At 40.0% G+C, this 132,711-nt stretch overlaps 1 protein-coding gene across 1 annotated transcript; it reads right to left on the reverse strand.

The window, feature by feature from the left end:
* Nucleotides 1–1,805: 1,805 nt before the first annotated feature.
* On the reverse strand, nucleotides 1,806–88,874 carry foxo1a (forkhead box O1 a). Its single transcript, XM_043692126.2, has 3 exons — nucleotides 88,264–88,874; nucleotides 11,303–12,642; nucleotides 1,806–7,102 (listed from the first exon to the last, which is right to left on the reverse strand). Exons 1-2 carry the CDS (start codon nucleotides 88,828–88,830, stop codon nucleotides 11,314–11,316), a joined length of 1,896 nt encoding a protein of 631 aa, XP_043548061.2. The 5' UTR covers nucleotides 88,831–88,874; the 3' UTR covers nucleotides 1,806–7,102; nucleotides 11,303–11,313.
* Nucleotides 88,875–132,711: the final 43,837 nt, after the last annotated feature.

Consider the following 132,711-nt stretch of genomic DNA (forward strand, 5'->3'; position numbering starts at 1 on the left):
GAGGAGATGGCTAGACATACTCTTGTTTGAGTCAATCATTGCTTGGAACTTGCGTCTGTGAATGTTACTTACCATGGATCAGCCCAAACTGACAGCCCTTTTTGAAGCAGCCTTCTACATGGTAATTTGTCAAATGCTTTCTTAAAATTCATGTAGATAACATCCTCTTCAGTCCCTTCATTATTCTTTGGATATTTCATCAAAATTAATTTAATCAAACATTAACAACCTTTAACAAATCAGTTCTGGCTTTCCTTAATGAACTCAAATCTCTCCAGATACCTGATAATTTTTTTTACTGAATATAGATTCCAACTCCTTGCCTATAACTGATGTCGAGGCAAACAGGAAAGTGGAATTGAGGCCATAATCAGATCATCCACGATTCTGACAAATGGCAGTGTAGTCTTGAGGGGCCAATTGACCTATTCCTTTTTCTAAACCTTATGCGCCGATTTACATACTGCTGGATGATGTTAAGATTCCCTTTTATGTTGATTGCTATTTTGTTCGCAGACATCGTCTTTGCCTTTGTTTCCTCTTCACTTATTGTATTTGACCTGACTCTCATATGCCATGCATCATACACTCCCCTTTTACGTTACAATATGACCTCCATCTCCTTAGTCATCCATGGAGTCCTGTTTTTGGCTCCCTGACCATTTACCCTTGTTGGAATATATAGAGCCCATACTTGAAATATCTCATCCTTACAGAGCATCTATTTTTTCATTGGTTTTTCCTGTCACTCAGTCTTTTACACTCCATCCGTCCCTTTGCATCAAATTGAAATTCACCCTCACGTGGTTTAGAAGCTCTGCATTTGATTGTGTGCCGCTCTTCTCCATTGCTAATCTAAAATTTATGATACAATGTTAGTTCTTACCCAAGGGTTTCCCCCACAGATGTTTAGTCTGCTTGACCCACTTCATTTCCAAGAACAAGACCAAACATTGCATCCTTTATAGATGGGATGAGAAACTCCTCAGAAATACATTAGAAATTCTTCCCTCTCCTTACCTTTTACTTTCAATATTATTTCAATCAATATTTGGGTAACTAAAATCCTCTAATATAACCTATTTATCGTTCTTGCACATTTCTGATTTTCCAGCAAACTTGTTCCTCTATGCTTTGTCATTTGAAAGGTAGCATGCCCAAAATGGCAGAGAATATTCTAGATAAGATTACCTGATGGTGATTTTTTTCTCTCTTTCAACTATTCCCCATGTTTTATGGGACTGGTGGATCACCTTGGTGTCAACCATCATTTTGGAAGCTGCTGCTAATTCTCCTCATTTAACTGCAGCAATGAATGACAGCATGATCAGCCATGGAACATTAATGTTATTATTGTCTGCCAAAAGGCATGTTGGAGGGATTTACAGCCTGGCACTCAACCCGCTCAGCCATGTTTCAAGTGCGCCTTCCATGAACATGGAGTGGAACCCAATACACAGCTACTGACTCAAAGATAGGAAAGCTACCATCTGTGTCACAGAACCTCCTCAAATTAAGATCTTCTTGATGATAGATGTTGACAATGGTTTGAAGTTTGGCTTAGTATTTGATCCGCTTTTCTTCAGACTAATTTTTCAATGAATGATCAATGATAAACCTAAAATATTCATCACTAACTTCTACATAAACTTTATATACCATGAATGATTATATGTAGCTATATCAGAAACAATACAGGTACAACAAGGATGCAATTTCCCCTACCATTCACTTCAAGTGAAGAATGCAATTCATTTAAAATCAAAATCAGACAAGGGTGGCAGTAACACAATTCAGATTCTGTATCAGAATTTATATACATTTATTATGGCTCCATACAATACAGCAAAGATTGTTCTTGTGTTTTTTTTAAATGTACATTATCAGGCACTTGTCTATGAAACACTATACTTAGTTACAGCCTACATTATTGAAAGAATATAAAGTGGTGGAACTTTCAAGTACTGCTACAGTCTGTTTTACTGGAGAAAACATTATTTACATGCCAGTTTCAGGCTGCTGTTGGTCTGCGGAACATCCGTCAAAAGAAGGGTAGGTTTTGTGCAAATTGGTAATTTTCATTAAAAAACTACTCCTGTTGCAACTTTTATTTATAAACAGAATGTAATAGATTAGTCACATTTAACTTGATAAGTTAATAAATGTAAGTACTTAATTTTCATTAATGATTCAAAATGTAATGTTTATTGAAACTTTTTTTTAAAAAAGCTCAAGTGCAATTAATTTTCTACGTGGAAAAGCAATTGGTCCAAGATGCTTTCTTCCCTCTTCATAGGGATGCTCTGCTGACTCCTATCAGTCATTTAACATCAAGCAGTAAATCACATCCATTAGCTGTACTGAAGAAAATAGCACTGGTTTATCAAAAGCAGTATGATTTTCATCACTAACTTCTACATAAACTTTATATACCATGTATGGTTACATTTAGCTATATCTGAAACAATACATCTTTTTGTTAAATTTAAAATATCTGAATAACTCTATTTTATAATATACTTTTAACAGTACAAATCTAGAAAAAATTCAAAGTTAAGACTTTGTATGCATAGGTAAGATTTGCACATTTCACAGAGCAATCATTTACAATTAAGGTAGTTCTACTCAAAGCTTTCAGAGCTTCTATGTCAAGATGACCAATGAAATACAGTTGTGAAACTGTCTGAGCATCTAGCGTAACACTTTGTGGTACTTTAAACTTAGAGCATAACATTAAGCAGAATGAAAACTTGTATAAGAAATCTGATTGTTAAATAATTGATCAAAAAAGTAACAAAAAGAAACTTACAACTTTACATTAGTCCCTGCGCAAAATTCCACATCAGGCAAAACTGATTATGTTTAGAAAACTCTTACGCTTTGAGTTCCATTGTATATTTACAAAAACTGCAAACACCATCACTTAATAGCACCCCCTAGGATGTAAAAATCTAACTCTGTACATACAAAACTTTACTTTAATCCAGTTAATATAAAAAATGTGAAGGTGCATGATGCCCCTTTTTTTCTGTGATTCTGTAAACTCACCATGGGAAAAAAAAACTCTCAACCTGCACTATTCGCTTTCTTTAAACATAATGCAAAAAAAAATCACATTAACAATGTGAATGCAACGTAGATCTCATGATTTTTCATTCCTAAACTATTTATTTATAAACATGTCAGTTTATGACCAAAGAAAACTCTACTATAACACTGAATGTCATCTGATCTAGCCATCAATTGTGCGCTGTAACAAATTTAATGAGTAGAACAAAGTATTTGCATCTTTCAGTTATCTGCATTGCCAAAGCATGTGCAGCTCTCATGTTTTGATATTCTAATAGAATGTATTCCATCTTGAAAGCTTTTTCTATCATTGAGTGATGTCAGGACTGTGCATCAGAAGTCTGACCATTAATGGGTCTCCTGCACTATGAAAACCAAGCACTAAGGGGTGTACCAATGTGTACAACAACTCTCCCTCTCCATCAGCAATCGAACTATCTCCGCTCAAGGCATCTCTGCAGCAGCTCAATTGAGATTGAAAACTCAAATTCTTTGAGGAAGGAGGGAATATAATGGGCTTCCCAGTGTGATACACTTATGCACAAGTACTGTAGATGACACTGGTGTGTAAACAGAAAAGAGAGTGCATGTACGAGAAGGTAGAAAAAGAAAAAGGAAAGAACAAATGAACATTGTTGCATACAGCACATAGCTAAATCTTAATAGATTACACTTAAAATGTAGTTTATGTAGATAAACACAGCACCCAATTTCTAGATAACAATGTCTCACAAACAGCAACTGAATGGACAGCCATATAACCTCGTTTTATTGCTGACAAAATACATTTTGCCAAAGCCTTTCATCTTGCACTCATCACAACAATTCACAAGAAATAACATTTCCTATGGTTTGAGAACAGAATGTTGATTGGTTCACAAATAGACTTTGATTGGGAAAGGTGCCTCTACAAGATCAAATTGCCAGCTATTTTACATTCTCTTCTCGTACAGTATGAAATATTGTTTTCCCTTTACATGGTGATTTCTTGCAAATTGTCCTGATGAGTGTAAGCTGAAAGCTTTGACAATATATGTCTATTTTCAGCAATACTCATGTTCTATACTACCAAATGATTAAACTTGTTTTGGAGGTGATAGGTAAAAGAGGAATGTTGGCCAGGAGAACTTGTTTTTCTTTGCGTAATCCTTTGGGATTAGTAACAGCCACCTGAGCTTGCAGATGGGACTTCAACTTGTCACTTAAAATATGGCACCTTCGGTAATGCAACATTTCTCACTGCTAATTGAAATAACAGCATAAAGTACGTATGCATGCTTATTGTTTAGGTTGAACTTACTACAGTTTGTTTTACAGGTGAGAGAGCTACCTGAACAAAGCTGATACCCTGGATACTAAATGGCCACAAGATTAGTGTCAAAGAAAAAATTAGCTCTGTCCTCACAACTGAATGAGGAGCCCATAAAACGAGCATTCCAATTTGGACAGAATTTCTTACAGGCATAGCTTCAGAGAAAATTTCATACACATGCCTGTGTGTGATCGTTACAATCAAAAACATAGTATATAGGTGCCATTTCTCTCATACAATTGCAGCAGGCATTTTACGGGTCTTATGGTGTAACTGTGCAGTGATGATGCTAAACGGGTTAAGTTGCCAGTTTCCAAACAGTATGATGCGCTGTCTGATGTAATTGGGGAATGTTCATACAAGAATCACCAAGCGTGGCTATTTCCCAGATGCCATGCAAACATTTAATGGTGAACTGAGCACATGAGAAGCCCTTTTCTTTGGTTAAATGGTCTTCTATAGAGGAACATTTAGCATCTAAAAATAGTGCCATTATCTATCTTCAAAGCTTGCGTTACAAAATATCTGTGAAGAAGCTGACTGGAACATACTATCAGGATGATTTACATACTTCTAAAAGAACAAAGCTGTATAGTAAGAAGAGGCTCAAAGCTGGTTACATCTCAAGAAAATCTCACACTGCTACTGAACTTTTATATTTCATAAATCTTGGGACAAAGTAGGGCATCAAACCATCATTTTAAAAAAATTTTCCAAGAAGAGTCTAGATTTTCTTCAGCCAGCAATCAATTCACTGCACTGGGGCAAAATCAGAGTTTTGAAAGAAAAGTGTTTCAATTGATCGACTTAGAAATAAATTGGAATAGATCAGGTGCGGGAGACACAGACAGAAACACCTTATCAGGATTTTTTCCTATAGTCAGTAAAACATCTGCACTTAGTTGAAAATTTGGTTGCACAGGTCATCAAGGTTAACTTCCTCAACGACATGATAATTCTCGACATCAAGACTGATTGTGTTATTGTAACACTAAGGTTTGCACTTAAAATGAAAACTGAAGAATTATGTGGCGATCTAGTATATCAGTGTCAAATAACTAACTTTTTAAAAGAACATGACAGAAGGCATTTCCTTTATTATAAAGGTGATCAAGTGGAATCCTCACACTGTCAGAGTTTTGCCTTCATCTTACATTTTGGGAGAGGATGTCAAAGAAATGGCAAATCTTCTCCTCAATGGGCTACCCTATAATTAAAACATTCTTCCAGGCATGCTGATCAACTTAGAGATTTGAAACTACAGTGAGTGCTACAAATGCTAAGAGATAAAAATTAATTTAAATAAATTAAAAGTCAGTCTTCAGGTACAAAAGAGCATGTAACTTTCTTTCAGCTCTTTTAAAATTGAATGTTAAAAATCAAATCACAACCAGTTTTCAGCTTTGCAAAGTCACAAGCACCAAGGATAGAGCATTAGACTCCTCTGAAAGAGTCCTGTAATTTATATAGAAGGGCTGTGACAGGTAGACCTATGTGACAATCTGTTGTTTTCAAAGTTTATGTGGACACAGTGAATGCCAAACTAACAAGACAGCACAACTATCTACAAACTAAATGGCAACATATTGGAAATATAAAAACTCACTGCAAAAACACAAAAATAAACATTTTACATTAAAGCATACTTACATTAGAAGAGAATAATTACTGTATTTGAATATCAAATTCTTGAAAAGGTCACTTCAGCCTAACATACACAATTAGAAACCATCAGAATTTGAATCAGTCACTCATTTTATACCCTGCCTGATATTACATTCCATCGAGTTCATTGAGGGTATAAAGTCACCCTAAATGCGATTTAGCTTCCCACTGGGTGAGTTTAATTAAAATATCTTCTTTGCATTCCAAAGTCATACTTAAAATTGACAAAATGAATGGTATTATATCTTTTAAGAGTTAATGTATTTTAATATTCCCATTAATTGTGTAAGGAAAAAGCTGAGTGTATAATTGTTGCACGCTAGATCATGCTTTATTGTTGGGAATATTTTAAAATGGGCCTATCATCTATAGTGATTCACTGAAATCGACATCCCAGGCATATGCTCAGAAAATTAAGCTACTGGCATTACAAGCCCAGTTGGTATTAAAAGAGAATGTCAGCAGTACCAACATATTAGATATGTAAGTAGTCTATCCTAAGGCTTAACTGCAGTAACATTAATACAATAATTTGCTACCACAAACTGGCAAGTATTGAAGCTGAGTCCAACATTAACTGCAGGTCAACTCTTCTTTTGAAGGGTGAAGGACCTTTACCATCATTTAACGGTGGTGTTTTCAAATAAGCTAGCAAGTGCATTATTTGCATTTAAATTTTCACAATACAGTATTGGACTCAGGAGCAAAGTTTGTTACAGTCATAGTCAACAACCAGAACAGGCCTATGTAATGCTCATAATTAAAAAGAAAATTGCTAATTAAACACACGATACACATATGTTTGAAATGACATTCTGTAGTGTGTTTGGCACTTTGTAACCAAACAGTTCCAAATTCCAGAGGCCTTATCTAGAGCAGCACAAAACCTGCAAACATTGGGCAAACATCCTGTACAGGAAAATGCTCCATGCTGCCAAGTATGATGAAAGGGAAAAGGGAGCATTTATCAAGAGAATTCAGCAAGGGTGAAGGACATCTTTGGACTGCTTTTCCCAATTCCTGATGTCAATCCAGTCTGGGTGCCTTCAGAGAAATCTAGTTTAATGAGAAACAGAAAAAGAGTCAAACATAAATAGGAAGAAATCTACTGAACTACTGCAAACTAAGCTAAGTGAAACTAGTACTTCTAGTCATTCCAAAATCAGGAATTGTTTTTAATTTTTCAATCACAAATCAGGGTGCAGTTTAAAAATAAAATCAGAATGGAGACAAACTTATTTGCTGGGAGAGAGCAGTCAAACTAAACCCTTGCTCGAAAGAAATTCAGAAGTGATCTTTTACAGAACACACATTTGGTTTGAATCAACTAGCTGAGGTTTAATTGCCCTGTTTCAATCATGACCCATTACTGGCTTCAGCTGTTAAGGCCTAAACTCTGAATTCCCTTCCTAAAGCTCTTTTGACTCTCTTTTCTCTTTGCGTTTAAAGAAACTCCTCAAAACCTACCCCATGTCAAAGTTTTTGGTCATTGCACTGATATCTCTTAATATAATATTTCCTGTGAAGCACTTTAGGATGTTTACTACGTTAAAGGTAATACATAAATGCAAATTATCACTATCTAACAAAAATCAATTCAACATAAATTAATAGCACTTCTCATTTATGGTCAGGATAGCCTCATTACAGTGAACTACAATAATCAGAGATTGAGCCCAGGATGAATTTAATCATAAAGATTTAAGCAACTGTTATAATTTATTTGAGCTTTGTTCTGGCAGTTCTGAGTCAGCTGAAATTCTCAGTTAGGTTTCAACCTTATAAAATAGACTCTCAGTTGTGTACATTTAAAAAAAACTACAGCCAAACACAATACAATTTCTCTAGCAATATTTGTACTTATTCTTCAATGCTCAATGTGCTCCAACATTCAAAAAATGAAGTATTTCCAGGTCATATTTACAGTTAATTTGACATATTAGTTCATAATTTATTTAGAATAATTAGCATATACAGACAATATTGTGTATTATATGTGACATGCAGTTGAACACTTCAATACTCCGTTACCTTGAAATGTATTTCCAAATACCTACTCAATAAACTTTTGGTTTCTAATATATACCAGTGACTTAATTTAGTAGAAAGATGGTAATACCATGTTCCATGGTCTGAAGAAAAAGTTGATACACACAGAATAAAGGGCGAGTTTTGAGAAGATTTGTATCTCAGATTGAGGTTCTGGGTGTAGGTTTCCTCGCTGAGCTGGGAGGTTCATTTACAGACATTTTTTCACCATACTAGGTAACATCTTCAGTGAGCCTCTGAATGAAGCAATGGTGGTGTAGTCTGCTTTCTATATTTGAGTTTCCTCGGGTTGGCAATGTCATTTGATGTGGTAATGTCATTTCCAATGGTGATGCCATTTCATGTTCTTTTTCTCAGGGAGTGCTAATCCATTTACCACCCCCTGAGAAAAAGGAACCGGAAATGACATCACCATAGGAAATGATGTCACCACAGGAAACTCAAACAGAGAAAGCAGACGACATCACCAGTGCTTCATTTGGAGGCTCACTGAATATGTTGCCTAGTATAGTGACAAAACATCTGAAAAACAAACCTTCCAGCTCAGCGAGCAAACCTACATCCAGAATAAAGGGAAATCTTCAATATACAAGTATACAGCAGAAGTTGGGTATGAACTCATGACCCAATCCCCTATGCTTGCTCTGTCTAAAGGACAAAATGAATAGCAGTTTTCTTCCCTACATCTGGCTGGGTGTGTGGTGGTGATATTATATATAAGTAAGGAAAGAATAAAAGATAAGACTTGCACTTATATTGATGTTCTCTTGCTCCTCAAGATGTTCCAACACACTTCATAGGCTACTAGGGTAGTGCAATGGCTCAGTGGTTGGCACTGCTGCCTCACAGGGACCAAGGTTCACTTCCAACCTGTGTGGAGTTTGTACATTCTCCCAGTGTCTGGGTGAGTTTCCTCCTTGTGCTCTGGTTTTTTCAGACAGTCCAAAGATGTGGATTGGCCATACATGAACTGCCTATAGTGTCCAGGGATGTGCAGGCTAGGTGAATTGGCCATGGGAAATGCAGGGATTGGGTCGGGGCAAGAGCCTCGGTGAGATGCTCTTCGGAGGGTCAGTGTGGACTCGATGGGCTGAACGGCCTGCTTCCACACTGTAGAGATTCTATGAAATTACTTTTGCAGCTGATTAATGCAGCCAATTTACACACAAGAAGGTCGTTCAAAAATAAATCAATCATCAACTCTTTAATCTGCTAACTGTGTTGAATTTTTCACACCCAATTAAAATCAAGATCCAATTGCCTTTTCAAGTCTCAATTAAGAGACAGCATTTCTGACAATGCAGCCTAAGTATAAACTTACTGTCCAATTGTGCAGTGGAACACGTTGAGATAAGCTGACGCCAACACAGAACATGGGAAAGTTTGCAAAGTCCATTAAAAGCTTCAGAGAATAATACATCTGACAAAAAAATACAAGACATAAAAATGTATTTGCAATGAGTGGAGTGTTGGGGGGCAAAGGTGGAAGACATAAACTGAATTCCAGCCTGGATTATAATGGTTATGTTCAGTGATTTTCTTTTCCCCAGTATGAAATGGATATAAAATCTCATCTTAGGGGATTTTTAAAATATATTTTACTTTCTATCTCTGAAATTTTTTTGCTTCACTCTTGCATGGAGCAAGGCATTAATTGATACCTTAAGATTGAAACAACACCCACTCAATTAGCAAAGATTCTCAGTTTGCACTACTGATATGAGACAGCTTGCACTACATGCATTTCAAAGCTACCTTTAAAATAGGGCAGAATTACAAATTTGGAAACTGCAATAATCAGTTCTTTACAAAATTACAGTGTGGAGTTTAACAAGGTGGAAACCAGGCAGATGGAGAGTTGAATTGATTAGGTGACTTCTCTGCCAGCGTACTAACTAAACTCTGCTACCTCGGATCTCAATCTGCTCCTTCAACCTGGCCACAATCTAATGGAGATCATCCTTAAATATGCAGATTGAGAACTGATCACACGTAGAAAAAAGGTCCTCTGGCCCATCAAGTATGTGCCGATCAAAAACAACTACCTAACTATCCGAAACCCAACTTCCAGCAATTAACCCACAGTCTTTTATGACTTGGCTTTGCTAGTGTACATCTGTTCTGAGGGTTTCTGCCTCTTCTGCCTTCACAGACAATGAGGTCCACATTCTCACCACCCTCTGAGTGAAAATATTTTTCCTTACATCCTGTTTAAACATTCCATGCCTTACCTTAAATCTATGCCCCCATCCTCGGTCACCGATCCCTCAACAAAGAGGAAATGTTTCTTTCTGTTTATTCTGTCCATGTTCATTATAATTTCATACAAGTCAATCATGTCCCTGACCACCCCACCTTAAATCTCCTCTGTTCCAAGGAAAACAGTCCCAGTCTATCCAATGTTTCTTCATGAGTAAAAGTCTTCAGCGCAGGCAATATCCTGGTAAATCTCCTCTGCATTCTCTCCTGTGCAAAAACATCCCTCCTTTAATGTGGACGTCAGAACTGCACATAATGCTCTAGCTGTGCCCCAACTGACTTTTTATACAATTCCAGCATAAAACTTGCTGCTCAAACTCTAGCCCTTGCCTAATAAAGGCAAGTATCCCATATGCCTTCTTCACTACTATGTCTGCCTTAAGGGACCAGTGGACATGCACACTGAAAGTCCAAGTGCTATTTTAACTTTAATTTATTCGGGAAGACACCAGGGCTCTCTTAACAAGTGAACTCTGTTCAAGACAGGATTTGAAACATAAACAGTTTAGTTTTTTTTAAACTTTCCATTGTAAAGCCAAGAGCTTTATGATGCTCCTGTGAGCCGCACAAGCAAAGTTTCAGTTTCCCCTTGCCTTTGTCCTGGTGAGCAGATATTGGGTCTCCCAATTTCTAGACTATGATTTGCTTCCTTCAAACTGTGACTGGAAGGACAAAATTCCATTGAAGTCAGCAGGTTCCTAACCTTCAACTTACCTCTTTCTCCAAAAAGGAATTTGCTTTCCCCAAATTCTGCTTCTGCACAATATTATGTCTTTTTTGTGGTCCCACGGTAATGTATAAAGGGATATATAGTATGCAGTATGCTACTATGAGTTCCATTTTTTAAAAAAATCATTGAACTGACTGTAACGTTTTATAAATTTAATCTAGTTAATACTAGTAATGACAAAATAGAAAACTCAGTTTGGTGTGAGATGCAATACCCACCTGTGTACAATTTAGCCAGATACCCAGCTATGTTTGGATGCCTTTGCACTGTTGGAATAGCAGTCAAAGTTAAAATCTAGAGTATCGCCATCCATAAGATCATTACGAATAATGGACTCAACATCACAGTCAAGCCTTTCAATGAACATATCATTCAAATCACTAGGCAGCATCTCCTGACTCATAGAAGCAAGATTCATTCTTCCGTAACCACCATTACTGTTAATAGAGCAGGGATCCATTGCATTTAGTTGGAAATGCATAGGCACTTGTAGCTGACTTTTTGGTGTGGACAAATGTCGGATACTTGAAGGATGAGTCATGATGCTCACTGTATGAGGTAAGGCACGACCATTCATTGAAACTGAATGCTGACTATGTGCTGGGTGGTGCTGCACACTGGGGTTCATCATCTTGGTGTGAACTGCCTGATTAGCATATGTTGTGGAGATCATCATATTTTGACTGGCCAGCCGACTACTAGCCTGTGATACCACAGTATCTACTTGTGGTAGCATGTCACTATGAGGTGGTGAGTCAGAAGTAAGTAACTCCTTAAGAAGTCCTGTTGGGCAGTTGTATTGAGTAATTGCCCCAAAACTCTGTTTTTTATCTTGAAAATTCGGCAAAGGAATTTGCTGTAGGGAGTTCATACTGCTTTGAACATAGCATTTTCTGTAATCTGGAGTCTGTGAACCAATGGGTGTGTTCTGAGATGGAAAGGAATAGCCTGAGCTTTGTTGCATTAGTGACACTGATGAAGGCTGGGTAGATGCTGCCATTGCTGAATTTGGGGACAAAAGATTTAGGTTGTCCAAAAGATCCTCCATTACATTTTCAGTCATTGAATTGTTCATGGAACTAGTCATCTCACTTAGACTTGGTAGCGGTGATGCCATTTTACTGGAGGTAGCAGTATAGACTAGGGGAGACATTTGATGAACCTCACCATCCACAATATCTTCCTGTTCTGGCATTATAGGTGAAAGCCTTCCACTTAATGTGCTGGCATTTGAGCCAGTTCTCTTTCTGAAAGTGGTCCAGGCATCAAAATCATCATTACTGTGAGAGCTAGGACTTCCAGGCCATTTTGAGAACTGCGTTCCAGGACTATCAGCACTGCCATCATGGCCAGACTGAAGTGCTGCCTTTTTCTTAGCTGCTCTCCCTCTGCTTTTAGCAAACTTGCTGTTGTTATCCATGGACACTGCTCTTCTTCTTGGAGATTTTCCACTCTTCCCCCCTTCTGGATTCAGCATCCACCAAGAACTCTTGCCGGTTCCTTCATTCTGAACTCTTACAAACTTGCTGTGCAGTGACAAATTGTGACGGATTGAATTCTACAAAACAAAAATACAAAATCATGGAGTCAGAACCACTTCTTCAGTGCACCCTCTTAATTGTTTGTTACATGACCACACAATATTCTTTGCTTTTCAATTCCTTCCTTAGCAGCCCTATTTTGGTGGTGATGTTTGGAGAAGGATCGGGGTTAAGTCAGAGAATATTCCAAGTTAATCATTAATGAGTTGGGGTACTGCAATGTATAGTTTTGCATTCACTCAGCTTTTACAGTTACTCACCCAGGAGAAAAAGTGAGGACTGCAGATGCTGGAGGTCAGAGTTGAAGAGTGTGGTGCTGGAAAAGCACAGGTCAGGCAGTATCCGAGGAGCATGAGAGTCGACATTTCGAGCATCAATTCTCCACTCCTGATGAATAGCTGATGTTCGAAATATCGATTCCCCTGTTCCTTGGATGCTGCCTGACTGGCTGTACTTTCCCAGCAGCACACTTTTTGACAGTTAGTCACCCAAGCATGTATGACTAGAAGCATAACTTCCAGTCTGGTGTGCCAAAATGCACTACATAGCTGGAAAACACAGTATCAGTCATAATGTGGATCAGTGATTCAAAGACAAAGATGCCAGTTATTTTTCATGAGGTATTCTGAAACTAAAATCTGTGGGGCAATGGAGCATTGATATGTGAAAGCTAAAAGAAAAATGCACTTTCCTACAAAGCAGTTCCCCATGCATTTTGCGAATCAATGGAACAGTTCAATATTAGCTTGTTCTATCCCAGTTAAAAGTGCAGAATCAATTTCATTATTTCAATGATTTTAAAAATTCTAATAATGGGCTGTAACGAAGCTGGAACCAGCGACACTCATTATGACAGAAATATTCCCCACAAACAAAGTGAGCTGCACAGAAATCAGACATTGATAACACGTTTGCTGCCATAACCCATTATAAATATAGGTTTCTAACAATCTACTGCGAGTGGCTGGAATGACAATTCCAATGTACTCTTGGTTGATTTCTTCATTCAGTCTTTCCCAAACTGGAGCTATCCCATAGCTCTCCTGTGTTCTTCACTTGCACCAAATCATGTTCACCCATCATCCTTTCTAATTACCCTACAGTGGTTTCCAGCTAGGAAGCACCTTAAGTTTAACATTCTCATCCTCCTTTTCAAATTCCTCCATAGCATTGCCATTTCCTGTCTCTAATCTGCTCCAGACCTACAGCGCTCTGACATCAGTGCTCCTCTACTTCTTGCCCTTTGTGCAATCCAAATTCAAAAGCTGATCCAAACTTCTATATATTTCATTTTTAAAGACACTCCTTAAAACATTTCTTACGGACAAATTTTTGTTCACCTGCCCAATTACCTAATGTAACTCAGGGTGAAATTTTGTTGAATTAGATTAGATTTCTTACAGTGTGGAAACAGGCCCTTCAGCCCAAAAAGTCTACACCAACCCTCCGAAGAGTAACCCACCCAGACACACTTCCCTCTGACTAATGCACCTAACACTATGAGCAGTTGAGCACGGCCAATTCACCTGACCTGCCATCTTTGGACTGTGGGAGGAAACTGGAGCACCCAGAGGAAATCCACGCAGACACAGGGAGAATGTGCAAACTCCACACAGACAGTTGCCCAAGGCTGGAATCGAACCTGGGATCCTGGTGCTGTGAGGCAGCAGTGCTAACCACTGAGCCATATCTATGAAGTGCTTTCAGAGCCTCATACTGTTAAAGACACTATACAAATTCACATTTTGTTAACTTAGTTTCAAATGAGGTATAATTTAATTAAATGGAATCAGTGCAATGGTATAGCAAATGTTGAAAATTATATTACATACGAAATTAATGTATGAATTTCAACGGACAGTGGAAGATCAGAGCTCGTGTCTTGTCAGTTTTTTTTTAATTTCTCATCCATAGAACACCAATACATGGCATAATAAAATAAGGTTTAAAGCACAAATATCATCTCCCAAGTGCATGAACTATGCAAAATTTATCTTGTTCGTTAAAAATCTGTATTCAAATATGGCTAAAAGCCCTAAATCTAGACATCAAACAAATACATTTTGTGAAGAATAAACAGATGTTATAACTGCTGTGCAATGCAGAATTTCATCCATTTCCACTGAAAGAAAACAAAGAAAGACTTGCTTTTTTTTAGTGCTTTTCACAACCACCAGTCTATCCATATGGTCACTTCTGGCTTGGCTGCAAAATAATTTCTGAATCGCCATCTTATTTTATTTGGTTAGTGTAATCAGAAACACTGCCTCTCAAGTTTAACAATGAGCCAAAGATATTGGTGTCTGCTAAGCATTCTTGATCACAGCTAATGTATACCATCATTTTATGGAACTTTATTGCAACAACTTCCAATTTTAAAGATAAGGGTAGACAGACTACTGAAAACTGTTGAGTATACAGAAGATAAAAGACTGGTTTTACATTTCTAAGAACTTCTTACACAGCTGAGTTCTAAGATTTCCGTTTGTCTTGTTGGATGCAAAAACATTAGCAGCAGGACCAATAGCATTAAAGAAATCAGTTATGGAATGAGATTCACTGCAGTCACAATAATATTGTCTTATCTACACATCAGCTAGTTGATGGTGTATATAAGCCTCCTTTTGGTTTTTAGCAAAAACAATTAGTGACACCTTCATAGTGATCCCGGCCCAATCTGCAATGGGTGAGTTATAACTCATTCTTCCAGCTAAGAGAGTTGTCTCCTGGTGCTGTCAAACAATAACGTATTATTTTTCCGAACAGGAAAAGTTCTACAGGGTTGCTACGTAAATTCCTGTTTTTTCAAGCGCAGACTGTATGTGAAGCTATAACTTACCAAACTGAGGAAAAAATGATTCGAGGTAATGTTATAAAAAAATGTCCTGTTGTTAATGATGTTGTGTCTGCTGACAACTCCAGACACAAATACAAACTCATGAATGTCTAGCTTCTCCAAGGGATCTTGACAAGAGAGATAGTCTGAAAGCTTTTCTGCACTTTTGTCACTTTCCATGCTGCATTCTACCTCAGAAACAAAACCTGCTGTGAACTTCCATATGGGATAGTTGGGACTTGAAAAATCATCTAATTATAGATGTTCCCACTTGCCTAGCTTATACACAACTACTATGGGATAACATGTGGCTCTTAATGCTTTGACAATGTAGTATCAATTATTGTTAAATGTTCCTTGCTAGATGTTAAAATATGAATTATAATCTTACCTGGGCAAAGATGAAAGTACAGCAAATGAGAGCAAAAATAAACTATACGCAGGCATAGTTTACTTCTTATTTATACAAAAGCAGCATTTCACGATCATGGTAAAAGTGGACCTGAAGAATGGCGAATAAAATACATTGATGCTGACTGCTAGCCTTGTTTCAGGGCCAAATTCTTTGTATATTTTCATTTGATTCTGTTATTGAGATAATGTACACTACCCACAGACAAAATTCAAGTCTGTACTGGATGTTTTCAAGGATGGCATGCAAAACTTGGGTTCCACCATTAAAATCCTTCATGAATGAAATTCAATGACTTAAGAGTCTATTCAGAATAGCAAGGAAATATTTGTTGCTGAAACAAATTACCATTGAACTTAATTTCAAGAAATCGCAACATCCTATTTCTGCATAACATTAACATTTTTCTGATTTATATTATAGCGAAATATTTAAACAAGTCCTAAGAAATAAATCTTAATGCAGTGCAAAGACATCAGTTTATTGTCAAATATACTCTTTTAGTGATGGTGTTTAATGGACTACATAAGCTCTAATTATTTTGGTAGGTGAACAAGACTTCATCACAAAATGGGAAAATCTAGTGCCCTAGTCAACAGACAGAAACAGAGTGCTTAGATTTTCTAAAATTGCTAACATGTGTGGGACTCACTATTTTAACAAATTAAATGTGTGGCAGTGAAACTCAAGGTTTTGACTCAAAAGGGAGTCAAAAGCATCTATTATTGTGTAACAATAAGATTTTCAACCTGAAACATCAATTTTGTTTCTCTCTCAACAGTGGGTGGCACGGTGGCACAGTGGTTAGCACTGCTGCCTCACAGCTCCAGAGACCCGGGTTCAATTCCTGACTCAGGTGACTGACTGTGTTGAGTTTGCACGTTCTCCCCGTGTCTGCGTGGGTTTCCTCCGGGTGCTCCGGTTTCCTCCCGCAGTCCAAAGATGTGCAGGTCAGGTGAATTGACCATGCTAAATTAGGTTAAAGGGGTAAATGTAGGGGTATGGGTGGGTGGCGGGTCGGTGTGGACTTGTTTGGCCAAAGGCCCTGTTTCCACACTGTATCTAATCTAATCTAAAAGATGATGTCTGATGTGCTGAGTATTTTCAGCATTTTCTGCTTTTATTTCGTAATTCCATTTTGTTCCCAAATTTATAGGAATTGGCCGGATATTCAGCATGCCCCAAAAGTTAACCCCATCTCCTACATCATGAGGTAGAAAGTAACTTCAGATGGTGATACAAGACACACAGTTTAGGCTTGGGCACCTGTATAGTACAGTGTCTGATTTTCTGTTCCATTGATTACAATAAAACTGAATAACAGGCTCAAAGTATAATAGGCAACTGAGCACTGTTGTGTCACTAACTGATGAATTTCTAACCCGATCTCTCTCTCTCCAATTGAGAACAATGAAACAAAAGATAAAAGGATGGTACTATCATCCAAAATTAAACTTGACAGTACGTTTTAGCAATCTCAGGAGGGACAAAAATATGACAATGCAATTAAACACTTGTAAGTCTTTGCTACATTTGTGGTGAAGAGAGGAACTATAGACTGTTTAGCCTGACCTCGGTTATTGGTAAGATTTTAGAGGCGAGAGTGTGGTGCTGGAAAAGCACAGCAGGTCAGAGAACATCGGAGGAGGAGAATTGACATTTTGGGCATAAGCCCTTCATCAGGAAGATTTTAGAGTTCATTATTAAGGATGAGGTTGCGGAGTACTTGGAAGTCCACTGAGTTAGCATAGCTTTGTCAAGGGGTGGTGATGCCTGAAAAAATGTTAAGAATTATTTGAGGAAATAACAAATAAGTTATACAATGAGTGGATATCATATACTTGGATTTCCAGAGGGTCTTTGACAAGATGCCACATAGGAGGCTACAAAATAAGTTAAGAGCCCATTGTGTTTGTGGTAAGGTAATGACATGCTTAGAGATTGGCTGACAGGCAGAAGACAGAGAAGAGAGATAAATGGATCTTTTCCAGGATGGCATTCAGTGACGAGTGGAGTTCCGCAGGGGTCTGTGTTGACACAACTATTCACATTATATATTAACAATCTTGACAAAAGAACCAAGGACATTATTGCTAAATTTACAATTGACACAAGAGCCTTCCACATCCATCAAAGTTTTACTTGCACATCCACTAATATCATTTATTGTATCCGTTGCTCCCGATGCGGTCTCCTCTACGTTGGGGAGACTGGGCGCTTCCTAGCAGAGCGCTTTAGGGAACATCTCTGGGACACCCGCACCAATCAACCACACTGCCCCGTGGCCCAACATTTCAACTCCCCCTCCCACTCTGCCGAGGACATGGAGGTCCTGGGCCTCCTTCACCGCCGCTCCCTCACCACCAGACGCCTGGAGGAAAAACGCCTCATCTTCCAGGGCATCAATGTGGACTTCACCAGCTTCCTCATTTCCCCTTCCCCCACCTCACCCTAGTTCCAAACTTCCAGCTCAGCACTGTCCCCATGACTTGTCCGGACTTGTCCTACCTCTCTATCTCCTTTTCCACCTATCCACTCCACCCTCTCCTCCCTGACCTAACACCTTCATCCCCTCCCCCATTCACCTATTGTACTCTATGCTACTTTCTCCCCACCCCCACCCTCCTCTAGCTTATCTCTCCACGCTTCAGGCTCACTGCCTTTATTCCTGAAGGGCTTTTGCCCGAAACATCGATTTTGCTGCTCCTTGGATGCTGCCTGAACTGCTGTGCTCTTCCAACACCACTAATCCAGAATCTGGTTTCCAGCATCTGCAGTCATTGTTTTTACCTCTGGTCTATGGATGGTAGAGTTGAGGAAGAGGGGAGGCTGCAGAAAGACTTGGACAGGATAGGAGACTGGGCAAAGAATCAGCAGATGGAATATAATGTGGAAAAGTGTGAGGTTATACACCTTGGTAGGAAGAATAGAAGCATAGACTATTTTCTAAATGGGAATGGCTTCAGAAATCAGAAGCACAAAAGGGACTTGGAAGTCCTAGCTCAGGATTCTCTTAAGGTTAACGTGCAAGTTCAGTTAGCACTTAGGAAGGCAAATGCAATATTAGCATTAATTTCAAGAGGGCTAGAATACAAGAGCAGAGATGGACTGCTGAAGTGTTATAAGGTCCTAGTCAGGCCACATTGGAATTTTGAGAGTACTTTTTAGGTCCGTGTCGAAGGGAGAACATGCTGGCCTTGCAGTTTTGCAAGAATGATCCCAGGGATGAAGAGCTTGTTGTATGAGGAGAGGTTGAGAACTCTGGGTCTGTACCCGATGGACTTGGAAGGATAAGAGAGGGAGGGGAATAAGGATTCAAATTTTTCTTAAAGAGTACTGAGAGGTCTGGATATAGTGGACATGGAGAGGATGTTTACATTAGTAGTAGAGACTAGAATCCAAGGACACAGAATCAAAGAGAAGGGGTGACCTTTTCAAGCTGAGATGAGGAGGTATTTCTTCAGCCTGAGGGTGGCTTAGCTATGGAACTCATTGCTGCAGATGGCTGTGGAGACCAAGTTATTAAGTGCATTTAAGAAAGCAATAGATAGATTCATGATTAGTAAGGGTATCAAGGGTTACAGAGAGAATGCAGGAGAGTGGACTTGAGAAACATATCAGCTATGATCGAATGGCAGAGCAGACTTGATAGGCTGAATGGTTTAATTCTACTCAATATCTTATGGCAACAGTATTTTTTTTAAAGTCAGCAATAAAAGAGTTATAGTAATCAAATTGCTCTCAGCAATAGTCGCTTTGAATAAAGGTTTTAATAAATAATATTAAATAGTCAGGTAGTAAACAACTGGAGTACTGCTGATACCAAAGACATTTTGTGGAAATGTTTCATCGTCAGGACAATTTGCAAGAAATACCATTGCAAAAAAGAAACAAAACTTTGCGGAGGTGATGGCCAAGTGGTATTATCGCTGGACTGTTGGGCTTCCAATCCTACCATGGAAAATGCTCGAATTTGAATTTAATAAAAATCCGGAATTAAGAGTCTAATGATAACCATGAAACTATTGTTTGTTGTTGGGAAATCCCACCTGGTTCACTAATGTCCTTTATGGAAGGAAACTGGTATTCTTACCTGCTCTAGCCAACATACAACTCTAGACCTAAGCAAATGTGGTTCACTCTTAACTGTCCTCTGGAACAGGCAATAAATGCTGGCCTAGCCAGTGATGCCCTCATCCTGTGAATGAATTTTTGAAAAAATTTATAATGTAAAAATAGTGTCAATTTGTTGGCAAGAGAACTCTGATAGGGAGATTCTATTTACCTCAAATTTGTTTTAGTTTGCGGAGTTTTCACATCAAGTATATTATTGTCAGATCATCTCCTCAAAATCATAAATTTAGTGTCAATTTATACGGTGAAGCAAAAATGCAAATAGTAATTACAAGAAGTTATTGACTAATTAATTGGGGTCAACTGTGAATACGTTTGGCATGATGACAGATGTAGATACAAGTTTCGACAGAAATTTGAATGTAAGCATTTTGCAAAGAAATGTTTTTTTGGATGTTCAAAACATAAAAAACTAAACAAGATGACTAAGAGCAAAGAAGTTACTTAACCTTACTCCAGTAGCCAAACTTGTAATAGGATAAAGCTATCATCTAAAACATGAGGACAATGCAAGAGTATGCATTCATTAGGATTACAGAAATATTAATTCATCACAGCTAATACATTGACTCATTCAGGGACTGTATTTGACAACTCACTATATTCTTTTATATGCCAATAACAAAGGAATATATTGCGATGCTATAAAATGAGTCCATCCCATCAGCACATCAACAACCCCAGGAGTAGCCGATCGGTTTAATATTCTAATGAAAACATGAACTGTTTCCTGCTCCATAAATGTTGTCAAACCTTCTGAGTGCTAATAGCATGTTCTGCTTTTATTGCAGATATCCGGGATCTGCAGGATTCCATTTTTGGTTTAATGTGGAATGTTTTCCATAAGATAACAAAATAATGATATACCAGTAATTTGGAGGAATGTGTGTCCCACCCTAACATGTTGGCCAGAAATCACTGGAAAAATAATGGTAACTCAGTGCTTGCCATTTGATGTGTACAGTAAAAAAAAGCATTTGTGGCAAAGAAGAAACACGCGATTAGTTCCAATTCAGTGCAAACAGTTGGCAAGCGTACTGCTGTGCCATTGTATTCACCAAAATTAGTAACATCACCATCTTGGCATGAGCCGTTCCATTGCAAAAAGTGCCAGAAATGGGGTGTGGAATGGAGATGAGTGGGACTGAGAATTCCTGATGAAGAGCTTCTGCTCGAAATGTCGACTCTCCTGCTCCTCGGATGCTGGCTGACCGGCTGTACTTTTCCAGCACCGCACTTTTTGACTTTCAGATTTTGAGGCTGAAATGGTTTAGAGATCAAGTGGGGCAAGGTATGCAAGCATGATTGTTACAGCTTTAAACTGGAGTGGGAGCAAGATTTGTTGCAGGATTGAATTTGAATAGTGATGAATCAAGTGTGCTGACATTTATGAACAGTGGAGTGTATGGATAGTCAGACAGAGGAGCATTGGAATAGTCAAACAAAATTGCGCAGATGTTGGGAATCTGAAATTAGAACAAAAGATTCTCTAAGGACAGAATAGATTAGGCAGAATCTGTGAAGAGAAAAAACAAAGTTACCAGTTCAAGCCCATAAATAGTTAAGTCTGGAAGAGACAAAACATGATTGAGGATTTCAATAGCACACGGATGGAGCTGGAGCAGGCTAGAGTTGTTATCCCTTATTTAGCTGCAAGAAACTGCAAACTAAAATATATTTTGAATGTCAGACAAATCAAGTGACAGTATCCAGGGATTGGGGGGGAACTGTAAGATATAAAACAGGACATCAACATATATCTAAAGGTTGGACCCCATGTCCACTGATAATATCACTGGGAGGCAGATTATAAAGGAGGAAAAGGAGAGGATATAGTCTCAGTTGTATGGGGAGGGAAGTGAAACTATTACTGGAGCTATTCCAGATATTTTCAGACTAGTTAAAACGAAGGCAAACTGGAAATAGAGGAAGGCAAACCAACCACATTGAACAATTGAGAAAAAACACTGAAGGAAGATTGGACAGATAACCGTGTTGAGGGATAAAATAAGATTGAAGATGACAAGAAAGAATCCAGGTCATGGTCACTCAAAGTCAATTTGGATCCCTCTTAGGAATTATGCTTTCTGACGAATTCATACTCTACATCAAAAGAAAAATGTTGTTCATCTTTCTGTTTATATTATTTTAAGTATGTGAAGGATGAATCAATATAAGAATTGGAGTGTAATTCTTTCTGTTAACAAGACAATGCCAACATGCAATGGTCATCAAAATACCATTATCCATGGAGGTGTTCAGTGCATTAAAGAGTCACACAAGACTTTGCTTCAAAATAGAAAATAAAATTACAGATATTCCTGGACAGAATTTTTCCCATGGTGTAGACTAGCTCCACTGAAAGCCCATATATATTTCTATTGAAGAACTTCTAAAATTAAATTTTAATTAAATCTAAAGTCCTTGGCAGTTAGGTTTGAGGATAACAACAAATAGTAAGCTTATTAAAATAGAAAGGATAACACATTGGCAGAGGTGTAAAGTACAAATTGCACTTGAGCAATTACACTGTTTCATTTAAATTACAGTTAAGTACTTTTTCGGAATGGCACAATCCTCCTTTTCTGGAATGAAATTCTGTGTCAAAGACATCACTTAGAAACAAGAACCTTTTATGGTACAGCTTAAATGAAGACCTGGAAGAATTAGGTATTTCAGCTAGCAGTATTCATTTATAACCTTCAGTTCTTCCACTCAGTAAATTAAAAATTCTTTGTCATTTACAAGGAATAGAGTATTTCAAGTACCACTTTGACATTTAGTTTGCCAAATCAAAACATACATAATTTGGGTCAGCAATTCTTATTGGTGTGTATTCTTAGAGCTTCAATACTGGTTAGAAACTGGGAATTTTTCAACAGTATCTCACCGCCTGACTCCTCAAAGTCCACCTATATGTCACAAGGTGCAAGCCAGGATTGTGATGGAATGCTCTCTACTTGTCTGGAAGGATGCAGCTCAATGCACAGACAAGGCTGCTTCCTGAATTGGCACCAGATCTAATGGTTTAAACATGCGCTGACAACATGCATTACAGCAACTCAGCAATGCTCAGTCAACATCCTAAATCTGCAACCTCCACTAGCCAGGGCAGTCAATGTATTAAAGCACCATCTGCAAGCTTCTCTTCATATCACATATCATCCTGACTTGGAACTAGATCATCATTCCTCCACCATCGCCAAGTCAGAAATCTGTAAACCCCCCGAAGCACCCTGTGCTTGTGTCCATACACCACAAGGACTATGGTGGCTCGGCATCACAGCCTGTAGAAGAATTAGGGATAAGGAATAAATGCCTGCATTGCTCACATTTTATGAGAAAAAATAAAGACTTGATCTCTCGTGAATGTAATATATTTGGATATTTAGAAGGCATATGGGCAAGGTACCACATGCTAGGCGATTTAATAAGATAACAGGCCAGGACTTTGGAGGTGGCATATTAACATGGACAGGAAAATAACTAGAAGACAGAGAATTGAATAAAGAAGGCATTTTGAGAATGGCAACCTATAACTAGTGGAGTGCCACTGGGATAATTGCTGGGGTCACAATTATTTGTAATATGTATATCAGTGTCATGAGTGAAGAAAGTGCATGTATTATAGCCAAATTTTCAGATGACACAAAAGCAGAGACGAAAATGATACAAAGACGTTCCAGAGGGATAGAGACAGGTTAACTGAATGGGTTAAAATTTGGCAGATGGAAAATAAATGTGGGAAAATATGAAATTATGTACATTGTCAGGAAGAATAGAGGAACTGAATATTCTGCAGGAGACTGCAGAAACCTTCAGAACAGAGGAATTTTGGAGTCCTCATCCATGAATTACAAAAAGGTAACATCCACATTCAGTGTTTAATAAAAAAGGCAAATGGAACATTGACCATTATTCAAAAGGGAATGAAAGTACACAGGTTTGTTAAAACAATACAAGACACTACTCTGAGCACAGCTGGAATACTGTCGACAGTTTTGTGTCCTTACCTAAGGATAAATATATTGGCATAGGAGGCAGTCCAGAAAAAAGTTCACTTGGCTGAAGTCAGTTGCAGAGGGATTGTCTTATGAGAAAAGGTTGAATAGGTTGGGTATGTACTAATTGGAAAGTAGTCAGGCATTCAGTTTAATCACTTTGCATGAGTTAAAGTAGGTGTTTGATCCTTTAAATTTTTCCTGGGTAACCATTTGCTTAACTGAGTCAAAATTCCCAAAATTTAATGGATCCATTTGGAGGATTCCAGACACAAGGGAATAGCCAATTGGAAACTTCAATTACCTGGCTAATTCCCATGGAGTCAATGTCTGAGAATCTACATAATCTAAACACACAGCTCCAAACTACACTACTCCAATAATTCTGTGGCCATTGAAATATCTGTGCTTTTGATTATTATCCCTATGCCTTCTCCCTTGTGTTGCTCATAACAGTGCCTTGGAGACTTACCTCCAACTCTTAGAGACTCCGAGCTAATCCTTAAGGATTAGCAAACCTATATTTATTTAATCTGCACATCTTTCCTATCTGTCCTTCCAAATTCCCTCTCATTATTGAAAGGCCACACCCTACAGTTGTGTGGGTGGAGGAGGTGTGGTTGTTTTTCTCAAACTTAGGTCACTAGTAATTGCACACTGTCATGACAATTTTTTTCCTTTTGTAAGCTTGCTGGCTATGTTTTTTAACAATGTAAATGAGTATTTGTACCAACGTGTTACCCAACTGAATGAAAAGGAGTTTTATTTTAGGGACAGCCAATGTAGTTCCAGGTCTCCAAAAGGTAGACATTACTGAACACAAAATACAAAGTGAGGGAGTGATTATGAGTAACTCATTGAACTATCTTGCTATTTCTTAAGAAATAAAGACACAAAGCATTATTGATATGAGAAAACTTGCCACAAAGGGACAGCATGGTGGCTCAGTGGTTAGCACTGCTGCCTCACAGCACCAGGGACCCAGGTTCGATTCCAACCTCGAATGACTGTCTGTGTAGTGTTTGCACATTCTCCCCGTGTCTGGGTGCTCTGGTTTCCTCCCACAGTCCAAAGATATGCATGTTAGATGAATTCAAGAATTTCTGATGAAGGGCTCCTTCCCCGAAAAGTCGATTTTTCTGCTCCTTGGGTGCTGTCTGGCCTACTGTGCTTTTCCAGCATCACTCTAATCTTGACTCTGATCTCCAACATCTGTAGTCCTCACTTTCGCCTTTGTTAGGTGAATTGGCCATGCTCAATTGCCCATAGTGTTCAGGATATGTAGGTTAGGTGCATTAATCAGGGATTACGTAAAATAATAGGGTAGCAGAATGGGTCTGGGTGGGATACTCTTTGGAGGATCAGTGTGGACTTGTTGGACTAATGGTCTGTTTCCACACTATAGAGATTCTAAGAAATAACTGATCACTGGACTACAGCATCATTGGTCACAGGGGACAAAATAATTTTGAACCATTTCCATCTTAGAAGATTCCCTGAATTCTATGATCACAGCAAGGATTTTAAGACTTTAATGTTTCTGTAAGGTTTTCTAATTTTACAGTCTATAATTGCTCATTATATATAATTAACAACATTCTAGTGTGCTCACATACTAAGGATGAGTGATACCTCAGTGGTATAAAGGGAAACCTGGCCTTCCATCTCCATCTGCCCAGCACCTCTTTGCAGATCTCACCTTCCAGAACCATCCACATACCAGCTACCATTCCATCGGTGTGTTTCTCCCATTAAGTTTCCTACTCTCAACCTATCACCATTACTGCTAGCTCTGGGTTAAATTCAGAATAGAGGAAAATTATTGTAAATGATCTGAGCTTCATATTGAGAGGATTTTCCTGGTGCCCCTCTGTACAAATACAGCCAGTGTTAAAATCAGAACTCTGGATTCAATATTTCTTAGTACAATTCTTGTAATCGCCGTTGTATCCCTTAAGACTATCATTGTTTCAGAAGACGGCAGCAACATTACAAACACTACACAATAATGGCGCTAGTTGCCAAAATACTCACTGTTTCAAATCATTCCTTTATATTGCACGTGCTAAATATATTGAACAACATATCCTGGCATGATTAGAATTTTAATCAAAATGGCTCCAATAAAATGGATGACAAGGACTAGTGCAACTAAGAATTTCCCACTAACTTCAGGGGAAAAAGAAAATAAAACTACATAGGATAGAAATATCAAAACAAATAGTAAATAAATGTATCAATACCTCTGCAGCTGTCTTACATAGTACTGGTTTTACACTATTAATTGCAAGCTGCACCTCTATAATCAAGGTGACAGTTTTTCACACTTTAAAGGTTTTTCTGGTTAGTTTAAAAAAAAACTGGATTCTCTGTTGTGAAAGGGAAAGCTGGTTCATCTTGAAAATAGTCCGCAAGAATGAAAATTCTGAAAAACAATCAATCATTATGAAAAATAAAACAAAATCTCGCTGCCCTCTCAAGGACAATCCAAAATGAGCAATAAATTCTGGAATAAATTGCCCACATACCATGAACAAATATAAAACAAATAAGTGACAGAGATTCTATCAGGTTGAGTACTTGATATGGCCACTTCAAGAAGAAGTATCAGGCAGTTAATTTTTTCACAACTTGATTAGGCAGGATTGAAAACTGTGCCATCAAAAGCAATGACTACACAATGACTATGAATGAATTTGGCAAGTATGAGGAATCCAGAATGGCCGAATCCTTCAGGTTTATTACACTGCTTGTGCATCAGGAGGTACAGGAACCTTTCCTTCGGAGGCTGTAGTCAGCCTTACAACCTCGTGACTACCCCAAACTATCACTGATAACCCTGCTTTCTGTCCAATCTCAGACCCCATGCTGGTAACCATCTTTTCCTACCCACTCAGAAGACTTCTGAAGAATTGGTGATATAGTGGACAGTGAAGAAGGTTATCTAAGCTTACAAGGAAATCTTGATTAGTGGGCGGCATGGTGGCTCGGTAGTCAGCACTACTGCCTCATAGCGCCAGGGAATGGGTTCAATTCCAACCTCAGGCAACTGTCTGTGTTGAGTTTGCACATTCTCTCCGTGTCTGCGTGGGTTTCCTCCAGATGCTGCAGTTTCATCCCATAATCCAGAATTGTGCAGATTAGGTGGATTAGCCATGCTAAATTGACCCTAGTGTCCAAGGATGTGTAGGTTAGGTGGATTAGTCATGGGAAATGTAGAGTTACAGGGATAAGGTGGTGGGGGTGGGGGGGGGAGAAAGGGGTGCGAGTCTGGATGGTATGCTCTTCGGAGCATCGGGTGTGGATTTGTTGGGCTGAATGGCCTGTTTCCACATTACAGGGATTCTATGGTCAACTGGGTCAAAGGACTAAAGAGTAGCAGATGAAGTTCAATTTGGATAAATGAGAGGTATTGCATTTTGATAAAACAAAAATGCAGGACTTATGCAATTAATGGAAGGGCCCATTGTAGTATTATTGAACAGAGAGACGTAGGGACTCAGGGTAGACAATTCTTTGAAATTCTTTGGTGGGGGCGATGGCTTAGCGGTATTATCACTTGATTATTAATCCAGAAACCCAGAATAATATGCTGGGGACTCAGGTTCGAATACCGCCATAGCAGATGGTGTAATTTGAACTCAATTTTTAAAAAATCTGGAATTGAGTTGACTGATGATCACAAAACCATTGTCAATTGTCAGGAAAACCCATCTGGTTCACTAATCCCCTTTAGGGAAGGAAATATGCCATTCCTCTCTGGTCTGGCCGACATGTGACTCCAGAGCCACAGCAATGTCCTCTGAAATGGCCCAGCAAGCCAATCAGTTGCATCAATCACGAGAAAGTCACAACAAAGAAATGAAACTGGATGGATCACCTGGCATCAACCTTGGAAACAGAAAAGACAATGGCAAAAACACAAACAGCCCTGTTGACCATGCAATATTCTCCTTACCAACATCTGGAGGCTTGTGCCGGAATTGGGAGAGCTATCTCACAGACTAGTCATGCAAGAGCCTGACAGTCATTCTTACAGAATCATACCTTACAGATAAAATCCCAGACACCACCATTACCATCCCTGGAAATGTCCTGAGCCACTGGCAGGACAGACCCAGCAGAGGTGGCGGTACAGTGGTATACAGTCAGGTGGGAGTTGCTCTAGGAGTCCTTGACATCAGCTCGGACCCCACAAAGTCTCATGGCTTCAGGTTAAAGATGGACAAGGAAACCTCTTACTGGTGACAGTGTACTGCTCTCCTTCAGCTGATGAATCACTACAGAAATGTAGGGGAATGGGTCTGGGTGGGTTGCTCTTCGGAGGATCGAGGTGGACTTGTTGGGCCGAAGGGCCTGTTTCCACACTAAGTAGTAATCTAATCTACTCCTCCATGTTGAGCAACACCGGGAGGAAGCACCATCAAGAGTGGCTCGGCAGCAGCATTACTGATAAAGCTGGTCGGGTCCTAAAGGATATAACAGCTAGGCTGGGTCTGCGGCAGGTGGTGAAGGAACCAACAAGAGGAAAAAAAAACATACTTAACCTCATCCTTATTAATCTTCCAGCTGCAGATCTGTCCATGACAGTATAGGCAAAGTGACCACCGCACTGGCCTTGTGGAAACGAAGTCCTACCTTCACACTGAGAATAACTGCCATCATGTTGTGTGGCACTATCACCATGCTAAATGGGACAGACTTCAAACAGATCTAGCAGCTCAAGACTGGACATCCATGAAGTGCTGTGGGCCACCAACAGCAGCAGAACTGCACTCCAGCACATTCTGCAACCTCAAGGCCTGGCATACCCCCCCACTCAATCATTACCCATCAAACTAGGGGATCAACCCTGTTTCAGTGGAGACCATAGGAGGGCATGCCAGGAGCAGCATCAGGCATATCCAAATGGCATAAACAGCAAGCGATAGACAGATTTAAGCGAACCCACGGCCAACAGATCAATCTAAGCTCTGTAGTCCTTCCACATCCAGTCGGGAATAGTGGTGGCCAATTAAACAACTCTCTGGAATAGGCGGCTCCACAAATATCCCCATTCTCAATGATGGTGGAGCCCAGCATATCAGTGCAAAGGATAAGGCAGATGCATTTGCAACAATCAGTCAGAAATGCTGAGTGAATAATCCATCTTGGGCTTCTGCAGTGGTCCCCAGCATCACAGTTACTAGTCTCCAGCCAATTCAATTCACTCCATGTGCTGGAGGCACTGGATACCTCAAAGGCAATGGCCCCCCGTAACATTTCAGCAATAGTGCTGAAGATGTGTGCTCCAGAACTTGCCGCTCCCCTGCCCAACCTCTTCCAGTACAGTTACTACACTTGCATCTACCTGACAACGTGGAAATTACCCTGGTATGTCATGTACACAAAATGCAGGACAAATCTAACCCAGCTACTTACCGCCCAGTCTACTCTCCATCATCAGTAAAGTGATGGAAGGTGTCATCAACAGTGTTATCTCACAGCACCTGCTCAGCAACAACCTGCTCAGTGACACCCAGTTTGGGTTTCCCTAGGGTCACTCAGCTCCTGACCTCATTCCAGCCTTGGTTCAAACATGGACAAAAGAGCTAAATTCCAGAGGTGAGGTGAGAGGGACAGCCCTTGACATCAAGGCTGTATTTGACTGAGTGTGGCATCAAGGAGCCCTGGCAAAACTGGAATTAATGGGTATCAGGGGGCAAACACTCCGCTGGTTAGAGTTGTACCTGGCACAAAGGAAGATGGTTGTGGCTGTGGAGGGTCAGTCATTTCAGCTCCAGGACATCTCTGTAGGAGTCCCAACAATCTTCAGCTGCTTCAGCAATGACCTTCCCTCTGTCATAAGTTCAGAAATGGAGATGCTCGCTGATGATTGCACAGCGTTCAGCACCATTCGCAACTCAGATACTGAAGCATCTGTGCTCAAATGCAAAATGATCTGGACAATATGCACACAAATGCCAGACAAGGACCATCACCAATAAGAGACACTGTAGCCACCATCCCTTGACATTCAACAGTATTACCAGCACTGAATCCCCCACTGTCAACACCCTTGGGGTTACCATTGATCAGAAACTCACCTGGACTCACCACATAAACACAGTGACTACAAGAGCAGGTCAGAGACTAGGGATACTGTGATGAGTAACTCACCTCCTGACACCCCAAAGTGTATCCACCATTTACAAGATACAAGTCAGGAGTGTGATAAAATACTCCCTACTTGCCTGGTTAGGTGCAGCTCCAACAACACAAGAAAATTATCATCCAGGATGAAGCAACCTGCTTGATTGGCACCACATCTACAAACATTCAAACCCTCCACTACCGGCGCTCAGTAGTAGCAGTGTGTACTATCTACAAGATGCACTGCAGAAATTCGCCAAAGATCCTTAGACAACAACTTCCAAGCCCACAACTACTTCCACCTAGAAAGACAAGGGCAGCAAATACTTGGGAATACCACCACCTACAAGTACCCACCAAGCCACTCGCCACCCTGACTTGGAAATATACCGCTGTTCCTTCACAGTCAGGTCAAAATCCTGTAATTCCCTCCCAACAGGATTGTAGGTCAACCCCTAGCAAGTGGACTGCAGTGATTAAGGAAGGCAGCTCACCAGCACCTTCTCAAGGGCAAATAGGGATGGGCTATCAATGCTGGCTAGCCACCAATGCCCAAGGCCCACAAATTAATTAATAAAAAAAGAAATACTTGCCTTCATTGCTCAGGTCTTTGAGTATAGCAGTTAGGACGTCATGTTGAGATGGTACATATGTTAGTGAAGCCTCTTCTGGAGTACTGTGTGCAGTACTGGTCACCCTCTTATAGGAAGGATATTATTAAATTGGACAGGGTTCAGAAAAGATTTACTGAATGTGTCTGAGAGTGGATAGTTTGAGTTATAAAAATGAACTGGACTTTTCTTACTGAAGCATAGGAGGTTGAGAGGTGAACTTAGAGGTTTATAAAATCATGAGGGGCAGAGATAAGGTGAAAACCAAAAGGTCTTTTTCCTAAAGTATGGGAATTTCAAAACCGGTGGCATACATTTAAGGTGAGAGGAGAAAGATTTAAAAAGGACACCAGGGCAACTTTTTATTTTACACGCAGAGTGCTTAGCGTGTGGAATGAACTGCCAGAGGAAGTGATGGACACAGGTACAGTTAAAATGTTTAAATGACATTTGGATAAGTTCATGAATAGGAAAGGTTTGGAGGGATATGGACCAAGCCTTGGGAGAAGGGACTAGTTTAGTTTGGAAACATGGACTAGTTGGACTGAAGGGTCTGTTTCTATGCTGTAAGACTCTATGATTCTAAGAGTCTGATCGGACTCAAATGTTAACTCTGTCTGCCTGTCTATCTCTCTCTCTCTCCACAGATACTGCCTGACATGCTGAGTTTCACCAGCAATTTCTGGTTTGTTTCACCTGGAAGACTTGCCTCTCCTCAGGTCAGCCAAGGCCCTGTGCCTCAGGTTTCTTCACCAGTCCTTCCCTTTTCAGATCAGGCTGGCTGTTGGGTGGGAAAACATTTTAAAAAATGAATAATATGTATCCTACAATTAAAACTGCAGGACCGTCAGGAAATCCATACTTTCAGGCTCTGCATCCAGACTGCCACCCCTCAAAGACACAATCTCATTAGCTTATGTTATTGAACATTTTCTGCCATGTGTGACATTTTCAGAATCTAACATTATACAAGTCATCTATAATTCCAAGTTCTACTATTCTCCAAATATGTGATGAAAACATTTAAAAATGTGGCCAAAATAAACTTCTCTGGCATATAACTCACAATGGCTGTCATCCAGATAACTTGTGGTGCATCAGCCAATAGCCAAATCAGTCTAATATATTCCCACATATTCAGTCTCCAAAGCTATGTAATAGCTTTACAGGTCAGACAATATCAGTGTCCTGAAATTTATTGCCTGGTCCCTATCTATTAGGTCTTTGATCTGTTCAGAGAAATCTAACAAATTAGTTATGTACAGTCTGCCAGTACTAAAACCATGTTAACCATCTTTAATTAATATTAATCCCCAAAAGTGATGTTGACTACCACTCAACTTAGCAGTCTCAAAACATTTTGATAAATGCAAGTTAAAACTTGAAGATCTGTACACTGAGGATATATCTCCAATACATTTTGTTTTTAAATTCAAATAATCTTATCTCCCTTCCAATTCTATTTCAGGTTGAGAAGCAATACTACACAACATGGTGCTGTATAAAATTACAGAAAATTGGCAGTACCACTATATTTTAGATTCATTAAAGGACAGCGTTGAATTTCAGAGAGGTCTCCACCAACAATACACTGCAACCCTGCCACAGGATCTGTACACAGCTCCAAGAAATGGTGTAAAAGCCCAATAATCCTATGGAACTCTCAAAAAAGAAGTCCCCATGAAAAGTATCTAGTTTCCCTGTTGTCTCCTCACTTTTTTTTTTTTTAAAATCAAAATGTCTATGCTATAACATACTGAAAAAGTGTTTTCATCCTCAGACAGCCTATGCTATTTGCCTTTAAGCAAATCTAACTGTACAAAATCTAACTTTTGTTTTTCTTTCAATTTGACATCAGAATACATACAATTTTTTTTAAAAAAGGATAAATTCAGAATTCCCATACTCTCAGTCACAGCCTTACCTTGACTATGCTGATTTTCGGACTTATTGGCCCCACATCAGAAGCACATTTTTCTTTACATGGCAATTTTACACAACACTTCTTTGACGAGTTTCATAACTGAATGCCAATGGAATACAATGTTGATATGCTGCGATTATAACTTAGATATGCTCACCATTAGTTTACGTCATTTCTCTAGGATTTCCTTGTATCATGTGCCAACGTTACAGCAAATGATCAGGAGATCGCTGGCAGAAATTCTGCCCCCATCTATTTATCAGCTGAAATACCAGCTGTAAATGGTGTAAATGACACTGCTGGTTGGAAAAAAAACTATATAGAACCTGTACATACATGTGATTAGATAGCAATGGAGTTTATATTTAGCAACTTACAGTGAGTGGTATCAGTTTCTATACAACAAGATATTATGCTCATTTATACAAGGTGGCCTGAACAGCTTTCAGCTTGAATCAGTTGGTTAGCCAGATGCGTATTTTGTAAGATGTTTAAGAAAATGACAACCAAACCCTAAAGTTGGAAAAAGAAAACAAAACAATCAATCAATCAGAACACACTTTTTTTCAATCTGATTGGAGATGAAATTGAAGAAGTCTGTCCTCAAAGACCTTTCTCTGCATAGTATGCAACTAAAAAGCCACACATTTCCTTTACAGTAGGGCTTAACTACATCCCACAGGAAACCCTTACATGGGAGGAAGCTGTCCTCCTGTGAAAGGAAAGGCAAAGCCCGCTATTCCTACAAAACTGCAAAAACAAAAGGCCCCAATTGTAGAGTCTGGTGTGCCTGCTTTGTCCTAAATTGTGGAATTGCAAAATGGCTATGTTGCTTTTAAAAAAAAACTTTCCAAGCTTTTCTTTCCTCCCTGAGAGGTAGTGTTATTCCTTTTTAAAGCAGGGTCTGTAAAGAGTCCAACTTTAACACTTGTCATCAAAAGTAACAGGATTAAGTTCAGCACTCACATGCTTATGTGAAAGAGCTGTGCGTCGCAAGTTAGCTTTCAGTAAATTCACATTGAATTTATGCCGATTAAAGTCCATAACATTATGTGTGTGTCAATATGGGATCCATTGACCTGACCCAATTGTCACTTAAACAGGAACCCTTGTTTTGTCTGGTGTACATTAAGGTTGCTCCTTTCCACAACACTATAAAACAGAGACTTTAACACAGAAGACAGTCACTTGAATTATTATGTTTGTACAAGCTTCTCAAAATCATCTGTACAAATCTTATCACTCTGGTCTCTTCCCTACATTTGTCCATAAACACATTTTATGATTGGTGAATTCATATCAATAATACACAATTATTGGTCAGCTCTACAATATTCTTTCTCTACACAACCCTTGTGACATTTTAAAAGATTATTTCCTTACCACTTTTTTTGACATTTTAACATAAGTTAACTTTTTGAAATAACCATACAGTACACTGCGGTTTTTAGCAGTAACATACATAAAATGGCACCGAGCAGTTAAAAGAATTGCAATTCTAATCAAAATTCTGCAAAAATGCAGCAAAGGATGACATTTTTGAAAGAAACTTATTTGTTCTTGTAAGAAAATTATATTGAACGCTTATTTCATAAGGAATGTGACTTACAGATTGGGTTTTCTGCAGTATTAGTCTAATTATTCCTGGAGGATACTGTTGTTACCAATAAAGGTTAAGGATCTACAACAAATTTGAACAATTAATATTTTTTTTGGAGGAGAGGGAGGGTATTGGAAATGTAAGACAGTAGAAAAAGATGATTATTTTATGTTCCACACTTCAACAGCAAGTAGCAGATTGGAAAGAGAAATGACCAAAGTGATTCAGTAAATTTAACCCAGGTTAAACAAAAAGAGAGAGAACTTACATTTACATAGCACCTTTCAAGGCTTCAGCACATCAAATGTAAGACACTTTGCCAGCCAATTCAAGCACAAGGTCTCACAGTAGCAATGAGCCAAATGACTAGGCAGAATTTTTTTTTAAGTGAGTTAGTTGAATAAATGAAATGTTGGACAAATTACCTGCCCTCTTGTTCTTCTTTAAATTTTGCCAGGAGATTGCTTATGGGGGAAGCGAGGACTGCAGATGCTGGAGATCAGAGTCGAGAGTGTGGCACTGGAAAAGCACAGCAGGTCAGGCAGCACCGGAGGAGCAGGAGAATCAACATTTCCGGCATAAACCCTTCATCAGGAATTCCTGATGAAGGGCGTATGCCTGAAACGTCGATTTTCCTGCTCCTCCGATGCTGCCCCACCAGCTGAGCTTTTCCAGCACCACACTCTCAACACAGCAGATTGTTTAAGTCTACCTGAAAGGGCAAATTGGGCTATCTCATCTGCTCTGAACTGTTCTAAAAGAATCATCTCAGATTCAAAACTGGTCTTCTCTCTTCACAGGCCTGTTGCATTTCTCCGGCATTTTCTGTTTATATTTCAAGCATCTGCAGTATTTTCCGTTATTTCTTCGCAGCATTCAATCTATTATATGGTCAAATCTTTGGAATACGGCTTGAACTTCTATATCAAAAGCAGAGGGTAGGTAAGTCGTGTGCGCGCATGGGTGTGCGTGAGAGAGAAACTCAAAGGTGATGAAGGCATTGACAAAATGTTTCAGTAATAGTGAGGAACAGACATGTTATAGAGAGGTAATGCTCAAATAATGTAAGATCTCATGGCAACTAATAAAAGGATAGCCAATAGCACAATTCAGGATCAAACATAATGTCACAACTCCACTTCTCCAGGGTTAATTGGAGGTGCTGACCACTGGAGGTTTCTCAAAGACAAGATACATGGTAGTTGCTGGCAAGAGACCAAGAAAATAAATGTTATTAACATGGTGGTGAAAGGTGCCTACTTATCTAAAAATTGGAGAGCCAAAAAGCAGCACTGAAGATGATGGCGAAGACTGGTTTACCTCGTGACATCAGCTTTTATGAACATATTGGTTGTATCATCCTAAATAATACAAAGTTGCTATATAAATTCCACATGCTATATTTCCTGAAACTCAAAACTCTATATTACAGTGCACTAAATGATGTGGTCTCACAAAGATTGACAACTTCCTGCATCTCCACACGTCGAAGGAAAAACTAACCACCAATGAAGTAATTCGCTTGCTTATTCTATTGAACTGTGGCCATTTCACAGCTAATTCTTATTTCTGTGGTCAGAGTGATCCATGCTTACTTTTACAGGTTCAGTTTCTATGCCAAGAATGACAGGCAGATACAGCATTTAAAGATTCAGGTTCAAGATTTATTTCTGTTCAAGTACATGCCACTTTACACTGGAATAGCTAAACCATTTTTTTATTAACGTGAAACCATCAGAAGACAAAGATTAAGTTCCAAGTTTCAAGGTTTGTTAAAATTAATAGCCCCGGCACTGTATATGAAAATGCAGAATGTATTCTCTTCCTTCAAGTACATAAGTCAACTTGAAGTGAACAGTAAATGCATCTTCTCTGACAACCAGAAGTAAAATCAGTAGTCTTAATCAACTCACCCATAAGCACATTTTTTTTTCTACAGGTTTAAACGGAAAACAGGTAAAGGCATATTTGTTTTTACTTCTCTTTTCATTAAATAAGTTATAAATGGACAATTTGACAATTGGAAGACAAAGTGGTATTTTTCAAATGCAATATGATTTGGCTGCAAGAGAAACTGCGAACATTGACTGGCAATAGTGTAATCAGGACAAGAAGGAGATACCAGTCATGTCCAAATTCTTCCATTTACCAATCGCCAAGACCTTTAGACTGCAGGAAAGCAGTTGCAAAGTACTCAACCTCCTCATCCATCTTGAGGAGCACTTGGCACAAGGTGAAGTGTTTATAGTAAATTCCCTGTCTTTCCTGGAGAGACCATGTTTAAAAAAAAACATATATAGGTCATTTTTGTTACCAGGCTAACTGCAAAGATGCACAAGTGCAAACTCAAAACAACTTGATGTTCCAAAGGATACTCTTGGAAAATGTCCAAGAGCTGTGACGTTTTGCACAGGGAGGGAACAAAAACGAGCATTCCATGCCTACATGAGCATCCTAGCCAATATTCTTCCATTCAATCAACATCACAAAGACAGATTGCTGTTTATGGGATGTCATTTTAGCTGCCAACATTAAGACAGCAACTACACTTCAAAACTACTTCCCTGGCTACAAATGATTGAAATATCTGGTAGGAATAAAATGTGGTTATATAAATACAAATTTAGAGGATTATAAATGGAACCAACATTCACAGACTATTAATTTATAAAATCAATATAGTTTTAGGATGATTTAAGTTGTGGTGAGATATAAATCATAATGGAATTTACCAATCTTTGGACAGTCAGCAGACCCTAGTTATATTGTCAATTGACAGTCATCACAACACATTTACAACAGCAGTCTGAGTGCACACAAGCAACTCTAGGGAGCAGGTGAAAGGGAAACAATAGACTTTAATCCAATGTCTAATATATTTCACTACATGCTCATTAAGGTAGACAAGCATTCCAGAAATAAAACTAACCTATTTCTACAGGCTGGTGGTGAAAAGCAGAAATAGCAAACCACAAGCTTTTCCACTCTTAAAATATCACCCTCTGTCATCATTAACCTGAAGTCACATAGAAATATGTTAACTGAATAAATTGGTCACCCATGTGCTGATTGTGATTACCCATTGTAGGTTGTTTGATACATTAAGGTGGAATGCTGACGTATATACATAAAATCTGTAATATTAATAACTTTTGGACTAATATTTTTAAAAGTTTCTCCAGCAAAGCCCCAATACTTCACCCTGGACATTTAAAAATTTTACCTAAAGCATAGGTCACAATTTAGAAAGTTTGTTTCTTAAAGGAAAACAGAAAATGCTGGAGATCAGCAGCTTTGGCAGCATTCATATGGACAGAAACAGAGTCAACATTTTTTGCAAATATGACACTTCAGAATTCTTCTGCTTTTTAATTTCAGATCTCCAGTATTCATCATACTTTGCTTTTTAAAAAAAAATTCAAATTTTCCAAGACCAAAGAATGAAAAATTAACAATATCCACTTATTTTATTGGCTTTCACTATATTTACCACAAACTTTTTATCCTCAACTGAAGCATGAACCATAACACAATTAAATTTTGCTACAAGCAGTATAAATTTGAAATATAAACAGATTACCATTAATATTTTTAAAAACAAAAGATGAAATGGAAATGTGAATCTAAACGACCTGTCTTTCTTGTTTCATAATGCTGGGAATATTTCTCTTTTTAAGTAAACATTGTGAATAGCTCAACCAGATACTTAGCTGCAAGAAGGAACAACAATCTGCTGCAATTCCAAGTCAAATGGTTATTCTTTTATAACAAAAGACACATTAAGGGACTTTAGAATATATGCATTGTACGAACTAACAAACAAGCCAGGTGAATGGTTTTTAAAATAATGAATCCTTCACCTAAAATAGACTTGCCCACCTCAGTTATTAATTTCTTCAGATCCTTCTATTTCTAAATTGCATGCAAAGAATTCTCATTACATTGTGGAGCTCAACTTCTAGTCTATACAAAATGTGTAAATAGACAACTTTAAGTTAGAACATAAGTAACAGGCAGAAATATTTACAAACCCATTGGCTTTTGCTTGCCACCTCCTCTTTTTGACCAGAAATCCAGATCAGAGTTCAATTATAAGCATAGAACTATTTTATAAACATGGGACTCTTTGGAACAGTCCATTTACTAGTGTACAAAACCATACAATGACATCAGTGTCTTCAGCAAATTAATTAACTACGCATAACAAATGTGAACATTACAAACACTACGAACATATAACTTTTATTAATAGACTGGGTGCAGCAGATTGAGAGTTAATGGACAGTGTTGTTTTAAATATAAAAATATAGAAACTGATCAGTGTAACAATGCACATGAATTCTTATAAAAAGAAACTGGTCATAAGGTGGCTGGAACTTATTTAACTAGATTACTAAGAACAGATACGGTGGGGCTTAACAAGAGAAACCTGGACAATATTCAAGTTTGGCAAGGAACATTCACATCACACGTGCCAGACAACGATCATCTCCAACAAGAGAGAACTGAATTATCTCCCCTCGACATTCAATGCTTTTACCGGAGCTGAATCCTCCACTAACATCTTGAAAGTTACCCTTTTAGTAGGCTAAGTTTAATTCCTCCATCATTAGCAGCTATGCCTTCAGCACAATAGCCAAATGCTTAGGTGATGTATCACTTCTAATTGTGATTGTACATTTAGCAACAAGGGATTGATAGTTCCATTTCCAAAATATTTCCATTTCTTATATATTACAGAATTTCTACACTACCTTTGAAGCATTAGGGTTTCCATTGTTTAAACAACTTAAAGCATGGTCTTGACTAGTCAGGAAAAAGGAGACATGTAGAAGAACTTGGTCAATGGACATGATGGAGGAGGGATCCTGGGCATTTTAAAAAGCATCTTAGTGATTGGGATTGTTTCATAGACACAAGAACAGGTGCCATGGGAATATTAAGTTGTATTAGACTTCTTAATGGGTGGTCTGAAGATATTAGTCCAATATCCAATGCCAATATTATTGAAGTAGACAGTTATACTATATTTAACATGATAGTCAAGCCTGGTGCTGTTACTAGCTGCAAAGCAGGAAAAAAAACCATTCAAGCTTCAGCTAATTCCAGCATTCGTCAACACTAAACAGCACAGACTGAACAGAAAAAGCATATATTTACATAAATGTAACTTAGTGACTGCTCAGAAAAAAAAGAGACAAACTTAATTTTGAATCATGTGAACTCACCTCATTTGTAAAATGCAGCAAATATTCCAAGTATTTTTGTTTTAAAAGCACAAACTCTCAATTTTATAATTTGTTATGGCACTAATATGGCACTATGTGGTATTTTGATGGAAGATAGAAGGAAAACTAAATAGTGACCACCCATGCCCATAAAGAACCATAGTCCCAGAGGACCATCAAGCTGCTCGCTCAGTAGAGAGAGAGACACCTGGTGGTAAGTTTAACCTGAGGGTCACTATGCCTCAGGCAAAGGGCAAGCTGAAGGAGGGAGGAATTGAACCTATGCTGTTGGCATCACTCTTCATCACAAACCAGCTGTCCAGCGACTAACCAAGCCCTATACATTAGCAGCAAATAGTTAACAAAATCAACATCTTTTCTGAAGTAGATCTTGTATTCACCTTAAAGACAAATCTACTGACAAAATTTCGCAAAAGTTTTTAAGAATAGTAAGTTTTATTCTTAACATTTAAACATACATGTCATGGGATTTCAGATGTATCAAATGTAAATATTGTGAAATATCACTCAAACGCATTATTCCCTGAAGTGCCAATCCTTCATCATTAATGAAAGACAAGTGTGATGGAAGAATTTGCATCAATGTCATAAAATTATTTTCACAGGTTTAGGTAATGTCTATATTAAACTCCGATATTGCTGAAAATTGTTAACATCAGACCAGTACAAAAGCTATAGCCACACAAATAGAGTAGAATCTGGAAGCAATTCTTCCTGTAATTTTAGGGTTACTCTTAGAATTTGAGCTCAACCAATTCCAGGAAAAGCAAATCCAGGAAGGATTTCATAAAACATGTGAGAATGTGAAACACATTACCCTAGAGACCCTCAAGTACAAATTCAATTGACATTCAAAAGGATGATAGATAGGTTGGAAGTGCAGGTATTAAGGGTACAAGGCAGCGAATTGGAACTAAGAAGAAATATGTAAAAGGTTAATATTCAGCAACCTTAACAGATGTTCTACATCTGCATGTATGTCCCTGTAGGAGATAAATAGACTTCAAGATTTTGATTAAGTACCACTTTTATTTCTCATAGAGAGACTGACATATGTGGCAAAGATTATCAACAAAAATTAGAATTGCTGCCAAGTTAATTTTTAATCCAGCTACAAATTAAGATCGTCTGAACATTATTTTGTCCAACTTCCAACATATGCATTTAATACATATACACTCAAGTGCATTCTTCCCTGAAGCACCAATTCTTCATAATTCTATGGTGAGGCTAATATTAGTCAATCAGAGCAATGTGGCTGCCAGCATCTTGCTTCCTAACATCATGACTTGGCAAATATAAAGACTCTCACCAAAGAGTGCTAATGGCTGCCATCTGAGGATGTAAAAATGTTTCTTTGAAACTTCTATCTGACTTGTTTTACAATACAAAAGTAAATTAACAGGAGAAGTAAATATCTGCAAATCATTGTATCTCAAAGACAAGTTACCTAAAGACTGGAGTTAACAGAGAGTAAATTTGTAAAATGAGAAAAAAAAATCTTTAGAATAAACAAAAAGAGTATTGTCTTAAAGAAATGAGAAGTGCAAGGAAAACCTCAGCAGGTCTGGCAGCATCTGTGCAGAGGGAAACAAAGTAACATTTCAAGTCTCGTATGACTTCTTCTCCAGGGCTGGAAAATGTTGTTGTTTATGCTGTTGACAAAGGGAGAGGAGGAGCGAATGGAACAAATGGTGTTGAAGGACTTGAAATGTTAACTCTGTTCCTCTCTCCATAGGTGCTGCCAGATTTGCTGAGTTTCTCCAGCACTTTCTGTTTTTATTTTGGATCTCCAGCATCCACAGTAGTTTGTTTTCACTTGAGCATTTTCATAATCTGTTTATGAAAACCTGCAGGGTTTGATCAGCAATAAAAAATTGTTTTGAAACAAAACTTGGTTAACGTAATAAAGCATAACTGAAAAGTTGTTAATGAGTCACTAATCTTTTCTGAGGAACCAGTTGAAAAGTGAGTTAACTACCAGAAATTTTCCAGTAGAGTATGAAAATGATAGGCAACGCAAGTCTCTTTCTGGATGTACTGAAAATGTTTCACGATCTTGCTTATCATCATTACACTATAATGCGTTGGACAAGAAGAATTCAATGCAGTGTAACGCTCTAACTTGTGTTGCTTCAAGGACAGAAGGATCAAATTTATTTTGGAGGAAGGGTTGAAAACAACAGTCATTAAAGAAAGAGCAATATTAGAGCAAGGGATCATTTAAAACGTAAACTCTCAGGGGAATTTGTAAAGGAACTTAGAGATGAGTGAGCACCTTAAATGAAACAACTTTCAGATGCTAGGGTAAGGGTTGCTTAAATATGGAGGGAAAGGGAGAGGACAGGTAGGTGAGAATACTAGCAGCAGCCCAGCAGATGATGGTCTCAACCTTAATGACATAGAAATCCATGTGCTTCAAGTGCTTCTACTTCAGGCAAGGCTGGCATCAGTAATGACCAGAATAAGAAAAAAGGAAACTGGTGGTGTACATGCTCTCCAGAGTTATCCTGGAGTAGCGGACAGTCTTTGTGAAAAGGATGTGGTTCAGCCAGATAAGCTGATGGACAGCTAACATAGTTAGGCACGACCTATGCTCATTTTATATTTCTTGGACTTAAACAAGTAAAAGTGGAGGCCATGCCAGGTAAATAACTGGGTTGATTATGATGCACCAATGAATATGGCCATGTCATTGCTGGGGATAGACCAATTTTTAAACCCTCAATGTTAAATTTCCAAGGTCACAGGTTGCCACTCTTTACCAATACAGATATTTGGCGGTTTGTGTATCTATGACTATTCTCATTCACTATACACTAACCATCCTTACTGTTCAAATTACTGAGCATGTGCTGAAAGTTTCAATTGTTTTGTGTTACAAAACTACACCAAGCAGGAATGGGTCAAGAGAGATCCCTGCCTTACGAGTGACTTCTATTTATCATGGCAGGGTAGGGTTGTGGGGGTAGGTGACCACTGATTGGTACTAGTTTTGATATAAGTGAATCACTTGCCAAACCAATTCAGAGCACAGTCAAGAATCAACCGCTTTGGTATGGGGCTAGAATCACAAATAAGCACAAACTGAATTCTTCCTATGAAAAGGCATTTAGGAATCAGGCGAGCTTTTATAATAATCCAAAAGCTTTTTCTCCCCCTCTTGTTGGACATGGGCATCTCTGGCTGGCTAGCATTTATTGCCCATACATAGTTGTTTTTGAAAAAGTGATGATGAGCTGCCATTTTGAACTGTTGCAATCCACGTGGTGCAGACAGATGCACAATACTGTTAGATAGGGAGTTCCAAGATTTTGACTCACCAAAAGAACAGCAATATATTTCCAAGTCAGGATGGCAAGTGGAACTTGCAGATGGTGGTGTTCCTACATATCTACTACCCTTGACCTTCGAGATGGTCATGGGTTTGGAAGGTTTTGTCTCAGGATTTTTGTTGAATTTTCATGGTTGCTTTTACTGTTGTCAGTTTTCATAGAATCGCTGAAGTGTGGAAACAAGTGATTTGGCCCAACAAGGCAGAGGTGGGCACTGCAGATGCTGGAGATTAGGGTCAAGATTAGAGTGGTGCTGGAAACGCACGGGTCAGGCAGCATCTGAGGAGCAGGAAAATTGACGTTTCGGGCAAAAGCCCTTCATCGGGAATGTTAATGATTTATCTCTCCACCGCCGAGGTCCCCAGCCTCATTCCTGATGAAGGTGTTTTGCCCGAAATGTCGACTTTCCTGCTCCTCAGATGCTGCCTGACCTGCTAAGCTTTTTTTAGCACCACTCAAATCTTGATTTGGCCCAACAAGTCCACACTGACCCTCCGAAGAGTAACTCACCCAGAACCATTTCTCCCTACCCTATATTTACCCCTAACTAATGCACCTAACCTACGCATCCCTGAACACTATGAGCAATTTAGCAGAGTCAATTCACCCAATGTGTACACCTTTGGACAGGAGGAAACCTGGAGGAAACCCAGTCAGACATGGGGAGCATGTGTAAACCCCACACAGACAGTTGCTCGAGGTTGAAATCGAACCCGGGTCCCTGGCGCTGTGAGGCAACAGTGCTAACCACTGATCCACCATGCTGCCCTAAACTAAAACTACTATTCTTACACTGTTAGCCCAGACCTCTGGTTACCAGAGCAGGAAGATAAGAACCCTAGTATTAAACATGTAATTGTGGCTCAACATTACAATGTCTTTCTTTACTTGTTTCATTGTTGAAGAAAGGTGTCAGTGATTACAGTATTGAAGTATTGGTTTGTTCTACCAAAAATAGACAACTATAGATGACAATGTAGTTTTTGTCGTCATTGGCAAATAAAACATTTTGAATCACCAAAAAGAAAACACCAATTATAAAAGGCATTTGGAGTACTGACTTCAACAGCTATCCAGCAATCATACCACATATGCCAATCCATAGCCACAAATCTCTGATTACCAAGACAATATGGTGTGTTACTTCATAGCAGGGGCATGACATTAGATTTAGATCACATAGTTCCTGTAATATCTGGTCTGGTTATAAAGCCACAATCACGTATCATTCAATAAAGTCCAAATCATTGCTGCAAACGTTTATTTTCTTCAGGATCACACTTCACGCTGGGGTTGCAGATAAGGAACGATAAGTAGTTACAGTTTTAATAATAAAAATAAAGTAAGTTTTTTCTTATTCATGAATTGGAGCCCCACCCTGTATTGAGGTTGTGATCTGAACATCTCATCGACACGTTAAATCACCACAACAGAACATTTCATGCATCAGGACCACACCCTAGACTTTGCAAATCTGGGTTATCCTCCACCTACTAATTTACAATCAACAAAGATTTGCACGTGTGGTTTTTTTAAGGTGGAGTGAGTTCGGACAACGCCCAAACAAAAGTTTGTCACCAGGTCTTCCATCAGCGACATGTGCAGGGTACATAAATACACACCAAGGTCTCATCCCGAGCCACTGGGTATTAAAGCCAGCTTTAAGCAGACCTGTCACCACATGGCCAATAAAAACCACAGTGTTGCTGCCAGCTTCTCACTTTTCGGTAAGGGTCTGGTATTCTAGAAGGGCCAACCTCTCCTCTTGCAGCTAACAACCGCAACCCTATTCTTCTGCCAGTCACCTCCCTCCCCCAAGACTCACCTGTGATCTGGGTCCCTCTGCAATTTTGGGACTCTAGTGGGTGTTGTTCCAGCAGCAGCCACGTCCCCCAGGAGCACTGCTGAGCACCAGAGCTTCCAGCCTCCGACAGACTTTGCTGCTATAAGGTGGTGAGCGTCTCTCCCTCCCAATTACTCAGCACAGTCGTGATTCCAGGGAAAAGGTGTTGTCACTGCCTGATTAGATGTGCCTTCCCAAAAAGAGAGAACACAGATCTCTTACTTCTTCAACAAGACTTGGCCTCTTGATTTATGCATTGCTTTTACTCTTCTCCGCAAAAACATCTGCAAAAATTGCTCTATTTATTCTGACTGCTATACTCTTGCCTTGCTTATTTTCCTTTAAATTCCTCATAACAACTCTTGCATATAACAGAATAGCTTAATTTCCCAGCACTCTACAAGTGCCTCTCAAACACCAAAAAAAAGTGTTCAAAAACTGAAGGTTTTGTTCGGCGCCAATCCTCATTATTTCCATAGCATAATGGAACTTATTTTTGTTGTCACAATCTGTGGCTCCCCATGTTATTCAAACCTCCAACTTGTGGTGATAATTAGAAAAAGTGATCAACTATTAAGTAAACTACCCTCATACTAATATGGTTCCAGATTTACTCCAATCTTACTGCATTTATGTTATTCCAATCATGTTCAAATCAAGCTAGCAATCCACAAAGAACATAATACACAAAGCATAGAACCAGAATTTGTTAAGCACAATCTTTTATAAAAGGATTCAACCCAGAGGAAAATTCGACAAACATTCTCTAGTCTTTAACAATAAATCCAGGAGAACTCCAATTCTATCCCAATAACAGAAATTGCAGCCACCCTTCCAGTTATTCCAACAAATTAGCTGTTGAAAGATTCACCCTCAAGGCTAAGATGCATCGTTGTGTGAAGGCAAATGAAGACAAAGACAGATCGCACAGTAATTTAAGCATCTTACCCTAAAGCAGTTTGAGAAGGAAGAAAACAGTTGCATTTCAATTTAGATTTAAATTTGATCTCTCAAGCTTTCACAATAAAATGGGCAATAACTACTCTAGAGTGGTCCCAAATTCAAAGAAATCTTCACAAACTGGAAAGCCCATTTTACAGGAAACCTCAAGAGGACATGGAGTTAACAACATGATAGTTTTGATCTATAAGTAGCAGGAGACTCGTGGTTTACAATTGATGGAGAAACAAAGGATTATATTGAAGTGAAAGGGAAATGAGTTCCTTCTGGAAATGTTTTCCCCTCAGAATTTACCAAATCCATCTGGACACAATGAATGAACCAATCCAATTCTACCCAAAGTCTAAAAAAGTACAACACCCAACTACAGAAATATAATTTAACCATCTTTTAGGCAAACGAGCTTTCAATTGAAGAGTCCCAATGTAAATTTCAGTTAAGGAATTAACTTTCCTGTCCTTAAGGCCAAATGTTACGAATCAGAAAAATTGGATATAAACTCCAAATGCAAAGCTCTCTCTTTTAAGTGTGTATGTGGGCAGTAGTGTAAGGTTCTGGATTAGTGGTGCTGGAAGAACACAGCAATTCAGGCAGCATCCGAGGAGCAGTAAAATCGATGTTTTGGGCAAAAGCCCTTCATCAGGAATATAGCAGCAAGCTTCACTGGATTAGGGGTACTGTTTGAAGATGTGTATTATGCTGACAATCACACAACACCAGGTTATAGTCCAACAGGGTTAAGTGGAAGCACACTAGCTTTCGGAGCGTCGCTCCTTCATCAGGTGGTGATGAAGGAGCAATGCTCCGAAAGCTAGTGTGCTTCCAATTAAACCTGTTGGACTATAACCTGGTGTTGTGTGATTTTTAACTTGTACACCGGCATCTCCAAATCATGACTATTATGCTGACAGTTATGATCAGCTCATACTACTTCAAAATGATACCAAAGCAAATCTAGATTCAGTGTTGCAGGGAATTGAGCAGTACATAAAAGATAGGCTTAAAAAGACTATTGTAACAGTCTTGCTCCATATACCAGCTCAGCAGCAAAAATAAAACTAGGCAACAGCTTTGAATGCATCTCAGCAGCATTTGAAAGCAGCAAGCTTCATGTTGAACTGGCGACTCCAACTTCATTCCACCTACTGCGATCACTGCGCCTCACATGAAGATAAACGGATAAAACTGAAGTCTATGTTTTCAGATTGAGAATCTTAAGTTCGGCAGTGGTAAGGGCCTGTTAAACCTTTCATTGTGACTCATGCTAGCTTGTCAGGATTAACAGGTTAGTGATCACTCAGTCAGACAAGGACTGTAACAGATCGCTCTTTGTTCACTGAAGCCTGCAAAAGCATGGGACTTGCCTTGAACATCAAAAAGACGAAGTTTACCTATGATATTACACCATGGGTCAAATTCCAATGCCTTCAATTGAGAGTCATGGTACAGTGCTGAAAAATGTCCCTCACTTCAAATATCTTGGAAGCCATCTATCCCTAAAAGATTAGAAGATTAGAATCCCTACAGTGTGGAAACAGGCTCTTCAGCCTAACAAGTCCACACTGACCCTCCAGAGAGTAACCCATCCAGACTGAATTCCCCTACCCTATTACCCCACATTTACCCCTGACTAATGCACCTAACATACACATCCTTGAACACTATGGGGCAATTTAGCATGGCCAATTCACCTAACCTGCACATCTTTGAATTGTGGGAGGAAACCGGAACACCCAGAGAAAACCCACGTGGACATGGGGAGAATGTGCACCTGGAGCTGTGAGGCAGCAGTGCTAATGGCTGAGTCACCAAGCTGGCATTAAATGAAGAAATATCCAATGTGCTAAGTCTACAGTAAACTACATGTTTGAGTTTGCAAATTGTGATATGGGACCAGACTTTAAACTCAACATTTATCCAAGTGGTCTTCCCCACATTTCTCTATTTCCCTAAAACTTGGACAACTTAGATGCCATATCAAGGCCAAAAACAATGTTTTAGCGGTGGGACAAAGAACGACCATGCGTATTTTCCAAGATTAAAAACATGTAATACAATAGAGGACACAATAACCTCACCAGTTGAGTGGATGGGATGCATTGTCAGTATTTGCGACTCAAGAATGCCTAGACAGATGCTGTTCTCAGAGCTGTGCCAGGGAATGCATTCACATGGGGACCAAAGGAAAAGTTGCAAAAACTCAATGATGATCCATTCTATTAACATTATTAACACATGAACAACAGATTCCCAAACATGACCAAGAGTAACAATTCATCATCCAAAACAGAGTCAAGATCTTTCAGTCAACAACAGCAGCCACTGGAAGGGAATGACAAAGAGAGGCAGAAAATGGCAGGTCAACCCAGAACTAATATCCTCAGTATGGGAACAGCTTTTAAAGCTAAAATAGGGCTCAATAAACCATCTGCGAATGCACAGCCAATACTCACGTCTCAGATCCAACTAGCCATCTGCAAGAATAATCAAACAAGAGATTGCCAGAAGTAACAGGAATTTCTAGTTCTACAAGAATGCATGTGCAGTGTTAATAATGTACCATTCTCTAAGATGATTGGTGCCAAATATTAATTAGCAAATTGCACTACATCTTAATTAGCATAATACTCAGTGCCTGATTTCAGTGCAATGCTTGTTCTGCAACAATAAGGCTACTTTCATAGCAGCTTTGCTCTTTTACTCTTCATGTGCAATCAGATCCCTCAGTTGTATACCATTCTGAAGAAACTGATAAGAAGCCTTAATATCCCAAAAAGCTCACTGCTGACTCAATCCACGATTGACAGTGTTTGTGCTTTCATCCAACACCAGTAGCAAAGTCAGTCAAATCTGACTTGATCTTCTATCATGCAGAGCAACTGAGAATACTAAATTATATTCAATATGGATTAGATGATAAAAGAATTCAGAAAGTTAGCTGCTTCTCTCCACAAAAGATTTTTTATTATTTATTTGCTAACCAAAAGATACAATAAGCCTTACTTCAGCCGTCAATGTCAGTTCCATTACCAGTAACAAATGCATTGTAAATAAAGACAAGATAAAATTTGGACAGAGGAGAAAAATTAAATTATTCAAAATTGAGGCATATATCAATTAAAATTGGAAATTGAGCCACCAGCTTAGCACCATATGTTGAACTTTTTTTCATAAAAAATAATTGTTCACTGTACTACTTGCCTTGCCATTATGCACAAGTTAAAATGACAGGCTATATATGCCAACCACATCCTGCCACAGATTTCCTGTTCTGCTTTTTCCTCATTCATCACTCCATTTCTCAATAAAATTAACTTCTTGGCTGTGTTTAGGTCATGATAACACCCTTGGAGCAAAAAATAGAATTCAGATTTACTTTTCTACTCTTGTAAAAGTTGAACGATGGCCGATTTTACAAAACGATCACCAGATGAGTAAATTTTGTGCTTAAGCACCAACTTTCCGAACGTTCTCAGGAAATTTTTTAAAAAGTCACATGAGAGGACAAAATTATTTTGAATATGAACCTATTTATTCCATGACCACATTTTGAACAAAGAAATGAAAATATTCCTTTTTGTCTATAGAAATAATTGGAACATATGGTTGAGAACAAAAATAATCTGGTTTCTGAAGACTGCAGTGCCACCCAGCAGCTTCATATTTTATGCATATTTTAATTGATTAATTTAATTGATCTTAAATTGAATCCATTCAGTGAAAGTCAATAGGTAGAATCTGTTGTTGTCCCACATGGTGGGTTTATGGTAGGAGGTGGTGAAGAAGAATGGAGGTGGGGATCCCACCCAGCATTCCACCTCTAATTCAATTAAATCCAGGACAGGAAAGCCTGAAGGTAGCCTGCTTGACCAGCTGCCAATAAACCCTTAAGTTGACCTTAAGGCCAATTAATGTCCACTTAAGTGTCCAATCCTGCTGCCACTGGCGTTAACACAGCAACAGTAAGGTGAACTCACAACTCAGAAAGAAAAACCAGTCAAACATGTGAATGACACATGCAGGATCAACTCATCTTGCAGACTTAGAAAAGGAGCTCCAGTGCAAACAGTATTACTTTTTTTTTTAAAGCTTTATCCATCTGGGCATGTAACACCACAGCAAACTGTCTTGTGGTTCCTTGCAGGTCCCCAGCCATGGGTCAGGGGTGATGGTGATGGTGATGGTGGTGATGATGAAGGGGCACTGACAGTCACAGCTGCCCCTGCTGCCAAACCTCACCTCCATGAATAAGACACAATGAACCTTTCTGAAATAAAGAGAACAAGGTGGCTCTCTCATTTGTTCTCCAGCTGACAACCAAGAACATCCTCACTTCCACAATATCCCTGCCTTTAAATTCACAATGTCTGCATCAGTGACTGTTTAGTGAGAATTTGATGTTTTCAATGCCTCTTTAGAAACCTATATCATAACTTCATTTCTTCCTCAATCTGCTGCATGCAAATTTAAGATAGCTTGAATTTAAATAAAAAGACTTAAGAACAGTTGTTTTTGAAAGGAAACCACAACAAAAATAAAATAAATTATTTTATACTCTTGACTTGTGCACCAAATTAAAGAAGTGGCTATACATTAAACTTGGTTTTAGAAAGTTTCCAAAATGGACCAGTTATGTCAACTTCACAGCATTGCATTATCAATCTCATGCTGAGGGTCAGTCAAAGCAAACATGTCAACTTAAGTCAATAAGACCTCCAAATTATTTTCTCTAATTGTTTTTCCCGTTCAAAGAAAATATGCAAACCGTAATACAGGCAAGCATTCTATGAAGAACATGTATAAGATTTGCTGATTTCAACACAATTTTATTAATCCTTTCAGGGGCGATACGGTGGCTCAGCGGTTAGCATTGCTGCCTCACAGCACCAGGGTCCCAGGTTCGATTCCAGCCTTGGGTGACTGTCTGGGTGGAGTTTGCACATTCTCCCAGTGTCTGCATTGGTTTCCCCCAGGTGCTTTGGTTTCCTCCCACAGTCCAAAGATGTGCAGGTCAGGTGAATTGGCCATGCTCAATTGCCCATAGTGTTAGGAGTATTAGTCAGAGGGAAATGGATCTGGGTGGGTTACTCTTCAGAGGGTCGGTGTGGACTGGTTGGGCTGAAGGGCCTGTTTCCACACTGTAGGGAATCTAATCTAAATCTAAAAAAAATAGATAAGGCCCCATGAGGGGGATGTAATTAACAGCACGGAGAGTCAGCACAAATCATGGCGACTTTTACGGGCGGCACAGTGGTTAGCACTGCTGCCTCACAGCGCCAGAGACCCAGGTTCAATTCCTGCCTCAGGCAACTGTGTGTGGAGTTTGCACATTCTCCCCGTGTCTGCGTGGTTTCCTCTGGGTGCTCCGGTTTCCTCCCACAATCCAAAAAATGTGCAGGTTAGGTGAATTGGCTATGCTAAATTACCCGTAGTGTTAGATGAAGGGGTAAATATAGGGGAATGCGTCTGGGTGGGTCGCGCTTCGGTGGGTCGGTGTGGACTTGTTGGGCCGAAGGGCCTGTTTCCACACTGTAAGTAATCTAGTCTAATCTAAAACCAAATTACTATCCAAATTTGCTTTAAAATGGATTTTTAAAACTATGTTTGGCAGAAATTCCTAGTTGCAATGGCTCATGCCAAAGTCTTCCTCATTTTATAAATTTGAAAATCTCCAAAGTTTCGAAGTTACAAGGGGCTGTGTCTTAAAGGATTGGAGTGTTTGACATGAGGTAAATAGCATGATACATTTAATGGTATGTACTGAATATGGAAACCTCTCTATTATTCATGAATCAAATGCTATCTTGTGTTTATTCCTAACTATGTAGTAATGGAACACCCCAATTTGTATAGGATATTTATTGCCAAATAGTACAGAATGTACTCCTTTGCTCAGCCAATTCTGGTCTTTGGTCATAAAGTCCCTGGCTTGAATTCTGTCATTTTTGTAGCACCTGCCGTTTGCACTGAAGCTCAGTCTGTGAAGCAAACTCAACACAAACCAAGCATCTTTGGCAAGAGGTAAAGAAACTTGTTGGACCTCCTAGTACCATGGATCTTTCCACATTTATATGATACAATAGTTTGCCTATAACACAGGCACAAAGCAAGCATATATGAAACATGATGCTGATTGCAGATACACCATCTGGCATCATCTCGCCCTCCACACACTCATCCGTTTACTTGCAATAGGGTATCAGATCTGCGTAACTGACAGTAACAAAGTACTGCAAATACTGGATATACATAAACTACATAGAAAACAATGAGACCAATATTGTCTGTCAAACTTCATTATGCAACTGCAGAGATTTAATAGATAAGCCATGTGAGAGGCATTACATGTTCCAATCCACTCCCTTTGGAAATGACTTTTCTAAAGTTACACCCTTGTGTCAAATTCCCTCTTTGGCTGATGTGATTTTGAAGAGATACTAATAATGCTGCATGTTGTCCTCCAGGTACAACGTGCAAATCAGAACAAATATTGTGCGTAAACATCCAATGAACTGGCTTAAAATGTGAAAAAAAAAGCAACTCCCCTGATTTTCTTATAATACTAGACAAACAGGAAAGCCGCTAAGTTTAACAGTTGTGTTGGTGGACAGAATGCCATTAAAAAAGGGATAGAAATTTGTAAAGAGGCATTAATAGTTAGATGGAAAAACTGGTAGTCGGTTTTCAATGTGGGAAAGTGTGAGGTCATCCTTTTTCGATCCAAGAAAGATAGACTTGAGTTTAAAAATAGACTGAAGCAGTGAAGGAACAGAGAAATCACTAAAATCTAGCAGACAGGCACAAAACATTAACCAATTAATAGAATATTAGCATAAAGTGATAGAAAAAACTCAACAGGTCTGACAGCATCTGTGGAGAGAAAAACAGAGTTAACATTTAGTCCAATAGCACACTTATTCAGAATCAAAAGGGAGCTGGAAGACAATTGTTTTTATGCTGTTGGCAAAGGTAAAGGAGAAGCGAATGAAAGAGCTGAGAAGAATGAGAATGGTGAAGAGTCCTATGTTGTTCTCCAAACTTCATTGTTCTGTCTGCAGACAATAGGCAAGCAAGTCAACAGACCACCATTGATTCCAACTAAGTCCTACTGAGTCCTAGGAAATATCAAGTATTTGTGACTGAGACTGATAGTGGAGCAATATTGCGAAGAGTTGTATATTACTGCTCGACTATGAAAAACATTGGTCTCTGGGTGACAACATCTCTCAAATATTTGAAGGCCAAACTTGAACATGCTGGAACTTTTAAGAGAGTTTTAAACCCAATGTGGGCACAATACTATTCAAAGCATTTTGTTTGTCACCACAGATTCTGTCACTTGTTGAAAAATTACAGGTTTTATAACATTAAAATACTGTACAATTTGATTACACAACAGAAAAAAATTATGAATGTGTAATTGTTTTCGCTACGCACATGGGGGAGAAGTGCTGAACCCCAAAGTACAAAGTTTTACAAATATTGAAAACCAGCCAATGAGTGTTTCTTAAAAGTATTAGCTGACTACTATTTCAATGAAAGGTTAAAGCTTCATCAATGGACTCTTTCAATTGAAATACTACTAAGGAAGAGTTTTTATTATATATTGTCAAGACATCTTTCTTGCCACCAATTCTCTCAGTGATCCAATCATAGGATAATTTTCATTGAAACAGGACCAAATAATTAAAACAATTTGTATGAGTTACAAAAGGAATTCAACAGGTTCTACAAGAAATAACAGAAGACGTTCAATGAAGTACCACTGAGTACTAAATTAATTTAACGAGTAAATTTTAATAAAAAAATTCAAGAAACTTAGTGGCTTGAATTGTTAATATTAGAGAGGTTACCATTATCAATGCTAAAAAGGAACTATTAGATACAGCAATGTCTTGATGTTGATTTCATTTGCAAAGATGAAACAGCACTGAATTTCTAAAGTCAAATGTAATTTATAAGCAGCAATGACCACTGTACTAAGTCCTAAAGCATGTCACCCAGTTCTTTCCCCCAGCTTCCACAGAACATCTTAAAATCCATTTTTTTGTTCAAATCCTTCTTTCATAATAATCTTTTAAAATTGCTTTCAGAGGAGAGGGGTCAGATGTGGAAGGATCCTTTGGGGCCTTGGACAGAGTGAGGGGCGAGGTGTGGGTGCAGTTTTGCACTTCCTGCACAGGCAGGGGAAGGTGCCATGAGGTGAGGGTGGTCTGGTGGGGTGTGTGGACCTGACAAGCAAGTCGCAGAGGGAATGGTCTCTCTGAAAATGCAGATAGAGGTGGGGACATCCCAGACTGCTTCCTTCTTCAAAGACCGCAATTTCCCCTCACAAGTGGTCGATGATGCCCTTCAGCACATCTCGTCCACATCCCACACCTCCTCCTTTGAACCTGCCCCACCCCCCCCCGGTCTTCAACTTCCATCCCACCAACCTCTGCATACATCGCATCATCCTCTGCCACCTACAAACAGATCCCCACCAGAGATATATATGTCTCCTCACCCCATCTGTGTTCCAGAGAGACCATTCCCTCCACAACTCCCTTGTCAGGTCCACATGCCCCACCAGACCATCCTCCCCTCCCGACACCTTCCCCTGCCACCACAGGAAGTGCAAAGCCTGTGCACACACCTCCCCCCTCATCTCCATCTAAGGGCCCAAAGGATCCTTCCACATATGACAGAACTTTAGCTGTACTTCCACACATCATCTACTGTATCTGGTGCACCCAATGAGGTCTCTTCTACATTGGGGAGACAGGATGCCAACTTGCAGATCATTTCAGAGAACATCTTTGGGTCACCCACACCAACCAACCCTACAACCCTGTAGCTAAACACTAACTTCCCCTCCCACTCCACCAAGGACATGCAGGCCCTGGGCATCCTCTAGCATCAAACCCTAACCACCCCACACCTGGAGGACGAACGCCTCATCTTCCGCCTTGGGGCCCTTCAACCACACGGGATCAATGTGGAATTCACTAGTTTTCCCATGTCCCCTTCCCCCACTTTATCTCAGTCCCAATCTCCCAACTCAGCACTGCCTTCTTAAACAGTCCTACCTTCCCACCTATCTACTTCACCCTCTTTAACTTATTACTTTCACTCCCACCTTCATCCACCTATCGCATTCCCAGCTACCTTTCCCCTCAAGCCCCACCCCACTTCCATTTATCTCTCAGCCCCCTTGGCCCACAAGCCTCATTCCTGATGAAAGGTTTTATGCTTGAAACGTTGAATCTCCGGCTTCTCGGATGCTGCCAGATTGCCTGCGCTTTTCCAGCGCCACATTCTTCAAATGGGTGGCACGGTGGCACAGTGGTTAGCACTGTTGCCTAACAGCGCCAGAGATCTGGGTTCAATTCCCGCCTCAGGTGACTGACTGTGTGGAGTTTGCACGTTCTTCCCGTGTCTGTGTGGGTTTCCTCCGGGTGCTCCGGTTTCCTCCCACAGTCCAAAGATGTGCAGGTCAGGTGAATTGGCCATGCTAAATTGCCCATAGTGTTAGGCATAGGGGTAAATGTAGGGGTATGGGTAGGTTGCGCTTCAGCGGGTCGGTGTGGACTTGTTGGGCCGAAGGGCCTGTTTCCACACTGTAATGTAATCTAAAAAAAAACCTGCTTTCTGAGTCTTGTCCATGCAACTCTGAAATAATTGACTTGTTCTGCGAGTTTTTCTTGCCTTTCATAGCAAGTCAGTTCATTCGTTGGGCCAGCATTTATTACCCAATTTCCCTTGCGAATGTGATGGTGATGTAAGTACAACAATGGTGTTGTGAGAGAAGGAATTCCAAGACTTTGCCTCAACGATACCAAGTCTGGACAGTAAAAAATTTGGAAGGGAACTTGCAAGTGTTAGCATTCTCATGCATCTGCTGCCCATGTCTTTCTAGATGGAAGGGTTGTGGATTTGAAAGGTGTAACTAAGGAGCCTTGATGAATTTCTGCATTGATGTATTTCTGTATTATTTCTAATAATACATATTGATACTACTGAGTGTCGATGGTGGAGTGATTGGCATCACATCAACAAATAATCAATCAAGTGGTTGCTTTGCTCTGGATGGTGTCAAGCTTCAGGAATGTTGCTGAAGCTGTACTCATCCAGGTAAGTAGGAAGTATTCCATCCAACTCCTAACTTGTGTCTTATAGATGGAAGCAGGTTTTGGTGAGTTAGTTGTGTTAACTGTTGCAAGATTCTTAGCCTCTGGCCTACACTTGTAGTCATTGATATTTATATGACTAGTCTAGTTCAGTTTCTGGCCAATGGTAAACCCCACGATGTCAATAGTGAGGGATTCAGTATTTGTAATGTCAAGGGGAAATATATAGTTTCTCTCTTGTTGGACGTGGTCGTTGCCTGGCACTCATGTGGCACAGATGTTATTTGTCAACTTTTATTTTTGCAAAGTCACAATCGAGGAAAATGGGGATGAAATAAAACCTCGTGGAATCACAATTTGTTTGAAATGGCAAATTCAAGACATACACAAGTTGCTGATCTGCACAACCTCTTGGCTGAACATGTTTAACCATGAACAGCAATGTTGTACAGATCAGCAAAGTTCACACTAAATCCATAGTCTTTGCCCAAATGATCCAAGTGGGAGCTCTGGTTCTCCAACTGGCTTGTCATCAATGCTCAGGCACAGAAAATAGGCCAAAGATTGCTGTTTTGAATTTCCATCCAACAATGTCAGGTTCAAGTACATGCGCAAATGAAGGCACCGACAAGATTAGAACCAATTGCAACGCTTCTACCTGCAGTTCCCCACTCTTCTCAGTAGCAATGGTACACAACATCCTTGAAGCCTTGGGTGAATTGGATGAGTGGGGTTGAAGATGTTTGAGTCACAAAATTTTCAACAAACAAAATTGTTACACGCCTGAGAACTTACTTCAGGATGTCAGGCAATGACTGAAACTCATAAAAGATCAGTGATAGACAGCTGACCTTCACAGCCTGCAAAGAATGTGCACTATCCAACTCATGCCATCTCAGAGTGGCCAGATTCATCATGTGAAAGACCGTGAGCACAAGCAGATAGACTCCAACACAACCTACTAGTTCATTGCTCCAGACTTAAGATTATTTTCAATTCACTCCAATGATATTTCATCACCATATTGGAAATTTCCTAAATGAGGAAAAAGCATGTCCAACTTCAATAATCACTGAACTACTTGGTACACTGTAGTTTAAAATTTGACAAATCAACTGATACTTAACCCTTCACTGTGATGGCAGAATACAAATTTAAAACTCTGTCACATGACTAATTTAGTGGTCAGGAACAGGGCAGAGATGTATAAGGATGTGTCGACTTCATAGATGAATGGGTTATGCAAATCAGACAGTTGAAATGTATTCAACGGTCTTTCACCAGGCGTGCATAGATATAAATTGGTTAAAACAGTCAAAAAATTAGAAGCAACAATTTAAACAAAAGGCACTCCCAAAATGTTATCTTACTGTGGTGAAACATTGCAATAAAACAGAAAGCTTGCAGAAATATAGCCAAATGTAAAGATTCCAAAATCATTGAAACATGTTTGACAAAGTTTTTCTTAGTTTCCTCCTGACCCACCTCTTTTTATAGTCAACCAATGCTCAGTGCTCTGTAGTGACCCAACTAACCATCTACTCAGTGACTTCAGTAGCTTTTGGGATGAGAGGTGGCAGGAACACTGATCATCTGGGTTAGGTGGTCTGAAGGATGGTGGGTACAGATGGTCAGAAACAATCTGGGGAGCTGGGATTCACCAAAGACGGTGGCTGGGCTGTGAGATGAATCAGAGAGAGGGGGATGGTGGTCAGAGTGGGAAAAGTTGGTGACTGTGCAGCGAATGGAGGCATGAGCAGATGGGTGTGGAAATGTGGTATCTACAGAAATGGAGCAGCATCAGGGGAGGAATTATGGGGAAATCTCCGGTCCATACTTAGGAGCTATTCAACTCTTCCATGCTTCTTTCCTTACAAATGTTTAGCTCTATGGTATTCCCAAAGTCCAGGGACACAGCCAGCTAGGGAAAGGTCTGAGGCATATCAAATCTGAGGCACACAAACACAAGAAGCACATTTACATGTATGATCCACCTGCTGGAGTAAATTATTATCTCACCCCCTTCCCCCATTTTCCCACCTCCAGTAAAACCACAAGCGGGAGTGTTGGGTTCAGATTTGAAGTGTTATACATTATTTCCCACCTAACTCAAACCCACTCAGTTCTGGAGATTAAAATGCTTTTGCTGCATGGTGTCACAGAATTGTTACAGTTCAGAGGAGGCCATTTAGCCCACCATTCCTACGACAGTTCTAATAACTAATGAAAAAAACATTAGAAGGGAGGCAAAATTAGTTTACTATATAGTCCCACTCCCACGTTCCACTCTAATTCACACTTTTAGTACACTGGGCTCAATTATTCCAGGTTGTAATCACAAGCTTCTCAATTTCGCTACTTCAAAACAACTACTCATCCAGATTTCTGCTGTACGCATTATTTCTTGACCCAAGTTCCACTCCCTGCCCTCATCATCTCATTGGTCCCCCAAACCCAAAAGCACGTAGTTAGGTCCAGAAAGGCAATGCCCATAGAAGTGCAATCATTTTCACTGTCTGTATCTCTTCTGCATCTTAAATCTCTCAGATTACTCTGGAGACAGAGCATGCAGTGTCTACTTGATTTTTTTGGCAACCAGTCACACTGACAAAAGCTAGAAAATGTCTTATTGATATTGACATTAACTTTACAATTTGGTGCTTGAGCTTCCATTTGTTGGGAGTTTGTTGCGATTTTTTCTTTATTTTGATTTTACCACCGACTTCCATCTTGCCTTAGTGATAAACTAAAAAGAGCATTTGTTAGACAGGTCTGTTTCTGCTTCAATTTTTTTGGGGATGTGACCATCACTAGCAAAGGCCAGCATTTGTTGCCCAAGTCCTACTGCCTTGAGAGGATGATGGTGGGCTTCTAGCTTGAAGCACCCACAGTGCTGTTGGCAAAGGAGAACCAAGATTCTGAAACAGCAATGAAGGAAGGCTCTTAAAAGCGCAAGTCAGGATGATAGTGTGGCATGTGAGGTGGTCTCGTGGGCATTGGGTGTTCCCATGTATTTGCTGCCCTTCACCTTCTAGATGAGTGTGTTTGGGAGTTTGAAAGATGCTGTCAAATGAGCATTTGTAAATCACAGTTCAACTTGTATACACCTGCTACTATGCATTGGTGCCTTGGAAGTGGGCTCAGTGAACATTTCAGTGGATGGATAGGGTGCTGATCAAGTCAAATGCTTTGTTCTGAATCGTGCTGAGCTTCTTGAGCTGTTGGAATGCAATATATTCACACTTCACACTCATCATTTGTGCCTTATAGATGAACAGACCTTCGAGAATCAGACGGTAATTACTCACATCAAAATTCCTAGCCTCTGATCAGATTTCATAGCTACAGTATTAATATTGGTGGTATAGTTCAGTTGCTTGTCAATGCAAATGTGCAGGATGTTGAGAGCGGGGATTTCAGTAATGATAATGCAAAAGGGGTGCAAAGAAAAATTGGGGCTGTTAAGATGTTTGATGTTGGAAAAGTGAAGATGACTGGTAATGTCAAGAGAAGATGGTGATATTCTTTCTGGTTGGAGATGCTCATTGCTTGGAAATTATGTGGTGTGAATGTTTTGTTTTGTTGTCCACTATCTGCACAAAACTGAAATGTTTTCTAGGCTCTGCTGCCTTGGTCACATTGTGCAATCATGTTGAAAGAAAGCACATTGATGAAGTATCTGAAGATGCCCTGAGGAACTATGACTCTTGTGATGCAACTATAGTATCCCTACCCCTGAGCCAGAAGGCCTGGATTCAAGTACCATCTGCTCTAACGGTGTGTTATAACATCTCCAAATAGGTTGATTAAAAGTACCTACACTTACGAACTATGACTCTTGAGGCACAGTGGTCCCAACTAATGGGCTAGAAGGCCTGGATTCAATTCATGCTGCTGCACAACATGTCTGAACAAGTGATATAAAAATAATCTACAAACAATGCCAAGCTTTACTTCACCACTACTTAGGCTCTTGTGACATAGTGATTTTATGGAGGCAGTGAGGACTAGTTGGTGGATATAAATACAAAATAATCATTAAATCAAATAAAGAATTTCAGAGTAATTTCAACAAATTTGCTAACTAGCCATTATGTTGAAGAGTCTAGAGAAATAGAACATTTACTGGTGCTCCTCAAACACAAAAGAAGCAAAAAGAGATAAGATGACAGCATAGAAAGAGACAATTACACTAAGACAAGGCTTATGGTGAATATAAATACGTGCACAATTAGAACAATTGTTTGATTTGATGCCATGGATTCTAAATCTATGAAACTATAATACAACATCTCAACTTCTACCAAAGAAATATGTTGTTTGTGTTTTGGTTGAAGAAAACATCCAATTTTTCTTCAGGTTATTTCTCATTTATGGCGAAAACAGACCAAGTCACAGAATTTCCGTCAGGTTTCTCTAACAACCACTATGAAGTGCTCAAGAGCCACCTAGGGAACTCTCCACCCAGTTATCTGAGAGCTATGCTACTGGTTCCTTACAGTAGCAAAGATGAGTTCAACAAACCAACAGGTGGACAACTGCAAGCAATATTTCTCCCCTTAAAGGCACAGGCACAGGAATTCAGTCTGGCTGAAAAAAAAAGTGACTTCAGAATGGATTCTCACTGATCACTATATATATAAAAAACCAAAGTTTTCCTCCCTGAGAACAGTTAATGCAACTAAATGGACAAACCTCAGCCTTAATGCACGCAACAAAATGCAAGTGTTTACAATATATAAAACATCAAAGTCAGTCTTAATTACAGTCAGCTCAACAATAATTAAATGTTGAAGAGGAAATAAACAGCAAACTCCATTTGGATAAACCACAACTACCCTCCCATATAACTACAAAAGCCACTAAAAACTGAAGCAGTTTAAAAAATTTTTCCCATAAGACTGAAATGTTGGGCACAATTAGGAGGTTACTTCAGGCCTGGTTTCTCTGCACTCAATTGGCTCAGAAAAAATATTCAACCACAGGAACAGTCATCAAATATTTGAATCAAGAATAGCCTTTGCTTTTTCCAGATGTGTGCATTGAAGAACTCCATTTCTAATTTCAGAATTGTTCATCCACAAAGGAATTCAGGCATTTTCATATTGTGTAAAAAACCAACTATCATGAAATCCAACTCACTAAAGGAGATATTAGAAAATTCCTTGTTAACACACATCTTACCCTTCTCCATACTCCTCCTGCAACTGGCATCTTTGAAATTGGAGATACATATGAATGTGCCTTGAACAATAATGAATAAAATGCCAAGTTACAAGACATTACTCATCTGACTGGGAATTACCTGCAACTCCAGTATTTGCTGGCTTCATGCCTGTGACGTATTTGTCAGTCATTTACTGAGTCAGAAACCACCCACATTCTGATTAGACAGCATTATACAGGGTTTCACATTCCTTGTATCCGCATATATCCCCACAAGGTCATCTCCATCCCTAAGGCTGCTGCTACTTTATACAGCATTAAGCTCCTGCAAATTAAAAAAACAACTTTTTCTAGATTTAATTTTCCCCAAGTTTCTGCCTTCAAACTTCACTGTGTCATACAGAAAACAAATCTTCAATTTTAGCACTAACAATGGTAGATGGATTCTTACCAACATTTATAGGTGTGCCAGAGACAATTCTGTCTGGATGTATCACTACCTGGTATGGCAACTGTACATTCAAGATTGGAAACGGTTACAGAGAGTGGTGAACTCAGCCCAGGCAATCACAAAGGCCAACCTCCCATCTATAGAATCCATCTGCCAGGCCCCAAGGTCAAGGAAAGACCACCAGCATCATCAATCCCACCCTAGCAATGTTTTTCCACAACCTCTACCATCAGAGAGAAGGTGCAGAAGCCTGAACACTCGCACCAGCTGGTTTTGAAACAGTTTCTACCCTACTGTTGTTAGAGTACCGAATGGACTCTCAAACTCTTAACATTCGCCTGTACCTGTATTTTTGTTTTTGCCACTGTTTACCTATTATTTACTTATCTATGCTATTTAACTATGTGATCTGCCTGTATTGCTTTTCACTTTGCCTCATACTCGTAACAATAAATAAATAAATTCAAATAAATTAAATGGAAATACTGTGTAGTAACCTACAATGAGGCATAGTGTTGGCCACCATGCAAATAATACTGTTGGTACATTAATAAGAATGAAGAAAATAAAGCACCTCAACTTATTTCATATTTTAGGAGTTCAATTTTAATCTATAATTTATTTGTATGATATATTTTAATTTTTCACTCCAATACTAGTTTAAACATGGGTGTAGACTTTCAACTTATCACCTAGGTGTAATACTAGTGACATGGAAGAAATGTTCAATACATAATTCAATGGAAATAGTAAATAGAAAAGTCCCACGTGTGAATGCAAACTCTGTTGCTTGTCACTTCAATTCTCCATCCCTTTTTCCCTCAGACCTCCGTCTTTGATCTTTTACACTGTTCCACTGAAGGTGAAACAAAACACAAACAGAAATCACTTGAAAAACTCAGCAGTTCTGGTAGTACCCCCAACATAGGAAGCAGACTTAACATTTTAGGTCTAGTGACCCCTATTCAGAACTGATCGCAGCTAGTTAAAGGTTGGTATATATGATGAAGTTAGGTTTGGGGTGGGGGAGGATAAATGGAGATGGAGCCCAGAGAGAAAGAACAGTTGGACAGGCAAAGGGCAGCTGCAGCCCATATGACAGAGTGTGTGGTGTGTGTGTGTGTGCTGTTCTTTCAGCTTGCGCTGAGCTACCCTGGAATACTGCAGCAAGCCTGAGACAGAGATGCTGGCCAGGCAATACGGTGGTGTGTTGAAATGATAGGCAACTAGAAGCTTGGGGTTTTTTTTTGCAGACAGAACGTGGGTGTTTTACAAAGCGGTCAACCAGTCTGTGCAGTGGAGAGCGCATAGAGAGCAAATACAATAAACTAGTTTGAGTGAAGTGCAGGTAAAGATCGCTGCTTCACCTGGACAGTGTGTCTGGACCTTGGATCATGAAGATGGAGGAAGTAAACAGACAGGTATTATACCTGCTGCAACTACAGGGGAAGGTGCCATGGAAATGTGGGGAGGGGTTGGGAACGGAGGAAGAGTGAACCAAGGCGTCCCGGAAGAAATAGTCATTTCGGAAGGCTGACAAGTGAGCGGAGGGTAATGTGTGTCTGGTGATGGCAGGCCCGCTGTAAGTGGCAGAAATAGCCGCTAATCATCCTTTTGATGGGGATGTAAGTGGGTCTTAAGTGAGGACCAGAGGGATCCTATTGCTGTGGTGTGAGGGGGAGGAATGAGAAGCACAGAAGTCGGGAGATAAGTTGGACACGGCTGAGGGACCTGGGAACCAAGCCAGTGGGAATCCTCATTGAGGAAGCAGGTGGACATTTCAGAGGCCCCCTTGTAGAGGTTTGTTTCATCAGAACAGATACAACAGAGAAGGAGAAACTGGGACTGCAGATCCCACTTTCTCTCTGACAACAGATGCTGTCAACCAGACATTGGCAACAAACACATTAATATTTAAAAATAGAGAAGGCAGTCAAAGGGTGACAGGCATCAGTGATATTCAACCTTGGTTCCTGCATTGCTTTCTTTGATTACTCTTATTGTACCCTCTTGTCATGCCAATAAACAGCTGCTTGAATTGCATGCACACATGCTCTTCCATGTTTATCTACTTTTCAAAATGCTGTTCATCTATAATACCGCCCACCTCCAAGGCAGATTTAAGCTAAAACTGATTTTTTAAATGCACTTATGGGGCTCAGCTGCATCAGGCAGATTTCAGATAAAGTGTTAAGAAGCTTGCCTCCTCACTGGGGTACTAGCAAGGGACATTAGAGTACAGCAGACCTCTAATCAATGCTGCATTTTTGACTGAAGATGGCAGAGCAGGAATGGTAGAACATGGACTGGGTAACAGTGAAAGACAAGGAACCAGAATCCAATAATCCCTGATTTACGTAAAGATATGGGTGCATTCACAGAATTGTGTTAATTGTTTGGCTGACGACAAATTCCAAGAGGTTTTTCCAAGAGGTCTGTAGGTGGGAGAAAGGGAGTTGAAGACTGGCAATCGTGTGGGCTAAGGGCATGCACAAATGTAGTATGGGGAATATTTGAAAGACAACCAGGGATCACTGAGGGGGTTAAACTGTTGTGCAGTTTATTACATAAAAGGACACACATACATAAATAATTATCCACAGTATATGTTGTTATTGTGTCTTCACTACATTTGATTACCATATGACCAGAAAGTTTTATGATCCATTCCTCTCCAGAACACACGCTGTTAACAGTGTTTCATATAACACTCTTTGTACTTAGGCTCCACCCACCAAACATGAATTGAAACACATGAACTGCAGACATAACTGCAGCCCTGACATTATGTTGTAAAAACCACTGCTGCTGAACATCCTCAGGAAATAAGAACTCAATCTTCAAGAAAAGTGTAAAAATAATGATCGCACAATGGTCATTCACTACTCCACAGCAGTGTTTACATAATAGATATAGCACTTGTTTTTGGTAACCAAAAAAATCCAAAGCTGTCAAATATTATTCATTTAAATCTAAAAGCAGCTAATAAAACATAGTTCTGCTATTTATTTTACACCTTCAATTACATGTCTGACCTGACCCTAGCACAGTGGAGAAAGGGAGAAACAGCTTTAACTTTCTCAGCGTGTGTAGCTCCATTCTATAGCAGCCCATGCTTTTCAATTATGAACTTCTATTTCAGTCTGAAAGCATCTGCATACTTTATCTTGATCACAGAAAAATGCAATACAAACAGCCCATTTGTTCCATCAAGTCTGCATCTGTGCTTCCTTTCACCTCAACACAAACAGGACTTACCTAATTTAGTTTTGTGATTCTTCGAGCTACTGTAGTCCATATCAAAAGAACTTACATGTTCTGATTCAACAGAACTGTATGACAGGGATGTCCACAGGTTTTCTAACTCTCATTTAAACAAACATTTTCACAAAGAACTTGAATTACAGTAAATTAATAAGGGAAAGTTCAGCCTCTACAGTACAAAGTCAGTTGCTATTTTTAAAACTACTTCTGTCAATCGTTTGGACATTCTAGTTCACAACACAGGAAACAAAAGTATTTTGTCACAATTTAAACTTTGATGCAATGTTTAAGTCTAAGAGAAAGAATGAAAATGTTGACAATGTTTTAAACAAGGACATTAACATTTTTTATGCACTGTTGTCAGTGAGTCATGATTTCATACATGATCAAAGACACCTATTCCTATACATACCTTTCTGCTGTTTAATTCAGAACTGAAACACTGGGGTCTTCAAAATGAACACAGAATATTGGAGCAGGAATACAGTAAACCTCAATTATCCAAATGAGATAGGTGCAGAGTATTTTGTTTGGAAATTGATCCGATCGTAAACAAGCAGTAACTTATGAGTGCCGGTTATCTGAACATTTCTCGGTTATCCGGCAATGCAGTTTAACTGATAATTGAATGCTGAGCTGCCTAATGCCGTCTTTGCGAGACCTTGAGCTCTTGTTTGGATAATCCAAAATTCAGATAATTGATGTTCGGATAATCAAAGGTAGTACTGTAGTCCACTCGCCCGTTCGAGGCTGCTCCACCATTCAATATTATCACGGCTGATTATACAATTCAGTACCTTATTTCCCGCCCAAATCTTTTGATCCCAAGCATAAGTCCTTACTGGAAGATCAATCCATGGGCATTTAGCTAGACTTAGGCTGTGCCAATATAACATGGCTTTGAATGAACATTAGTACAAAACTGGTAATACAGACTGGCAAACCGCTGAACACAATATAGACTCTACAGTACAAAAATATTCTGAAAATGGTAACACGTGGATTAGACTTCCCAGTAGAATAATGCAAGATACAAGTTCTGAGGCGGCAAAGGAAAGAAAATTAAACATTTACACAATTCACAACCTAAAATCTACTTAAGATAATTTTTAAAAAGCTTTTTTTTTACAGAAAGCTCCAAATACCATGCAGTTGATTCAAAATCTTTTGTGGTGGGTGTACACATAAAAAACACACCCACTTTCAACTCGTGAGAGGAGCATCATGGCACAATTTCTTTTAGAAAAAGTACCCACAGCAACTTAACAAAACAGAATACGAGGCGATGCAAAATACTGTAACTGTCCAGAAATTAACCAAAACAAAAACACCGATTGCATCCTACAGTGCTAAGTCATTCAAAAAAAATCTTGAGGGATTTTAACTGGAAATTTGTCTTTTTGTATGGCAATCAAGTAGTATATTATAAAAGGAGCTTAACAATTAAATACAATCAAGCCCCTTCAAACTGTTGATTTGTATGATTTTCTAAAGTTTGTCCAAATAACTGCCAATTCCTTAAGTAATGAAGGCCAATAAGCATTATTTCTTGATTTTTACATTGCCCGCTCCAAATACCTGAAAAGAATCGGTGAACAGTGTTAATACTGTCAACTTCAGTGCTAAGTGAAATGAAATCAAAATTGTAACATTACTTATTGTGAAGCCTTCTCTACTACTTAATATTTGTCAAAAATAAACATACTTTTTCTTAAAAATGTTTAACTTCAGTACAGCTCCACGTTAGAGAAAGGAAGGGCACAATATTATAGTTCAGTTGTCAGGGATCTGCAAGCACACCAGGACCTAAATTGGGAACAGTCCGATGGACACGGTTATCCAAGGCAAAAATAACTAGTTAAAAACTGAAAGAATTGCGCATGATGTAAATCAGAAACAAAAACAGAAGTTGCTGGAAAGCCTCAACAGGTCTTTGATTTCTCTTCACAGATGCTGCCAGACCTGCAAAGATAGCTATTTGTTGATTGGAAAGAAATATCCTATGTATTTAATGTTTACGTTCACTTCTTCAACACTAAGAGCATGTTGAAATACAAATCATTTTTGTAATATTTCAATACTGTGGGCCATGTAATAACATAGTCCAATCAATGTTGTCAGCAATGGATAAAGCATGTATCAGTTTCAAGCACAACTCTGACAAGGTGAATACAATGATAGTAACCAATGTAAGCGCAATACGTGTGCAATGAAATTTTAAAAAGGCACTTAACAGTATGGGGGTTATTATTTGAGAAATGGAAGACATTATGCAGTTATAATATTACATTCAGCACCACAGTCCTTGTAACTGTGAAAATTCTGATTTATTTACTATCTTATTTTTCTAAATAGAAAAATGAACTTTGGACAATGCGTGCATTTCTACATTATGCCAAGGCAGTTAAAATTAAATAATTATAGCTGATATACAGAGGAATCACAATGGGATTCTCCTTAATGGAAAAAAACTAATACCGCTGGTTAACTTTGGTTAAGTGCATTATACAGAATCAACTCACTGGTGGTTTCTTTTTCCATAAGCCATGAAATCCCATTGCGTATCTCGTAAAATTATCCAGCATATAGTATAAACAAGTTTAAGGGCTTTTCATTTAAAAAAGGAGTTCACAAGTCATTTTATGTGCCATGATAAACTAATATGTGAATCGAGCAAAAACTGTTATACTTGTCTCCATCTTCTGTCCACCTTGGCTCTCTGTGGCTTCAACCATTGGCCATGGTCTACAGGGGAGAATAGGAAATCAGTGTCCGGAGGTTATTCCAAAGACCAGAGTGCACAGCCTAAACTTTCTTTTTTTAAAAAGTTGTCCATAAAAGGATATTTCTGTATTAGCTGATGGAGAGCTGTCTGGGCCGGAAATTTTTTTTCCTTTCATATGGTGGTCTGAGTGTATCAGGTCCAATTTTATCACCTCATCCCACCATTACCACCCAGTCAAGATCAACAAATTCAGTATAAACCGAGATCAAACTTGGAATCTTTATTAAATTTAAATGCTAAAACAATATACCTGTTATAGTGAATATAATTACATTTCAAATATCCAACATAACCAGCTGGCATGCTCCTTATGTTAGTTTATTTTTTCAAACTGAAAATATTCAATCCAGTTAAAGACAGAGCTAAAAACAAAAAAATTGCCAATTTCTTTCAGTTTCATCAGTGATCATGCTTGAACAATACATTCCAGTGAAAACTGAAAGATCTGCTTCAGTCACAATCCAGGTAGAAGATGTTTAACAATAGTATAATTTGTACATAAAACAATATAATGCAACACATGCCAGTGTCTTCCAAAAAGGCAACCACCAGTTTTTCAATAAAAACCTACCTTTCAACTTTATGGCGTTTGAGGGAGATAATGAAAAAATGGCCTAATAGAGCTATGCAAAGAAAAGAGAAGGAGAGAGAGAGAGAGAAAAAAAAACATATAACGAAGAAGAAGAGGGAAGAAAAAAAGATAGCAAAAGAACAATTAATTAGGTTAGACAGCTCACTCTCATGCACTTGGTGAGATGAGAGAAGAATGTTGTGTGTGAGGAGAAGGAATGTGAGAACACATTCATGCAGAGAGAGAAAATCAGAACAAGTAGGAAGAAAAATAAAGACCTCCAACAATAAAGTCTTTTAAGCTAGGTCTTGATGATATTCATCAACCCCCTATGATTGGATCATAGGACTATCTAGCTGATAGTACAAATAGCTGAAAAACTCTCGATCTTAGCCTAAGATCTCTCTGACTGACTCAAGTTCAGCCAGCTCATGTGCATATTAAATAATAAACTCTATTCAGTGACAAGAGGTTGAATAAGAGATTTCAAACATACAAGCCAGCAGACAATATTGGATATGTATTAATACACATGTATGAACAGTTTGCTTTCGAAACTGTGATGTGGGACATTGGAGTTCGCTCTACTTTGCAACTTGTATTTTCAATCAGATGACTCTTCAGCTGTTTTTACAGTTTAAACAAGTAAGATTTCCCATAACCACTAAAAACATTGACATTTACCTCATTTCAAACAGTCACAGTCAATAGTGAAAGAAAGGATGAATGTTCTGCTGTATGAAATAAATGGAGAAAATAATTTGTCTGCCAAACCGCCAGTCAGCAGCTTATGCTGAAAAATGAGTGTGGAGATTGTGGGCCAAGACTAAATACAACAATTTTAAAAGGGATTGCAGGAACAAGGAAACATGATGGGATGGCGGGGTGGTGGGAGGGTGACATACACAAATCTTTGACAGTGGCAAGATAAGTTATGCTGTTTCAAAAAAAAAGCAGCATTTAGGATCCCTGGTTTTACTGTTAAAGGCATGGAACACAAATCCAGTATGACAAGCCTATGGCCTGATAGAGAGAACTGTATCCAGTTCTAGGTGCCACACTTAACATGGATGTCAGGACAATATTTACTAGGAGTAATGAAGTTCATTTATGTGCTGGAAATAGAGAAGTCCCTTTAAACAGAGGTTCTCAAATTTATGAAAAAATTTGAGAAGAGTAAAAGCAGAAACTAGCTTCACTGGCTGGTATTTGAGAGTGACAATGCAACCATTTTTGTGGTGGTTAAAACAAAGTATTACCTGCCAGACTTAAAGCAACAGAAATGTAATTCCTTTATACTAAAATAGTTAAAACTATTTATTAATACTTTTTAAATGAGGGGCATAAGATGGGATAACTTTGCAAATAAAAATAATCAGCAACAATAAAACATACCTCTTCCAGTCTTCCAAAAACAAAAGCATGGTTTTACATCAGATTGGCCGCAATGTTACCATTCCACAAAAGTAAATGGGTAAGAATCTACCTTGGAACACTTCAAAAACTTTAACTTATCCAAAATATTTATTGTGAAAATGGTTAGCGTTTTCTTATTCCCCACATGTACTGCCAGGGCCTAATTTAAAGGCTTTCTATCAAACGAAACCTGTTAGTCATCTCTCTCATGAAGTTTATTAGCTACATGCTCGTAAAGATTTTCCATTGTAGAAGAGGAGGCTTGGTCAGAATCAGGGATAGAGATTGAATGACTCACTACAATGGTAATGTTAGACTTCCACCATCAACACACCTGAACAGGAAGTTCTGCTTGACACTGATAGAACTACCAGCACCTCAAGCAAGGTCTTCAACAGTTAAAAAGTATCAACCTTCAGACTGCTCCACTAGGGACTAAAACTTCGAATGAGCAAGTGCTTTGCTACTACACCCACCCTGTCCCAAAAAGGCACAACTTTCCCTTGCAAATTGCATTTGAAATGGAATTCAGAAGCAAAACTTTAATATTGCTCCAAATTATTAACTAAGTTAAATTAAGTAGCCATTTTATGATATTTTGCCCACACCTTTACTTTAATTACTGTTTATAAAACATAATCAAGCCAAGACTATTCCACATAGAATACAAAGCTGATAAATAGTTGGGACATAAAGCAGGGATTCCAGTTTACCTGGCCATTACATAAACTATCTAATTTTCACTTCTTTTGACATCAATCAGGCACTTATTATAATCAACTTCTACCTTAGAACATGTTTTTTAGTACCCAAGTAGTAAGCTGAAAATCCACGAAGTTGTCTGACAGAGGGTCACTTTCTCAGAGTATGACAGGAAATGCGTACTTCGGACACCACACTGCTATACAAATTTCTGTATTGGACTTTTTTTTTAAAAACAGGTATCACAAAATAAAAAGAGTTTGCACAGAAGTTCTTCACAACTGACAGCACAACTTCACCTTTACAACCATTGTTGAGGCACTAGCTCTGGACATCTTTAGATAGGTTGATCAAACCTGCTAAACTCAACTAAATGATCACGAAAATTTTATGAAGCCGCATTGACCATTATATTTAGTTTCAATTTAGTTATTAAATGATCCTGCATCTTAATAAATTTTCCGCAGATGCAAGTAGATGAATTTTGGCAAGTTTTATGGAGGGCTCCTCCCCACAAGCCCTAGCAAGTGTTCTCATGTTAGTGTGTAGCTAGTTTGTGGAGCCTATGTCTCTATTCCCAGCAAACACTATCTTCTTTCTCTCCAGAAGCAGAAGTACTCATCACTGCCAGGATTCCCAATGAGTGCCATTGTTCAAGGCCAGCCATGTACCTGGTCAAGCATGGTGAAGAGATGCTCCTACTAACAATGTAATGGCAAGGTAACCTAAAAGGAACACTTCCCAGGGCACACTGGTGATATTAACAAGTCATTGCAAATACAAGTGCACAGTTGTAAACATATCACTGCTTAATAACCAGGGTATACAGGTTAATGGACTTTAGCAACATCGCAGCTTAGAACCTGTCTAAGAAAGTGCCACTCTTTCCCAAGGCCACATGTAGCCCAACATCTCTGTTATTCATTGCTTAATGTGGGAGAAATCAGATACTGGGAAACCTTCAAAATGGTTGAAACATACACTTTTATCCAGCAACAACAAATACAAAAAAGAAAAGTTGCATTTGTTTCTGGAACAGACAGGGTCTGCTTGAGTTTCAAGCAACTACAAAAACAGCCAAGTGAATAATAATCACTGCACTCATCTGACATCAACCAGAAATGGATATCAACTAAGTCTAGTCTGGCTTGTTGGGCCTGACATCGCAATGTTCTGTCATGCTGAAGGTGTAGACTGTACCAGCTCCCAGCTCTTCAGCATCCATCACCTCCGCTCTTTTTCTATTCCAGCTGTAAAGAGCACAGAGTATATACTCTGAACTGCAGTGTACTGTAAGTTCGAGCCCTGACCAATCCAAGCATCAGAACCTCAAGTTCAACAGTCCTATCATGAAAGAATGTATCTACCCTCAGCTTCATTCAGGGGAATGTGTGATTGAGTCATCAGCCTTGGTTGCTTTCATCTCTGTCACCATTCGTCAGGTATCCAGTCATTGATGATTTAGCATACTTCCCCATAGAATGGAACATAGAGAATTTGGAGAAACAGGGCTCTGGAATGCCCTACATGGACCTTTGACATTGGAATCTTATTTCAGATGATTGCAGCATAGACCATGGTTGAACAAATGTATTAGCAGTGTGGTATTATAGCACTAAGTAAAGTATGTTTACTTATAACATGTCACTCATCCCTTCCACCACCACCACCCCATCCCTGATATCGCCCAAGGAGGTCAACAATAGCAACATTGTTTGTGACCAGGATTTGTATTCCACCCTCTTGGATGCATTTTGCATGCTGGGTGTTATGATTACAGATAACTTAAAACTACAATGCAAGCATCTCAATAAGGCAACTGCCCTTGAAAGGTCTGACAACATTCACAAATACAGCCCATCTGTTCAGACGGAAGAGAAGAGAAACACATACCCTGCCCATTTCCAGGTGCAGAGGCAGCCATTTACCATTTCTAGTGCACGATTATGATTTGCATGAGAATAGAAAGCAATGCAGGTTACATCTAGAAGAATGAGTTCCAGGCTCAGCCGAATAGTCAAGGATCTGAACCTCCGTATTTCTTTCTTCTTCACACTCCCTGTTGAACCCATCTTTTATACATTCCTGCACAACTCCCTGATTTATGACTTCATCTCCTCACATTACTCCAAGTCCTTGCCCTTCAGCTTAGTCATGCCACCATTGTGCGGCTCTAATCCATGGCCAGACCCTCTGACCCTGACTGCCCCAACTGACCATGTCTAACCCTGGAATGAGATCGGTCAACGGCCTTGATTTAATGTCTTGGGACTCACTACTTGAAGGGTGTCTCCCTTGACCAAACTGGAGGTCTACTCCCTTCAGAGTTTGATACATGGTCATTTGGTTGATGCACTTGCAACATGTTTGCCAGGCACTGTCAGCACCTAGTCCAGGTGCGAGATTGATGTAGAACGATAACACGCAGATTAAAGCAGTGCTACCAGTGAACCAAGGCAGACACCTCAAATGACCAAAATGTAAACAACTTTACTAAAATCTTTCCTGAATAGATGCGCTTATCTTATTACTCTTACACTTCCTTTTAGTTTTGGGCAAGCAAAAGGTCTACACAAAAGCAAACTGACTGGTGAAAATAAAAAGAGAACTGAAACAAAAACAGAGTAAAATAGTCCCTGCAAGTACATTACCATAAATCACCAAACCCTAATATCTAACACATTATCTAATTCAGTTGAACATTAGGCTACACTCCCATTCACCTTGATCACATTTTGTCTATTGGCTGCTATGGAACTGTAAATGCCTGATAGAGTGGCAACAAGGTCAAAAATGGCAGAACCTAAATTCTGAAGCTATGTGGTTGGATAACCAATACTGCAAGTTACCACTGTACAGGTTTATTTATCTGAAATGGTGGAGATAATAGTTTCAAATATCATCTGTAAAGATCCAAGTATTTACAACATACACAAGATCCTATACTACCTAATAGGCTTCCTTGGTTCACAACATAAACTGTAAATGAAATGCATATGCAAAGATAAAGAGATTTCTCTTCATCCTACAAGCCCACAAGTTCCTTTACATGCAAGATTCATTATTTATGTTTTGTAATATATACATTTCATTTCAAATAATCTTGCCTCCCCTCCACTTAAGCCTCCACCCTTGCCCCAAAAGACCTCCCACAGTATACGAATGGTGCAATACTGAATTACATACATCAAGTAGTCTAAAGGCTGAACTCAGTTAATCATGCATGGATTCAATTCATGGGCAGGTCAGTAATGGAAGTCTCTGCACTTGTTTTCAAACTTTTCAAGGCTACGAAGAGTAGATATACAATTCTCGTTCTTGAAGATGTTAAATAGGGAATGATCAGAACTGGCTGTGATCACAAGTGAAAAACAACTCCTAAATAGTTTACTATTCAGACTCCAAACAAAAAGCAGACAATTGGATGGGATACTGGTGGCCTGTCAACATGCACGGAAACATATTTCAGTAAAAGTCACTACCTTAAAAGGAGGGGGAAGAAAGGGGGATGGAAAAGTGTAATTCCCTTTGTAGTCTAATTTTAAAAAAGGAAAAGCACACAGTCAAACACACTGTTCCATGCATGAAAAAGGAGAGAAGTATCCATTGACTGCTTTTATGAAATTTAATTTTGCCAACTATACACAGTGAAACTACCCACCCTCTTAGAATTAGAGAGGGTCAATTTAGAATGGAAATGAGGAGACATTTCTTCAGCCAGAGAGTGGTGGGCCTGTGGAATTCATTACAGTGGAGGTCGGGACGTTAAAGGTCTTCAAAGCAGAGATTGAGAAATTATTGATCTCGCAAGGAATTAAGGGCTACGGGTAGAGTGCGTGTAAGTGGAGTTGAAATGCCCGTCAGCCATGACTGAATGGCGGAGTGGACTCAATGGGCTGAATGGCCTTACTTGCACTCCTATGTCTTATGTCTTACCTCCAAGACTTGCCAACAGAATAAAGTTGATTGTAGATATTTCAGACATGCTAGATATAGCTCTGGAGTAGATGAGATGTAAACCTGGACCTTTTGCCTCAGGGGTTGGGGGGGAATACTAACACTCTACCACAAGGCCCTAAGTGACAAAATACCAGGGAACGCCGAAGTTTTGAACCGAGGATCTCTCACCTATATAGGGCTAAATATCCCAAAGCAGGAATCATATCTCAAAACCAATATGGCAGCTGCTCCTTGAAGTTCTAGTTCTTTTAGTCAACCTATTCAGATAGGATACACCTCCAAGGCAGGTTGGATTTGAGTCTGGACTTTCTGGACCAGAGACAAGATTACGACAACTGCATTGCAAAATGAGTTGAACAAGAAAGTGTTGACAGGGTCCTGTTACTTAAAAGTAGTATAAATCCCGACAATAGTTCTAGATCAAAAGACTTTTGAGCCTTTCCAGAGGCTTCAGGAATTTTATATTCTGACACTGTCTGTTAACCCTTATGTTTTAAAAGTCTGAGATTTATTTGCCCTTAACAATCAACTTTGTTAAAATTTCACCTTTTGACAGATGGTATAGAGTATCCCTACCACAGTTCTCAGATTTTCACAAGAAAAACAGATCAAGTATTGCTTTCACCAGTGCCCACTTAAGAGTAACATTAGCACAGGATTAGAGAAACATCAGCCCCTTTACAACAGTAGACTGCAGTGGCAGATTACCTACGCTGTGACTGCGAAATTATCCATACCACACACCACACCTTACGCAACATGAGCTATTTGCGACATTTTATCAACTACAAGAACCACACAGGGAACAAGGCTAGCTCCAGATTATAAATAATATATTTCATTTAGAGTTCAAGCTCATTTTTTTTCCTTTTTGAGGGGTGACACAGAAGATTTGTGGGCGGCACGGTGGCACAATAGTTAGCACTGCTGCCTCACAGCGCCAGAGACCCAGGTTCAATTCCCACCTCAGGCGACTGACTGTGTGGAGTTTGCACATTCTCCCTGTGTCTGCGTGGGTTTCCTCTGGGTGCTCCGGTTTCCTCCCACAGTCCAAAAATTTGCAGGTCAGGTGAATTGGCCATGCTAAATTGCCAGTAGTGTTAGGTGCAGGGGTAAATGTAGGGGAATGGGTCTGGGTGGGTTGCGCTTCGGCGGGTTGGTGTGGACTTGTTGGGCCGAAGGGCCTGTTTCCACACTGTAAGTAATCTAATCTAAAAAAAAAATTCCACTAACACTATCAGTTAGATATGAAAAACTTTTATATAAAAAGACTAGGGCATTTAACATGGCCCATAAAGTGAGTTATGCAGCTAAACCACAACGGTTACCCCAAGCCCAACAGTTATTATAGCACAGAATTCTCATGACATTAATATTTATGAAAATTATCTTAGGAAATGCCTGTGGTATGCCAATAGTTGTAACAGATCACTGCGTTGTTATTCTAATCAAGTAATAAATGCATACTCCATTTGTGGTCAGCTGTGGCGAAATTGGATCTTTTGTCTTTAAATCAGAAGGTTGTGGAGTCAAGTCTCACTTCAGAATTTGAGACAAAAATCTAGGCTGACACTCCTATGCAGTACTGAGAGGTTGCTACATTGCCATAGATACTTCTTTCAGAGGAGGAGCAAAAGATGCTGCAGCACTATTTTGTTGTGACCTATATTTATTGCTCAATCATCACCACAGACAAAGATTATTTGGCCTTTAGCACAATGCTGTTTGTATTTATTATGCACAAACTAATTGCCACATTTCCTATATTGCAACAGTCACTACACTTTAAAACTGTCGCTGGTTGTAAAGCAATATGACAATGGTCAAGAAAAGAGATATACAAATGCAAGTTCTGTTTTTTTATTTAACCCATTCAAATAACTTCCACAATATAATAATTGCAAATGCAATCATTTCCCAAAATTATTTTTAATTGCAAAGCACATTTGGATCACATGTGTAAAACGTGATTGACTAAAACTATCACAAAAGAACGTATAATTCCGACGCTATAGAGAGAGGCTGAACAGGCTGGGGCTGTTTTCCCTTTAGCGTCAGAGGCTGAGGGGTGACCTTATAGAGGTTTACAAAATCATGAGGGGCATGGATAGGATAAATAGACAAGGCTTTTTTCCCCCTGGGGATTCAGAAAGATAGGACATAGGTTAGGATGAGAGGAGAAAAATTTAAAAGGGACATAAGGGACAACTTTTTCATGCAGAAGTTGATGCATGTATGGAATGAGCTGCCAGAGGAAGTGGTGGAGGCTGGTACAATTACAACATTTAAAAGGCATCTGGATGGGTATATGAATAGGAAGGGTTTAGAGGGATATGCACTGGAAAATGGGAATAGATTAGGTTAGGATATCTGGTCGGTATTGATGAGTTGGACCAAAGGGTCTGTTTTCATTATGTACATCTCTATGACTCTATGAACAAGATCACTCAGCATGGTGCATACAACAACAGAGTGAATTTTTTTCAGAGTCTATTAATAATGCCAAAGGCACAGGTATCTATTTGGAAGTAGCCATAAATGGGAAAATCCAATGAGGCACCAACAAGGGATATAACAGAATTGCAGTGTCCAAATAAGAAATCTATTTCAGACAAAGTAAATTTACTAAAAATCCTCAAAATCTTGATTTAAAGTTATCAGTCCATATTTTTTGGTAGTGGGCCAATACAGACGAGGAGATATGGTAAATTGAGCAAAAAAAAATAATCAAATCTACAAAGAACAGTTTAGAAGTACAAACAATGCCCCTGAAACAGCACAAAGAAAAATTGTTCCCATTTGAAAACTGTTCCACTCAGTTGTGACAAAGTTGTGTGTGGACCTGCTTTTTCTTAAGTTCAATGATGCTAGAGTTAGATGTGTCTTACTCCAAGGTGAGCTGCATTGGTGAATCAAGAAAAGATATTTATGTTTGCACTGCTGTATTTGAGTACAATTCCACCTCTTTTCCCCCCACATTTATGGAAATGCTCAAGTATTAGGACAGGTTTCCTGAGCAAATTGGAACAGTTTCGCAGGGGATCTGTAAAATGAATGGTCAGTTTGCTGCATTTTGGAAAACCACACTAAAATTACAGGAATCATTCAAAATCATTTGCCTTATGCCAAAACATGGAACTTCAGAACAATATTGTCATAGGCAGTGAGACCAAACTTTTAAAGTTTTTGTGACTGAGAAAGAGGGTGCCAAAGACATTGTTATAATACAATGCACAATACCATTTGATATAGATAATAAAAATTAGGGAAGAAACACAAAAGGAATAACAAAGATATCTGATCCACATCTGGAACCCACCATTTCTTTCTTTCTATACATATACCTGAATACGATTGAAGAATAGCCTTCAGAGTCTCCATTTCAGAATAAGGGTGGAACTTCAGGTACAAGTCAAGGCAACCATATCATGCAATATGTATGGATTCTTTTCAAGCTATTGCAGGGAACAGCTGCATCATCTGGCAATTTACAGTGCACGTTACCAATTGAAAAACACTATGTTTGCAACTTCAACACTCTCCCCCATGACAAGAAGGCATCAGCTGGGCAGAGTGCAAAACTTTCATCAGATGGTAGGATTCCCTCAACGACAAGTCACTGAAAATGGCATCCAAGTGAACTACAGGGCTCCTCCCAACAATCATATGGTCTACATGTCCTGGAAGTGTGTGTATTCAATTAATATTTAGGAGCAGTCTGACCACAGAAAAACTGTGCATGTTGATGACATTTAATATGTAGCAATGCAAATTGTTTGTGGTTTCTGAAGAGGAATATAACACTCGAATTTGCTCTCAGGATAACAGGACAGATCGCTCCACCTTTGCTTGCTCCACTGACAAATTCTATAAAACAATGGAGTACTTCTGCCTTGACATTTTATGTTCTTGCTTCTCAGATACCATCTCTGGCACAAAATGAATAATCACTCACAAATTGGCAATGGTTGTAATAAAGAAATGTGTGAAATTTGTGCTATGCCTGATGGGTCCAATAAAAAAAAAAATCAGCAAAAGTCAAGGAATACTGTACTCTCAGCTTTTCACTTTCGCACCAGGAAACTTGTAGCTAGGTATAAAAGGTTCTAGGTTACAAGGTGACAGCTTTGAATTGTATGGCACCATCCAAAATGTGTTGCACACATAATTATGGGGAAAATCGTCAGTGTTTCCATATTTGCAGAAGGATTAGTGCGCAAAGTAAATCTTTGCCTGGATGTACACATAGCAGATGGATTCTAATGTCCATCGGTGCAAAATGCCATTTTGACCAGAGAGAGAGAGAGAGAGATAGACATGCAGGTGTTTTCACTCAATAAAAAGGGAGCGGTCGAAGTTAATCACCTGGCAGCAGCAAAACCTCTCCCAATTAAGTGAGTGGTTGAAAGGGGCTGACGCAGAATTACCTGTTGCTGGCAATATAATGTCAATTCCTCATTAATGAGCCAATTGACATCCATTGTTTCTTAGCCAACTGCAGTTAGGGATTAAGGTTAGGTTTAAAATGGGGATTGAATGCATTTGTCTGCTTTGAAGGACTCACTGGGTCTGCCAGTGGTCTCTTGGGAAGTGACTCTTTGGGCACAGAACAGCTATCAGAGACATGGCATTAGCCAGAGGAGATCACCATTGTGCAGCAGGAAAGAGGGGAGGAAACAAAGTGGGAACTGCTTAACATGTCCATTGCTGGCTGTTATTTTCATCTTCACAAAAGGTTTCAAAACCATCCCTAACCACATCCTCAGCAACGGATGCCCCATTGACAATCTTCATTTTAGTCTCCTCACCACAGGGTAAAGGGCATGCAGGGAAGCTTCTGGTTAGCTACATGGTGGCTGCCAACCCAAAGAGTTGGGCAATTGTTTTGTTGAGTGAATTAAACTCTGCTTACATGACATGATTGTCATGGTTAAACAGCAAGCATTGGTGAGTTACTTGTGAATGCAGCAGCACGATAAAGTTTATCACATGTATAGCTAGCTGCCTTGACTGATAACTTTGATTATTGAGAGGTGGGTGTGAGGTGATTTAAGCAATGCCTGTACAGTTGGTAATGAATGACATTTGAAGATGCATTCACCATCCTTGCCAATCCAGTGAGGTCATCAAATTTTCTAGTATTGCATATAAGTAGTTGAGTTTCAATCCCTGGCAATGACCTTCAAAGCCATCTGTTCCCACTGTCATTTGAGTGTATATCTAGATTACTTCTTGGTCTCTTGCAAGTATAGAATACTTATCCTCCTTTACAACTCTTCTACCAAAGTTCCCACAGCAATGTCCAAAAGTACTGGAGATGGCTCCCTCTCATGTTATTCCCTTCATCACTCTTTGTTAAGTCTGACACACTTCCTGCACAACTGCCTGCACCTGTTCCAGCCTCAGTACACCTCTTGTTTCAGAAGTGCTGGTTAGCTTTAACTGGTGTTAGCAAGATTGGAATTGGAGTCTCCTGATGACATGTATAAGCAACAAAGGTCACAATTAGTCCTGGCTGCACAAAATAAGCATTCAAATGAGTGGGCAGCACAAAGTTGGCATGCTTCCAGCATAACACATTGCATGCAGGTTAATCACACATTGAGATCTCTGCTCCTCTTTTTAAAAAAAAGAGATCAGTATTTGTACTTGACCAATCTTAACAGAAGAATCTGTGTAAATGCCCTTGAACTAACTGCTCTGTGCCAAACTTCAGCTTTAAAGATTGTACACAAAGGCTTCCTTAGCTTGTTCCTCCTCTCCAACGTTATCTTCTTCCAATTTGTATAACAGAGTCATAGAGATGTACAGCATGCAAACAGACCCTTCGGTCTAACCATACCAACCAGATATCCCAAACCAATCTAGTCCCACCTGCCAGCATCTGGCCCATATCCCTCCCAACCCTTCCTATTCATATACCCATCCAAATGCCTCTTAAATGTTGCACTTGTACCAGCCTCCACCACTTCCTCTGGCAACTCATCCATATACATAGCACCTTCTGCATGAAAAAGTTGCCCCTTAGGTCTCTTTTATATCTTTCCTTTCTCACCCTAAACCTATGCCAATTTGCTTTTCATCCATTTAAAATATTTTGATTTATAGTCACTTTTGTGGCAAGACGAGGAAACGCTGGAAGCCAATTATACACAAAGTCCAACAAAAGAAAAAGGAGGTAAATAACTACATAATTGGTTTAGAGAGACACTAGTTGAAGGATCAATGCTGGCCAGAAAAACAGGACACATGCATTCTCTTCTACAAACAATGTCACTCCTTATATGTATATTTACATATACATATAAGGAGTAAGACGGCCAGTTATCTGAATGACAGCATCTCTGACAATACAACACATCCAAAATGCTCCAAAACGTTAAACTAGTTTATGGTTTCAAGACTCAAGTGATACTGAACCTACAAAAAGGCAGCATTTAAACCAGTTCATGTCATCAAGATTGACTGGCAAAACTAGAGTTAAACAAAACCAAAAGGGAAGACTCTCTGCTGGTTGGAGTCATACCTCACACAAAAGGAAAATGGTGATTGTTGGACATAAATAAACTCTGTCACAGGAGGATATCACTGCAGGAGTGCCTCAGGGTAGCATCCTAGGCTCAACCATCTTCATCAGCTACTTCATCAACAGGGCTCCTTCTAATTCTTTTCTTCTGCAGGGAGATCCAAAGTCCAAGCAGGATAGTGGCTTCCAGACTGAAAGTCAATGCTACAATCTGCAGGAGCATGTAAATCACCATGAGCAGAACTTCGAGGGAACATTTTTCAATCAATGATCTGCCTTTTATCAGAAGGTCAGAGGTACTTGTGTTCTCTGGTGGTTGCACACCATTCAGCACTAGTCACAACTTTTCAGATATTAAAGGAGTCCATGCCTTAGTACACCCATAGGCAATTTCTAGACTTGAGCTTAGAAGTGGCATGTAACATTCATGTCACACAAGTGATCATTTCTAACGAGAGAATCCAATCAATCCCTGTCTCAACCAGTGTTGATTCCTCCACTATATACATCCTGAGGGTTACCACTGACCAGAGGCTGAACAGGAGCACCCAGATAAAATGCTGTAGCTATAACAACAGATCAGACACTGAGAATTCTATAGAGAGTAACTCACCTCCTGACTCCTTAAAGCCTGTCCACCATTTATAAGGCATGTCCTGAGTGTGATAGAACACAAGATAGATGGATGAGTGCAGCTTCAACAACACAAGACGCTCAACACATCCAGGACAAAGGATCCTGCTTGACTGGTGAAGGCTTTCAGATGACATGCCATTCACACCTTCTAACACAAATGTACAGTAACAGCAATGTGTACTATCAATAAGGCTCCTTAAACAGCATCTGCCAAACCCATGATCTCTATCACCTAGAAAACAATGGTAGCAGACACATAGAAATAACACTACCTGCATGTTTCCCTCTAAACCACACACCATCTCGACTTGGAATTTTCACTGGATCAAGAACTTGGAACTCCCTCACTAATAGCGCTATAGGTGTACCTATACCACATGAACTACAACAGTTCAAAGAAGGCAACTTGCCACTACTTTCTCAATGGCAATTAGGGAAAGATAATAATAATGAAAAGAAAATTTCTATAATGGAGATAAGATTTTGAGCACCGAATCAAAGTTAATAAGTGTTGACACTCATATGTATCATTATTCTTTTCATAGTCATTTGGAATCTATACATTTTCCTTCACAAAGAATATGAGGCAGTTATCCCACACTAACCTAATTAAGTTGATGACAGTAATCTAACTCAAGACTGGTTGTGAGGAGTGAGAACTCTAGAGTTGAAACAGAAGCTCATAAAAGCTACAGTTGGAACGTGGGAAGTACGCAGATCTTTATCATGTGAACACAAGAACTGAAAGTATGATTTGAATTAATCAACGTCCCATGCATGGTAAAAGATGAGCCAATTGTTAGTGAGTAGGTATGATACTTTGCGGAGTTTGAGTGGGTGAAACCAGCTCAAATCAGATAACCTCACCTGGTTTCAGGCAAAAAGAAAAGAAACACATGTGAAACTAGCATTAATCCTGAAGTTTCAAATTTTGGACAAGTCGATCCAACCCAAAATTATTTTCAAATTAAACCTAATTTGGGTAAAATGTCCAAGCTGAAAGATTTTGATTATTAATGATGTGATAATGACATATACCAGATCATAACAATGCTAAAAGTCTATAATTAAAATGCAATTTATTCAACATACTTTTGCAAGCCAAACCTACAAACTGAACAGTCACTGAATTAGCAGCATGCATATCATCACTTAATTCCAATTATAGCTGTCAACTGTGTAGGCATTGGCTCATCCAGAACCACAGGGAGCTGTCAGACTGCAGGCTACTATCACTATATTTGTTAACTAATTTTGTGTTATGTCTAAGCAATTAGAAATAGCAAGTGATTACTTTCCAGTTAAACCAGAGCCTGAAATAAGTTTGATATCTTTAGTGACATTTATACTTTCCTGATTGGTACTGCACTTGAATTTCCCCCGGAGAAGGAAACAACTTGCCTGACTTATGAAGGGAGGAATGAAAAGAACAAAGAGAAAAAAAGGTTTCTCCACAAATGATTCAAGTTCACACATCAAGAAATATGTCGCATCATTGCCTGGATAGGCCTCTAATCATGTCTCAAGATAATATGCATGTAGGGTTGAGGGAAATTCACTGAAGGCAGTGCTGAGAAGCAAAGTGCTCTCCTTCCGCCCCCCCCCCAATAACATTAAACAGTTAATAATCGGAATAAGACTAAAACCACAATTACTTGAGTAACTGAACTGTTGTTCAATCAGTCTGGGCGAGACAAGATACTTTCATGCTCATTTAAACCACTGAAACTGAAAGATGTAGGTACAATGACTCATTGCAGTTAACACTCTTCCTCCTGCCTTCATGAACTGCTGCTAAGACAGTCTAAGACATCTCATCTTGCCACATGATTGACACAACACAAATTTGGATTTTTTTCATCTCCCCATCTTTTCCTCCCCAGTAAATCCTCCCCATACTATATATTTGGGAGGAATTACTGAACATTATTACATAGTAATTGTAAAGTCTAATAATTTTATGCAGGAAAAGTTTTGGTTCTTCTGGCCCTTTTTTCAGTATCCCCTTATTGCACTTTTTAGTCCTGTATATTACTGCTGATTTATTGTTAAAGTCACTAAGCATACTCTAGCAGAACTAAAATATCACCAACTTTACTGTACAGTGACGTAATAGCAAATTTTTAATAACACTTTTGATGACCAACAGGCCCAACATTGCTACCAGTGACATCATTTAGTACTATGGTATACTTGCAAAGTTACAAAGAAAAGTAGGTGTGCTGACATACCTTCCCTCATCAACACAAAAAATTATTTAGGTAGTTTACTCGTCCTAAATTTATCAGTAGGTAACACTATTACTAGACATAGACTGAAGCAAGCACCACAACAAACCATTTTAGACAGAGCAAATGCAATCATAAGACCATATTTGTACACACAACACTTGATTGCAAACAGCAACAATACAATTTCCAAGGGTGATATTCCAAACTGGATCAACATAGTCCATCAGTTAAAAAACTGATATTTCCCCTCCCTGTGGGGATAAATTTTCATACTTAAACATTAAAAACCTGTGTCAGACCATAAGACATAGGAGCGGAAGTAAGGCCATTCGGCCCATCGAGTCCACTCCGCCATTCAATCATGGCTGATGGGCATTTCAACTCCACTTACCCGCATTCTCCCCATAGCCCTTAATTTCTTGTGACATCAAGAATTTATCAATTTCTGCCTTGAAGACATTTAGCGTCCCAGCCTCCACTGCACTCTGCGGCAATGAATTCCACAGGCCCACCACTCTCTGGCTGAAGAAATGTCTCCGCATTTCTGTTCTGAATTTACCCCCTCTAATTCTAAGGCTGTGTCCACGGGTCCTAGTCTCTTTGCCTAACGGAAACAATTTCCTAGCGTCCACCCTCTCCAAGCCATGTATTATCTTGTAAGTTTCTATTTGATCTCCTCTTAATCTTCTCAACTCCAATGAATACAATCCCAGGATCCTCAGCCGTTCCTCATATGTTAGACCTACCATTCCAGGGATCATCCGTGTGAATCTCCGCTGGACATGCTCCAGTACCAGTATGTCCTTCCTGAGGTGTGGGGACCAAAACTGGACACAGTACTCCAAATGGGGCCTAACCAGAGCTTTATAAAGTCTCAGTAGCACAACAGTGCTTTTATATTCCAACCCTCTTGAGATAATTGACAACATTGCATTCGCTTTCTTAATCACGGACTCAACCTGCATGTTTACCTTTAGAGAATCCTCAACTAGCGCTCCCAGATCCCCCTGTACTTTGGCTTTATGAATTTTCTCACCGTTTAGAAAGTAGTCCAGGCTTGTATTCTTTTTTCCAAACATACTTAACATATTAGCAAATGAGTATGCTCATACCTCAATGGTGGAAACTAGGATTAGTTGCATTGCTTCATGAAAAAAAAGTATAAAAATAACCTTAAATATAAATATTTAAAGTTTGGACATTTTGAACTGGATTTAAGAGTGGACTAATCAAGGTACACCCAGACGGGGAAAGGGAAACGCTAGCACCTGTTCATGTTATGGCAAAAGTCAGACAGTTCCATACTTTACAGTACTGCTGCTGTAATGCAGCTTATATTTATAAACATTTGATTCAAACCTAATTTATGCTTGAATAATGTGCTGGAATATAACTGCTTTCAGTTGGCAGTTTCCATTCCCTCTGTTTTGCAGCTATATCATTCTCATGAATTGCTGGAAAATAATGGGCAAGTTCAAAAGTATATACAGCTTTACAAAAGACAGGTAAACTATTTTACAAATACAGGTATATTTTACAATTAGTCACTATTATAGGTTAATTCCCCTCACTGACTAACCATTTACCACTCAATCAGTAGTCAGATTTATAGAGAAGTGAGTCATGGACTATGGGGTTGGAAGAGAGGGTGAAAAAGTGGGATTGAAACCACAACTAGTTCAGCCATGACCTTATTGAAAGATAGTGCTGGCTAGTCGGGCTGAAAGGCCCAATCTTGCCCCTAAACACTATATTCCTAAATTCTATTTTGCCTCTTTTTTTGTATGATATGCATCCTTGTCAAACAGTCAGCACATAGAACAAGATTCCAGTGTCAAAAAGGCAGAACTGAAGAAAAAAAAAATTGTACGATAGTACATGAATCTGGACTAGAGATGTGTCACTTTCAGCACCTCTATCAAGATATTATTGTGTATTAATCCAGTTTACATTGGTGCATTTGTTCTGATGACTTCAATGCCACAGCAACGATTATTGAATGTAATCAGTACTACTCCATCATATTTAAAATATTAAGATATTTTTAATAAGCGACATTCACAGGTGCAATTTAAATTCAGCTGAAGCCACCCAACGCCTGCCAGGCTCCAAAACAAATGATCAAGGAAGGGGATATTTTCGATATAAAAAAAGTTCCATGTATCAAAAGGTTCGTCATTATTACAGTTTACAAGACAGGTAATTCCCACCTTTATGACTTAATTTATATTCCAAGCTGGCAGTAACGTAAACATTTAACAGTTCAAATGGGTTCAAATGAGTCAATTCTGAAAAATGTGTTATTTTCCAATCTATAAGGAAATGCATCACCGCTTATTGTGGCTGTTTTGCCGGAAGATGTAAAAATAACGAACCGTTCCGCTAGCTGGTGCTGTTTTTTTTCGCTCAACAAAGAGTATAGCACAATTCATTTGACAGAAACGTCAAATCCATTTCCATTCTGATATCAAAAACAACGCTGCGCCACAAAAAATAGAAAATACAAACTACAAAAACACATGAAACTGTTCCAAGTTGTTGCAAGTCACGAGAGAAAGCGGAAAGCCGACAAAGGAACAGCTCACAATCTGACTCGGAGTCTTTCTTATTTATCTGAGCCGTTTTCCTCAGCTGTGTTTGTGTCACCAAAACAACGGTTGCCCGTTCTCCAAAAACACGTGGAAAAGTACATAACCAGCGTCAGCTTAGTTTCCCGACGAAAGGGAGGGGGAGGTTGGTGGAGGAGATAGGGAGGAGGTTACAATTACAACTTGTCGAGATCTTTGCGTAACTTTGTTTCTGTCAATGAGTCACTCTCTCTCTCTCTGCCTGTCAGTGGATTGATGCATTATTCCCTGAAACATCAAGCTTGCCTTCCCTGAATGATCGGCAGAGGGCTCCGTCCAATCGGAGCCAGAGAAGCCCTTGGAAGACCCACTCTTTGACACATCCAATCCAATCACGTCAGGACAAGGGCGGAACCAAGCAAGGGCAGCAGGTTAGGGTGTGGGCGTGATCGACGGACGCGTGCGATCCTGCCTGAAACAATAACATTCAGGGACAGACTGGCAGATGCGCCCAGCCGACTGCATGCGTGATTCATCCGACAACTATGATTCTATTGTATTGACATGACAAAATAACTAACGCAAAGAGCAAGACAGAAAGAAAGGCAGAGAAAGGCCCCAAATCCAGCCAGACAAAAATCAGGGCTGCAAGAGTGTTTCCGCTTAAAAACTTTAAAAGAGAAATGATGCGCCGTTTTAATATTGCGATACTCTGCGAACAAATGTCCGCCCCAAGATTCAGAGTCCATGGACAGAGTGCATCAAGAGATGTGCAAACCGCATCACAGGTTTCAATGTGAACACGGGGGTGGGGGTGTTATTTAAATACAAGCCAACCAATTGAATTTTTGAACCGGACGTACACAGTTTGGTATTTTGGCAATACTTTTGAAGTCTTTAGTTGCGCACATGTTTAAACCCCCAAGCTCGGACTTCCTTAGTTAGCCCCTTTTTTAAAAAAAAAGCTACAGATTTCCGTTAATTTGTCTTGCTCTTCAGAAATGTTGGCTAACGTCTGTCTTACCATTAATTTCAAATTCTGTTTTCACAGAAAAAAGGTTAGTCATAAAAGAGTTATACAAATGTACAGCACGGAAACAGACCCTTCGGTCCAACTCGTCCATGCCGACTAGTTATTCTAACCTAATCTAGTCCAGTTTGCCAGCACTTGGCCCAGACTCTTCTGAACCCTTCCTATTCGTATACCCATCCAGAAGCCTGGTAAATGTTGTTAAAGCAATGCTACCTTTTGTTGTATATACTATATTGCCTTACTGGTCTGGGTTGAATTAATAAGGTAATGCATGAGAAAACCGAGAGAGCTGCTCAACAGTTAACATTTACTCCCAAGATTTCCGACATTCTCTTCCTCACTAGTATCTTCCGTCCCCACCCATTCGAAAGAAAAACTAATTGCTCACTATACAGAATATCAACCACGAACCTACCTAATGGCACAAAAAATGTTTTATTTGGTTTGGGAAACTTGGGACGTACGTCAGGCAATATCGATTTATTTACACGTCACTTGTTTGCCAAGGCTATGCAAGTTGCGACAATAATGTAAAATCTAAAATAAAAGGCAGCGCGAGTTCATCGGGACAGCATTTCCGGACCTTCTAACAGTGATTTGTTTTTGAAGTTGTGGAAGATGCTGTCCGTTTTGTTTTCTTTTACATGTGGAAATCCATCGTGAAGTAGTCAGTGTTTGTGTGAGAGCAGCTGATCTCACCTCTTACCTAATGGACAATTTCTTGGTAACTAGACCGACTGGACCCGTTTTGGTCACACGTGTGATTTTCCACTGAACACAATATTATCCCACTCTCCAAAACAGGTGGGAAAATATGATTTAAAAAGTCACCCTTTATCTCTGCGGAGTGTACGACATATGATTAGCAGTAAATCATTTAAAAAGGTGCAGTTTTTTTTACAGCTATATCTTGTAGTCCTGAAAGCGGAATATTTAAAGTGTCAGATCTTTGCGAGAGTCATTCCTATCATTCCCATCAGACTTCCTTCCTGCTGGACAACAATTGGCGCTAAGTGGATTCGGAAAGTAGAATAACCTTACAATATGCACTATTGGGAATATCGATATTTTTTCACCAAAACCTCTGTTTCTAAATGAAAACTGAATTGGTTGTATTGAATATGTATACACATAGTACAAAGTTTAAAAAGATTTAAAAAAACTAAATGTTATTTTGAACCCACCTTCCATCCAGCAGAGCTGTTGCTGTCTCCTTTATCCTTGAAGTAAGGGACGCTCCTGACCATCCAGTCGTAGATTTGGGACAGGGTCAGCCTCTTCTCCGGGGAGCTCTCGATGGCTTTGGTGATGAGATCGGCGTATGACAGGTTCCCCCAAGCATTTCTCCGAGAAGAGCTACTCTTTCTCTGGGCTGCCGAAGCGGCTCCGGCCGAGGGGACTTGCTGCTGTTGGTGCTGATGTTGATGGTGACAGCCATCCTGTTGCTGTTGCTGCTGCTGTTGGCACTGGAAGTCACCGCAGCACTCGAGTCCGAGAACAGCGGGCTTCTGCTCAAAGTCCTCGTCCTGCTCCTCCAGCACCAGAGCCGGCGACACCGAAGCGCTCACCCGGCCGGCCCCTTCCGGGGTCAGGTTGAACTCGCTCTGCCCTTCTTGCTTCACCGAAGCCGGGGACGAAGCGCAGCTGAAATCCGGCCGGGGTAAGGGCCAGGTGCAGGAACGGGGCCGGGATTGCGGCTCGAAATCGGGGTCGATCTCTACGACCTGTTGAAGCGGCGGTGCCTCGGCCATGACTGGAGTTTTGAAGTTTGTTTTCCTCCCTCTCTGTCTGTCCGTCTATTCACACCCCCCACCTCCCCCCCCCCACCTTTCCCTCTCGGCTTTAAACGCAACTCGCGAGGAGTAAAGAAAAACTTTGTGGGGAAAAAAAAGTTACTTCGTCACTTGGGGCAGCAAGAGAAAAAATAATGTCCCTTCTGATATAAAAAAAACTCCAACAAAAAAACGATTTCCAACAAGAGCAGAAAACAAATTACACAGAAAACAAGAACACGTTGACAAAACAATAATAATGCTCATAGACCTTCATGACCCTGTCGTACCATTTGTCCTACTTTCCTCTGTACAGACAAGCGCTGTATTGTACTCTGGGCCGAGCCGCCTAACCTGATGGCTCTGCGTGACAAAGGGAGGAGGCGGAGACAGCTTGATGGGCAGCTAGATGCTCCAATCGACATCGGAATCCGCGTAGAAGCCGGGGACCTCCAGCCAATGAGACCCCGGGAAATGACTGAGTCCTTCCCCGCCCCCTTCTTTCCTCTCCCCTGCCCCATACACTGTCTGCACCCCCGTCCCCGTCCCCCAACCATTCAAGTTAGGTTGATGAGGCGGAGCTCATCAAAGTCCGCCCACCACCAACATGAGTAAACACATGGCGGGGAGCTTACTCACACATAAAAACAAACACGTACAGACACACAGCCATTTTGACAGTCTGACAGTGGACTTTTATCTACCAAAAAAAAAATCCCCCAGTTCACAGAAAGGAGGGCAGGCTCGGAGAGCCGCAGAGGTTTGAAGTCCCTCATGAAATCATGAGAACGTGTTGGCTCCCGACGCAAAGCTGGCGTTGCAAAATCCGAAAGGATGGTACTGTTTATTCAAGGCATGAAAATTAAAGTCGACAGTTGTACACTCAGCCTAATTCGATTTGCGGGACAGCCTTTGAAGCTCTGCAACCTGAGTGTGACAGTGATTTTGAGAAAGTGCGTGAGAGTGATCGAGACTGCACACCCTGTTCTCCTGCAGACCTGTTGTATTTCTGGAACAGCGGTTAACCAATGTCAAATATTGACAGATTTCTCTCCCCCCCCCCCACCCCCACTTCCAAAAAAATCTGAGTCACTTCCACACCGACAAATGGACCAGACACTCGGCTTCAGTACTGAAATTAGTTCAATCTGGAGTTTTGTTTACTTCGAGTATACTCTGCATTTTGCGGATTAGAACTGAATCCCTGAGTTCAACCTGAGTTCACTCTAATTTTGTCACCCGTATCAATACGGTCTGAGCTCCGCCCCCGAGGTTACCTGTTAGAAGGAAAGGCTGTTAGATTTAAAGTCGAAAGATTTGGACGAAATGAGTAACATTATGGCTTTTTTCAAAAAAGAAATAATAACTTCACAACGATTTTGAACTTCAAAGAAGGTTGGAACAGCCACAAAAGATGTAATCAGTTTGCATATTTTGGCATCGTTTCGAAGCTAAATCTAAAGGAAGGCGTTGAAACGCGACACGATTCTTGCTTTAAATGCTGTGGTTTTATCTAGAAGAAAATATTTTCTAGATAGGAACTACCATGTCAGTCTATTGAATATTTTCTTCCGTTAACAGCATGTCAACCAAACGATTCCACACCTAAAGCACTCCGAGGACAGTGTTTTTAATCTGTTTGGGACTTGTGTCTTCACCTATTTACAAGCCATTACACCGCAACTTCCCTGAAAATAAAAGCAACGCGACAAGTTACATCTACAGTACCAACTCAATCAAGATTACCCTACCTGAAATTAAAATATATTTTCAAAGAATATTCATTCCCGAGGATTAGTCAAAGCAACTAAAACATTTTACCAACTCAATCAGCACACGGGCCTAATCTGACATTTCCAACATAGTATGTACATAAGTGATGTTAAACATTTTCAAAAATTGTATTTAAATAAGCAAATGTTCTAATTAAAGTACTGACTTGGATGGAAAATTGGTTGGCTGACAGGAAACAAAGTGTAGTGATAAACGGCTCCCTTTCGGAATGGCAGGCTGTGACCAGTAGGGTACCACAGGGATCAGTGCTGGAACCGCAGCTTTTTACAATATATATTGATATAGAAGATGGTATTAATAGTAACATTAGCAAATTTGCTGATACAAAGCTAGGTGACAGGGTGAAATGTGAGGAGGATGTTAGGAGATTACAGGGTGACCTGACAGGTGAGTGGACAGATGCATGGCAGATGCAGTTTAATGTGGATAAATGTATGGTTATCCACTTTGGTGGCAAGAACAGGAAGGCAGATTACTACCTAAATGGAGTCAAGTTAGGTAAAGGGGCATTACAAAGAGATCTGAGTGTTCTTGTACACCAGTCAATGAAGGCAAACATGCAGGTACAGCAGGTAGTGAAGAAAGCTAATAGCATGCTGGCCTTCATAACAAGAGGGATTGAGTATAGAAGCAAAGAGGTTCTTCTGCAGCTGTACAGGGCCCTGGTGAGACCGCAACTGGAATATTGTGTGCAGTTCTGGTCTCCAAATTTGAGGAAAGACATTCTGGCTATTGAGGGAGTGCAGCATAGGTTCACGAGGTCAATTCCTGGAATGGCGGGACTATCTTATGTTGAAAGATTGGAGCGACTGGGCTTGTATATCCTTGAGTTTAGAAGACTGAGAGGGGATCTGATTGAGACGTATAAGATTATTAAAGGATTGGACACTCTGGAGGCAGGAAACATGTTTCTGCTGATGGATGAGTCCAGAACCAGAGGACACAGCTTAAAAATGAGGGGTAGGCCATTTATGACAGAGATGAGGAGAAACCTCTTCACCCAGAGAGTGGTGGGTGTGTGGAATGCTCTGCCCCGGAGGGCAGAGGAGGCCCAGTCTCTGGATTCGTTTGAGAAAGAGTTGGATAGAGCTCTCAAGGATAGTGGAATCAAGGGTTATGGAGATAAGGCAGGAACAGGATACTTATTGAGGATGATCAGCCGTGATCATAATGAATGGTGGTGCAGCTCGAAGAGCAGAATGGCCTTCTCCTGCACCCATTGTCTATTGTCTAAAAGCAGAAATAATGCACTAGAGTGTGGTGGTTGCTACAAAGAGAAAGAATTCATGGAAACATTATCATCAATTCGGGTCACCTTCATTTAGCACCAGGTATTGGATTAATGACTAGTGTTGCTGATGCATTTTCACTGACAGATTAATAAGGTTGACGATAGTAAAAGTTTATTACAAGAATCAATAATTTAATATTTGGCCATGACATAACATTTAGTACATTAGCTATTGCCATATGATTGTTTAAAGCTGCGAATCACTGGCCATTATTTAAAAACATTACCTTTCAAAAGGACATTGTGTTATTTATTGTAAAATTAATACTTGCCAATATTTTTGCAATTAACAATTATTCTTGATGTTACTTGCATTTCCCTAACTGTTCTGTCTCTCTGCAACGCAAACACAGTTAAAACTAATTTTGTCATCTAATCTTTTTCTCTCAATGTTCTCCTTTATTTTCTGCAGAATGTGACTCTTCCACAGGTGTTAGTGATGCTTTAGTATCTTGACCATTCTTCATATATATTCTAGACATTGAATGTTCATAAGTTGTTCCGCCTTGATGCCCTCCATAATGTCCACATACACATGTTTTCCAGTAACAACCAGTGAATTACTGAACATCATCTCTCCTACAGACAATTATAGTGTGACAACCGCTAATATCAACTTTCCCCTCCGCAACCTCACCTCATACTGCAGTTCCAGCAGAGATCAACTAAAGCCAAGAATTGGGATCATAATACTTACAAAGTGGACATAAAATTATAATTTCCTTTGTGAACATAAACATTTATAGTATGAACCTGTGCAACACCATTCTTCCTAGTCCATACTTCTTGTTTTTCCTAGTTCATTTATAAACTGGAATTGTCACCAATCACATACCATGTTAATTTCACTCTTGTTCTCTAGCAATCTGCCTAACTGGAGTACCTGAAACCCAGTAAAACTGGTACAATAAGTCATTTGTCCACAGTCAAGTTAACACTACAGTTAAGGAGAAACTGTACTGACATGCGTTAAAACTACACAGTGTTCCAGGTTTTCACTCATAAAAATGAATATTTGTGATGGACTGACCTACAGTGACCAAGACACTCATCTTTCACCTTCAGGACTTATATTTAAATTTAGCTCAGATTGTTCCTATGTGCACCATCTCATTTACTAGACAAAAGTGAGATTGAATAGTTTCAATTGAGATTTTAGCCAGATGGGCCTCAGTATAAAGTTTCTAACCACCTTAGAAGTACCATTGAATAGCTAGAGTGAAAATTGGACAAACATTACCTTGATGCACTAAGGTAGGCACTTGGGGCTGAGTTAGGGAAGAATTACAGTAAAGTCTTCCTCAGGTGTATGGTATGCCTAACCTGAAATAAGAGGTCATTCCATAGACAGGCCCTTAACACCAATGGTACCCTGCATATTTCTAACCATATTGCACTTGGATTGTTTTGTTCTTTTGTAAAGAACTGTAATTCACAAACGTATTCCAGCCTATTTGATGAGGCCTCTTTTTATAGACTTCTACTGTTTTCTTGGCTGCTGCATAGTGCATGTGCCCCAGGTGTGTCACCAGGAATGTGTGTTTGTTCAGAACGTTGTTTTCAGATTAGAACATGTTCCCAAGATGATGAATATTGCCCCTTCTGCGTTTTTTTCTAACCATAGTAATTATGACGACACTGGATGAAAGTTCTTGATTTTGTTGGTCCAAGAGTCCATTGCCACTAATTAAATGTCAATTATTGACAGATTGTGCCCAGCAATCTAGTTCTACACAGTTAAAAAAAAAGTAGTTTTACAACAAATATTCTGATCTTGCTGACATATAACTTATATTGTGTCCTTAATGTAATAAAACATTTCAGATATCTCCACACAAATAATGAGACAACATTTGAAACCAAGTTTCATAAGGAGTTATCAGGATCGATTTGAAGGAGAAGACAGAGAATGAGATGAAGACTGATTTGGGATGTAATTCAGATGTAGGGCTTAGGCTGCTGAAGGCATGAACATCAATGGTAGTGAAATGAAAACTGGTGGGTGGAGTAAGAGATTAAAATTGGAAAAGCATTAAGTCTTGTAAAGTTATTAGGTCAGAGATAGGGAGAGGCAAGGCCTTATTGGGTTTGAACACAAAGATGAACATTTTAAAATCAAGACTTTGCTGAGAGCTAATGTAAATTAGCTGGCAAAGGGAGGATAAGTGAACTGAACTTAATGTGGATTAGGATATGGGCATCAGCATTTCAAATAAACTCTACTTAACAGACAATGGAAGGTGGCAAGCTGGCCTAGAGCGTAGTAGCTGAGACTGATAATAACAAGGCATGGGTCAGGGTTCCTGCTGCAGATGAACCGCAGTAAGGATGGAGAGAACTGTTATTACAGAGCTGACAGTAGGCCATCTTGGAGTTGAAGATGATATGCTGTTTGATAGCTTAGTTCAGTGTCTAATAGATGACAAAGTTGCTAACAGTCTGATTCAGCCCTCAACATGGCCAGTGAGGGGGATGGAACTGTTGGCTAAGGAATGGAATTTGTGGCAGGACTGTGGCCTTCACAATGTTTAAATACCTCATTGTTAACCAAGTTATACTTTCTTGCCTGAGACAGCATAATAACAATCTATTGGTCTTTAAAGAAATAGAATTGCATTCTATTAAATTATTAAATGAAGTGACAATATTTTATCATGCGCTCAAAACCTAGGTTCGATCCCTTCTTTTGGTTGCATTAACTAACCTCAAGTGGGACAGGAGAGGAGCGTTACATTTTGGCCTGAATGCCCTGAACAAAGGGAGACTATCACATGCCAAAATACTGCTTGCTATCCAGTCATTTCTGCTCAAAACACCTGTGAATTAAAGCATGACATTCCCATGATAAATAAGATTTTTGATGACACTTATTCTTAAGGTGTGTACATGAATAATGGTGTCTTGGGTGAGGCCATGATGAGCAACTGCACTCTCTCAATGAGTCAACACCCTTCAGGGACAGAAGATCAGAAAATGGCTAAGAATTCTACCAACCAAAAAATAAATAAAACTAATTTTGAAGTGTTAAATACACCTCATCATTTCCTTCCCAATTTGAGAGTTTTGTTTTTACTTCTGCTACAGTGGCAATGGCTCTACTGTGATTAGCTTCCATGTCCTTTTAATGGGATCTCACCCCTGCTCTTGGTCTAGTGACCCCTGCTGGAAAGTATCCATATGTTCATACTTTATGGGTTTAGTTGTGATGCTCATTTGTTGACATTCACAGTTTTGGTTTACATATAAATGATACCCACTTGGATATGTTACTGGACAACTGCCAACTCTGCAGCAACTGCATCCTCAGTAAAAGTTGCCACCTTCGGGGGAGAAAACAAACAGAGGAAAATGTAACAAGTAGTGCCCATATTAATCAACATTTGTCAATGAATGTTGTGAAATAAAATGTTAGACAGAGCATCACTAAAATGAAAATCAAGAAAATTTGAAGTCAAGTCAATGCTTGACATGTTCATACAAGAAGTTTGAAATGACTAAAAGAAGCCAGTGAGGTTTAATACTTGCCTTAGGGCATCAGGAAGCTATTACCATTCCACCGTGCACTATTGTAGCATTAAGCGCACAGCATGAGCATTCACAATGTGTCATCAGTCCATCTGACTTAGTCACACAAAACATAAAAGCTATAAGTGCTTGAAAGACAGGAGCTGTGGTGTTCTGAAGGATGGAAAGGGAAAGGACAGACTTTGGCCTAAAGTCCCTTATCTGGATCTAGTTTGTTCTGAGTTTGTAATGCCAGAGGTAAGGGGCAGTACCACAAGCTTCATTTGAGCACTGTAATTAGTCTATTCACTGACAGCATAGTTTAAGCAGAAACTATTGCATTTTTAAATAAAATGTGAATAACTGCTTGCAGCAGAACAAAGTATTGATCTACTGGAAGAGAATTTGTTTTTGAATAAATGAGCAAACAGCTGACAAAAACATGCAGCATGTTTGAAAAAAATGAACTCAGAATCACAGAATTGTTACAGCACAGAAGGAGGACATTTGTCCATTGTGTCTATGCCAGCTTTCTGTAACAGCAAGTCAGCTTCTGTAGTCCTATCCTTTCCCTAGCAAATGTTTCTCTTCATTAAGCTCATCAAACTCCCTTTTGAATGTCACAGTTGAATCTGTCTCTACCACACTATCAGGCACTGCATGGTAGATCTTAACTAGTCACCACTTAAAACAATTTGCTCATGTTCCCATTGGTTGTGTTGCCAAACATCTTAAATTGATGTCCTCTGGTTCCCAACCCTCTGCCATTAGATACAGTTTCCTTTCACCTACCTTGTCTGGACCCTAACCTATGAACACTTTGTTCAAATCTGCTTTCATTTTCTCTTCTCTAAGGAAAACACCCCAGTTTCTCCTGCGTATTTAAAAAACTGAACTCCATCATCCTGAGAACCATTCTGATAAACGAGCTCTGCAGCTGTTCAAGATTCTTTACATCCTCCCTGAAGTACAATCTTCAAAATGGATCACATTTTGGGGATGCTGAACATGATGTTTATGAAGATTCACCATGATTTCTTTACTATTGAACCTCACGCCTCTATTTAAAAAGCCAAGGATCCCATATGCCTTTTTAACCACTTTCTCAAAACAGAAATTGCTCCAAAAGCTCAGCAAGTCTGGTAATATCTGTGGAGAGAAATCAGAGATAACATTTTGGGTGCAGAGACCCTTCCTTAGAACTGATGAGGTCCCTCTGTTAGGTGTGTTAGCAGACTGTCTGATGTGGAGGGTGTGGTGGGAGGTGGAATGACCCTCTTTGACTCTGTGCTAAATTGAGGGGCAGTACTGAGCAGGTGGAAAGGTGTCCATTGAAAGCTAGCTAGCTATCCTCATTCCAACCTCCCTAACCCCATCACTCCCATTTGTCAGCAATCCATACCTGGCAGCACCCAGCCCACTCATTCTCACCTCTATATAAAAATCTATTGCCAATCCATTCAGCCTTCAAGCCTGCTCTACTGTTCTACCAATAAAATAATACTTGTACCTGCAAACATCTGTATCTTTTCTAAAAAAAAACCTCATTTTTGTTTTATTATGAAAAAGAAGAGTACTTGGGCACGAGTTCCCCAAATAGGCTCTGCCACTAGAGTTTTCTTCACGTAATATCTGGGTCGAGTGTAGATTAATGAATAGAGGGGGACTTCTGTGATTAGCCAACAGTTCTATTATCACACGGTTACCGGGATGGTCAAGTAGAGCAACATTGACTTGGTGTTTCTTCATCTATGTTCCTGAGAAAGAATAACAATAACATCACCAGGAATTTGGCCAGAAAGCATCACTGCATTTCACAGTACAGGGAGGAGTTCAAAGTAATTTAAAATGACTTAGGGATTCAGTTGGATAATACACGTACTGAAATAGCTGTATATATGCTGTTCTCAGAAAGGACATTGCAGGACTGCTACAATTGCCAGGAGTTCTTCAGCAAATTAGCAAGAAAAAGAGACATAAGCTTCTTACCACCAGTTAGTGAATTACAGAGAAAAAAATCCTTGTCTAAATTGTTGGTGCATTCGCCATACATGAAGAATGGCTGGATCCAACATTGTTGGTGCTGGTGGAACAGCCTCGAGGCATTAATGTCAAGAAAGGGAAAGAAATGGATAGAATAAATGTATCAGCTGAGACACTCTAGACCTTTTATCTGAGGTACTTACAATTGGAATGCTTTTTTTAAAAAAAACCAAAGGAATAGTACAGATATGCAGAAAAAAAAACAATTTTTAAATCTTTTCTTTCCTCACAGCTATAACAGACTGTAGAAAGAATAACAAAAAGAAAATTATTTTTTAAAATATTAAATCTGGTAGGTTGTCCAGTGACATAATAAGCTGATACATGAACATGTTGGGCTAAAAGTAGGAAAATGCTGTGTGGACATGCCTCTTTGCATTATGTTTTCCTTGTGGAATACACTTAGGGATACTCAGTTTGAGGCAAGGTACAGTGAATAGCCCATAGCTCCTTTCATCTCTTGCTAATAGGCCAGCCACAAAGCTGCATCTGCAGAGCAAATGTCAGTTTGTCCTCTTCCATTGGAAACACGTGGTGATCTAAATGTGGTGGAAGATAACTTTAAAAATGGTGGGTTAGAGATTCAAGTTCATTTTGCTTGTTTGCAAGTTTAGAATATTAGCTATTTAGGCTGAGAATTAACTATTTGCCAGTCATTTTGGCATTGGAAAATGAAATTAACGAGAGCACAATTTTTTAAAATCCAGATATATTTATTTTGATAATTTCTTCTGTTGATCAGTTAAGCACTGAAGATTAGAGTTTAAACTGCTATTTTTGCTCACAATTCTTTTGATGTTATGCACCAACAAAGACATACTGAAATCTGACATATTGACAGCAACAGGATGCATGCAATTTACATTAAAGCAAATATTCAAGAAAGCAATGAACTAATGTAAAGAAAGAATGACTAATTTTCTGTACTTACCTTAGATGCTAAAGTGCACTTGAATTTGAAGCAATTGTACAAGAACAGCTCATCCAGTACAGCCCATATAGAACGAAAGATGCATCATGATGAAAGGATTGAAATTTGCATTATGAACGCCACCCAAAAGATCACCAAGAGTTTAATTTGTCTGCTGGTTGTCACTAATGATTCGGCACAGTATTTTGACAGTCTGCATTTGATCTCATACCCTTTTCCTATTGCAACCAACTCTATAGGATTCATTGCTAAAGATTCCAAGTACTTCGTAATGGTATACTGGGCCAGAAAATCTGGGTTCAAGTCCCATCTGCTCCAGAGGTGTGTCATCACAACTCTGAAACAGTTTGATTGGAAAATATCCATATTAATCACTATTACTTTTCATTTGCAGCTGATGGCAAGGACTTTTGAAACATATTGGGGGATCTTCTAGGATACCTTACTAAGACTTCACCAACATTAAATCTACATTTAGCCTCAAAATTCTCTGAGGATCTCATGAAATACGTTGAATGCTATTACTCCACTTGAATGGACATCTTGTAGGAGTAATCAGGAGAAAGATTGTGGGTTCCTTGCTAGCTGTTGCCCTTCACTGTGGAGGAAAGGAAGGGGGATATGAAGCAAGGTAAACAGGTAGCATTGTAGAAATGGACAGGAAAGTGAAATGGACTCCTCTTCATAGTAGACACAACACATTGCTCCTCCTCACCTGGATCTCTTTTACCAGGATGTCCAGTGGCTTGATTCAAAACCCATGTGTGCTCTCATTTGAACCCTGAACCACACTGAAATCTTCTGCCTGGTGTTAATCAGCAAGTCCATACCTTCAGTGGAAATCACAGATCATATGGAGCCCACATATCCAGCATTGCTCCACAAATATTGGGCCTGATCAGTCCTGCTGATTTCTGGCTTAGGCAAATTCAAATTATGGTAACCATCATAGGTCTAAAATTGTGTGCCTAAGCCAGACTTTCATACAGGTTTCTCTTTAAGCACAGCCCTCATTTAGATCCTGTTCTCATTCTTTCATCAAAATAGTTTCTGGACTGAAGGATATTTCAGGCATTGGCAGTGAAAACTGTAGATCTAAAAAAAAGGATACAACTGAGAGAATGCAAAATCAAGAAACAATGTTGAACTTTTTAAAAAAGTACCACTGGGAAAATGCTGAGGGAAATCGAAGGGAAAGTCATGATAACAAGCAATTAAAACAACCAATAAATAAAATCAACACTAAGATAAGAAAAGCCTGGAACATTAGAAGTAAAGAGGAAGTGTAAAATAGAGAGAATGTAAAAATAAAGGACACAATTTATTTCCCACAACATCTACAAATTCATACAATCTTTTAATTTGAAGAATTCCAAGGATATATAATTTGTACTGGTTACATTTTTATAACAAAAAGTTACTGTTAATGCAAGTCCAAGTTCAATCTAAAAGTTATTGTGTTTTTACCAACAGCCTATTTTTAGTGCATTTGATTTCCTCCCTTATTTCAAGTTCGCTTCAAATTGTGCACATTCTCTGGCCAAGACTCACTTTCAGGTTTCTATCAATACCACTTTTGAGTCATCAGTAATGAGCAACATGAAGTGCTTTACCCTCTAATTTTTGCTGTTTCCAGACAAGCAACTGTTCGCCATTTGATATTTACGGGTAAACTTGAGATTAGGAATTTACTGTGCAAAGAATTATGAAGACAAATTCACTCTATGTGACATCAAACTAAGCTATTTTATAAACTGCAGATATGGGGCAAAGGCTTTGGGGACAGGTACTGAGTTGAAACATAGGGCAGAAAGAGTTTCATTTGGCTTAATGTGCCAGTGCTGGGTCTTTAAAAGAGAGGTGCTCCTTAGTCCCAAATCCTCTCTTTTTATTTGTCATCCTGTAAGTTGCTTTTAAATTACCTTTTAAAATTATTTAAAGAACCAGTTTCAACACCTTTTCGGGTGTTTCAGATTCCAAAAGCTTTCCAAAGGATTTTCTTTTCTTCATCTGTCCTTTAGATCTTTTTCCAATAGTTTGAATCCATGAACTATAATTATTGACTCACTCATCAGAGGAAATATATTAAGATTGGAATATGATTGATTTTCCAAAATTGTTAATGTGTTGGTAGGTCTTGTCATTCAGAACATTTATGAAGAGGAATCAAAGGCTAAATCCATCCAGTTTACCACAGCATTATCAAAGATCTAGAATATGCCTGCCTGTGTTTTAAACATAGAAATGCTTTAGTCAGAGAACTGTACAGGCCTTGGAGAAAAATAATTTCTAAGGAACAAGAGAAATAACAACATTAATTTTGTATTGCACAATGCTGTATGAACATGACGTTGAATATTGGGAATGTTTAGATGTGGCACGCTAAGATGAAATAATGCTACTTTTATTATCTGACTGCCTTGTCATAGGCCAAATATGGATCTGACATAAGCATTTAAGCTCAGGTACAGGTATTTGCAGAGAAACTAGAGTGCTACAATGCATTCAGATGTGTCACATCTAGAGTCACATGAATGGAATTAAAATAATTTTTCTTGATAGTCACTCCAGTTTTAAAGTTTATGTTAAATACAGATTTCAAACAGATATATAGAATTACAGTTTAACATTATACAATTATTTCGTTATATTCAATGGCAACTTACTTAAATTATAGGGAGGGTACTTGCAGCATAAAAATATTTCATTTTCTGTCATTGCTTTGTTTTATGAAGAAATTCACTTTCTACCAGCCCAAAACCAATATTATATCACAAATTGGCTTTTCTCATTTCAGTTTTGTTTCTAAAGTTCACTCCCATCTGTGGTCCCATTCTAGCTGGGTACCTCTTTCCGGAGTTGGTAGAGACACAATGGGTCAAATGGCCTCCTTCTGTACTGTAAAATTCAATGATTCTACACAGAGGTAAAAATCTAACCTTACAACAAAATAATTTAAGGAAATCAGCATTGTTTTTGTAATAAAAAATGAATCTCTTTTCCAGATACAATGACTTATTTGATTTGAGCAAGAGAGAAACTATTATCATAGGTACTTGGATGCACTGAGAACAGCAGCAACTACAATTGTACCATACAGATTTCAGTACAATAGAAATGAATGAACTTGCACTTATATGATGCATTTTATGTTTGCAACACATTCTGAATGTTGCTGCATTTAACTTTATGTTTGCAACACATTCTGAATGTTGCTGCATTTAACTGCCTTTTTGTAGGTAACAATGGTAAACAATTGGCACACAGCAGGATCCCACAAACTAAGCATTGTAAACAGTTAATCTGTCCAGTGTGGGGATAAATGCTAATTATGACATTAATATATCCCTGATATTCTGTTGGATTGCTGATGGGATTACTCAAAATCTGCCTAAATAACTTATATGAAAGACAGTACTTCTGAGAATGTAACACTCATCTAGTTCTGCATTAAGTCTCAGCTTGGATAATGTACTAAAGCTTTAAACTGAAACTTGAACTGACAACTGATTGTAACCACGGTGACAAGCTGATACATGTACTGTGGTATATAAGTAGGGTAAGTAGCCTAATGTGGCATTCCATAACTTTCCATATTTAGCGGCTGTACTGTAATTTGTTACACAAGTACCACAACTTTGCAGATGCACACAGATTGTGCAAACAACAACTTGCATTTACATACTGCCTTAACACAGAAAAAGGTGGATTGAGAAAAATCAGTCAAATGAGGAAATATTATAAGGGGTCACCAAAAGCCGAGTGAAAGAGGTCAGTTTTATGGCAAGGTTTTTGAATTTCAAAGCTGAAAAAAGTAGCAAGGCAAACAATTAATATTAGGAATTCCAAAGGGCAGAACCAATGTGGTAGTGCAAAAGAGAGGGAGAATGTACAAGGCGTTGGTATCAGAAGAAAATCCATAACTACCAACTCAATTAAAACACTTGTTATTATGCTTGCTCACCTATAATGTTGTCTCCATTGACCTAAGGTCAGGTTTCCTGACTCCAAGTTCCCTTTCAACCACACCCTATCCTAAGTTAGAATTATACCGCTATTTCTTTACCGTTGCTGGGTCAAAATCCTGGAACTACCTTTAGCAGTAATATTGGTGTACCTATTTCCCTCATGGACTGCAGTCATTCAAGAAAGAAGCTTGCCACTACATTCTCTAGAGCAAATAGAAATGGCAATAAGTTATTTCAATTACCTCGATGAAGGCACGGAATCTATTGTTGCTAAATTTGCTCATGACACAAAAATAAGTAGGGAACTAAGTTATGAAAAAGACATAAGGAGCCTAAAAATGGATAAAGGTAGATTGAATGACTGGGCAAACCTTGGTAGGAGTATAATGTAGGAAAATGCGAACTTGTCTGTTTTGGCAAGAAGAATAAAAAAGCAGTATATTATTTAAATAGAGAGACTGCAGAACTCTGAGTTGCTAGGTGTCCAGGTACAAAAAGTTAGTATGCAAATACTGCAAATGATTAGGAAGGTAAATAGAAATGTATTGTTTATTGCAAGGGCAATGAAATATGAAAGTAGGAATGTTTAGCATGCACAGGGCACTGGTGAAACCACATCTGGTGCACTGTGTACAGTTCTGGAGTGCTTATTTTGAAAATGATACAGAGCCATTAGAAATTAGCCTTTTGGACCTGTATCCACTTGAGTTTAGAAAAGTAAGAGGAAACCTTATTGAGGCATAGATTCTGAGAAGACGACAGTGTGGACACTGAAAATAATTCTTCTCTTATGAGAATTTACAACTAGGAACACAGTTTAAAGTAAAAGTCCCCCACTTAAGATGGATATAAGGAGTAATTATTTTCTTTGAGAGTTGTAAGTCTTTTGAAACTTACTGCCCCAGAGAGTGGTGGAGACAGGGTCATTGAATATTTTAAAGGCAGAGTCAGATACATTCTTGAGTAACAAGTAAGCCAAAGTTAATCTTGGGTAGATCAGAATGTAAAGTTGAGGTCACAATTACATCAGCCATGATTTTATTGAATGGCAGAACAAACTAAAGGGGCCAACTGGCCTTTTCCCGCATCTGATTCATTCATATGATTAGTCATCACTTACTACTTTGTTAAAAAATTAAACAAGAATCTGTGAAATATAACTGTGACTTTATTGTTATGCCATGGACAAAATCTCCCAGCTGTAATCTCCACACACAATACTGCAATCTTTACAAGTCAAATTGCTTGCCATTTGATAAAATCAAACATTTTATAAAAATCCAAAAGTGAGTTACTGCTTTATCATCAATTATAGTAGTTACATACAAGCAGCGATTCTAGACGTGCCTGAAATTTTACCAGATAACTTTTAACCACAGAAAATTTACTTATGGTGGAGAGTTTCAAGCACTCTTCTACTCAGGCAAAAACACTCAGGGAAAAGAAAACTAGTGTAATTAAAACTACTTCAATGTAGGCAATTGTGTTTGGCTTCATAAAACTGAGGAAAGTTTTCAATGGTCACCATCAATTCACAATACATTGAGAATCATGCAGTACATCAGCCAGTTTTGTTGGATCACTTATAGTTGAATTTGAAAGGGATACATTATCTGAAATATACTAAAAGCCAATTCATTAATTACATTGTGGCACTTATAGTCTATATTGTACTACACAGTGCAGATATAGTACTAAGGGCTGTCATCGAGGTTCAACTATAAACAGTTTTAATAACTTATTATTTATCTGTTAAATATAACAGTATGTTGGAATATAACAACAGTAGTGTGGACACTACTACTTGTTGACAAAGATAATCCTTGAACTATGCTTCTTGCATTTTTTACAAACCCTAAGCACCAGTTTTTAAGGTGAATGTGGAGATTTTGTATTGTGCTATGAACTGGTAGAATTTAGGTTCATTTCTCTAGTTCCCCATAAGAAAGAAAAAGTACACAGGTCAGTGACTTTAGCTATTTTTATGGACCTTGGTCAAAGATAGTACTTGGTCACCCTGGATTATACATGATCATAATGCACCTTACATGGAGCTTACACACAAGTTAACCTTATACTCAGGATGATCACAGCAATAACACTTGAAAAGGGAAAAAAAACAAAAATAAGTTGTACCAAACAAAAATAGGTTTGATTCCTGATCATAACTGGCCAGCAGAGGTGGGCCTGTACTGGTATATGTCCCTTGGTCCTCCAGGATCATTATCTTGTTAAGTACTAGGTAAACAAGTGGCACGAGCTAAACACCTGGCTCTACAGTCATCAGGTAAGGGCAAGCATGAAGTGTCCCCAGTCTTACAAAGAATAATAATTTGACCACCAACTGACAATGATGACATAGTATTCGATCATGTCTTGAAGAGACAAGAAGTAAAAATTAAAGGTGAAAAAATTGGCAGACACTAAGGTAGAAAACATTGAATTGTCTGCCATGAAAAATGCTTGGAGAACATTAGGATTAACAGAAGGTCCTTATAATTGTTAGAGTTCCGCCTGCCATCAAGGAGCAGCCCTTCAGAGATTTGAAATCAAGGCAAATGACAACCAGTGCTGAAATACGTAACAACTTGATTGATGTAAAGTATTTTCTTCACTTAGGTTTACAATTTCCCTTGTGCATTGCTTCTCTTTTATTTCATCTTTGAGTTGCTTCTGCTTTGTAGCTGACCTAGCAGCACCTCCTAGTGAAACTATTCAAGGAAACAATACATCAGAAATCAAAACACTACAATTGGAATCAACTATGAATGCCTCTCATCATATGTGTGATTTGCAAAGTAACCACTTCTGCCCCCATTCCCTCATTATTCATTTGCTTAAATATTGTTAAAATCTTCCAATTCTGATAAAAGTTTGCTAACCCAAAATGTTACAATTTTCTCTTTTCAACAGATATTGCTAGAATTAGGTTTGTCCAGCAATTTCTGTTTTCAGATTTCCAGCTTACAAAGTATTGAAGCATTTTCCAATTCCTTTTAAAAAAAATTCACTTTACTACAATGTGAACCATAGACAAGTAGCAAGAAAATAACTTAAACATCATTTGATATCTCATAGGTACCCTTCATCATTGTTAACTCAGGTATGATTTAGCTACCACTCACAGTGGAGCCTGTGGGAACTCAAGAGCAAACAGACATCAATGCTCTTAAAAGTTCAAAGTTATCTGTACCATTTCTGCGATATTTGTAAAAGTATATAAGAAGAAGATATTGCACATGACAAAGAGCAATGGTACCTGAGCGATTTATAGCTTTTTTTATTCACTCATGGGAAGGACACATCACTGGCTGGACCAAGTTGCCCTTGAGAAAGTGGCGGTGAGCTACCTTCTTGATCCACAGCAGTCTATATGCTATGGGTAGACTCTCAATGTCATTGGGCTAGGAATTCCAGAGTTTGGCCTAGCGACACTAAAGGAACAGCTTGTTACAGATCAAGACTAAGAAATGCTCAGCACTCAGTTACCAACATTGAAATTGATGAAAGGAGCATATCAAGAAGGATTCATAAATGAAGACAAATGAGAAAATAAAGTTTGTGAATATAAATTGTCCGTGTCTTTCCATTCAAAATATCCATACAGTTTTATAATTTTTTAAAACAATCAAGAAAATCACCTGATCACCTTACAGCTAGGCAGTAATCAATTTTCTTGTGTACTCTGTATAATAGATCATTTATGTGGCCTTTTTAATTTATTTCATTTACATGTGGAATTAAAAGATTATATGTTGCAACTTACCCACACAAGTAATGGTGTAAATTTGATCCAGACCATGAATATAAATGAATATATGAATTTAGAGCAGGAGTGATCCACTCAGCTGATGGGAGTCTGTTCTACCATTCAATAAAATCACGGCAGGACCAATTATTGCATATTTCTATCTACCTTCTTGCTAATCAAGAATCTATCTACTTCTGCCTTAAAATATTCAAACACTCTGCTATTGAGGAAGAGAGTTCCAAAAATCCACAGTCCTCCTTGAGAAAAGGTTTTGCCTAATGTCTGTCTTAAATAGGCAGCCTCTTATTTTTAAACTGAGACCTAGAGCTTACTCTTCCCACATTCTGGCTCTCATTTTCACCAAGTTTCAGGGAAGGCTTTTGTCCATGAGGCCTATAGGGTTTCTTGTGCAATCATCCCAAACATGTCTCAACTACCAATGATTCCTCCATGATGCTCCCTCTTATAATGTTATCCTTGCCACAGCTGGAAGTACAGTACTTGCCATCGCTAAGATATCCTGGGATTCCTGGTGCACATAGCCTTTCTCTGTTTCTGTACTCAACTCCCACCAAGCCTCATGCTCTACCTCTCCCTTTGTCACATGCAAATTCTTTCTTTGTTTGCTTCCATCAACCTAATCCCCCAAACCATAAATTCTGCATGGCTTCTGAGCTGCCTTCTCACTTACTTGGGACACCCCACCTTTTTCCCACATGCACTAGCAATAACACCTGTGCCAGACACATTCATCTCACCCAATCCCTCCCTTCTTCATATTTCAGGGGAAATCAGTCACCGTAGCATAGAAAGAATGAAGATGGATGGCGGGGTCCCCAACATTCGGCTCTTCACCCTTCTACAAGGGGAGGATCTAGTCATTCCAAGCGGCCGACTGTCCATGCTGTGCCCCTTGACTGGTATCGGACAACATCATTGACTGACTGTATGGGAACTGCCTGACTGATGGCAGCTTCCTAGGAGTTGACTGAGGACTACTCCCATTTGACTTTAAGACATGGCCGTTTGGCTGATGCACATGCAGTTTGTATGCGATAAGTGTGACTTTGAGATAGGATGATGCCATACCACAAATTTGCACCTCCTTGTCTAATGCATGTTTGTGAAGCAGCCTGGCTTTCTGACTGTGCTGAACAGCAATGTATGACAGAAGTACTGTGAACCTTTAAGCTCCTGTTAAGGGGAAAAGTGCAAAAAGGCAATGCAAGGCAAGGCAGGGATGCCGTGAACACTCAGGTTGGTGCAAAGCAAGTGCACCGTAAGACAGCAAGCTAGCAGCACAATGATGCTTCATGGTCCATTGTGAACTAGGTGTCAGCCTCTGTGAGCAAAGTGTCCTGGCAGCAGCATTACAATGAAAGGTGCTGGTATGCTCCAAAGTATAGCTTTGAAATACAGATGTGTACTTTAAGTGCATTACATCATGGGCTGTTATGATACACTGAGGCTGGTACATGTCAGATGTTAAAGTCTGTGGACATGGGGTGCATGCAATAGCTGTCTGTGATGTGTACCCTGAAAAGTGCTCAAAGTTGAGGTCTGACGGAACAAGTATCAAGCTGGATTTATGAGGTATTTGCTCTAATTTTTATCCAGTGCATGGGAGAATCGAAGTCTGTTTATTAATGGGATCAGATTAAATAGTAATGAGGGCCATAATGAGTGATAATCTCTGTTCAAAGGCTCTTCCTCATTCACAAGTGAGACCCTTGTCTCAATGTTCAGGTCTTGGTTGGAAAATAAAACTTATCAGTCTCAGTGTTATGAAAGGGCTCGCTCGAAAATTCACATGATTCTAAATTTCACATCATAGCCCACATTGTTCCACACCTCGGTAGATTCTGACCCTGGTTCTAGATTCTCCCTCAAGTGGAAACATCTTTCCCACATCCACTTTATCAAGATCCCTCAGGATCTTATACGTATTCATCTAGGCACTTATTACTTTTCTAAACTCCAGTGAATATTATGCTAGTGCATCTAACATTTCCTCATAAGAAAACCTGGCCATTCCAAGTACTAGTCTGTTAAACTTTCTCTGAACTATTTCCAAAACATTAACTTCTTTCCTGAAATAAAAGAGACCAATACTGTACTCAGCACTCCAAGTATGGCCTCGCCAGTGATCTTTATAAATGAAATGTAACCTCCCTACTTTTGCATCCAATCTCCTCACACTTAGCCATAACATTCTATTAGTTTTCCTATTCACTTGCTGTACTTGCATACTAACCTTTTGTGATTCATGTAATGGATACCCCGTTCCCTCTGCATCCCAGAGCTCTGAAATCACTCACAATTTAGATAATCTGCTTCTTTCTACTGTTCCCAAAATATAGACAATTTAAAGTTTTCCCACATTATATTCTGTTTGCTAGATCTTTGCCACCTCATTTGCATCTCGAACGGTGGCATCAGAAGACTGTTGGCCAATTCAGAGCCAGGGCCCATCAGTCAATGTCCAGTGTTGGAGGAGGTGAAGGACCCATGCAACATGACCGTGTCCAGCTGGGAAAGCAGCGAAGGAGCACATTGCCCAGGGATGATGTTGAACGGTAGTGACTGGAGGAGCAGAGAGAGTGAAGTCTACATAGAGGGTAAGATGAACTTTTGAAGCTATTTCATTAACATCATTATTCAGTATTTTACATTTTATATAGCTTATTCAGTAAATTATTCTGTAATCCAAGCTGGCACCAGTGCATGGTAACATTAGATACTTTTCACTGTACTTAGGCATAAGTGACAATATTAAACAAATCTAATCTAATAAATCTATCCCATTTGTTGTTTCCTTATGATCTCTTCACAACTCAATTTTCTACCCATCTTTCTGCAAATTTAGCAACTATACCTTTCGTCTCTTCATCAAAGTCATTTATGTTAATTGCAAAAAGCTGAGGCCACAACACTGATCTCTGTGGAGCTCCATTTGTGACATCTGGCTAACCTATAAATGACCCAGTCATGTTCCTTAATACCAATATGTTAACTGTAAGGTTTTATTTTCCACCTTTGGCATACTACCTTATCAAATATCTTCTGGAATGTGGAACTTGGAATACATGATCTTATTGAATAGTGGAGTAGTCTCGAATGACTGAATATCGTACTACTGCTCTTAATTTATATGCTCAAATAGTAAGCTAACTTATCTGTACTTTTTGGTCTCCTTCTCTCTTTCAAAAAAAAGGTACATTTGTTATTTTCCAATCTAATGAAACCTTTCACTAATTTAGGGAGTTATGGAAAATTAAAACCAATGCATCAACTATGTCATTACCACTTCCAGTTGGACCTGGGGACTTGTTAGCCTACAGCTCCAACAATTTCCTCAATACCATTTCCCTGTATTTCTAATTTTCCTGAGTTAAAGTACACAATTAAACTTAGCTAATTATCCAAAAAAGGTACATGCTTGCTTAAAAAAATAGAAACAACTGCATAATGTGCTGAAGCAAATCATAGAGAATTTATAGTCAAGATCAGAAGACTCAATGAAGACCAAAGACTGAACCTGCATTCCTCAGAAAATCAGTATTGTTTGGAATGAAAGAAAGTTGTGTCCCCTAGAATTCCATTAGGTAGGGAATTCCAGGATTTTGACCCAGCAGCACTCAAGGAATGGCAGTATATTTCCAAGTCAGAATCGTGAGTGGCTACGAGAGTAATTTGCAGTTAGTGGTGCTCCCACTATCTGCTGCCTTTATTCTTCTAGATGGTAGTGACTGTGGGTTTGGAAGGTGGTAGCTAAGAAGCCTTGCTGAATTTCTGCAGTGCATTTTGAGAAGGTACACACTGCACTATGGAGCTTCTGTGGAGAAGAGAGTGAATGAGGATGGATGTGATGCCAATTAATTGGGCTGCTTCTTCCTGGATGGTGTGAAGCTTCTTAAGTGTTGTATCTAGACTCAGGAGTCTTTCTACTTTTTCCAAAGTTCCTTGATCTCACCTAAATAATATTTCAATTATCCCGAACTGATGTTTATCCCATTGATTATCAGAAAATTTATCATATTACATCATCATAATTACTTGTGTATTTCTCTGTCTCTGGCATGAAAGAGAGTCCTCTGGGACTATGGTAATTTTACTAAATTGATAACACAATATTATTGGAACTGCCTATTTTCAAGAGAATCTTAGGCACCTTTTGGGCTGCCAGTCTGCCCCTCATCATTAATTTGAAAATCTTTCAGCATGTTAACATATTGAATATCTGTTGAATAAATGTATTTTTTTTTTGTATTTTGTATTTTAAGAACGTTTACAATTTGAAATCAAGATGTAAACAAAACAGAGCGATTAACTTAGTTGGAGCTATTTTTTTCAGAACCAATATCAATAAGAATTGGGCATTTACTGGCTAAAACCCGCTTCTCTTGCATTCACTTATCATAGAGTCATAGAGATGTATAGCATGGAAACAGACCTTTCAGTCCAACCTGTCCATGTTGACCAGGTATCCCAACCCAATTTAGTCCCACCTGCCCATATCCCTCCAAACCTTCCTATTCATATACCCATCCAAATGCCTCTTAAATGTTGCAATTGTACCAGCCTCCACCACTTCCTCTGGCAGCTCATTCCATACCCATACCACCCTCTGCGTGAAAAAGTTGCCCCTTAGGTCTCTTTTATATCTTTCCCCTCTCACCCTAAACCTATGCCCTCTAGTTCTGCACTCCCCAACCCCAGGGAAAAGACTTTGCCTCTTTACCCTGTCCATGCCCCTCATAATTTTGTAAACCTCTATAAGGTCACCCCTCAGCCTCCGACGCTCCATGGAAAACAGCCCCAGCCTGTTCAGCCTCTCCCTATAGCTCAAATCCTCCAACCCTGGCAACATCCTTGTAAATCTTTTCTGAACCCTTTCAACTTTCACAACATCTTTCCGATAGGAAGGAGACCAGAATTGCATGCAATATTCCAACAGTGGTCTAACCAATGTCCTGTACAGCCACAACATGACCTCCCAACTGCTTGTACTCAGTACTCTGACCAATAAAGGAAAGCACACCAAACATTTTCTTCACTATCCTATCTATCTGCGACTCCACTTTCAAGCACTCCTAATCATAGAATCCCTACAGTGTGAAAGCACACCATTCAGCCTAACAAGTCCACACTGACCCTCTGAACAGCATCCTACCCAGACCCATCATACCCCCTGTAATGCTGCATTTCCCATGGCTAATCCACCTAGCATGCATACTACAGGACAATTTAGCACGTTCAATCCAGTTAACCTGCATATCTTTGGACTGTGGGAGGAAACCAGAGCAGCTGGAGGAAACCCACACAGATATTGGGAGAACGTGACAACTCCACACAAACAGTCACCTGAGGCTGGAAATGAACCCAGGTCCCTGGCACTGTGAGACAGCAGTGCTAACCACTGAGCCACCATGTCATCCCTGTACTAGTTGACTTACATTGGCCCCTGATAACCAATAATTTGATTTTAAAATATTTATCCTTATATTCAAGGCTTTCCAAAGCTCTGATTTCCCCTTCAGCTCAATGACACACAGATATCTACACTCATCCTATTCTGGTTTCTTTAGAAGGCAAAGTGTTAGTATCGCAGAAGTACCTTCAGTTTCCTCAACATTAAACTCCAGAATCCACTCCCTCAACTTTTCATTTCTATACTTTTTTTGTTCCTTTAAGATGCTCCTTAAAGCCTGGATCTTTGACAATTTGTCTGGCTGTCTGTGCTAATATTGCCCTATGTGTCCCAGAATTAAGTACTTCTTTATACATTCCTGTAAAACCCCTTGAGATGTTTTATGATGTTAACATAGCTACATCTAAATACAAGCTATTGTTAGCAGAGACATCGAGGCACACAAGAAGGAGTCAGATGTGAAAGATTACACTCCCCTTACTTATGAAGAAAATGCAAGTCAAGACCACAGCTATTTCTACAGGGAGAACTTTCCTTTGAAAAAAGAACATGAAAAGTATGTGCTGCTTTAAAAATCTGCTGAGATTGGCTATAATATTATTCCAAAGCTAAATGCAGAAAATCAGGAGCAGGTGGAATTATAGGCAACCTCTGTTATATACATAAAATACCCACAGGAACAAAGAATCCTACAATTAGCAACTACTACGTATTATCTTGCTGCAAAACTGGTAAGCTCACTTCATTCTGAGGTGGCATGATAACAAATTTCAAGCAATTCTATGTCTTTGATAACATTAATGAATTTTAAAAAGTGATAATTGAACAACTAAACTCAATTTAATTAAACTCTTACTTTGGCTTTAACTGTGATCGAATTAGTAGGAAAAACAAAAGTTATGTTTGTATTAATACTTAATCACATCCAGAAGACAATCCAATGCTCTTTACTGTTTCTATAATGTTCATGGTTACTTCTGAAATGAAGCCACTATTGTTTTATGAGCAAACACAGCAGCCAATTTCTGCACAGAGAGTTCTGACAAAACAACAAGTTATATAAATGATCAGGCAGCATCCAGGGAACAGGAGAATCGACGTTTCGGGCATTAGCCCTTCTTCAGGGCTAATGCCCGAAATGTCGATTCTCCTGTTCCCTGGATGCTGCCTGACCTGCTGCGCTTTTCCAGCAACACATTTCCATCTCTGATCTCCAGCATCTGCAAACCTCACTTTCTCCTCCTATATAAATGATCAGGTAACCTGTTCTTGGTAGGGCTACTTGGGAGAGAAAGTTTGATCAAGGCCTGGGAGAAATATTTGATGTTCTTCCAATAGAGTCATGAGATGCATGTAAGGCCTTAGTTTAATGTCTAATCTAAAAGATAGCTCTTCCAACAATGCAGCCTAAACTTTGCACTCAAATCTGTTGTGAGGCTTGAATCTACAATATTGTGTCTCAAAGGCAAGATTGCTGCCATGCGTGTTCAACTCACAGAAATCTAGATCATGGCAGCTGCATGTAATCTTTCATCACACAATTTTAGTAAAGGTTTAACAACCTGGTCCTCAGGAATATTTTCTTTAACTTTATGCAGGCTTTGCCCCTCACCTTACATTCAGCATTCTAACAGCAATGGCTGAAATCACAAGATTCAGTAAATCCCTTTAACTAAAGTTTGTTGCTTATCAAAATACAACAATAAAGACTGCTCATGGGATGGATACTGTACAGTGTTTTAGTGTTGCCTGCTTATCTTGGTGTTCTCGAGTTTTGTGAAGATACCAGCCAGAATTTATCAATGTCTATTATTGCTGTATCTGGAGTTCATAACATTCTAACAGCACAGCTGTGCATTAGTCTTGCCTTTCAGTTACAAAATGTTCTCCATGACATGAAAATAACTGGAAAAGCAAACTTACAAGAAAAAACCTTGAACAGATATTGGTGGATAACCATGGCTGTGTCAAATGTCCTGTTAATGTAGTAACATTAATTTTCTATTGGTATACTTGCACTTCCGCCTTCAGATTTTATTTTTGTTATAAAATCTCCCATCTCATTCCTCCAATATGTTTTCACAAAAAAAGCCGTGAGAATTACATTTATTGAAAGGGCAAATTTTTAACTCACAATGAATTTTCAGCTATTTTTTTCCTCCTCACTGGATAGCCACATATAATGTACTTGATCTGGGGAACATTAAGATTGCTGTGCTGAAGATAAGAAGACCACAACTTTGGATTGACTGGGAACGACCAAGCTTTGCTAAATATACTATAGAGTTAACACAGATATTAGGGAAGTTACTTCAAGAAAAATAATTCCTTTTAAGTTTAGAATAAGCTAAGTGTAGAAATTTAAATTTTATCTTACAATAACTTTAAGAGATCTGAAGCATTTATGACCATTCGACAAACTCTGATCAACACATTGACCAGTGGAATAAATCTGTCCATTTGATCTGATCGTGACAGACACAAATCTTGTTAGCATAATTCAATGACAATCCCTCATCTTGATTGGATTAGACATAGATGGCAAGAACTAGGCTGCAACTGACAACACAATGGAATGGTTACACATGATCAGAACAGGCCTATTGTAGAAATGATAATTGTTACTATCTTGCAAACAATGCACTTTTGATTTCCATTTCAAAAAGGAGTCTGATGGATATTTTGCAATGATGGTAAAGCTGAAAGCATTCATCATCATCAGTCTGCGAAACTGACAGAAACTTACAGCTTCTGTTCTTACACAGTTAATGTGGAAATCCAGAAATTGCTGTCAATGATTCTCTGCAATGTTTAAAACTTACTAACCTGACAAAAAATTTATGCTTTAAACTAATATAACTGTTGAACCACTGAAAAGAAAGTTTAAAACACTGAAAAGAAACAGTTTAAAACAGCAACTTTTTATCAGTTTAGTAATTTCTAGATTTTGCAGAGAAAGAATCATTGAGAATCGTAAGTTTCTGTCAGTTTCACAGGCGGACGATGATGAATGTTTTCAGTTTTACAATCATTGCAACTGCAAGATATCCATCAGACTCTTGTTTGCAGAATGCCATCTGGCCATTTTGAAATGGAAATCAGAAGCACATTGTTTGTTAGATAACTTGGGTTTAAGTGTCTTACTAAATCATAAATTGCATTGAGCAACCTCTCTGACCCTGAAAATTAATTCTAAATTTGTGTAATATCTTTTTATTTTCCATTTATGTTTATATATTTTAAAACTGTTTACAAAATTTCAGCTTAGAGTCATCGAGTCATAGAGATGTACAGCATGGAAACAGCCCCTTCAGTCCAAACCGTCCATGCCGACCAGATATCCCAACCCAAACTAGTCCCACCTGCCAGCACCCGGCCCACATCCCTCCAAACCCTTCCTATTCATATACCCATCCAAATGCTCTTAAATGTTGAATTGTACCAGCCTCCACCACTTCCTCTGGCAGCTCATTCCATACCCATACCACCCTCTGTGTGAAAAAGTTGCCCCTTAGGTCTCTTTTATGTCTTTCCCTCTCACCCTAAACCTATGCCTTCTAGTTCTGGACTCCCTGACCCCAGGGAAAAGACTTGGTCTATTTATCCTAATTTTGTAAACCTCTATAAGGTCACCCCTCAGCCTCCGATGCTACAGGAGAAACAGCTCCAGCCTGTTCAGCCTCTCCCTATAGCTCGAATCCTCCAACCCTGGCAACATCCTTGTAAATCTTTTCTGAACCCTTTCAAGCTTTGCAACACCTTTCTGATAGGAAGGAGACCAGAATTGTATGCAATATTCCAACAGTGGCCTAACCAATGTCCTGTACAGCCGCAAAATGACCTCCCAACTCTTGTACTCAGTACTCTGACCGATAAAGGAAAGCATACCAAATGCCCTCTTCACTATCCTATGTGTATATTTATTTTGTTCCCTATAAAATTCATTAAACAAGTGAAGAAATTACTGGTTAATAAAAAAAGGGCCAAAAAGTGTTGTAGAAGTGAACCAAACAGTGTCTGCTGTTAGTTAGCCTTGACCTTACATGTTCACATTTTTACACTTTTGCACAGTGTGAGGTGACAATATTGAAGTGAAAGAAACTGCGCTTCTGGGTCCCGAGTGAAGAAAGCACCCAACACATTATCACATTAAACAATCAGACCGAAAAATTGTGAAATTAACAGTGAAACTGCTGAGAAAGAACTCTCAACTGCAGCAAAACATATGAAGTCAAAAAAGATACAAAAAGAAACCAAGTGGAGAGAAGAATTGGATCAAAAGAGAGACAGAAACCAAATGTTAAGAAAAATAATCAAAATTTTACCTTTGAAATAATCAACAATTAGAAGGTGAAGGAATGAAACTCTATATTTGTAATAGTTAATTTTCAGTGTCAGAAGACTAATTGGCAGCAATTAACACTAGGCACATTATTAAAAAAGAATCCCTGAGTACTAAATAAGGACTAGCTAAACATGCACAGAATCAGAGTCGAGAATGTGGTGTTGGAAAAGCATGGCAGGTCAGGCATGCAGCATCCGCGGAGCAGGAGAACTGACGTTTTGGGCATAAGCCTTTCATCAGGAATGAGGCTTGTGGGCCGGGCGGCTAAGAGGTAATAGGGAGTGGCGGGGGGGTGGGGCTGGTGGGGGGGGTTAAGGTAGCTGAGAATGCGATATGTAGATGAAGGTGAGGGAGAACATGATAGGTCGGAGAGGAGGGTGGAGCGGATAGATGGGAAAGGTGATGGACAGGTCAGGAGGCAGTGCCACGTTGGAGGCTTTGGACTGGGGTAAGTGGGGGGAGGGGAAACTTTTGAAATCCACATTGATCCCATGTGGTTGCAGGATCCCAAGGCAGAATATGGGTGTTCTTCCTCCAGGCATCGGGTGGTAAGGGTTTGGCGATGGAGAAGGCCCAGAGCCTGCATGTCCTTGACGGAGTGGGAGGGCAAGCTGAAATTTCAGCCATGGGGCAGTGGGGTTGGTGGTAAGGGTATCCCAGAGATGTTCTCTGAAACAATCCGCAAAGAGGCGTCCTGTCTCCCTGATGTACAGGAGACCACATCGGGTGCAAGGGATACAGTAGATGACATTGGTGGAGATACAGGTAAATTTCTGTTGGATATGGAAGGATCCTTTGGGGCCTTGGACAGAGGTGAGGGGAGCAGGTTTTGCTGCACTTCCTGCGGTGGCAGACGAAGTTGCTGGGAGTGGGGTGTGAGCGGGGGGTGGACCTGACGAGGGAGTTGCAGAGTGAATGGTCTCTCCGGAACGTTGATAGGAGTAGGGAGGGAAATATATCTCTGGTGGTGGGGTACGTTTGTGACCGACTTACCATGGACATCTACCACAAACCCACTGACTCCCACAGCTACCTAGACTACATCTCCTCCCACCCTACCTCCTGTAAAAACGCCATCCCTTATTCCCAATTCCTCCACCTCCACCATATCTGTTCTCAAGATGACCAATTCCACCTCAGAAAGTCCCAAATGGCCTCCTTCTTCCAAGATCGCAATTTTCCTTCCCATGTGATCAACGTTGCCCTCCAGCTCATCTCTTCCAATTCTGGCACCAATGCCCTTCAACCCCAGTCCTGCCAATGCAACAAAAACAAAACACCCCTAGTCCTCACATTCCACATCCCCAACCTCTGCATACATCACATCATCTTCCGTCACCTCCACCCATTTACAAGCAGACCCCACCACCAGAGATATCCCTCTCCACTCCATTTCAGCATTCTGGAGAGACCATTCTCTTCGCGACTCCCTCTTCAGGTCCATGCTCCACCCAACCCCCCCCCCCCAATCCCCTGTCAGCTCACACACCACTTCCAACATCTTCCCCTCCCACCGCAAGAAGTGCAAAACCTGTGCCCATACCTCTCCCCTCACCTCCATCCAAGGCCCCAAAGGATCCTTCCACATCCATCAGAAATTTACCTGTACCTCCACCAATGTCATCTACTGTATCCCTTGCACCCGATATGGTCTCCTCTACATTAGGGAGACAGGACGCCTCCTGACAAAACGTTTCAGAGAACATCTCTGGGATACTCACCCAACCAACTCCACTGCCCCATGGCTGAACACATCAAGGACATGCAGGCTCTGGGCCTTCTCATTGCCAAACCCTTACCACCCAATGCCTGGAGGATGAACGCCTCATATTCCACCTTGGGACCCTGCAACCCGGGATCAATGTGGAATTCAAAAGTTTCCTCATTTCCCTTTCCCCCACATTATCCCAGTCCCAAGTTTCCAACTCGGCATCGCCCTCCTGACCTGTCCATCACCTTTCCCATCTATCCGCTCCACCCTCCTGTCCGACCTACCATCTTCTCCCTCACCTTCATCTACCAATTGCATTCTCAGCTACCTTGCTCCTCCCAAGCCCTAGCCCCTTCCCATTTATCTCTCAGCCCCATAACCCACAAACCTCATTCCTGATGAAGGGCTATGCCCAAAACGTCAATTTGCCTGCTCTTCGGATGCTGCCTGACCTTCTGTGCTTTTTCAACACCACACTCTCAACTCTGACCTCCAGCATTTGCAGTCATCACTTTCTACCTATGCACAGAATCATAGGATTATTGTGGCGTAGGAGGAGAGACCATTCTGCCTGTCATGCCTGCATCAGTTCTTCAACTGACATCATTACCTCGTACCAATCACAGACCAAAGCAGGATTCCTATGCCATATCAAACTACTTCTAACTTTCTGCTGTAAGTTCAGTTGTGTCTACTATGCAAGAACAGCAGGTCACACAATTTCAAGTTGAACCAGACAGCAAGAGACAATTTGTGAATCTAATAGCAGAGAACAACATTTTGATCGCTATAATTAATCATTCACTTATTTCTTTTGTCATTATTCTGACAGCAAATAATTAGATTGTGGAGGCTCAGAAAATAATACATGGCATAGAAAATTCAGTCCTTGGGAATGATCAGTCTAATCACCACTGGTGGCTCAAGGTTTATCAAATAACTATATAGATCTGAACTATTCAAGGTTAAATCCCAATCTGTAAAAAGGTCTCAGCTGTGTGATGGCATAAGTACAAGAAACAGTCTCAGTACCCTTAGGGAAGGGATCCTTGTGGGAATATGTAAGCAAGGCCATTAGCTGAGAATAGAAAGAGCTTTGGCTGAGATGTAACCGGTGATTGTATATTGATGAGTTTAATGCTCAACCATGAATAACAGTCAAAAAGGTACAATACCAGAAAGCATGTGTTCCGAACTGAATACCCGCAGATGAACGAACAAGGGGGAGAATAATTAATTTAGTCTAGAAATAGAGTTATTTAAAGGAAGTACATTAATGATGGGTTGTGAGATGGTCTTTCCTGCTTATTTTGATTCTTTTTTAAGGTTCTTTTGAATCCTTCTCCATCAGAACTCTAAAACTCATTGAACAGTAAAACATTTGATTTTATTTTGATCATATTTCTATGAAGCACCTTGGATTATTTTCTGTATGAAATACATACTGGCCTGGAATTTGCAAGAGGAATAATGGTGAGATAATTTATTTAATAGTAAATTGGAGAGCAACATCCAATGCCTACATTTTCAGTTAACATGGAAATGAGGAAATTACCTAGCCATTTCACAAGTTCCACTACACTGATATTTTGCAAGGTGATTCAGCTTTCAAACTCTTGAAGCATGTCAAGTTGTAGTACTCATTAAATATGCCAGAAAAATTAGGATTTGTCCATTTAAATAGTACAGTAGAGGAGTTTATAGAATCCCAAAGTGTGGTGGCAGGCCATTTGGCTCAGCAAATCCACACAATTCTCCAAACAGCATCCCACCTAGACCCACCCCACTCCTGTAACCCTGCATTTCCTATGGCTAATCCACCAAACATGCAAATCCCTAGTCACTACGGGCAGTTTAGCATGGCCAATCTGCCCAACATGGACTGCCTTGGACTATGGGAGGAAACTGGATTACCTGGAGGAGGCCCATGCAGATACAGGGAGAATGTGCAAACTCCATACACGCAGTTGCCCAAGGGTGGAGTTGAACCTGGTTCCTTAGCACCAAAGACAGCAGTGCTAACCACTGAACTATCGTGCCAATAAGTCTTAACTGCTTCACAAATACTTCTCAAACACTGAAAAATAATTTCAGAAATTGTGGAAACTCATTCCTTCAGATTTGAATTATTGTTGGAGACCTTTGAAACAAAATTTTCAAAAATCTTTCTTTGCCTCATTTATTTCTTTCTCTTAGGTCCAATACTATCAAGTTGGTGGCAGAGTAGCAGGGTTGCACGCGGGCTGTTGCCCAAGGCTCATCTGCTTTTGCTTGCTTTTTTGTTTTACTTCTCTTTTAGAGTCATAGAGTCATAGAGATGTACAATATGGAAACAGACCCTTCGGTCCAACCCGTCTATGTCAACCAGATATCGCAACCCAATCTAGTCCCACCTGCCAAATGCCTTTTAAATGTTGCAGTTGTACCAGCCTCCACCACTTCCTCTGGCAGCTCATTCCATACATGTACCACTCTCTGTGTGAAAAAGCTGCCCCTTAGGTCTCTTTTATATCTTTCCACTCTCCCTCTAGTTCTGCACTCCCCAACCCCAGGGAAAAGACTTTGTTTATTTATCCTATCCATGCCCCTCATGATTTTGTAAACCTCTTTAAGGTCACCCCTCAGCCACCGACTCTCCAGGGAAAACAGCCCCAGCCTGTTCAGCCTCTCCCTCTCGCTCAAATCTTCCAACCCTGGCAACATCCTTGCTAATCTTTTCTGAACTCTTTCAAGTTTCACAACGTCTTTCCGATAGGAAGGAGACCAGAATGCAATATTCCAACAGTGACCTAACCAATGTCCTGTACATTCGCAACATGACCTCCCAACTCCTGTACTCAACACTCTGACCAATAAAAGAAAGCATACCAAACACCTTCTTCACTATCCTATCTACCTGCAACTCCACTTTCAAGGAGCTATAAACCACTTTCACTTTTTCTGGGGACTTCTGGCATCATAGAGGCAACAGCAGAGCGGGGTCCCCTGGTTGCGGGGTGAGTGTGAATTCAGCATGGGCCTTGGTAGTGGCAAGGTGGGCCCAGTGGTGAAGAGATAGCACCTAATGAGTGGCAACTCCTACGTGAGTTGGGCCAGTGCAGGTGAGGTGTGGAGGACTGTCTTTCAGTTATATCCGTTTACTCTTTTTATTCTTAACCTATTCAAAATGATGCCAGATAGTGACAAGAGTTGAAGCTTTTTACTGTATTTTACTGTACCATTGACTGTAAAACACAAGTGACAATAATAAATTATTCATTCATTCATTATTCCCTCTTTATATTTAATTTTTTTTGTACATGCATTTACACTGAATTAAATATTCTAATATATTGCCTGGTTTAGACTCCATGAGCCTTTGTAAGGATCCTTCACTCTCATTTGTTGCTTGTCCAGTTCACACAGATCAAAGGTGTTCTGTAAACAGAACCATGTTACACAACATGATAGCTATAACTTTAATAAATACCAAGAATGATCATTCACTGCTAACACTGATAAGCCAGTGCAAATTTCAGTTGTTGTTGCCAATCTTCAGCAGTTACAACAATCTCTGAAATAAAACAATTTTTTTTAGTTCTGACAATGAATTTAACTGTTTAATCTTCCCATGCTCCTTGAGAAGTGTCATCGGCTAATGAGATTTCCGCACTGTTTTAATGTGGATTATTTTGTCTCAAAAGTCTGCAGAATACAGCAAAAACCACGAAAGAACTTTTAGGCAGGCACTCCTTTTATCTTAATTACTTTGTAGGACAGATGAAGAACAATATTTTGCAGCTTTATAACCATTCAAGGTTACTTTCATGCATGCCCGTTACTAAGTTTCAACATGCAACCACAACTAAACCACAGGTGTCTGAATGGCTGGGTCCTATATAGAGGGCTCTTCTTATGAGCACTTGTTAAACACAGGAACTAACATTTCAATTTAGTGCAATCTTCAAATTAACAAAGATTTTTAAAAGAACAAAGTTAATACCAGTTACATTTGATAGCCTCTGAAAACAGATGCAAGAATTGCAATGCAAAATTAACTTATGCCTGTTGATTGCAATACAGCCAGTATTAATCACACTATTCAGCTGGTGACTCAAAATCTTAGGATGCTCGCACCAACTAAAGTCAGCCTGCACTGTTGAAAGCTAGTATGCAGGGCTTAAGGTGGCAGAAATGCTGACAGTTGAGTTGAAAGTGAGTCTGACCTGTGAAGTAGTGAAGGATGACTTCAAAGATTTCAGATGTTGCATTGGAGGCCTTTAGTAGAGGAGCAAAGAAGGAGAAACACTTTGTAACCACAGGGGTTTAGGAGACCCTCCAAGCACAAGCTGAAAAAGCAAAAGTTAGCAGATAGTTGTAGAGATGAACGCCAGGTGTCAAGCTCCAAACAATTGGATGCAGTACTGCAAGGAGGTCAATGATCTCAAGTTGAATGTTCTCGGTCAATGAATGCTTGTCAAATGCCATATCTTATAAGTGCATTAGTAACATCAACTAATGCTCAAATCATTACACTCAAAACAATCTCCAGCATTCATTTGTTTTATTGCACAGCACATACTTAGCACTGCTGTAAATTTCACACTCACACTTTAAATGTTGCCACACTGCTAGCTATTCAACTATATCAGCCACCTCAACCAAACCTATTGCACAACACAGACTTTTTCTTGCAGGAGATGGCAACACGGGCCACCTGCAGGGAAATAAGCACGTGCCCATGAAGGAGATAGTGCTGGTCACTATTGGCATGTCCATTGGCAAGGTCATGGCCTGCAGCAGATGGGTATCCTCATATCAAATCTTTCTTTTCACAGCACATTCCCTTGTCATCCTACAATCTCTTCTGACTGCCAAGATGCAAGTGATTTGAGCACACACCTCTTCTCTACCACCCCCACCCCATATCACAACTTTACCTTTTCTTCTTTCCAACATCAAAAGAAAGGCATAATGGTGAACCAATGGAGAAATAGCAAAAAGACAATGATAATTAAAATACTCCATCGCTGAACTTCACACTTCCAGTTTCCAAATCAGATACTGATCCTGAGATACAATTTAGAAGATAACATGGAGGCAAGGTCTACATATGGTGAGACATCAGGTTCAAGTGCGTTTCCACCAGGGCACAAGGATAGCATAAATGCCAGCCTGCTTGAGAGCAAGGTGACACAAAGGTTTGACTGCAGAGAACTCTGATCAGACATTTGATGGGGAAGGCTTGAAGGCAGATAATGCATATGCACATCAACATGTTTGGTACTTCACGACGTCTGCCAGAAAGTTCATGTTTCATGCCAACAGACATGGAGGAGATGTGGGCCAACTTGTCATGGATCTCAGTTTGTTGCCAAGCTTGTCGCCAGTCCTTTCTTATGTGCAAATTTGGCCGATTATGTTCACCCAATTGTGAATCCATCGATGCTACAGTGTCTGAACTGTAATACTGGAACTAACATTGCAGCACCAATAGCAACCATCAGTGTTGCAATTCAGACTGCTGTCATGGAAGGTCTGCTTATTCTATGTAAATGCAGATTGTTGTCAACATGACTGTCGACAGTATGCAAAGGAAATTGTAAAAGGCCTTTTTTATTCATTCAGGGATGTGGGCTTTGTTGGATGGGACAGCACTTATTGCTTATCCCTACTTGTCTTTGAGGAGGCGGTGATGAGTTTCTTCCCTGAACAGTCACAATAGTATTAAGAAGGGAGTTCCATAATTTTGATTCAGTGACACTGAAAGAATGTATGGCGAATGGAACACTTGCAGTTGGTGGTGTTCCTATTTCTCCTGCCCTTGTCCTTCTAGATGATCTAGAGGTAGTGGGTTTGGAGAACACTGTCTAAGGAGCATTGGAGAATATTTGCAAAGCTTCCTGTCATGGCACACAATGCTGATGTTGTGTGTCAGTGTTAAGGGAACTGAATATCTGTGGATGTGTGGCCAATCAATTGGACTGATTTGCCTGAATGATATCAAGCTTCTTGAGTGTTGTTAGAGCTGTGTTCAATCTGGCAAATGGGGAGTATTCCATCACACTCCTGGCTTGTGCCATGTAGATGATAGACAGTTTTTGAAGAGTCATCGAGATGAGTTACACACAGCAGGATTACTAGCTTCTGATCTGCTCTTGTAGCCACAGTCTTTATATGGATAGTCCAGTTCAGTTTCTGATCAATGATAACCATCCCAGGATGTTGATAACAGTAGATTCAGTGATGGAAGTGCCATTGAATTTTAAGGAGCAATGATTAGTTTCTCGCTTGTTGGACATTGGAACACTGCAACATGGAACAGGAGTAGGTCATTCAGCCCATCAAACATGCTCTGTCATTTAATACAATCACAGCTGATGGAACATTTCAATGCCTTTTACCCACACTACCCTCTAAACACTTTACACCATTGATAATCAAAATTTATCAACCTCTACTTCAAATATACTTAAAAGACTGAGCTTCCATATCCTTGGGGTACAGAATTCCTTAGGTTCATCATCCTTTGAATAAAAACAATTCTCTTCATCTTAGTCCTAAATGGCATCTCCTTTATTTTTAAATTGTGACCCTTGGTTCTAGACTGCTTAACCAGCAGAAATAATCTTCAATTAGATCATTCTTCATTTTTCGAAATGCCAGAGAATACAGGCCCAGTTGCCCAAACTTTCTTGAAATGACAGATGGTCATTGTCTCACACTTGTGAAGCATGAATAATACTTGCCAATTGTCAGGCCAAAGTTGAAAAGGGTGGCGCTGGAAAAGCACAGATCAGACAGCATCTGAGGAGCAAGAGAGTCGACATTTCAGGCATTCAGATGAAGGGCTTATGCCTGAAACGTATATGCTTCTGCTCCTTGGATGCTGCCTGACCTGCTGTGCTTTTCCAGCGCCACCCTCTTCAGCATCTGCAACCTTCACTTTCTCCTAATTGTCAGGCCAAACCTGGATATTGTCCAGGTCTTCCTCCATTTAGACCTAGACTGCTTCAATGTTTGAGGAGTCGCAAATTATGCTGAACACTATGCAATCACTTCTGTCCTTATGATGGAGAAAAGGTCAATGATGAAGCAATTGAAGACAGATGGGCCTAGGACACTGCCCTGAGGAACTGCAGGGACTCTAGTGGCACAGCGATAATGTTCCTATTTCTGTGCTGGTAGTCCTGGGTTCAAGTCCCACTTGCTGCAGAGATGTCATAACATCTTTGATGAATTCCTGCTGAAATGTCTGACTTCTGACAACTACAATCATCTTCTTTTATGTCAACTCTCCAACCAGCAGAGTTTCACTCATTCACAGTAACTTCCGTTTTACTATGGTTCCTTAATGACACTTGGATAATATCCTCATGGACAACATCAGCATAACAGGCATGTCTAGGTTTTTTCCTCCTATCTTCTTTCTCCTTATGCTCTTGTTCCTCAGCCACTTGTTGTATAACAGGTAGAAAAAGCTATCCCCTCACTGTGAGTGAGGTTTTTCAGCATGTAGGAGAATGCAATAAATCTTAACACTCACACCGTCAAGAATTGCAGGGCAGCTCCATAGGACTCCAGGCAGGAAGAACATTGTGTAGACCACTGGTGAACTGAAACAATGTGTCGAAGTTGTTTGGAAGGATCTTCATTGCAAAGCTTGGCAAGTTTTCTCACTGTACCTTAACAAACTTGCAGCATCAATTATCAACTGTGTCCATGTGGCATCTCTCAGGTCTGACTCTTAACCCCATTTTACTACTTGCCATGCCCAAAGCAACCCAGCACTCAGCAGATATTCACTAAATGGCCAACGTCCCTTGTGCGTGCACTGTCTGTAAAAGGCCACTGTGCACCCAGGCAAGCATTGGAATTGTAAAGCTGCTCTATTTACATAAGGACAGAATGTGAATATGGTTGACTGGGTGGTGTAAAGGAGTCCTCTTCTCAGAGGACTGGCAGAGGAGGCCATTACACCAGAACCTGGCAACTTGTTCTGAGGTCGCCACGTGGTTCAGCACCATCTCAATAGTGTGGGCAAACTGTCAGGAGTGGTTTCCCCACAAAACTTCCAGGGGACAACTCTGGATTAGTGGTGCTGGAAGAGCACAGCAGTTCAGGCAGCATCCAAGGAGCTTTGAAATCGACGTTTCAGGCAAAAGCCCTTCATCAGGAATAAAGGCAGTGAGCCTGAAGGGTGGAGAGATAAGCTAGAGGAGGGTGGAGGTGGGGAGAAAGTAACATAGAGTACAATGGGTGAGTGGGGGAGGGGATGAAGGTGATAGGTCAGGGAGGAGAGGGTGGAGTGGATAGGTGAAAAAGGAGATAGGCAGTCCGGACAAGTCACGGGGACAGTGCTGAGCTGGAAGTTTGGAACTAGGGTGAGGTGGGGGAAGGGGAAATGAGGAAACTGTTGAAGTTCACATTGATGCCCTGGGGTTGAAGTGTTCCGAGGCGGAAGATGAGGTGTTCTTCCTCCAGGCGTCTGGTGGTGAGGGAGCGGCGGTGAAGGAGGCCCAAACCTCCATGTCATCGGCAGAGTGGGAGGGGGAGTTGAAATGTTGGGCCACGGGGCGGTGTGGTTGATTGGTGCGGGAGTCCCGGAGATGTTCCCTAAAGCACTCTGCTAGGAAGCGTCCAGTCTCCTCAGTGTAGAGGAGACCGCATCGGGAGCAACGGATACAATAAATGATATTAGTGGATCTGCAAGTAAAACTTTGATGGATGTGGAAGGCTCCTTTAGGGCCTTGGATAGAGGTGAGGGAGGAGGTGTGGGCGCAGGTTTTACAGTTCCTGCGGTGGCAGGGGAAAGTGCCAGGATGGGAGGGTGGTTGTAGGGGGGGTGTGGACCTGACCAGGTAGTCACGGGGGGAACGGTTTTTGCGGAAGGCATGGGGAGGGAAATATATCCCTGATGGTGGGGTCTGTTTGGAGGTGGCGGAAATGTTGGCGGATGATTTGGTTTATGCGAAGGTTGGTAGGGTGGAAGGTGAGAACCAGGGGCGTTCTGTCCTTGTTACGGTTGGAAGGGTGGGGTCTGAGGGCGGAGGTGCGGGATGTGGACGAGATGCGTTGGAGGGCATCTTTAACCACGTGGGAAGGGAAATTGCGGGCCTGTCTCTAAAGAAGGCCATCTGGTGTGTTCTGTGGTGGAACTGGTCCTCCTGGGAGCAGATACGGCGGAGGCAGAGGAATTGGGAATGGGGGATGGCATTTTTGCAAGAGGTAGGGTGGGAAGAGGTGTAATCCAGGTAGCTGTGGGAGTCGGTGGGTTTGTAAAAAATGTCAGTGTCAAGTCGGTCGTCATTAATGGAGATGGAGAGGTCCAGGAAGGGGAGGGAGGTGTCAGAGATGGTCCAGGTAAATTTAAGGTCAGAGATGGTCCAGGTAAATGTTGGTGAAGTTGATGAATTGCTCAACCTCCTCACAGGAGCACGAGGTGGCGCCAATGCAGTCATCAATGTAGCGGAGGAAGAGGTGGGGAGTGGTGCCGGTGTAATTACGGAAGATCAACTGCTCTACGTAGCCAACAAAGAGACAGGCATAGCTGGGGTCCATACGTGTGCCCATGGCTACCCCTTTGGTCTGGAGACAGGCATAGCTGGGGCCGACAGGCATAGCTGGGGCCCATACGTGTGTCTACAAGCTTAACTAGGGCCCATACGTGTGCCCATGGCTACACCTTTGGTCTGGAGACAGGCCCGCAATTTCCCTTCCCACGTGATTAAAGATGCCCTCCAACGCATCTCGTCACATCCCGCACCTCCACCCTCAGACCCCACCCCTCCAACCGTAACAAGGACAGAATGCCCCTGGTGTACACCTTCCACCCTATCAACCTTCGCATAAACCAAATCATCCGCCAACATTTCCGCCACCTCCAAATGGACCCCACCACCAGGGATATATTTCCCTCCCCACCCCTTTCCGCCTTCCGCAAAGACCGTTCCCTCCATGACTACCTGATCAGGTCCACGCCCCCCTACAACCCCCCCCCATCCTGGCACTTTCCCCTGCCACCGCAGGAACTGTAAAACCTGCGCCCACACCTCCTCCCTCACCTCTATCCAAGGCCCTAAAGGAGCCTTCCACATCTATCAAAGTTCTACTTGCACATCCACTAATATCATTTATTGTATCTGTTGCTCCCGATACGGTCTCCTCGACATTGGGGAGACTGGGCGCCTCCTCGCATAGCGCTTTAGGGAACATCTCCGGGACACCCGCACCAATCAACCACACCGCCCCGTGGCCCAACATTTCAACTCCCCTTCCCACTCTGCCGATGACATGGAGGTCCTGGGCCTCCTTCACCGCCGCTCCCTCACCACCAGACACCTGGAGGAAGAACGCCTCATCTTCCGCCTCGGAACACTTCAACCCCAGGGCATCAATGTGGACTTCAACAGTTTCCTCATTTCCCCTTCCCCCACCTCACCCTAGTTCCAAACTTCCAGCTCAGCACTGTCCCCGTGACTTGTCCGGACTGCCTATCTCCTTTTCCACCTATCCACTCCACCCTCTCCTCCCTGACCTATCACCTTCATCCCCTCCCCCACTCACCCATTGTACTCTATGTTACTTTCTCCCCACCCCGACCCTCCTCTAGCTTATCTCTCCACGCTTCAGGCTCACTGCCTTTATTCCTGATGAAGGGCTTTTGCCCGAAACGTCGATTTCAAAGCTCCTTGGATGCTGCCTGAACTGCTGTGCTCTTCCAGCACCACTAATCCAGAATCTGGTTTCCAGCATCTGCAGTCATTGTTTTTACCTTTCAGGGGACAACTGTTGAGCAGGGTCCCTTCAAGAATCAGGATTACATTAAAATGCAGTGGGATTGTGTGGAAGAAGAAAATGTACTGCAGACTCTTTGGCGGCATGGATGATGATGGACGATAGATGACAATCAGATAACGTATAAATGCTTGTGCTTCAAAAATTCACATGCTTGCTCACCTCTCCCAAAACATCACCCAGCATCACTATGGGTTCAGAGACAAGGCTCAGTCCACACTGAGAGCCTACTGCACTTTGTGGAAGCAGGGTGACATGCAGTATGCCATTGAATAATGCAGTCACTTTTGCCCTCCTCATTTAACATCCCTACTGTTTAGCTTCTTCTGTCATTGATAACTGAATTGTTCAGCACTGGCTGTGGCAGGAAGGTGTAACATAGAGGCCTGAGGATAACCAAGGAGCAGGCAGATTGCATATCTGCATCCTGTACACAGCATGGGTCTGTAACAAATATACGGTCATTTAAAAAGGCCTTGATTAGTGTCTGCCGTAGCCGTTCCCTCACAGACTGAGTCACTTACTCCGCCCACTCCCAGTGTTCTCACAACCACTTCTCTATTAGGCACTTTTGAACTCCAGCAAGGTGGAAGGTGACAGTCAGTGCTCCTCTACTTGTAGCTTCCAGCCTCTGCCTGAAGATAGCAATAAGCCCCTGAACATCCACATCCCCCTCCTAATAGCTCACCCCGTCAACCTCATAGGCATCACACTTATTCAGGTCTTCATCCAACCTGGTGGTGTGAGCCCACACATACCCACCTGATAAGTGACTATGCCAGGTGTGGACATACACAAGTCCCCTCCTTGAAGCCACTGTGCTCTTGAACATGGGACACACACCCCTTTCAACTCCACATCACTCTTTTCCCTGCCATGTTCGATGGCATTCATCCCTCTTGCAAATCCTACTGCCTGCTTTCACAATTGTACTACACCTTCCCCAAAGCCAGCAGGTCCAGGTCCCAAACAGTTATCTGCTGATGCTCAATATTGCGAAAACAACTGCACTTGTTCCACCCATTGCCATCTTTTCCCTCATTTCCCGGAGGTAGACCCAATACACTCACCATGATCAAACGCCTCAACTGACTTGGCCCAAAAACAAGACAAGCCCAGACCCATGGCTAATACAATCGCACCTTCCCTCCGGACTACATGGAGCCAAATGACTGACTGTGACCCATTCCTCAGACAGCAGAGGCATGCACCTGTGACTGAGACCATATTGGTCAGGTTCCTGAATGTGGCCAATGGGAGGCTAGCTTTGACTTCCTGTATTGGGACTAATGTCTCTATGGACTTTGATGAGGACTGCTCCTCTAAGATTTTACAATACAGCTGATTTCTTGCTGCACATGAGTGGGGGTACAAGATTTACATACCATACGAAGTATATCAAAGCAAGCCACCTTGTTGGGTAATTGAGCTAATTGGCACTACAAAGTATGACAAGGAAAGGCATGTAGGTAGGGAGTTTTTTAAATCATTCATGGGATGCTGGCTAGGCCAGCATTTATTGCACAGCCCTAATTGCCCAGGGGGCAGTTAAGAATCAACTGCATTGCTCTGGGCCTAGGGGCACATGTAGACCAGGAAACACTGGCAGTTTTCTTCGCTGAAGGACATTAGTGAAGCAAATGTGTTTTTCTGACAATTGACAATAGATTCCTGGTCATCAGTCAACTCCAGATTTTTAATGAATTCAAATTCCAGAAGTTGACTTGGCAGGATTTGGACCTGGATCCTCAGATGATTATCACTGGGCTGTTGATCCAGATGATACCACCATTGCCTCCCCTTACAAAGTAAATGAGAACTAGGAGAGTAAGCAAGCAGCCCTAAGCTACAGCCTTGTACAATCTGAGAGCTGGTTGTGTGCTCCTGTGTACAAATTGCCCTTGCGACTGCCTTGCGATATTAGTTGACAGTGTTCCTTTCATTACAAGTCTGTGATGCTATAAGGCATTTCTCCAATGCACTAACAATGTCAGGATGTCATGAGCTGCTAGCACTGCTAATGTCCATGGAGGAAGGGGATCCTGAGTTACAGTCAGTTGTAGACAACATGGAGGTCATTTGGAGCAGGTGGAGAGCAAACCTATCAAGTATACACTTTAGTGTCAACATCGAGATTTCCTGACATTTAGCTTATTTGGCAGGTTTGGTAACGTGCTAAGCTGGATATTAATGAGTCAAGTTGCCATTAGCAAGGCATTTGAAAAGAAGTCTTTACGGTCAACTGACAATTTTCCTTAGCAAAAATCTTGCTTTGCCGGTCATGAAATGCATTCCGGATGTCATGATGTGCCTGGCTGGACTTGTCTGAATCTGCGACAGCCCATGCCATTCAGGCCCTTAAGGCTTTGCCCTATGTTTCAAACATCAGCATCTTTATTAAATTGGTTACACACTGAAGGCATCAGGCATGTTACCCAGAAGCCTCCACTATTTGAGAAAGGAGAAAGAGGGAGAAAAGCAGAGTTAACATTGGGTTCAATATGACTTATTTAGAAGTGAAATCCAAAATATTAACTGTGTTTGTCTCTCCACAAATGTCGCTGAGTTTCTACAAAATTTTGTTTCGATTTCAGATTTCCAGAGTTCATTGTTCTAGTTCCAGGTATTGGCCGGTGTAATTCAAGGTTTATGGTGACAGGACTACCTGACATTGAAAGCCTGATTCTGGCCTAAGATAAAGTTGACATTCAGCATGCACATATAAAAGGTGCCCTGGTTTCAAGTGAAGCACTCAATTCTAGGAAAGCTCTATTCTTTCTCCATCTGCTTGTCTTGGGTGAGGGAGAAATACATTCAGCTCTCTGAACAGAGAGCCTCAGGAACCTTTCATGCACAAGGCCATTATCAAATTGCAAGCTATTGTAAATTATCTCCAATTCTAGCCTTGAAGGAGTGAGATATATAATAATTTATAGCCAGAATGACCTTCAAATTGACTGGCAAATTGATTATTGCCCTGCTCAGAGGATGTAGGAATGGCTGCAGCAGTAGGGACAGGTTCATCAATGACATCCTTAGTGAGGCACAGATGTCACACACATTGTTCCTCATTGGAAATCAGATAGGAGAATTTCTCCTGAACGGCCTGGGCAGATGGTAACTTGCCCTATTAAGAGTTGCTTCTGCAAGTCAAGTTGCGTTACAAGGGAAACGGCCAGGAGCAACTGTTTTATGCAGAGGCCTTAAAGTCAAGAACAAATCCTTCAGCACCTGCCACACCACTCCCTATAGGTTTGTGCAACTTGAAATAACAAGAAAACATCAAGCACTTGCAGAATAGTAGCAAAATATAGAGGTAATTAGACAGCAACTAGCCTATAAGTAGTTGATAATCCTTTTAACTGCTGTTAGTGGAAGACTCTTCCTTCTGCTCAACAGGCAGTGATTCAGAAAAGGCTCAGTTGGACCAAAAACGGCACTGCCAAATTCAAAATAAGCTTTAGATCGGTGTCCATATGCTCAACATTCTGCCATTAAACATTCACTATGAATGCCTGTACTGATATGGGATCAGTCAAGATTCATCCAGTGTGCACACAGCAAACATTATGAAGAAGCAAGAATACTCCATGCACAAAACAAGTGCCAATTTCACATTCAAGGAACTTATGTTGAAGGTAAAGAACAGTTACATACATGTAACACTGCTTCGGATATTCTAAAAATAATTACATAGTTCACCATTCAACATTCAAAACATTTCTGCTTCCTTCAACAAACAGAATACTGAAGAAACCCACAGGTCTGGCAGTAATTGTGGAGAGAGAAAGAGTTCACATTTCGAATCCGATAGGACCCTTCTTCACAATCATACCAGATGCAAAACGTTAATTATTTCTCTCTCCACAGACGCAGCCAGTCTTTGCTGAGTTCCTCCAGTATTGTGTTTGTTTCAGATTTCCAACATGCACAGGATTTTGCTTTTTTCTCTTCTTTCAATCTGCATTGAAATTGACGTTTATTATGTACATTTCTATTGTAATACATTATGTCACAGGTGATCAAAGCTGTGAAAATTCTCCACTAAAAGCCCACATGTGGAATGTCATTTGTTCTTGGAAAGTACACAGATCTAGCAAGGTCACACATCATCTATTCCTAAATGTCCAGAAGTGACTAGTGTAACATTGATGTTTCTAATATGGTATAAAAAATTCCAAGATATTGCATGATGAAAAAGAATTTTCCTTTTTCCTCACTGAATGACACCTGTGAAGGTATCCTGGATTACTGACAAGAGTTTTTAAAAGGACTGCGGAGGAATGGACTCCTAAAAACTAACCAAACATATATG

Source organism: Chiloscyllium plagiosum, unplaced genomic scaffold (assembly GCF_037043375.1).
Source record: "Chiloscyllium plagiosum isolate Xiang-an unplaced genomic scaffold, Cpla_swu_hap1 HiC_scaffold_6, whole genome shotgun sequence".
NCBI lineage: Eukaryota > Metazoa > Chordata > Chondrichthyes > Orectolobiformes > Hemiscylliidae > Chiloscyllium > Chiloscyllium plagiosum.

What these genes read in the sequence shown, in the direction of transcription:
- foxo1a (XM_043692126.2), bottom strand. Translation starts at nt 88,830, where the DNA reads ATGGCCGAGGCACCGCCGCTTCAACAGGTCGTAGAGATCGACCCCGAT. An exon ending in ACAGCTCTGCTGGATGGAAG is followed by an intron (nt 12,643 to 88,263) that starts GTGGGTTCAAAA and finishes TTTGTTTTGTAG; the next exon opens with AATTCAATCCGTCACAATTT.